Genomic DNA, 144,179 nt, shown 5'->3' with positions numbered 1-144,179 from the left:
TAGATACAGCTTCAGTTCTGCCCTGGACCATATCTCTGTTCATATTACATTGGACTCAGCCTCAGTAATTGCTGCGGTGGACCAGGCACAATAATTTGGAAAGTGGCTGAGGTGGAAATTGTGAAGATTAACAAAAAACTGAGGGAAATGTGAGAGTCTAAAATTCTTCAGCAAGCAATGCTGATCTATGTCCAGATAAACAACATAGTCTGGCTTGTCAGCACCCTCGATGCATCTACATACAAGCGCAGACCTCCCTGATCTTCTTGCAGCCACTTCAAATTGTTCAACTGAACTATTGCTTGTGCCTAGTGCAATAAACTAAGGGAATGCAGAGGCAGCACGGTGGCCTAGTGGTTAGCACAGCTGCTTCACGGCGCTGAGGTCCCAGGTTCGATCCCGGCTCTGGGTCACTGTCCATGTGGAGTTTGCACATTCTCCCCGTATCTGCGTGGGTTTCACCCCCACAACCCAAAAATGTGCAGAGTAGGTGGATTGGCCACGCTAAATTGCCCCTTAATTGGAAAAATATTTGGGTAATCTAAATTTATAAAAAAAAACTAAGGGAATTGAATAGTTGTAATTGTGTAACAGAAACAAAGGGCCATTAGATAAATAACTGAGACAGAACCTAATGTTGCAGCAACATTCATTCTCTTCACAACAGACACACAGTAGCTGCATTGTGTAACATCGACGGGATGCACTGCAGAAATTCGCCAAGAATTCTTCAACAGCACCTTCCATACCCGAGACCTCCGAGAATCACAAGGGTACAAGGGAACACGATACTCTGCATCCTCCTACACATACAGCTCTCTGGGGTAGGAATTGGTCTTGGGTACCGGCAACGACGTAATGCCAACTGAAATCAAATTATGTTGACTGCACTGAAAATGAATATCAAATGTTGCATTGCACACACTGTAGATACTATACATCCCGTTTCAGGCTGTTGCCATATACTGATTTCTTGTCCAAAATATCTATTTATTATATTATCTTTCCATCTCAAAGACATGTGGAATAATGCGCCCACAATTCAAAATAGAGTCATCATCTGGTGCATTAATAAAAGTGAGCAGGTCTCGGAAAAAATAGGCAGATTCAGGATCAAATATAGAATCCCTACAGAGCAGAACGTCACTCGGCCCATAGCATCTGCCCCGACCTCTGAAAGAACATCTTCCCCAATCCCCTGCCCTTGCAACATGACCTGCGCATCCCTGGACACTAAGGGGCAATTTAGACTGGCCAATACACCGACCTACGTATTTTTGGATTATGGGAGGAAACAGGAGCATCCGGAGGAAAGCCACTCAGACACAGGGAGAAAGTGCAAACTCCACACCGATCGTCAAGAATTGAACCCTGGAGCTATGAGGCAGCAGTGCTAACCACTGTGCCATCATGCCGCCGATAACATAATCAGAGACTGGGTCTAGTGCAATATAAACTGAGTTCTGGTCTAGCGGAGTGCCGATTGATCCAAATTGAGACATGATCAATGCAGCAATAAGAGGGATATCGTACAACACAAGAATAACAGGGGCAGGGACTCGTGTTACATAAACAGGGACATGGACAGGTGTAGAATTAACTAAAGCAGCATTGAGTTTATTAGAATCTAACTATCTTGTCGAGTAATAACTGAGACCGAACCACGTGATGCAAACAGAATGTTGTTCCAGTTACGATGCACAGATAAACGTTCTGATGCTGTAACCATTGTGACGTGTTTCGTGCCAGACTAACCGAGACATGATTCAGTGCAGTTATTATTAATGATTTGTAATATAACAGGGCGTGGGCCTGTATATTAACAACTGATATTCAGCCGAGTGCAGGGAAACTGAGACAGGACCTGCTGTAATGTGACAGAGACATGACGAGTGTAATGTAAACAGAGGCGGGGGTGAGGTGAATGTAGGCTGAGAGATATGTTTAAAATGATTTAATGGCATCTTGGTGTCACCAGTAACGTCAGCATTTGATGCCAATTCCTAATTGCCCTTGGGAATGTGGTGTTGAGCTCGCTTTTTGAACCATTGCATTCGATACTGAGTAAGTCCACCCATAGAGCTGATAGGAAGGGAGTTCCAGGATTTTGACCAGTGACAGTGAAGGAACAGGGATATAGTTCCCATCTACTGCACTGTAAATTCTATGATTATATATGAAGATGGCGTGAGGCTTGTCGGGGAACTTGCAGGTCCTGCTGTTATAATGCGTCTGTCGGGCCTGGTCCTTTTCAATGTCAGAGTTCGTGGGTTTGGAAGGTGGTATAGAAGGAGGCAGTTGCTGCAGTACATTCTTCTATGTCGCTCACGCTTCTAGAATTGTACACCCGTGATGCAGGGAGTGAATATTTCAGCTGGTGGATGGGGTGTTCCTCGAGTCGGCAGCTTTGTCCTGGATGACGTTGAGATTCTCGAGTGTTGCTTGAGGGGCGCACTTCAGACAAATGGAGAATATTCCGTTAAACTCCTGACTTCTGCCTTCTAGATGATGAGTAGGGGTTGGGAAGTCAGGAGGTGAGTAACTCACCGCAAATTTTCCAGCCACTGACCTGCTCTTGTAGCCACATTATTTAAATGGTTCTTCCAGTTCAGTTTTTCATCAATGCTAATGATGGTGGGGGGTTCAATCAAGGTAGTGTCATTTAAAATCAAGGGGAGTTGGTTAGCATCTCTATTTTTGGGGTGGTCATTGCCTGACACTTGTCAGCCCAAGCCTGAATGTTGTCCAAGTCTTACTGTATATGAAGACAGACTGCTTCAGTATTTGAGGAATCGAATATGGTGCAGAACATTGGGTAATCATCAATGAACATCCCCACTTCTGACCTTATGATGAAGGGTGAAGCTAGGGCCGGGGACACTATGCTCGGACACTATACGTGATAGGATGCTCCTTGACACTTTTCATGAAGTTGGTGATTACATAGAATTTACAGTGCAGAAGGAGGCCATTCGGCCCATCGAGTCTGCACCGGCTCTTGGAAAAAGCACCCTACCCAAGGTCAACACCTCCACCCTATCCCCATAACCCAGTAACCCCAGTAACCCCACCTAACACTAAGGGCAATTTAGCATGGCCAATGCACCTAACATGTACATCTTTGGACTGTGGGAGGAAACCGGAGCATCCGGAGGAAACCCACGCACACACGGGGAGTATGTGCAGACTCCGCACATACAGTGACCCAAGCCAAAATCGAACCTGGGACCCTGGAGCTGTGAAGCATTTATGCTATCCACAATGCTACCATGCTGCCCGTGATGATCGAATGCGGACTGATGGGCCAATAGTTGGCCGGGTTGGGTTTTTCCTGCCTTATGTGGACGGGTCATGTTTGGCAATGTTACACATTGTTGGGTACATATCAGTGCTATATCTGCACTGGAACAACTTGTCTGGGGCGCAGCCAGTTCCAGGCCACACATCTTCAGTATTGCTGCTAGAATGTTGCCAGGGATAATGCATTAGCAGCGCCGTCAGCCGTTTCTTGATATCGTGTGGAGTGAATCAAATTTGCTGAAGACTGACATCCATGATGATGCAGACCACCGGAGGAGGCCGAGATGGATCATCCTCTCGGCACCTCTGCCAGAAACTTTCAGTCTTTTTTTTTGCACTGACGTGCTGGGCTCCCGCATCATTGAAGAGGGGAATTTTATTGAAGCTCCTATTCTGGCCTTTTGTTTATTTATTCATTACTATTCAGGACTGGATGTGGCAAAACTGCAGAGACAGATCCTGTATATTGAAAATAGGATCGCATTGATTGTGTGATATAAACATTGCCAAGTACTGGTGCAGTATTAATTGAAACACAGTGTCCTGTATTATAAACAAAGACAGTCTTGTCTAACAAAAATACAGATGGAGTCCAATTTAAAATTAACAGAGACAGGGATCAGTGCAGTAATTATTGAGTTAATGTCTGCTACATGGCATCTCGATTTAAATTCCATCTGCTGGCCAAACTTTGCAATTGCAGTTGCTGTGAAAATGTTGCTGTCAGGTATAATCCATGATGTTGATGTATCCATTATCCATTTGCACAAATGTAATATCACATCTACTTCTACCGGAGGTGCCAGAATTTAAGGTGTGACTAATTGCAGGTGTCCGTGGCTGATTCTCCCAGGTTGAGATCAGCACCAGAACAAAGCTGCTCAATTCCTGGTCATGCATTTTTGTTCATCTTTGTTAAATAGAGGAATGTTTGCCTGGGCGTTGTATGGAGTCCATGGGAAATGTAACATTCATCTCACAAACATAGTTATGGGGAGAGTTTATTGATTCATTTTACCACCTGGAAGATGGTTGGGGCCATTGTGTCCGAAGCTTCCTCGGAAGTTAACACGGGATTTTAATTTTAAAGGGGAAATGTGTGTGTGCGTGTAAGACAGAGAGAATGCGTGCGTGGGAGACTGTGTGTGTGTGTGTGTGTGTGTGTGGCTGTGTTTGTGTGAAACACATGTTGCGTATAAATTTAACAAAGGCCACGGATAGATACACAGATTTCCAATAGATACACAGCAAACATTTCCACAAATGTTGCACATGAAGCTCCCAATTGTCGTTCTGGGTTGTCGTTTTCTCGGTTTTTGTCTATTTCAAAGCTGCTAAATGCACTGGTCCTGGTGGTTCACACCAGCCCACCGACAGTGTCGAATGTTTATTGAGATTGATGAAAGTAATGTGAAGAGGTAGACAAGTGGCAGAAAGAGCAGATCATGTCCAGAGTAAATCTTGTGACACAAACACAGCACCTTACTTCCAGCAACTTTTCGCCGGCAAGCAGAAGACGTGTTTAAAGTGTAAAGCTAGCAAAGGCCTTCCCAGTGCTGCTATGAGTGGGATATATCAATAGTTGTTGCACTTCCCTCTGTCCACTTTGTTTTCCGATATTGGTTATGATTTTACATCATGAATCTCCCGTGGGATGGTTTATACCTTCCAGCAGAGAAGGCGGAGGCCATAAATGTTCAGAAACATAGCAATTATATTCACCAATTTTCATTAATTTATGAATATAAATGATTAGATTCACCAATTGCCATTGTTCCACAAAGCCCTGTTTTAAATTAAGTTATACGGTGTGGGCATGGAGGGCTAGGCCGTGATTTATTGTCCATCGCTAATTGCCTTTCACAAAGAGGCGGTGAAATGCATGCTTGAAACTCTGCAGTCACTCTGGTGCAGGTACACCGACGATGCTGTTAGGGAGGCAGTTCTAGGCTTTTGAACCAGCGACAGCGATTATTCGGTGATATATTTCCAAGTTAGGATAGTGAATGATTTGGAGGGGAATTTCCAGGTGGTGATCTTACCATATATCAGCTGCCTTTTCCTTCTAGAAGGATATGGTCCTGGGTTCAGAAGGTGTTTCGAAAGGAGATTTGCTGCTTTCCTGCAGTGTATCTTGTGGATGGAACATTATTGCCATTATTCACCGGAGGTGGATGGAATGAGTGTTTGCACACGGAATGACAATAAAGCTTCTTTAGCCTGGATAGTGTCGAGCTTCTTGAATTTTGTTGGAGCTGCACCCAGCCAGGCAACTGGAGAGCATTCAATTACAGTCCTGGCTTATGCTTTGTAGATAGTGAACAGGCTTTGGGAGTCACAAGGTGAGTTGCTCACCGCAGACTTCCGAGACGTTATTCGGATCTTGTAGTCTCAGCATTTATATGGTCAGTCCAGTACAGCTTCTGGTCAATGGTAACCCCAGCGTATTGATGATAGGGGATTCAGCGATGACAATATCAGTGAATGTCAAGGAGCGATGGTTAGATTCTATTTTGCTGCAAATGGTCATTGTTTAGCAATTCTGTGGCGAATATCACCAATTGTCACAAGTCACAAAGTTAAATAATGATATTATTCAATTATCATCAACGCAACATAAAAAGTTCCATTCACCAATTATGATCCGCACTTTCTTTTACAAAATGTAAATACAATTCATTTAAGGGAGGTGGATTTGAGACCAGGAAGAGATCAGCCATGATGATTGAATGGCGGAGCAGGCTCGAAGGGCATGATTGACTATTTCTGCTCGTAATTCCTTTTTTGTATGTTTGACATAATCTATTGAGATTAAATTTAATTGAGATAGCATTGACCATTCGGTCACCAAGAAATCACATCTACACCGGAATTCAATGAGAAATAGAATTAAACCACACCGATGATTATGTGCAACTACCCAGCAGCCTCTGCGCTGTATTGGTCAGTAATCTCGTCATCGTCACACAGAATCTCCAGACTGGGGTGTGAGATGATTTTTAAAGTGCCGGTAGAAATAAAAATGCCTTTACTTAATGTGACGTTAATGAATCTTTACTTCCCAATTTGTTATTACACTGTTTTGGAAAGTAATTCAACATTTACAGCTGTCCACTGAGTTTCACAGTATTTCTGTTTTCACATTAATATGTTTTTTGTCTGGTGCCTTCATTAATTTGGGTAGGGACATCTGGAGTGACATATTGTACACGAAATTTACCACATGTTCCAAATATTACAACCGTCCTCCACAATGTAATCACGTTCTCGCTTTCTGTCTTTGAGATGAAGATTCACCACCAGCAGAGAAGAATCACCAGCACCGCAGGAATATCTCCAGTGTCCTCTTAGTGACGTCCAGCTCGTTATTTCCCGATAGTCTGGGGAGGGAATTCACCCAGAAAGGCTTCAGCCACCGAATGTATCAGGCGATACAAATTATAAAGGACCAACTTTAATTTGTGAAATCATCAAGCGCAAAACTGAGAATGTAGAACAGCATCTTTCAGGGACATCTATCCATCCATCCATCAACCCCATTCACTGATCCCTCAATCACAATATTCGGGCATACAACTAACACTCATCTCTACATCAAACCAGTGATCCCTTTATATTTTGGGTGGATGATGATGCAGTATTAATGTTATTGGGCCAGTAATAAAAATACCCGGGTACAAATTCCACCATAGTCGGAAGGGGAATTTGATTCCACTTAATAAATCTGGAATATATATTACATGAAATCCGCTCTGTTTCACCAATGAAGGAAATCTGTCATCCCTCCCCGGCTTCACCTACATCAGGCTCCAGTCGGACAGCAACATTTCTGACTCTTCCGTTCATTCTGAACTGGCAAAGCAAACCACTCAGTTCAAGAGTAATTAGGGGCAGGGTATTGTATTAAGTCCCACAATCCATGAAAGCATATAGGGGGAAAACATGAATATACATGTTGGTCTGTTACAAATGGACCCTCTGTCTGATAGTCTGATTGTATTTCTATCCGTCATCACAATGTTATGAGATGTGGGAGAGATCCTCCAGCGGGACATTGCTGCTAAGAGGGGCTACAAATCCTTTCCATAGAGATGGGCACAGTACAAATAGGTTCACAATTTAAAACATAAAATGATCTCCAGTACTGTTGCTGGGTAGATTTGTTTATAAATAGTTCTCATTGACAATGTTAAGAGTTTGAAGTTGGCTTGCAGCCAAGCGGTCAGTACTGAGCCAACAGATCTTTGAAAAACAAATCCAGATGCTTCCTGTAAACAACATTGAACATTCGAGCCTCCCTGACTGCAGGCGGCTGGATTGCTGCCAAATACTGTGTGGGGCAGATTAGCCTGAATATGAATGGATTAAATGGGATTGATCCATTCAAACATTAAATGTTTTAGTCGCACATGAACTAAACGTTTTAAATGGTGTTCCATCTAAATAAATATATTCAGTGAATGTTCTGTTCACTCTTAGATTAAACATGATCGGAAAATAGTACATTGACTAGTGCTATTTAATTTATATAAGTTCCGAGTAAAGGTCACTCTAGTTATGAAAGTCCGTTTGTGAATAACCTAATGAAGTGAGAGTGAATGGTGTTGATGGGCCCAATCCGCAAGCCCAATAAGATGAGGGGAATTGCAAAAAATATAAGTTTAAATTTTTAAAAAATCATAAAAGTGCTCAAAACCCGGCGGAATTCCTGGAATATTCTCCGAGTTGTTGACCTCATTTAAACGGAGGCGTCTCTTATACCTGATTAGCACCGTGTTGTGTATAGTTTAATTTGTGCTGTCCCATTATTTAACAGTCCCTCTCATTGCTGCCAATAAGTGGAGAAATTACCAGTTCATGACCTGCTTCAATGGAAGATAAAACATTTATTCCTGTGATATTGTGTAATATGCTGTAAAGTCCTGATATCCTGTGTTCCCAACACCAGTGAATGTTAGACAGCCGGTGGTCAGTAAAATTAGCGGCAATGATTTAGATGCTGAAGGATAACTTTGCTGATCGCCGTGTCCGTTCTGATTCATTAACTTATCTGTCAAAAGCTGGTGTGAATTTTATGTTTCTCTGTCAACTCACTGCTGAATTATAAGGCAAGCGGCTTATTTTACCTCGAATGTTCACCGGACTGTCTGAGGCTCAGGGACAGTTCGAGAAATGTAAAGAGAGACATTGTATAATGTGAGGAGTTTCTTCTTGTCGACAGACCCACATTGTACAGTGATGGCCATCCGCACTGCAAATGTAATCACGTCATTCATTCCCTCATTTAGTTACATTTCGTCTGATAAATTATACTTTATTGTTGTAATGGGATAGAGTCCCGGAGTGTTGCAAATCTGAGTGACAGACGATTTATTCTCTGATAATGTAATTTAATCTGTTTATGTTCATCCCTTTATATTGGAGTGTAGAAATAAAGAGACTTAATATATAATGGAATTCGATTTTACTTAGAGATGTTCAAATATAATTTTCCATTCGGATGAGGATAGACATTACAATGAATCTATTCAGCCAAACAAATATACCGATACCGATCTAATGTAATTTTAAAATAATATCCTATACTAAATCTCCGAGTCCATTCTGTTGAGGGGGGGGGGGGGGGGGGGGTGAAAGGTGGGACGTGGATCCAGGCGCCGCCTCCACCAGGGAATCAACAGGCGGCGCCTGGAAAGCCGCCCCCTTCTGCCGGGTATTTAAATGCCGCTCACTGGGACCCGAATCCAACAGTCCGGGAGCTGGTTTGTTCACTGAGTTCCTGACACAACCATTTCCCCCAAATGACCAGAAGGATGAGGTGGGCCATTTCTCTCAGTTTGTTGCTGACTTTCTTATCCCGTGAGTAGTTTTTATTGTCCAAGTCTCTCACTGTTACTGTCTCAGTGTTAGTCTCTCTGGAATGTTCCAGAGTCACCAATCATTTCACCAGCATTAATCCTCGGGCTTTTTGATATATTTTTACAGGTGTCCAGTCGGATGTTGTGTTGACTCAGCCGGAGGCAGAGACCGGGCGTCCCGGAGGCTCCCTGACACTGACCTGTAAAACCAGCGGCTTCGATCTCGGCAGCTACAGCATGAGCTGGGTCCGCCAGGTTCCCGGACAGGGGCTGGAGTGGCTGCTTTACTACTATAGTTCATCAGACAACAGCTACGCCCCAGCCATTAAAGATCGATTCACTGCGTCCAAAGACACTTCAAACAATATCTTCTCTTTGGCCATGAGGAGTCTGAAGACCGAAGACACCGCCATCTATTACTGTGCAAGATACCACAGCGAGAGGAACCAGGGCTGGACCCGCACAAGAACAGCTCGAGAGGAAATTCAACAACTTGCACCTTAATCTGAAGGTCAGTACTTGATCCAAATGTAATATAAATGTCAGTGATCAGAGTCAAAGCACACGCTGCTTCTTACATAACTAACACAGAGAAAATTAAACTGTAAAACTTAACAAACCAATCGATCTAATAGGATGAGCTTTTGTCTGTTTATATTTACTGTTCACAGTTTCAGCAATTAGAGACTTGCCTATATCCTGGTTTTATTATTTCTGATACTTGGAGAAAGTGTATGTACATTGGGTTTTATAAACTGCTGTCAAATTATAAATTGGATCAGAACTAAACGTGTATTTGAAGTGAATATTGAGCGGCAGGATTGAACAGAGAGTGAGTGCAGTTTTTGTGCGGGTGTCTGTCACTGTGACTACAGTGGGTCACAGTGCTGTGCACAGCGACATCCTCATACAAAAACCTCAGTGAAAGAGCTTGTTCAAATTGGTGATCAGGGCCACAGCAGGATTTTCAACTTAAATGAGGCTTAAATAAAACACAATATTAGTTTATAAAAAGGTATAAAAATCTTCCACTTTATCTCTGTTGACCGACACACTATATCTGCACAGAGGGTTTAAAAGTGTTCTGGTCCTCTTTATAAATGTAATGACCAGGACAAGCTGAAATAACTCACCCATTCGCTCTTGGAAGAGACAGAGTTAGTTTTTGAGGGAGCAGTGAATTTAAATCTCTGTATTTTAGTCAACAGTCTGCCGCAGTATTTGACACGCTGTGTCTCACTGTGACAACTGGGGCACAGCAGTTACTGTCAATACAAAAAGCCCCTCAGCACTAATTAACTGAGGCTGCCTCAGTGTTCGCTTTTACAATCCAACTTTATTTACAGTGATGTATTACTGTCCAGCACTGACAAAATGATAAGAATTAATATGGAAATTTGGTGGTCGTTATTTAGTCACAGTTGGTGTTTTCAATAGCATTTCCATGTCTGAAATATAAAACATTCAGTCATTTATGAAGCGATAACGGTATCCACAAATATTCATATAATTTCCTGAAAATTAATCGTGAATTTTCTTTGCCGTTGGTTTGTGAATATTTAAAATAATGGTGGATTTCTGTCTATTTTGTGCAGGTGCGGTTATTGTATGGAGCAGCCCAGGGAATGTAACACTGTGACGCCATGGACTACTGGGGACAAGGCACCATGGTGACGGTGACTGCAGGTAAGAACCATTCCGTCATTTACCAACTGTTTTACTTGAGTATTTGTTTTATATTTTTCTGCATTTTCAAAATCCATTCGTTCACTGAAATGTGTTTTGGTGGATCATGTATTGCGATGTTGTTGCAATGTTTCATTTGATTCTGCTGAAAGGGGGATATAGAATCCCGCGGTTTCTTGACAGAAAGATGCTGCTGAGGGATTCAGTCCCTGTTTGCTGTGATTTGATGTTTATTTGCTGAGGATACTGAGTGGCGGGGTTAGTTTAAATACAGAACGTGTGTTTTTACGATGTTTAATCTCGGTTCTATCTATTCTAATGTCTGCAGTTTGTACCGTCTTCTGCACAAGTGTTTGAGATCTAACCCAATATTAACAAAATGTGCTAAAGTTTCTCCATTATCTTATTGAATATGATCCGCTTACTGACAATGCTGATGTTATTATTCCATTTTTGTGCTTCGTTTAATTCTTCATTCATTTGATGACATGCGGATTTGGTGCATTCTAGTTTGAGATTTTCTTGCAATGTTTCATTTGATTCTGTTGAAAGGGGTTGTAGAACTCAGCTGCTTCTCTATGGTGTTTCACTCCTTCGGTGATGTGTTTTGGTGTTTTTCTGCTGAGGAATGTTTTTGGGTGACTTTGAATCGGAAGATTTGTGAAACGGTTTGGCGTGTCAGTATTGTTTCAACTCGGTGACGCTGAGCGGTTACACGGTTTGTGATTGAATGCAGAGTATACGTGTTGGAAACTGCTTGGTGCAGGCTTGTAGGCAGAGAACAGGGAGGCTGTTTCTGCATCTTGAAAAAAAAAGTGAAAATTGCAGATTAAACTAAGCCACGTTTTACGACAAAGCATTTCCGAGCACAGGTTGTTGCTGCAATCACAGCTTGCCGTTTGTGCAATGTTTCATCTCCGTGGCATCTGATGGTTGCAGCTTTTACCATCTCCTGCAAACATTAAAAGCATTTAAATGTGTTTGAAAAATGACTCAATATGAAAAAATTGGTAAAGTTCCAATAATTCTTTGTTGTTAATATTCCAGCTCCTCACAATGCTATTGCTGTTATTCCACATTTCTGTTTAGTTTAATAATTCAATGGCGACGAGCTGCTTTGCTGGATATTGATATTTTCTTGCAATATTAAGTTTGATCCAGTTCGATGTAGAATTGAGCTGCTTCTCCATAAACGAGTTTCAGTCCTTCATTGATATGATTTCGTGTTTTGTTCTTCTGAGGAAATTGTGTATCTGGGTGACTTCAAATTATTAAGATTGGTAAAACGGTTCAGCGTTTCTGCATTGTTTCTGCATTGTTTAAACTCGGTGACACTGAGCGGCTACACGTTTTCTGGTTGAATGCAAACAGTCTAGGCGTTTGAAAATGCTTGAAGGGCGATTGTCGGGAGAAAACAGCCAGGTTTAAGAAAATAATCTAATAAAGATATATTGATGCATTTTGTAATTTTAACTGATGCTTCCAGATTAAACGAAATTGTGACTGAAACGCCCATGCAGAACATAGTAACAATTATATTATTCAAACAATTGCAATGCGGTGATACAATTCCATATTAACCAAAGGTTATTTTATATTAATATAATTCATCATTAATCACCTTTAACAATCCTGCTGTGTTCCGCACGAGGTTAACATGACCGGACAGGTTTCTAGGCTGGAAATACTTTGTAATTCCAGTTATTCTATTATTTCTGTGGCGCTGCAACCATATTATCCCTTCACTGTAATGCGTAGTTGGATAGCGAGGTAATTATCGCTAATCTAACCTGAAACCGTTTTCTGAGATGTGGAAGTCGCTGCCAATCAAGGAATTGTTCCGATGATTTTATTTATATTATAGGAAAGTTCAGATTGCGTATGGCATTAGATTGAAAAGTAAAAGCTTGAATGTCAAACCGATTTATTTATTTACAAAAGGTTAACAGTACCTTTGCATTTTATAATGACATCCTGTCTCCCACGGCTGTGCTCGACACACGATAGAATTATAGGAAGAACAGATGATAGGAAAGAAGGAATGATTATATCTCAGCTTTAGGCTTAAATTTTATTAAATGCTAAATTCAACAACAAATTATCCACTCCACTTGCTCATAATGGGTCAGTTTTGCAAATGATTTGAATAAATATTACTGAGCTGTTCTCGTTATATTCATTACTTTCTGAGAATAGATGGAGTTTATGATTTATCAATGTGTTCAGAAAGGCGCATATTTTACACATTTGTAGGTCGAATAGAGCAATTGGAGTAAAAAATAAAATAAAATGTGAATAGAGTCAAGTAAATGTTAAGATGTTTCCATCAAGTAAGTTGGAGTTTATTGTTCAACATTATTTGATTGTCAGGTTGTTTTAATTAAATCCCAATTATTTCACAAAGCTCTGGGTAAAAACAAATGGGAGATTATTGAATACTATTTTTACTATATTTATTATTATAGTACGGATAATCGAATAAAGAATTAGCTGACAATTAACAGTAACTTACAGTACAATATCAGTGAGAATTAATTCAGCATAAATGACCTCCTACAATTGAGTTGTATCCTGGCGTGCAATATCTCAAATGTTTTAGAGAATTTTAATAATATCTGAAATTAATTTAGGAAACAATACATTTCTTTACACTGCTGTGTGCAGCTAAATTATTTTGCTGATTACATTCTTTTGCCCTGATTCTTTTTCTGATTACATTTAATTGTGATTTTAGATCATATCAGTGGGTAATGTGAATGTTTCCTGGTTTGTTTAATTATTGCCCTGTCACTGAGTCACTGTTCCGTCATTAATCTACCCTGAATCTGTATATTTAATCTGCTCATTTTCAGCAAAACTACTTTTTGCCCAATTATCGAGTTTTGAGATAGAGAGAAATAGTTAAAAACCGAATGCAGTTTTGAAATTAATGTCAGTTTAATTTCAAATAAGTCACTAAATTATTGTTGTCGGAAGTTGACCATTGATCAATTAGAATCAAACAGTTTCATGAAACTGACAGATTGAACAGATCTATCTGCTGGAACTCGATTGTTGTCATTTGTGTCTGTTCAGTTTCTGTGCGTGCGGTCACTGTGCTGGGACCAGGAATCTTCCTGACTGGTTGTAAATCTTCTGCTTCATTTTCCAGTATTTCAGGGAGTACAATTTGATCAAGTCCTTCAATAGAACTTTTATATGTGTGGAATGTGGAAATTATACTTGATGTTTGACTAGGCGACTCAGAAAGGGGATTCCAAACCCAGATTGTGACAGTCAGAAAGAATTCAGCAACGCCAGACAGGCTGGAGAAGGAGATTTGGTTGATTTTTAAGCAGTGATATATCGGTCTTGGGAATTTTCGATTCGGCAATGCAGAGAGCGATTTATTGGGTTACATTCCGTGCTATGGCAGTCCTTGATCTATTTAATGGGTCAGTGCAGCGGAGAAATCCCTTTGCATTTTATTTTTAATCCTATCCTAGGACTCTGGAGGCGCTGGCAAGGCCAGATTGTATTATATATGCCTAAGGGTTCTTGGGAAAGTTTTGATGTGAAGCATCCTTGAACAGCTGCAGTCCATGTGGTGGAGGTATATCTGCAATATTGCTAGGGAGGGAGGTCCAGAATTTTGACTTGGCGACAGTGAAGGATTGGCAGTATACTTCCGAATCAGGATGGTGAGTGTCTTGGAAGGGAACTTGCAGGTTTTGGTGCACCCATACATTGATACAAACACATACATACTCTCGCTCTCTTACACACATTCTCTCACATCCTCACACAAACTCATTCTCTCACACACATAATCACAATACTTCTTTCAAACATACACACTGTGCCTCACACGCAATCACACACTCACAATCTCATTCTCAGACACACTGTGATGATCTGTCACTCACACGCTCTCTCACTCACACACGCTCTATCTCACACGCACTCTCTTTCACCAAATCTCTGACACACCTTGCCTCTCTCTCTCTCACACTCTCAGACACACAGACCGTCTCTCTCCCTCACATACAAGCATAATCGCTCTTCAAATGTAGCATTTTTTCTTTCAGGCTCTCTCTCACACACATTCCCTCTTATACACACAGACACAATATCTCAGACGCACACAAACTCGTCAACATATTATTATCCTCTCGCTCTCACGCACTCTCACACGTGCACCCTGGCACATGCCCTCTCTCTCTCTCTCTCATGGACACGGTCTCATTCTCTCTATGACACACAATCTATCTCTCTCTTTCAGGCATGCAGTATCTCACACTCTCTCTCACACATTCGCTCTCTCTCTGACACACACACTCTCTCAGATGCACATTCTTTCTCTCACACACTCCCTCTCTATGGCAGACACACTATCTCAGACACACAGATCTCTCTCTCCCACACACAGTCTCACATCCATAATCGCTCTTCAAACATAATCATTCCTTCTTTCACACACATAATCTCAATACTACATACTACAGTACATACTACAGTATCTCTCTCCCTTTCTCTCACACACACTTCCACAGACACTCACACGCAACCTGTCACACACATACATTCTCTCACCTGCTCTCTCTCAGGCACACTGTGTCACGTGTCTCTCTCACCCACAATCTCTCTCTTTCGCACATGCACACTCTCATACACAAACACACACATACTCACACAAACACTTATTTCTCTCGTGAGCACCGGGTGCTCCGGCTTCCTCCCACAGTCCAAAGATGTGCAGGTTAGGTGGATTGGCCATGCTAAATTGCCCTTAGTGTCCAAAATTGCCCTTAGTGTTGGGTGGGGTTACTGGGTTCTGGGGATAGAGTAGAGTTGTTGACCTTGGGTAGGGTGCTCTTTCCAAGAGCCGGTGCAGACACGATGGGCTGAATGGCCTCCTTCTGCACTGTAAATACTATGTAAATACTCCATCACACGTTCTCAGAAACACACAAACGCGCCCCCACATTCTGTCTCTTTCTGACACACCCTCACTCACACACCCTCACTCACACACCCTCACTCACACCCCTCACTTACATCCCCACCCTCACTCACACACCCTCACTCACTCACACCCCTCACTCACACATCCTCACTCACACACCCTCACTCACTCCCACACCCTCACTCGCTCACACACCCTCACTCACACAGCCTCATTCACTCACACACCCTCACTCAATCACACCCTCACTCACTCACGCACCCTCACTCACTCACACACCCTCACTCACACACCTTCACTCACTCACACCCCTCACTCACACACCCTCACTCACACACCCTCCCTCACTCACATCCCTCACTGACCCACTCACCCTCACTCATCCACCCTCACTCACACATCCTCACTCACACACACTCACTCACACGTCCTCGATCACACACCCTTACTCACTCACACCCCTCACTCACACACCCTCCTCACTCACACACCCTCATTCACACACCCTCACTCACACACCCTCACTCACACATCCTCACTCACTCACACCCCTCACTCACACCCCCACCCTCACTCTCACACCCTCACTCACTTACACCCCTCACTCACACCCCCACCCTCACTCACACACCCTCACTCACACACCCTCACTCACTCACACCTCTCACTGACCCACCCACCCTCACTCATCCACCCTCACTCACACACGCTCACTCACTCACACCCCTCACTCACACACCCTCACTCATCCACACTCACTCACACCCCTCACTCACACACCCTCACTCACTCACACCCCTCACTCACACACCCTCACTCACTCACACCCCTCACTCACACACCCTCACTCACTCACACCCCTCACTGACCCACCCACCCTCAGTCATCCACCCTCACTCACACATCCTCACTCACACATACTGACTCACACATCCTCACTCACACACACTCACTCGGACGCACTCACAACACTTCCTGAATCCCTCTCACTCACCTACTCTCCCTCGCCCACTCTCACTCACTCACACAGTTTCACTCACACACACTCGCTCACATACCATCACTCACTCAAACAGCATCACTCACTATAACACCCTCACTCACCATCTCTCTCACTCACTTATTGACTCACACTTGCTAGCCCAACCTAAATTGCTCACTCTCATTCACCCCACTCATCCACACACCCTCACTCCACCTTAGCCACAGACACTGATTCACTCACCCACCCTCACACACTCACACTCATTCACGTACCCTCACTAACCCACCCACCCTCACTTACCTACGCTCAGTCACACACCCTCACACACTCACCCTCATTCACTTACCCTCACTCATCCACCCTCATGTACTCACGCTCAGTCACACACCCTCACACACTCACCCTCATTCACTTACGCTCACCCACCCATGCTCACTCACCCTCACTCACACTGTCCTCACTTCCTCACCCCCAATCATTCACCCACCCACCCTCACTCTCCTCATTCAGTAACTTACCCTCACTCAGTCACCCACACTCACTAACACACTCACACACCCACTTTCACTCACCCACTCTCATTCACTCAACCTCACTGACGCCCACAATCACTCACCTCACTCACTCACTCTCTCACTCACACTCACCTCCCTCAGTAAACTACCCTAACTCAGCCCCACTCACTCAACATAACACCCACCATCACTCCCCCATCCTCTCGCATTTGCCCACCCTGACTCACTACCCTCACTCACACAGCCTCACTCACACAGCCTCACTCACACAGCCTCACTCACACAGCCTCATTCACACACCCTCACTCACCCACCCTCACTCACACCCCCTCACTCACACACCCTCACTCACACACCCTTACTCACACACTCTCACTCACACACCCTCACTCACACACCCTCACTCACACAGCCTCACTCACATACCCTCACTCACACAGCTTCACTCACACACCCTCACTCACACACTCTCACTCACACACCCTCACTCACACAGCCTCACTCACACACCCTCACTCACACAGCCTCACTCACACACCCTCACTCACACACCCTCACCCACACACCCTCACTCACACAGCCTCACTCACACAGCCTGACTCACACACCCTCACTCACACAGCCTCATTCACACAGCCTCACTCACACAGCCTCACTCACACAGCCTCACTCACAGCCTCACTCACTATCCTCACTCACACAGCCTCACTCACAAAGCCTCACCCACACACCCTCACTCACACACCCTCACTCACACAGCCTCACTCACACAGCCTCACTCACACAGCCTCACTCACAGCCTCACTCACTATCCTCACTCACACAGCCTCACTCACACAGCCTCACTCACACACCCTCACTCACACAGTCTCACTCACACAGCCTCACTCACACACCCTCACTCACACAGCCTTACTCACACAGTCTCACTCACACACCCTCACTCACACACCCTCACTCACACACCCTCACTCACACACCCTCACTCACACACCCTCACTCACCCAGCCTCCCTCACACAGCCTCACCCACACACCCTCCCTCACACACCCTCACTCACACACCCTCACTCACACACCCTCACTCACACGCCCTCACTCACACACCCTCACTCACACAGCCTCACCCACACACCCTCACTCACACACCCTCACTCACACAGTCTCACTCACACAGTCCCACTCACACAGCCTCACTCACACAGCCTCACTCACACACCCTCACTCACACAGCATCACACAAACAGCCTCACTCGCACATCCTCACTCACACATCCTCACTCACACACCCTCACTCACACAGCCTCACTCACACAGCCTCACTCACACACACTCACTTTCAGACCCTCACTCACACAGCCTCACTCACACAGCCTCACTCACACAGCCTCACTCACACACCCTCACTCACACAGCCTCACTCACACACCCTCACTCACACACCTTCACTCACACACCCTCACTCACACACCCTCACTCACACAGCCTCACACACCCACCCTCAGTCAGACAGACTCACTCACACACCCTCACTCACACACCCTCACTCACACACCCTCACTCACACAGCCTCACCCACACAGCCTCACTCACACAGCCTCACTCACACACCCTCACTCACACACCCTCACTCACACAGCCTCACTCACACAGCCTCACTCACACAGCCTCAATCACACACCCTCACTCACACACCCTCACTCACACAGCCTCACTCACACAGCCTCACTCACACAGCCTCACTCACACACCCTCACACACACACGCTCACTCACACAGCCTCACTCACACAGCCTCACTCACCCAGCCTTCCTCACACAGCCTCACCCACACAGCCTCACTCACACACGCTCACTCACACACCCTCACTCACACAGCCTCACTCACACACCCTCACTCACACACCCTCACTCACACACCCTCACTCACACAGCATCTCACACACAGCCTCACTCACACAGCCTCACTCACACAGCCTCACTCACACAGCCACACTCACACACCCTCACTCACACACCCTCACTCACACAGCCTCACTCACACACCCTCACTCACACACCCTCACTCACACACACTCACTCACACAGCCTCACTCACACACCCTCACTCACACACCATCTCTTACACAGCCTCACTCACACAGCCTCACTCACATAGCCTCACTCACACAGCCTCACTCACACACCCTCACTCACACAGCCTCACTCGCACACCCTCACTCACACACACTCACTCACACAGCCTCACTCACACACCCTCACTCACACACCATCTCTTACACAGCCTCATTCACACAGCCTCACTCACACAGCCTCACTCACACAGCCTCACTCACACACCCTCACTCACACAGCCTCACTCACACAGCCTCACTCATACAGTCTCCCTCACAAGGCGTCTCTCACCCACCATTTCCCATGCCACCCTTATTTACACACACTCATGCACCCACACTTTTTCACCTGCTCTCAGTCACCGTCACTTACACACACTCACTTACCATCACACACACACCCTCATTAACTCACTCACCATCACTCACCCAACCTCATTAAATCACCCTCTCTCCCTCTCTCACCCTTACTCACTCATGCGCCCACTCTCATTCACTCCCTCATTCTCACCCATCCACACTTATTCTCTCATTCACCCTTACTCACTCAAACATTATCACATACGCTCCCTCACTCACCCACACTCATGCTCCACCGCTCATACGCCCTCACTCACCCATGTTCACCCACTAATTCTGTTACAAACCTCGTTCACAGCCACACTCATACAGCCTTAACCATCCTTACTTATTCACTCTCACTCATTCACCCTCACGCATTGACCTTCACTCATTCACCCTCCCCATTCACTCACCCGCAGTCACCAATCCTGCCTCACCCACCCTCACCCACTCACCTTCACCACACAACTTCACTCACAAACTCACCCTCCAGGCCTCACTCACCCATCCTCACTTATTTTCCACCTCTCACTCACTGTCCCTCACCCATCATGACTCACTCACCCTCAGTGACACACCCTCACCCAATTACCCTCACTCAGTCAACCCCCCCCCCATTCTCTCCCACTCATCCACACTCTCATATCCTCAATCACCCAACTCACTCACCCACACTCACTCCCCTACCCTCACTCAGTTACTCACTCACCCGCACTCACTCTCCTACCCTCACTCAGTTACTCACTCACACACACTCACTCTCCTACCCTCACTCAGTTATCCACTCACCCGCACTCACTCTCCCACCCTCACTCAGTTACTCACTCACCCGCACTCACTCTCCCACCCTCACTCAGTTACTCACTCACCCGCACTCACTCTCCTACCCTCACTCAGTTACTCACTCACCCGCACTCACTCTCCCACCCTCACTCAGTTACTCACTCACCCGCACTCACTCTCCTGCCCTCACTCAGTTACTCACTCACCCGCACTCACTCTCCTACCTTCACTCAGTTACTGAGTCACCCGCAGTCACTCTCCTCCCCTCACTCAGTTACGCACTCACCCACACTGACTCTCCTACCCTCACTCAGTTACCCACTCACCTGCAGTTACTCTCCTACCCTCACTCAGTTACTCACTCACCCGCACTCACTCTCCTACCCTCACTCAGTTACTCGCTCACTCTCTTCATTCTCTCTTATTCACGGTCCCTAAATCAGCGAGGGAATGACTGGAACGAGAGAGAAAGAGAGAATTAGGGCGAGACATGATCACGAGAGGTGCCCAGATATGTCTGTTGGCCCGGGATTGGGGAGAGCCGGGGGATAGTTCAGAGAGTCGGGAGAAAGCGCCTGAGCCGGGAGAAAGCGCTGGAACCGAGAGAAAGAACAAGAAGGCAGGGAAAGGGCAGGAAAGGGGGTGGTGGCAGTGGCGTGCAGAGGGGGGGGGGGGGCGACGGTGCGTTGGCCCCGGGCAACCATTGGATGGGGGCATCAATCAGAGGCTATTGCTCTCCCCAATGTCACGCAGATGCCTAAATTTTTCCACCTGAATTTAACAAATTGTTTTGCTAAGGTGGGGGCGTCACAATCAAATCCAGTGACTACCGACATGTACCTTGTGTCAGGGTGAGGTGACTGAGCTCCCAGACTCCCCCGCGGTGGGGAAACCGCTCTATCTGCCACGCGGGCGGGCGGCCCGGGACTGCGCATGTCCAAGGGAGGGGGAGCTCCTCACATGCAGGGAAAGGTCCCGCCCCCTGATCTGCGTGCTGAGATGTTAACCAATGAAAAAAGATTGAGGACTGGAGGGACTGTGGTTCTCCACCCAATCAGAGCGCGGGCTTTGTGTGAGTGATAATTGAGCTTTCACACCGAAGGAATCTTCCTCCTGTCTCCAACATCTGTGAGTAAAACACTTTCTTTTCTCCCCCTTTCCATTTCTTTATTCATTCTGACCATCAATTGGTCATTTGCAGCAACTGAAGGGAAAGGAAGTGAATCCAGGGAGGGTTCAGACTCTGGAAAGCTTGGCCCAGGTCTCTCTCTTAAAAATATTGACATCCTTTGCTCCCTCAGTTTGACACATGAAATGAAATGAAAATCGCTTATTGTCAGGGGCTGTTTAGCACAGGGCTACATTGCTGGCTTTGAAAGCAGACCAAGGCAAGCCAGCAGCACGATTCGATTCCTGTAACAGTTACCCCAAACAGGCGCTGGAATGTGGCGAATGCGGAATGTGACAATAAGCAATTTTCATTTCATTTTTTTTTAAATTTAGATTACCCAATTATTTTTTCCAATTAAGGGGCAATTTAGCGTGTCCAATCCACCTACTCTGCACATTTTTGGGTTGTGGGGGCGAAATCCACGCAGACACGGGGAGAATGTGCAAACTCCACACGGACAGTGACCCAGAGCCGGGATCGAACCTGGGACCTCAGCGCCGTGAGGCGGTTGTGCTAACCACTAGGCCACCGTGCTGCCCTGATTTTCATTTCATAAGTAGGCTTCAAATGAAGTTACTGTGAAAAGCCCCTAGTATTGACCAGGACACGGGGGTAACTCCCCTGCTCTTCTTCAAAATAGTGGCTGTGGGATCTTCAACATCCACCTAATAGGGACAGACAGAGCCTCAGTTTAACAACTTATTTAAAAGAAGGCTGTTCTGACAGTGCAGCACTCCCTCAGTTCTGAGTGTGATTAGGGATTCAGTCATTCACCCCAACTGCTGACACACCAGCGAGTTCACTCTGGGGAGAGGCTGTTCACCTGCTCTGTGTGTGGGAAGAGATTCTCTCAATTCTCTAATTCTCTCAATTAGGCAGCTCGGTAGCATGGTGGTTCGCATAAATGCTTCACAGCTCCAGGGTCCCAGGTTCGATTCCCAGCTGGGTCACTGTCTGTGTGGAGTCTGCACGTCCTCCCCGTATGTGCATGGGTTTCCTCCGGGTGCTCCGGTTTCCTCCCACAGTCCAAAGATGTGCGGGTTAGGTGGATTGGCCATGCTAAATTGTCCATAGTGTCCTAAAAAGTAAGGTTGGGGGTTACGGGTATAGGGTGGATACGTGGGTTTGAGTGGGGTGATCATTGCTCCGCACAATATTGAGGGCCGAAGGGCCTGTTCTGTGCTGCACTGTTCTATCTATAACCAACCTGCTGACACACCAGAGAGTTCACTCCGGGAAGAGGCCGTTCACCTGCAGTGTGTGTGGGAGGGGATTCACTCAGCCATCCATCCTGCTGAGACATCAGTGAGTTCATACAGGTGAGAAGCCATTGACCTGCCCTCTGTGTGGTGAGGGATTTAGTCATTCGTCCCAACTGCAGGGTAGCACGGTGGCCTAGTGGTTAGCACAACTGCCTCACGGCGCTGAGGTCCCAGGTTCGAATCCCGGCCCTGGGTCACTGTCTGTGTGGAGTTTGCACATTCTCCCCGTGTCTGTGTGGGTTTCGCCCCCACAACCCAAAAATGTGCAGAGTAGGTGGATTGGCCACACTAAATTGCCCCTTAATTGGAAAAAATAATTGGGTAATCTAAATTTTAAAAAAAAATTCATCCCAACTGCTGAGACACCAGCGAGTTCACACTGGGGAGAGACCATTCACTGCTCTCTGCACGCAGCGGTTTAGAACATCCTCTACACTGAAATGAAAATCACTTATTGTCACAAGTAGGCTTCACTGAAGTTACTGTGAAAAGCCCCTAGTCGCCACATTCCAGCGCCTGTTTAGGAGGCTGGTACGGGAAGTTATATTCAAAAAGTTTTCCTTTCTCATAATATTTCTCAGTATATTAGGCCTTATACTTGAGTCTTTGGGGCACACAATCAAGATTTGCCCCGGGCATCACCAGACCTCTGCACGCCACTGGGTGGTGGGGAGGAGGGGGGCAAGCACAGAGATGTGGGAGCCAGGGGAGAGATTCTGCGGAAAGCTCAGGGAGCCGTCGCAAAGGACAGAGAGCGGGAAGAAAGCGGAGAGAGCAGGGGAAAGGTGCCGAGAGCCGGTGGAAGGTGCAGAGAGCTGAGAGAATTGCAGTGATCGGGAAGAAACTCTGCAAAGAGTGGGCGATAAGCGGTAAGATTCCGCGCATAATAATAGCAAAAAACTGAAAGAACCGCGGAAAGCACCAGGAACCGGGGCAAACTCCAAAGAACGGGAAAAGTGAAGAGCGCACGGACAAAGCAGAACGAGATGGAGGAAAGTGCGGAGAGACAAAGGAAAAGGCAGAGATGTCAGGGAAAGCCGGAGAGCCGTCTAAAAGAGCAGACAGCTGAAAGAAAGTGAAGGGAGCAGGTGAAAGGTGCAGAGATCCAGCGGAATGGCAGAGAGATGGAGGAACGGACAGAGAGCGCGGGGCGGGGTGCGAGGGATTGCAGACAGCCCGGTCTCAGTGACAGGCGGAATGCTGTTGATTGTGACGTACACAGCTCAGTTAGCTGGACTGTGACGTACACAGCTCAATTAGCTGGATTGTGACGTACACTGCTCAATTAGCTGGATTGTGACGTACACAGCTCAGTTAGCTGGATTGTGATGTACACAGCTCAGTTAGCTGGATTATGACGTACACAGCTCAGTTAGCTGGACGGCTGGTTCGTGATGAAGAGCGATCCCAGCAGCGCGGGTTCAATTCCTGTACCGGCTGAGGTTATTCATAGAATTGAATTTTACATAGAATTTACAGTGCAGAAGGAGGCTATTCGGCCCATCGAGTCTGCACCGGCTCTTGGAAAGAGCATCCTACCCAAGGTCAACACCTCTACCCTATACCCATAACCCAGTAACCCTACCCAACAACTAAGGGCAATTTTGGACACTAAGGGCAATTTATCATGGCCAATCCACCTAACCTGCACATCTTTGGACTGTGGGAGGAAACCAGAGGACCCGGAGGAAACCCACACAGACACGGGGAAGATGTGCAGTGACCCAAGCCGGAATCGAACCTGGGACCCTGGAGCTGTGAAGCGATTGTGCTATCCATAATGCTACCGTGCTGCCCATAAAGACCCCTATTCTCAACCTTGCCCCTGGCCTGAGGTGTGGTGGCCCTCGGGTTAAATCACCACCACCAGTCAGCTCTCAAAAGGAGAGGGCAGTCTCCGGGACTATGGCGGGGTTTACATTTTGGAGAACATGATGGCTGAAATAATGGGAAAAATCATCCGCTCTTCGCTTTCAATCCAATGAAATTTACATCATTCTGATTACATCAAAATGCTGTTTTTTGCCAGGTGATATGGACTGAGAAAAATAGGTAAGTTTCCAATAAGGGGCCAAACAGGTGGTGATTCTCAAATGATAGAACTAATAGAAGCTGAGATGTGGACGGAGCATTTATTGGGAAAGTGTTGGAATAAACGCATCATTCTCGTGAATTTTAGAAATGTTTGGTTGCTTAATAAATACAATCCCAGAGTCTAACTTGTTGAATGGGTCATTCTCTCCCAGCGACACCGTCTCCGCCCACTCTCTACAGCCTGGTCTCCTCCTGTCAGCAACACAACACCGACGGCTCCGTGACCTTCGGCTGTTTGGCGATGGACTACACCCCAGAAATCACCAGCCTTACCTGGAAGAAAGATGGGCAGCCGATCACCACTGGAGTTAAGAAATACCCGTCAGTGAGAAACAAGAAGGGAACCTACACCCTGAGCAGCCAGTTAACCATCACCGAGTCAGAGGGGGAATGCAGCAAAATCAGCTGTGAGGTTCGACACAGCAGCTCAGACAAGAGCATTGGAATGACATGTAAGTGCTGTGGAATTTGTGAGAAACAGACGCTTTGATTACTTTATTTAAATCTTTGGTCATAACACATTGATGGTTCTCTTCACAGTTCTGACTCCTGCGAGAAATAGTGACAACAGAGAAACTGTTAAAATATAATTAAACATTTTATTCGTCACAACATCTTCTTCATGACATGTCTAATTTGTGTTTCTTGAAGGTCCTCCACCTGACATCCATCCAAATGTTCTCCTCACCGTGAGTTCCAATGAAGAAATCACAAGACAGAAATTTGCAACCATGGTCTGTTCAATCAACGATTTCAGTCCAAAGTCACTGACGGTGAAGTGGCTGAAGAATGGACAAGCCATGGGTTCAGGAATTGTCACCTCTCCCGCCTGTGAAGTGAACGGGAACTTCTCGGCGAGCAGTAGGCTGACAGTCTCCGCTGGGGAATGGTTCAGCAAAGCGGTCTATACCTGCCAGGTCACTCATCAAGGGCTCACCCAAAGTCACAACGTCACCGCGTCTGGTAAGAGACCAAAACAGAGGAAACAATAAATCATCCTGCACAGTAATTTACTGAAGTTAGTGCAAAGCACAGAATAACTTCTAATTTACAGCCATGTAGTTTGTGTTTCATTCTGATGTGAGAGATGCATTAGGATTGCTCACCATTCAGGATTTGATCAGTATAGATATAAATGTTTCCCTCTCACCTGAAGTAATTTAGGGAGTGAGGTGGATTTGATATCAGCTTTATCCCGAGACAGCTGATTAAATTGCAGAGGCAATGGCTGTCTGGAACCCTTTACTGAAACCAGCTCGGGACGAAGATTTTGGAAAGTTCATTCAAGATATTTATCAAGCAGCCTTCCATATTAGGGTTCTGAGATCAGGAATAGAATATTTGTATTGGGAATGCTGCAATACTGATTCATTAGAATGGTTTCGAGGCTGACTGTATTTCACAATGAGAATAGTTTTCACAACCCAAACTGGTTTTCCATTGTGTATAGAAGATTTAAAGGCGATTATTAGAGGTTGTTATTTCGAAGTTGATTTATTCCCATTGAGTGAGTGAAGGCTGAATCCTGCTGTCCTGATTCTGAAGATGAAACTTGGGTTGATTTCCATTTTTTTAATTCACAGATCCTTCCGTTTGCACTGATGCCTCAGTAACAATACTGCCACCACCAATAGAACAGGTCTTGCTGGAGGCGACTGTAACCTTAACCTGCGTCATTTCGAATGGTCCTTATGGAGTCAACGTGTCCTGGAGCGAAGCGAAGAAGCCGCTGAAATCAGAGATTGCCGACCAGCCTGGGGCAGATACTGAGAGCGTGCTCAGCAAATTAAACATCTCGACACAAGCCTGGCTGAGTGGGGCTGTGTTTGACTGTGTGGCGAGCCATCAGGACCTGCCAACTCCTTTAAGAATTTCAATCCACAAAAAAATAGGTGAGCGGTGAGACTGAAGCAATAAGTGAGCCATTGTGTCTACTTCCAGTGTCAGTGCAGCGGTCAGTATTTAGCATTCAGGGTATTTATGGTCCATTCTGATTGGTAATTCCACTAACTAAATACTATGGGCGTTTAGAGTTTAAGGGGGAATTTGATATGCAGATGAATGAACAATGAAACCCAACAGTGATATTGGATTTAGATGGAGCAAGACCATAGACCGCAAGACTTAGGAGCAGATGTAGGTCTTTGGGCCCATCAACAGCGGCCCAGCCTTCAGTGAGATCCTGACTGATCTGATGTGATAATCTTCAACTCCTCTTTCCTGCCTTATCCCCATATCCCTTGACATATTTACTGATTTAAAATGTTTCTCTCTCAACCTTGAACCTACTGAACAACCCAGAATCTACAGCCCCCTGCGTTAAATAATTCCACAGCTTCACTGCCCTCTGAGAGAGGAAATTCCTTCTCATCTCTGTCTTAAATAGGCGAACACTCACTTTGCAATTATGCACTCTGCTCCAAGACCCTCCCACAGGGGAAAACAACCTCTCAGCGTTTATCCTAATAAGCTCCCTGAGAATTTTTCATGTCTCAATTAGGTCGCCTTTATTCCTCTAAACTCCAATAAGTACAGCCCAGCCTACTTAACCTCGCCCCATAAGAAAATCCCTCCATACTCGGGATCAACCACGTGATCTTTCTCCGGACTGCCTTCGATACCAATCTGTCTTCCTTAGATATGGGCACCAAAACTATTCAAAGTATATCAGGTCTTGTCTAACTAATTCCTTGTATAGTTTTAGCTAGACTTCTCCATGTTTATATTCTATTCCCTTTGAAATAAATGTCAACATTCAATTTGTCTCCATATTACCTGCAGAACTTGCTTTTTGTGGTTTCTGCACGAGGAACCCCAATTCCCCCGTTACTTAAGCTTTCTACATCTAAAACATATTCCGTTATGTTCTTCCTCCTACCGAAGTTTCAAACCTCACATTTTCCTACATTATATTCCATCTGCCAAGTTTTTGCTCGGTAACTTACGCTGTCTCTGTTCCTCTGTGGATTTTCTGTAATCGTCACCACTTGCCTTTCTACTTATTTTTCTCATCTATAAACATGGGAAACGTACATACATTTATTAAACACAGTTTTGAAATTCATGTATATTACATCTATTGACCCCCCCTCCCCCCCCCCCCCCCTCCCTCCCTCCCCCCTCCCTCCTCCCTCTCCCCTCCTCCCATCCTTCTCGTTATCACCTCGAATAAGGGCGCTAAATTTGTCAAGCGATGATTTCCCCTTCACGAAGCCGGGCTGACTGCTGATCATATTGAGTATTTCTAAATGTTCAGCTTTTGGATCCGTTATAATGGACTCGAACCGTTTTCCACTGACATATGTTAAGGTCCCTGGCCTGTATTTACCTGTTTTTGACTCCCTCCCCTTTTGAATAAGGGTGTCACATTGGCAGTTTTCCAATCCTCTTGAGGTAAGGTGGGAGGAGCCTGGTTTGGAGTTTAGACACCAGCACAGAACAGTTGGGCCGAATGGCCTGTTTCCCTGCTGTACATTTTCTGAAACTTACGAATCCAATATCCGTAAATTCTCAGGGAAAAGGATTGTGTCAGGGCAGCACGGTGGCCTAGTGGTTAGCATAACCGCCTCACGGCGCTGAGGTCCCAGGTTCGATCCCGGCTCTAGGTCACTGTCCGTGTGGAGTTTGCACGTTCTCCCCGTGTCTGCGTGGGTTTCGCCCCCACAACCCAAAAATGTGCAGAGTAGGTGGATTGGCCGCGCTAAATTGCCCCTTAATTGGAAAAAATAATTGGCTAATCTAAATTTATTTTAAAAAAAGGATTGTGTCCACCTCTGCTCCGAGCTGGGAACCCGGACAGATGCCAAAGTGGAAAATGGAAACCTTTAAAATCCAACACAAAACACATTTCTCCCACATCTAACCCGCGGTTCAATTGTCTCCGGAATTCCCCATTGTATTGACATTTATTGTACATTTTCTGCAGATCCCAATCCGCGGGAACCGTCCGTCTCTGTCCTCCTGCCCTCGGCTGAAGACGTCTCCGCTCAGAGATTCGTCTCCCTCAGCTGCTTAGTGAGAGGTTTCTCCCCCCGAGAGATCTTCGTCAAGTGGACCGTCAATGACAAGCCGGTGAATCCCGGGAACTACAAGAACACCGAGGTGATGGCGGAGAACGGCAATAGCTCCTTCTTCATGTACAGCCTGTTATCCATTGCAGCGGAGGAGTGGGCCAGCGGCGCTTCTTACTCCTGTGTGGTGGGACATGAAGCCATCCCCTTGAAGATCATCAACAGAACGGTTGATAAATCCAGCGGTAAACCCAGTTTTGTGAACATTTCCCTCGCTCTGATGGACACCGTTAATTCATGTCAATGAGAATTTATTGGTTATATTTTGAACTAAAATAAAAATAATAAAGATTATTTTCCTCCAATTGTGATTTAAATACACAGCCGCTTAATTAATGGAGCTTCCGCTTTGCTGATATTAGATGTGTTCAATGAGACCCGGATTTCTACAGGTCTCGGCACCAAGTCTGATACAACCAGTGCTCCCAGCTCAGATACACCCTGGGTTAGAGACAGAGTAAAACTCATTCATTCCAGGATTCATCAAAATATCTTCATTGACTTTCCTCCCGCTGAGGAGAAATCGGATCATTCCCCATTTCAGACAAACAAACACATCACATTTAGATCTCGGTGTTCCTGCTTTTCTCATTGTCCACCCCTTTAAAATTAATGTCACCTTTAAATTGCTGTAACACACCCACTGGGAACTGAATTGAGGATCACACAGAAACATGGACCAACAATGCCCAGTCAATGAGAGGGCAAAGTGAAATTGTTAATCCACTATACCCGCACTTCCCCAACAGAGAGAGGGGGAGGGGCATTAGTTAGTCCACTGTAACCCACTTCCCCAACAAAGAGAGGAAGAGGGGCATTACTTAATGCACTGTACCCCCACTTCCCAGGCAAAGAGAGGGGTAGGGGCATTAGTTAACACAGTGTACCCCCACTACCCAGGCAAAGAGAGGGGTAGGGGCATTAGTTAACACACTGTACCTCAATTTCCCCAGGAAAGAGAGGGGGAGGGGCATTAGTTAACACACTGTACCCTCACTTCCCCAACAAAGAGACGGTGGGGGCTGAGTTAATCCACTGTGCACCCTCTTCCAACAATGAGTGGAGCGGCATTATTTAATCCACTATACCCACACTTCCCCAACAAAGAGAGGTAAGGGGCAATGTTGACCCATTTTACCTCCACTTTCCCGACCAAAAGAGGAGGAAGGTGATGAGTGAACTCTCTGTATCTCCACCTCCAGCAGGGAGAACCCAAAGGGAATTTGCTGAGCTGACCAGAGAGAGGGAGATTATTAACTCAATACTTCCCAGTCCCCAAGCAGGGAGTTTGGAAGTAAACGGTTCTCTAGACTAAGAACTCAGTTACTGACATTACAAGGCGGCATGTAGCTTACTGGCTGAAGGCTTTAAAAGACCATCATGATAAAGATGTTCTTAAAGTATCTATTTATGCAACAGCATTTTTAACACCCTTGTTCCTCTTATCCGTATGCTGAGACCGATTCCCCAGAATCCAAATCCAGACTGGTGATTGAATTCTCGCTGGGTTTTCACTGTTCTCTCCTGAGGCAATTCCTTGTATTTTTGCATTAGGACACCTGATGTCAACTTGCAACTCACAGAAAACACATTTATATGCAGAAAGTTCAACATATTCTACAACGGTACCAATAATACCCACAACTGGCAAAGCTACAGGCAGCTGATACAAATATGGGAAGTTGTGTGTGGAGGCTGAGGAGATAAGCGAGATACTAAATGAATACTTTTCGTCAGTATTCACTCAAGAAAAAGATAATATTGTGGAGGAGAATGCTGAGACCCAGGCTATTAGAATAGATGGCATTGAGGTGCGTAGGGAAGAAGTGTTGGCAATTCTGGACAAGGTGAAAATAGATAAGTCCCCGGGGCCGGATGGGATTTATCCTAGGATTCTCTGGGAAGCCAGGGAAGAGATTGCTGAGCCTTTGGCTTTGATTTTTAGGTCATCATTGGCTACAGGAATAGTGCCAGAGGACTGGAGGATAGCAAATGTGGTCCCTTTGTTCAAGAAGGGGAGTAGAGATAACCCCGGTAACTATAGGCCGGTGAGCCTAACGTCTGTGGTGGGTAAAGTCTTGGAGAGGATTATAAAAGATACGATTTATAATCATTTGGATAGGAATAATATGATTAGGGATAGTCAGCATGGTTTTGTGAAGGGTAGGTCATGCCTCACAAACCTTATCGAGTTCTTTGAGAAGGTGACTGAACAGGTAGACGAGGGTAGAGCAGTTGATGTGGTGTATATGGATTTCAGTAAAGCGTTTGATAAGGTTCCCCACGGTCGGCTATTGCAGAAAATACGGAGGCTGGGGATTGAGGGTGATTTAGAGATGTGGATCAGAAATTGGCTAGTTGAAAGAAGACAGAGAGTGGTAGTTGATGGGAAATGTTCAGAATGGAGTTCAGTTACGAGTGGCGTACCACAAGGATCTGTTCTGGGGCCGTTGCTGTTTGTCATTTTTATAAATGACCTAGAGGAGGGCGCAGAAGGATGGGTGAGTAAATTTGCAGACGACACTAAAGTCGGTGGAGTTGTAGACAGTGCGGAAGGATGTTGCAGGTTACAGAGGGACATAGATAAGCTGCAGAGCTGGGCTGAGAGGTGGCAAATGGAGTTTAATGTGGAGAAGTGTGAGGTGATTCACTTTGGAAAGAATAACAGGAATGCGGAATATTTGGCTAATGGTAAAATTCTTGGTAGTGTGGATGAGCAGAGGGATCTCGGTGTCCATGTACATAGATCCCTGAAAGTTGCCACCCAGGTTGATAGGGTTGTGAAGAAGGCCTATGGTGTGTTGGCCTTTATTGGTAGAGGGATTGAGTTCCGGAGCCATGAGGTCATGATGCAGCTGTACCAAACTCTGGTACGGCCGCATTTGGAGTATTGCGTACAGTTCTGGTCGCCTCATTATAGGAAGGACGTGGAAGCTTTGGAACGGGTGCAGAGGAGATTTACCAGGATGTTGCCTGGTATGGAGGGAAAATCTTATGAGGAAAGGCTGATGGACTTGAGGTTGTTTTCGTTAGAGAGAAGAAGGTTAAGAGGTGACTTAATAGAGGCATACAAAATGATCAGAGGGTTAGATAGGGTGGACAGCGAGAGCCTTCTCCCGCGGATGGAGGTGGCTAGCACGAGGGGACATAGCCTTAAATTGAGGGGCAATAGATATAGGACAGAGGTCAGAGGTGGGTTTTTTACGCAAAGAGTGGTGAGGCCGTGGAATGCCCTACCTGCAACAGTAGTGAACTCGCCAACATTGAGGGCATTTAAAAATTTATTGGATAAGCATATGGATGATAAGGGCATAGTGTAGGTTAGATGGCCTTTAGTTTTTTTTTTCCATGTCGGTGCAACATCGAGGGCCGAAGGGCCTGTACTGCGCTGTATCGTTCTATGTTCTATGTTCTATACACAGACAGATAAACAAACACAGACACTACACACACATGCACACAGACCCACAAACACACACACGCTCACACGTAGACACAAACACACACATGGACACACACATGGACACACACATAGAAACACATGCATAAACATACACCCAGGCACAACGAACCACACATATTTTGACACAAAAACACACGCAAAGGTGCGCAAAAATTCACAAACATGCACAAAAACACAAACAAGCCCACATTTATACAGAGACAGACACACGTGCACATCCACACATAGACACACAAATCCACACACACAAGTGGCTACACAAATGTACACAGACACATACAGCCACATGTCCACACAGATACACAAACATATAAAACCAGACAAGCAGACTGACAGAAGAATATTAAACACAAATGTAACCAATAACATGTACATTAGCAGAATTTCACGATGACAGAAATATTTCCATTTAGAGACAATAATCCACACTGACACACTTATGGACACACGTAGACACATATTAGCAGACTCGTACACACGCTAACACGAACACATATGAATACACATAGAATCATCAATACACATCAATAGATAGTTATAAACAACCATCAACGAATAAATAGCACTGCTGCCTCACAGCGCCATAAACCCGGGTTCAATTCCAGCCTTGGGTGATTGTCTGTGTGGAGTTCCCACGTTCTCCAGTGTCTGTTCCTGTTTCCTCCGCCTGCTCCGGTTACCTCCCACAGTCCAAAGATGTGCAGGTTAGGTGGGTTAGCCATGCTATACTGTATTACCCCTTAATGCCCACAACGTTAGGTGGGGTTACGAGGTTCTGGGGACAGGGCAGGGGCATGCGTCCAGGTAGGGTGCTCTTTCGGAGGGTCGGTGCAGACTCAATGGGCCGAATAGCCTCGTTCGGCACAGTCGGGATTATCCGATGATGATTCTGTGATGAAATACGCGCATCAACAGACAAACACACACACAAACGCACTTACCCAGACACAAACATTAAGACAATGACATGCATGTTGAATGTATAAAGACACATTAACACTTTTATCACTGGGCAGGGAAGTATAAACTTATATTAACACAGGCATTAATATATAAACATAGATTTCAACACACAAACACACACAATAAAACACTCATATATAAACATTGACTTAAGATAAATTTACACAAAGGCGCTGACACACAGATATACAGATCAATACTCATTGACACATGAACACACACAATGACACTTATAAAGACATCGCGACACACAAATGAAGAGTAAAGAAACACGAATTTCGCATCTACACAGACACAAAAGCTAAAGAACAAACACAAACGTCAGACAAGGGCGGCACGGTGATGCAATGGTTAGCACTGCTGCCTCAGGATCCCGCTCCTGGGTCTCTGTCCCTGTGGAGTTCCCCGTGACCCGTGGGTCTTACCCCGACAACCCAATGATGCGCAGGCTAGGTGGATTGGCCATGCTAACTTGCCCCTTAATTGGAAGAAAAAAGTTACAGAGATCGACTTCCGAGTGTCATGAACTCAACAGTAGATATGCAATGAAAATATATTAAAGAATGAATTAGCAGCGGGAGAAACTGATACGGGAATATTAAAAACAAAACGTGTATTAAATTAAATTTAAAATGCTTATTGTCACGAGTAGGCTTCAATGAAGTTACTGTGAAAAGCCCCTAGTCGCCACATTCCGGCACCTGTCCGGGGAGGCTGGTACAGGAGTCGAACCGTGCTGCTGGCCTGCTTGAAAAGCCAGTGATTTAGCTGAGTGAGCTATTATTAGCTCTGTCTGGGAAAGGGGAGCCTCTATTAACCAGCCTCTATTAACAAACAATCTGATTATATTTACTCGGCTCTATTCCCGTAGATACCACAGACCACACCTGGACTGAAGACGATGAGGATGATAATGGGAACATCTGGACAACCGCTTCCACATTCATCACCCTGTTCTTCCTGAGCATTTCCTACAGCGCTGCAGTCACTCTGGTGAAGGTGAGAAGATTCAATCCACTAACACATCAAACTGACAGAAGCCGTTTAAAAACACTAAATGTTTGATTGATTAAAAACTCTAACATCAATGTCCCAGATCATAAACATCTGCTTCATCATTTCTCTCTCTTTTACAGATCAAGTGATCGGTTGACGTTCGGACGCTGTAGATTTTCCTCAGCTGTTTATTATGATCTGTGTGTGACATAAATACAATATCTCCTCTTGGTGACTCTAACAGTAAAATTCTCTCAGTTTATTATTCTGCATCTGTAACTGAGACGATCATGGACAGTATTTCTGCTTTTCAGTTTGAAATGTACGAGATAATTTTGGCTGTTCTGTAATTGCAGCTAGTAATTTCTTTCAATGTCATGTCTAAATAAGTATCTTATCACGTACCTTATTTACAACAGTTGCCTTCCCTTTATGTTGAGCTCCTGTTCTCTCTTGTGCCTGTTACAGTTGTACATACATTTGGCAGCTCAGAGGGCATGTGTTCTGTTCTCAGTGTGACCCTCAATCGTTATGTTCCCTTTTGTAAACATCAAAATAAACTTTTGTGTAATATTTTCTCTGAAATTTTAATAAATATTGAATGAAAAATGAAGAAAATAAGACTAATCTGAACTCCTTTCTCTAAGGTCCATCAGCACCGCTCCATTTCCCCGGTTATACAGTTTTCTCCCCTTTCCCAGACAGATATTTCTCACCAGTCCTGTCTGGGATGTGTCTGAACTCAAGGCCCCTCAGTGAAAGAGCCACTGCGCCACCATGCGGCCCATTCGGGTTAAGACACCTTCACCTTTGCCTTTTTATGGTAAACCCCAGAGACAGGATGATTGCACAGCTGAAGAATTCCACAGATTCACTACCCTCTGATGGAAGAAATGTCTCCTCATCTCTGTCCTAAATTTGAACCCCTTCCTCTGAGATTATGCCTCTGGCCCTAGACTCTCCCACAAGAGGAAAGAAGATGATTTTTTTAGGCTGTGTAACTGGTTAAATCTCTTTCCACAGTCAGTGCACTCAGGTGTGTGTGGGTCTCGGGGCTTTTCCAGTCACACTGATGTTTGAAATCTCTTCCCACAGTCAGAACAGACAAACACATTGACAGTTTGTGATATTTAGATGCTAATGAATTGAGTGACAGTCAGATCTGGATGTTATATTTGGTTCGAGTTGCCCAGCTGCCAATCCTCCCATTCTAATGCCTGAAAAAGAAGTTTACAAAAATGATCACCAGAAGAACAGGGTAGAAATTCACAACAGATCATTTTAGTTTCTATCAAACCTTCTTTCCTCTCTTGCTTTCCCCAAGCATGTGGTCCAGTCAAAATAAAAGACCAAAATCAGCTAGAAACCACAACAAAAGTGTAACTGCCTGTACGGAGTCTGCCCGTTCCCACCGTGTCTGCGTGGGATTCCTCCGGGTGTTCCGGTTTCCTCCCACAGTCCAAAGATGTGCAGGTCAGGTGTGGCCATGCTAAATTGCCCTTATGTTAGATGGGGTTGCTAGGTTACAGCGATGGGGTGGAGGTGTGGTCTTAAGTAGGGTGCTCTTTCCAAGAGCCGGTGCAGACTTGATGGGCCGAATGGCCTCCTTCTGCACTATAAATTCTATAATTGTATCTCTATGTATTGAACAATCCAGGGAGGTGGGAGGGAGGCAGGGAAATGAGAGCTGGAAGGAAGGCGCGGGTTACATTAACGAACATGGTATCTCCAGGAGTAGGGAACGAGGAGAATAAAGATGTAAGACAGGAGCAACGGCAGAAGCGGAGGTGAGCGCAAGACGGCAGCGAGATCCGTCCGGGAGAAGCAAGCGACAACACCAACACCAAACCCATTCGAGTATTGCCCACTGTAATTGTTTCTCCGGCACCCGAATGTATATTTACCTCCCCAATCTCTCTCCCCCCCCCCCCCGCCCGCAAACAGTCGCTTACTTATGTGTTGTAAATAATTTTGCCAGGTATACAGAGTTGCTGCTGTTGAGCTGGTGCACAATACCCTACCAGTTATTCTATTTTATTTTTTATTGTATTTTTAAAAATTATTCACTATTTTCTTTCTTTGGTATGTTGGGGTGTGTCCTTCTCTTCTATACATGTGTGTGTGTATGTGTATATATTTATATATGTTTCTTATCCTGTGTACATAACGGTAAATATACTTTGTTGAAAAACCCAATAAAAAACATTTACCAAAAAAAACGTATTGAACAATCAGAGAGTCAGCCTGAAATCGGCCTCACAATGCCCGGGTGATTGATGGCAGCTCCGGACCAATAGGAAGTGGAGGGGCGGTACTGGAGGGCCGAACGGGAGCGGCTGGTCCTCCAACCAATCGGAGTGAATGAGGGGCGGGGCCCGCTGTGATTGAAGCATGCGCAGTGTGGGTAATGGCGATGTAGAGGGATGTCTTTCAGATCGGAAATCGGTATGAAGCGTTTAACAATACGGAGGGAGCGAGAGATCGCGGGGGCGGGCGGAAACGGTGTTTAAAGCTGTTGCAATCGCAAACCTCTGAAATGTTTACGGGACCCAGTTTGTACCGAGCTGAGCTGCAGCTGCTCATCTTCGGCTCGGGTTAACGGCCGCCATCTCGTTTCTCATCTTTGTCGGGGCGATGTTTCAATGAGTGGGAGGAGCTTGTTCCCCATTGTTCAGAATGGAGACAACTTGTCCATCAAACTGGATTAGTCTTTGAGTCCCAATGTCTTATTGATGATGCAAAGCGGTGGCAGAGATTGAATGAAAAGGAAGCCAATCCTGCTCTCCGGATTTCACTGTCTCATTGTCCATCCTGCCCGATGTGTCCAAAGCTCTGTGGCCCTGTTAAGCCACATGAAGACCCAGGGCAGAAACTCACTGACGAGGGTCAGTGTGCAGCGGGGCGGGGGGGCGAGGCGGCATGAGCGGTAATCCTGGACCAGGGAGCAGAAAGAGAGGTCGTTGTGAATTTCTATACTGAACTGACTAATTGATTTTGGAAACTCCTTTTATAGGGGATTCGTCGGGGAGGATTTACACACAGCAAACTCAAACCAGGAGAAATGTTTATCTTTCCTGAATTTTATTTCTGGACTGACAGTGATGCCTTTGTAAACTTCTTTCACAGGGACTTAGAAAGGGACAGGAAACTCACAACCAATCCTCACATCAAATTCTGACAGCACTTTTCTGGTGATCAGGACCTGGAGATTATCGACCTTTGTGTGTAAGCATTGAGTTCAAATCATTACCACACTGTGTAAATTTTCTTCCCGATATCTCCCCTGTAGATCTTGCTCACAATCTTAAATCTGTGTCCCATAATACTTTTACAATCTGTTAGTGAACAGCTTTTCTTTATCTTTTGCTGGGTTTGCCGTTGTCATTTCCGGTGCCTGGGTCGATGCCGGGAGGTCCGTCCGGTTTCATTCCCTTTTCCTGTTTTTGTAGCGGATGAATGGGCTTGGACCAGTTCATTTAAGATCCAGAAAACAGTTGAAATCTCCTCCAAGAATTAATTGATGTGTATCCATGTATGGGGGAACAATTCTTTTTACAAATGCCACATTGTCCTAGTTAGGGGCATAGCCATTCACCAGCATCACCAATGTACCCGCCAACCACCCACTGACCACCGTGGTTATATTGCTGCCTCACGGCGCCAGGATCCCAGGTTCGGGTCACTGTCTGTGTGGAGTTTACACATTCTCCCCGTGTTTGCCTTGGTTTCGGCTCCACAACCCAAAGATGTCCAGGGTAGGTGGATTGGACACGCTAAATTGCCCCTCAATCGGAAAAAATGAATTGGGCACTCTAAATTCATATTTAAAAAAAACATTAACACTGCAATGAAGTTCCTGTGAAAAGCCCCTGGTCGCCACATTCCGGTGCCTGTTTGGGTACACAGAGGGAGAATTCAGAATGTCCAAGTGACTTAACAGCAGCGTGACTAGTGAGATTAAACCAGAGCACCCGGAGGAAACCCACATAGACACAGGGAGAACATGCAGACTCCGCACAGACAGTGACCCAAGCCAGGAATCGCACCTGGGATCCTGGAGCTGTGAAGCAACAGTGTTACCCACTGTGCTACAGTTACTACCCCTTAAAACATGTTGCTTGGCCAACAGAAAACATTATCAAAGGGCTTGTCTGGGATTTGAACCCGGGGCCTCCCGCAAATTTCGAAACCAAAACACCCGAAGCGAGAATCATACTCCCAGACCAACGAGCCCCTCAATGAAGGCAGTCGCCTCCTCTGGAGTCTCAAAATCAAAGTCTTTGGACTCATCTGCAAATAGTAGCTTTGCTGGGTAAACCACCCCGAATGGAACTCCTTTCTTCGATAGAGCAGCCTGAACCTTATTAAAGGCCGCTTGCTTCCTCACCAGCTCGGCTCCCACATCCTGGTAAATCCTCACTAGGATAACTGAGTGAATCCCTTCCCACACTTAGAACAGGCGAATGGTCTGTCGCGGGTGTGACGGTGATGATGAATTTCCAACTCACATGAAGACCTGAATCCCTTCCCACAGTCCCCACATTTCCATGGTTACAGCATGCTGCTGGTGTCCTTGTCCCTCTCCAAGTTTGACGATCAGTTGAACTCGAGTGTGTGTGTATCGGGTCTTTTTTCAGTAACGCTGATCTTTTTAAAAAATAAATTTAGAGTATCCATTTTTTTTTCCAATTAAGGAGCAATTTAGCATGTCCAATCCACCTACCCTGCACATCTTTGGGTTGTGGGGCTGAAACCCACGCAAGCACGGGGAGATGTGCAAACTCCACACGGACAGTGACCCGGGGCCGAGATCGAACCAGGGACCTCGGCTCCGTGAGGCAGCAGTCCTAGTCACACTGATGTTGAAAATCTTTTCCTACAGACAGAGCAGACAAACATTTCTTCATCTACATTCACAGGCCAATGATATTCAGGTCCTGATGAATGGAGTGACTCTGTTAAATCTTGCTGTGAAGTTTGATTTGAGTTTCCATCTGTAAATTCTCCCCTTGTAATATCCTGTAAGAGGAGTTTATAAAAGTCATTAGGGGCAGGCACGGTGGCTCAGTGGTTAGCCGAGAACCCGGGTTTGATCCCGGCCCTGGGTCTCTGTCCATATGGACTTTGCACATTCTCCCCTTGTCAGCATGGGCTTCAATCCAAAAAGATGTGACGGATAAAATTACCCCTTAATTGGGACAAAATACAATTTTGTACTCTATATTTAATAAAAAAAACAATCGTCAGCACTCAGTCCAGGATAGAAATTCTGAACAGACAATTCTAGTTTCTCTGGAACATTGTTTGCTCTCTTGTTTCCCCCAAAGCTGTAAATCCCCGTCCCACACACTCTCCCTCCTCCCTGGGCTGAAATCCAAACCCATCTCACCATTTCTTTCCTCCACTCCCAGTTTTCTCCCTCCCTCTCCTCTGCCTGGGTTCAGTTCTCCAGCTCCTGTCTGCAAACTGACAATAAAACCAATGGGTCTTATTGGGGACTCCAGCGGGTGTTTGTGAATACTCCCTGTGTACCTCCCTGGGTTTCCTTCCTCCCCACAGACCAGGGCCGCGATTCTCTGGTCCGGCGTCAGAGTGCCGGCGCCAAAACAGGAGTACTTTACTCCAGCGCAGGTTCCGAGACCCGATTCCCGGGTGCTGGGGGGTCCAGCACAGCGCTGAAGTGGCCCATCCCCCACAGGCCGCCCCCGGACCGTTCAACCCCGAGGTCCAGCCGGGCCCAGAGCATATTAGAACAGCGCCGGCGGGACTAGGATTTTTTCAGTCGGCCGGTCGATCCATTCGGGCCGGAGAATCGCGGCGCCGCCGGAGGATCGCCGCTATGGCCGTTTGCGGCGATTCTCCGTGCGGCCCAGCACCATGCGCGCCTGCCCGATTTTTTTATGGGTGGGAGAATGCCGTTGAGGTGGCATGGCGCAATTCGCGCAGTCCCCTGCCGATTCTCCGGCCCGGCAGGGGGTCGGAGAATCGCGACCAGAGTCCTCTGATGATTTGAGCCCAACCTCGAATCACTCGCATTAATTTCCATTTAATTGGGAAACAAAATTAAATGAAATTTCGTGGCTCCACAAAGTGTTTCCAACTCCTGCCTCCCACCCCGTTAACAGGTGGATGCAATTATTTTTCTTACTGAAAGGGTGGTCTCTGGGGCCATGGTAGTGCTGTGGTTAGCACTGCTGCCTAATGGTGCTGAGGATCCAGACTCGATCCCGGCCCCGGGTCACTATCCATGTGGAGTTTACACATTCTCCCCGTCTCTGCGTGTGTCTCACCTTCACAACCCAAAGATGTGCAGGGTAGGTGATTTGAACAAGCTAATTTTGCACCTTAATTGGAATAAAAAGTTGGTTACTCCAAATATATTTTTAAAAACTCTTTCCTAATGTTTACAATGAAAGGTGTGGGTACCCCAGGAGAGGGCTACATTTCAGGGACAGTAAATGGACAGGTATCCGTCTCATGTTCTTATCTGGTACAGATTAGATATATTAATTACAGTTCCGTAATAAAATTCATAATTATTTCTCGCCATGTACTATAAGACTGTAGCTATGTTATAGATTTCCAGCTATCTCTTCCCTCAGAGGGTTGTGTTGGATTTCTCTTCCACAGGGACCAGTTGTATCTGGGGGTCATTGAATATATTGAACCACAAGTTAGACAGATATTTTATTGACAATGGAGTTAAGGGTTACGGGGAACATGTAGGAAAATAGCGTGAAAGCTGAGATGAGGAGGGATTTCTTCACTCGAGGATGTGGTGAAGCTTTGGTATTCCCCAGAGGAATATGGAGCCTCAGCCATTAGGTATGTTCAAGACAAATATTGACAGGTTTCTAGATGTTGAAGATATCGAGGGATATGGGGATCATGTGGGAAAATGGTGCTGAGGTAGATCAGCCAAGGATCTCATTGAATGGTTGAGCAGACTCGGTGGGCCGAATGGCCTACACTTGATCCTATTATAATCTCTGCGTCCTGGTCAGGAAGCAGTGAGCTGAACTTGGATCTGTCAATCAACATGAATCAGCCCTTCAGGAGAATTGGGAGGGTGAATATTAGATACAGCAGAGTGAGAATGGAGGGAGATTGTGTCGGATGGAGATTTACAGATTTTGGAAAAGGAGAGGAAATTATATTCCATAGGAAGTAGAATTGTCTTCTGAGTTTCTATCCTGTAATAACAGTGATGACTTTCGTAAATTGTTTTTAAAGGATATTAGAAGAGGAGGAATTATAGACAGAAATCTCAAACATCACGTCTCGATGTGACAAACTCACTCGATTCCTTCTGATCTGAAAACAACGGGCTCTGAACATCATCGACGAGAAGGAGAAATTTTTGTCCGATCTTTCGGCGTCAAAAGATTTGAAATATCAGTGTGACTGGAAAAGCACCGAGACCCACACCACACATCCGAGTGAGAGAGTTCCAGTGAACTCACTGTGAAAAGAGCTTCAACCAGACACACGGCCTGAAAAAAACATCACACCATTCACACTGAGGAGAGACAGTGCACATGTTCTGTGTGTAGACAAGGCTTCAACTGATTGTCCAATCTCGAGAGACACGAGGAGACCCAAAACATGGAGAAACCGTGGAAATGTGCTGACTGTGGGAAGGGATTTAGAGCCCCATCTGTGCTGGAGATTCATCGCCGCAGTCACACTGGGCAGAGGCCATTCACCTGCTCTCAGTGTGGGAAGGAATTCACTCAGTTATCCAGTCTGTATGCACACCAGCGAGTTCACACTGGGGAAAAGCCATTCACCTGCTCCCAGTGTGGGAAGGAATTCACTCAGTTATCCAGTCTGCAGAGACACCAGCGAGTTCACACTGGGGAGAAGCCATTCACCTGCTCCCAGTGTGGGACGGGATTCAGTTCTTCATCCAACCTACGGAAACATCAGCGAGTTCACACGGGGGAGAGGCCATTCACCTGCTCCCTCTGTGAGAAGGGATTCAGTGATTCATCCACCCTGCAGACACACCGGCGAATTCACACTGGGGAGAGGCCATTCATCTGCTCTCAATGTGGGAAGGGATTCATTAACTCGTCCAAACTTCGGAACCATCAGCGAGTTCACACTGGGGAGAGGCCGTTCACCTGCTCTCAGTGTGGGAAGGGATTCAATAACTCGTCCAACCTTCGGAACCATCAGCGAGTTCACACTGGGGAGAGGCCGTTCACCTGCTCTCAGTGTGGGAAGGGATTCAGTGATTTATCCACCATGAAGAGACATAAGCGAATTCACACTGGGGAGAGGCCATTCACCTGCTCTCAGTGTGGGAAAGGATTCAGTGATTTATCCACCCTGCGGAAACATCAGCGAATTCACACTGGGGAGAGGCCATTCATCTGCTCTCAGTGTGGGAATGGATTTACACATTTATCCAGTCTGCAGACACACCAGCGAATTCACACTGGGGAGAGGCCATTCACCTGCTCTCAGTGTGGGAAGAGATTCAATAACTCGTCCAACCTTCGGAACCATCAGCGAGTTCACACTGGGGAGAGGCCGTTCACCTGCTCTCAGTGTGGGAAGGGATTTGTTAGTTCATCCACCATGAAGAGACATAAGCGGATTCACACTGGGGAGAGGCCATTCACCTGCTCTCAGTGTGGGAAAGGATTCAGTGATTTATCCACCCTGCGGAACCATCAGCGAGTTCACACTGGGGAGAGGCCGTTCACCTGCTCTCAGTGTGGGAAGGGATTTGTTAGTTCATCCACCATGAAGAGACATAAGCGAATTCACACTGGGGAGAGGCCATTCACCTGCTCTCAGTGTGGGAAGGGATTCAGTAATTCGTCCAACCTTCAGAAACACCGGCGAGTTCACACTGGAGAGAGGCAATTCATCTGCTCTTAGTGTGGGAAGGGATTATATAGAAACATGAAAAGGGAGAGCAGGAAGAGGCCATTTGGCCCTTTGCGCCTGATCTGCCATTCATTATGATCATGGCTTATCATCCAACTCAATAGCTTAATCCCGCTTTCCCCTCCATATCCTTTGACCCCCTTCGCCTTCAGTGCGATATCTAACTGCTTCTTGCAAACAAATAATGTATTGGCCTTAAAGTTTTCCTGTGGTAACAAATTCCACGGGCTCACCACTCTCTGGTTGAAGAAATTTCTCCTCATCTCTGTCTAAATGGTCTCCCCCGTATCCTCAGATTGCGACCTCTGGTTCTGTACACTCCCACCATCGGGAAAATCTTTCCTGCATCTACCTTGTTAAGTCCTGTTCGAATATTATAGGTTTCTATGAGATCCCCCTCATTCTTCTGAACTCCAGCGAATACAAACCTAACTGATTCAATCTCTCATACGTCAGTCCCACCATCCCAGGAATCAGTCTGGTAAACGCTCGCTGCACTCCCTCTAGAGCAAGAACATCCTTCCTCAGATAAGGAGACCAAAATTGCTCACAATATTCCAGGTATGGCCTCGCCACGGCCCTGTGTAATAATAGCAAGATATTCCTGCTCCTGTACTCGAATCCGCTCGCAATGAAGGCTAGCATACCATTTGCCTTCTTTACCGCCTGCTGGAGCTGCATGCTTACCTTCAGTGACTGGCGTACAAGGATACCCAGGTCTCATTGCACATTCCCCGCCTCTCCTAATCTATGGCCGTTCAGATAATAGTCTGCCTTCTCATTTTTAGTACCAATGTGGATAACATCGCATTTCTCCAAATTATACTGCATCTGCCATTCATTTGCCCACTCACTCAACTTGTCCAAATCACTCTGAAGGATCTCTGCATCCTCCTCACAGCTCATCCTCCCAAGCAACTTGTGAGATCTGTAAATTTGGAGATATTGCATTTTGTTCCCTCATCTAAGTTGTTAATATATAAGTGGTGCAGCTGCCTCATGGTGCTGAGGATCATGGTTCAATCATGCCTGGGTCACTGTCTGTGTGCAGTCAAGTTCTCGATTTTGCGTGGGTCTCACCCCCATAACCCCAAAGATGTGCAGTGGAGGGGAACTGGCCATGCTAAATTACCACTTATTTACAAAAATAGAATTGGGTACTTTAAATTTGAAAAGAAAAATCATTTATACATCTTGTGAATATCTGGGGCCCAGGCACTGATCCCAGCGGTACCCCACGAGCCACTGCCTGCCAATTTGAAAAAGATCCATTAATTCCTCCTCTTTGTTTCCTGTCTGCCAGTCAGTTTTTTTATCCATCTCAAGAGACGACCCCTAATCCCATGTGCTTTCATTTTACCCACTAATATCTTATGCAGGAATAAGTCGAAAGCTATCTGAAAGTCCAAATATACCACATCCACTGGCTCTCCCTCGTCAACTCTACCAGTTACACACTTGAAGAATTCCAGTAGATTTGTCAAGCATGATTTCCCCTTCATAAATCCATGCTGGCTCTGTCCGATCCTGCCACTGGTTTTGAAGTGCTTTGCTTTAAAATCTTTGATAATGGATTCTAAAATTTGCCCCACTGCCGATGTCAGGCTTTCTGGTCTATAATTCCCTGTTTTGTCTCGAGGTCCCTATTTAAATAGTGGAGTTACATAAGCCACCCTCCAATGTGCAGGAATTATTCCAGAGTCTATAGAATCCTGGAAGATGACCACCAATGCATCCATTATTTCTAGAACCACTTCCTTAAGTACTTTGGGATACAGATTATCAGGCCCTGGGGATTTATCAGCCTCCAATCCCATCAATTTCCCCAACACAATTTCTCGAATATTGATCTCCTTTAGTTCCTTCCTCTCACTAAATCCTGCGTTCCCCAACATTTCTAGCATCTAATTTGTGAAGCCAGAAGCAAAGTATGTATTTATTTGCTCAGCCATTTCTTTGTCCCCTATTATACATTCCCCTGTTTCTGACTGGAAGGAAGCTACATTTGTCTTCACCGATCTTTTTCTCTTCACACACCGACAGAAACTTATACAATCAGCCTAATTTCCTGTTTTCTGCCATTCCCAACATCACCACTGCAGTTTGGGGGTCTTTATACGATGCCCACTAATGTTTTTTGCCCCTTGGTGTTTCTCAGCTCTACCCATACAGATTCCACATTGTTGGAGCTAATATCCTTCCTCACTATTGCATTAATTTCCTCTAACCAGCACTGCCACTCCACTGCCTTTTCCTTTTTGTCTGTCCTTCCTAAATACTGAATATATTCAGTTCCCATCCCTGGTCATCCTGCAGCAATGTCTTCAGAATCCCGATTATCTCACACCCGTTTACATCTATTTACACAATTCACTCGGTTATGCCGTCTGCAGTCACACTTGGGAGTTCACACTGGGGAGAGGCCGTTCACCTGCCCTCAATGTGCGAAGGGATTCATCGCACTTTCTGAGACACCAACAAGTTCACAACCGATTACAAGGATTGGATTCTGCTGTTATTGTTTCTGTTCTCAATTACATCCAGGACTGCATTTTGTTCATTCTGTTGGTCAATGGGGATGGTCAGAGGGTTTCTTTCTGCTGGACTGGCTGGTCTCACGGCTTCGTCTCCAGTGGGCTGATTCTCTCTGAACCTTCTTACGAATATCTGGTTTCACATTTCACAAGGATCAAAGAGTGAAAGGGAGTTTGGAGGTTAGAAGATGTTTCATTACCATTTCTGTTTGGAAAGCCCCCAAATCATGCCACATTGCCATGAAGATGGGCTATGGTGGTTACATGGTTCTTTTGTTTAATTTGTCTTGGTGCTTCTCACAGATGAAAACTCAGGGTGTGAGGGGCAAGTTGTCTGAGGTGCACTGGGAAACTACATTAGATAGTATGGTGGGAGACAGGCAATCACTAATATTTCAGGAATTATGACAGATTTACACTGGATCGGTTAGCTCAGTTGCCTGGATGGCACAGGTTAAATTCCCATACCAGCTGAGATTAGCCATGGCCTGTCAGTATTTATGCTCCACATGAGCCTCCACCCACCCCTCAATATCCTCCCCCCCCCCCCCCCCCCCCCCATCAGCACCTCCTTTATTCAGTTCTCCTTCATGTATGTATCTAGCTTTACGTTCAATGGATTCATGCTGTTCATCTCAACCACTCGCTGTGGTAACGGGTTCCACATTCTCACCACTCGCTGGGTAAAGAGGTGTCTATTGAAATTCCTATGGGATTATTGAATCCCTTCATAATCTCAAAGACTTCCATCAGTCTTCTCTTTTCCAGAAAAAAGCAGCCCCAGCCTTTCCCATGTGTTAAATGTTCTCAGTTCTGTATATTATGAATATTTGTTGCACCTTATCCAGTGCCTCTATTTCCTTTTTCTAAATGGAGAGCACCAATGTTGACAGAGCTCCCAGTGTCGTCGAATCATCGTTTTAAACAAGTTGAATATTTCCTCCGTGCTTTTCAATTCTATTCCTCGGCAATGGAACCCTATATAAGGGCTTCACACTTTAGGAAAGATATGAAGTTCTTAGAGAGGGTGTAGAGGACATTTACGAGAATGGCACCAGAGATGAGTGACTCCAGTTAGTTGGAGTGACTGGAGTAGCTGAATTTCTCTCCTGAGATCACAGCATCTGGAGGGTGGGGAATGGGGTCATTCAGCCTTTTGAGACCGTGTCGGCTCCCTGTGGAGGAAGCCAGTCTGTCCATTGCCCTGTTCTGTCCCCGAATCCCTGTGGGTTTATTTCTCTCAGTGCTCATCCAATTTCATGTTGAAATCCTTCCCTCATTTCTGCATCTCCCACCCTCATAGGCAGCAGGTTCCAGGTCATTACCACTCATTTTCATGTACACAAGGCTCCTAGAGCACAGAGGAGTCTATTTGGCGATCCATTTACTCTCATTGTTTGACTTTTTTTTCAGAATGCATCAAATTCCCTTTTGGAAGTTACAGTCCAATGAGATTTCAGCACCATTGATAAACAGTGCATTCCAAATCACAACCACATAATTGTGCATGTTTCACAGAGTATTCAAAGTGGTGTCAACGATGTTATTCCACAAAATTAAGACTCAATCTTTATCAATGATTTTGGTGAGGAAATCGATTGTAATATATCCGAGTTTGCGGACAATTAGAACAAATGGACATTTGTATAAAACCTCTCACTACCACTGGACCTCCTGAAGTGTTTTAAAGCCAATGGAGTACTTTTCAAACATATTCACTGTTGTAATGTTGGAAGCTGTCAGTACATATGTGTAATCACATTTAGTTTTAAAATTGTTATTTTCATAGTGCATTCACTGTCATTAGTAACAAGGTCAAGGAAGCCCTTTTATACCTCTCACATAAGAACATAAGAACTAGGAGCAGGAGTAGGCCATCTGGCCCCTCAAGCCTGCTCCGCCATTCAATTAGATCATGGCTGATCTTTTGTGGACTCAGCTCCACTTTCCGGCCCGAACACCATAACCCTTAATCCCTTTATTCTTCAAAAAACTATCTATCTTTACCTTAAAAACATGTAATGAAGGAGCCTCAACTGCTTCACTGGGCAAGGAATTCCATAGATTCACAACCCTTTGGGTGAAGAAGTTCCTCCTAAACTCAGTCCTAAATCTACTTCCCCTTATTTTGAGGCTATGCCCCCTAGTTCTGCTGTCACCCGCCAGTGGAAACAACCTGCCCGCAGCTATCCTATCTATTCCCTTCATAATTTTAAATGTTTCTATAAGATCCCCCCTCATCCTTCTAAATTCCAACGAGTACAGTCCCAGTCTACTCAACCTCTCCTCATAATCCAACCCCTTCAGCTCTGGGATTAACCTAGTGAATCTCCTCTGCACACCCTCCAGCGCCAGTACGTCCTTTCTCAAGTAAGGAGACCAAAACTGAACACAATACTCCAGGTGTGGCCGCACTAACACCTTATACAATTGCAACAAAACCTCCCTAGTCTTAAACTCCATCCCTCTAGCAATGAAGGACAAAATTCCATTTGCCTTCTTAATCACCTGTTGCACTTGTAAACCAACCTTCTGTGACTCATGCACTAGCACACCCAAGTCTCTCTGAACAGCGGCATGCTTTAATATTTTATCGTTTAAATAATAATCCCGTTTGCTGTTATTCCTACCAAAATGGATAACCTCACATTTGTCAACATTGTATTCCATCTGCCAGACCCGAGCCCATTCACTTAACCTATCCAAATCCCTCTGCAGACTTCCAGTATCCTCTGCACTTTTCGCTTTACCACTCATCTTAGTGTCATCTGCAAACTTGGACACATTGCCCTTGGTCCCCAACTCCAAATCATCAATGTAAATTGTGAACAATTGTGGGCCCAACACGGATCCCTGAGGGACACCACTAGCTACTGATTGCCAACCAGAGAAACACCCATTTATCCCAACTCTTTGCTTTCTATTAATTAACCAATCCTCTATCCATGCTACTACTTTACCCTTAATGCCATGCATCTTTATCTTATGCAGCAACCTTTTGTGTGGCACCTTGTCAAAGGCTTTCTGGAAATCCAGATATACCACATCCATCGGCTCCCCGTTATCTACTGCACTGGTAATGTCCTCAAAAAATTCCACTAAATTAGTTAGGCATGACCTGCCTTTTACGAACCCATGCTGCGTCTGCCCAATGGGACAATTTCTATCCAGATGCCTCGCAATTTATTCCTTGATGATAGATTCCAGCATCTTCCCTATTACCGAAGTTAAACTCACTGGCCTATAATTTCCTGCTTTCTGCCTACCTCCTTTTTTAAACAGTGGCGTCACGTTTGCTAATTTCCAATCCACCGGGACCACCCCAGAGTCTAGTGAATTTCGGTAAATTATCACTAGTTCATCTGCAATTTCCCTAGCCATCTCTTTTAGCACTCTGGGATGCATTCCATCAGGGCCAGGAGACTTGTCTACCTTTAGCCCCATTAGCTTGCCCATCACTCCCTCCTTAGTGATAACAATCCTCTCAAGGTCCTCACCTGTCATAGCCTCATTTCTATCAGTCGCTGGCATGTTATTTGTGTCTTCCGCTGTGAAGACCGACCCAAAAAACCTGTTCAGTTCCTCAGCCATTTCCTCATTTCCCATTATTAAAACTCCCTTCTCATCCTCTAAAGGACCAATATTTACCTTAGCCACTCTTTTTTGTCTTATATATTTGTAAAAACTTTTACTGTCTGTTTTTATATTCTGAGCAAGTTTACTCTCATACTCTATCTTACTCTTCTTTATAGCTTTTTTAGTAGCTTTCTGTTGCCCCCTAAAGATTTCCCAGTCCTCTAATCTCCCAGCAATCTTTGCCACTTTATATGCTTTTTCCTTAAATTTGATACTCTCCCTTATTTCCTTAGATATCCACGGTCGATTTTCCCTCTTTCTTCCGTCCTTCCTTTTTGTTGGTATAAACCTTTGCTGAGCACTGTGAAAAATCGCTTGGAAGGTTCTCCACTGTTCCTCAACTGTTCCACCATAAAGTGTTAGCTCCCAGTCTACCTTAGCTAGTTCTTCTCTCATCCCCTTGTAATCTCCTTTGTTTAAACACAAAACACTAGTATTTGATTTTACTTTCTCACCCTCCATCTGTATTTTAAATTCCACCATATTGTGATCGCTCCTTCCGAGAGGATCCCTAACTATGAGATCATGAATCAATCCTGCCTCATTACACAGGACAAGATCTAGGACCGCTTGTTCCCTCGTAGGTTCCATTACATACTGTTCTAGGAAACTATCGCGGATACATTCTATAAACTCCTCCTCACGGTTGCCTTGACCGACCTGGTTAAACCAATCGACATGTAGATTAAAATCCCCCATGATAACTGCTGTACCATTTCTACATGCATCAGTTATTTCTTTGTTTATTGCCTGCCCCACCATCTCGTTACTATTTGGTGGCCGATAGACTACTCCTATCAGTGACTTTTTCGCCTTACTATTCCTGATTTCCACCCAAATGGATTCAACCTTATCCTCCATAGCACCGATGTCATCCCTTACTATTGCCCGGATGTCATCCTTAAATAACAGAGCAACACCACCTCCCTTACCATCCACTCTGTCCTTCCGAATAGTTTGATACCCTCGGATATTTAACTCCCAGTCGTGACCATCCTTTAACCATGTTTCAGTAATGGCCACTAAATCATAGTAATTTACGATGATTTGTGCCACCAACTCATTTACTTTATTCCGAATACTACGAGCATTCAGGTAAAGTACACTTATGTTGGTTTTTTTACCTCTGTTTTGAATCTTAACATCTCCAGTTTTATTCCTTTTGTTATTACTGGGCCTATTCACTGTACTCCCCTCAGTCACTGTACCTTGTACTGTCGCCCTTATGGATTTCTGACTATGTCTTCTCTGCCTTGCACTTTTCCCCTTACTTCCTTTTGTTTCTGTCCCTGTTTTACTACCTTCCAACTTCCAGCATTGGTTCCCATCCCCCTGCCACATTAGTTTAAACCCTCCTGCAGCCATTTCACCTTCTGTACCTTTTCCAAATTAACTATGTATTGATTTCATAGCACAAAACAATAATTAAGTTCATGATTATTCAGTAGTGAACATTGATTATCATTAGTGAATTGGTGCATTGGGTAATTATATTGCAAAGACTCGATCTTTATTTAAAAAAATAACATTATCAACCAAAATGTTTCCAGAAACTGCAGAACTATCAGAATTTGTTTGAAAAAATAAATTACTTTATAATTTTGAGAAATTGCAAGACATCATATTCTGCCAAGACTATGTGGCTGGGCAGTGGAGTAATGGTATTGTTACTGTGCTAGTAATCCAGAAACCCAGGTTAATGCTCTGGGGATCTGGGATTGAATCTGCCTGTGACAGATGTTGAATAAAAACCTCAAATTAAAAGTCTAATGTTGACATTGTCGATTGTTGTAAAAGGCAGTTTGGTTCAGTCATGTCCTTTAGGAAATCTGCTCTCCTTACTTGGCCTGGCCGACATGTGACTCCAGATCCACAGCAATGTTGTGGTTGATTTGTAAGTGTCCTCTGAAATAGCCTCACAAGACACGCAGTTCAAGGGCAATTGGAATGAGCAGTAAATGCTGGTCCAGCCAGTGATGCCCACCTCCCATGAATTAATTTTTAAGGCGGCTCATTGTTCAATCTGAAGACAAGTAATAAACTGTCTCTTAGTTTGGATTTGATTTATTATCGAGGTACAGCGAAAAGTATTGTTCAGACAGTCCAGTCCAGTTCAAGTACAGTCCAGACAGATCGTTCCATACATGAAAAAACAGGACATACGATAAATACACAATGTAAATATATAGATAGCGACACCGTGTGAAGCATACTGAGTGTAGTACTACGCAGTAGAGAACCAGTGTATCTTGTATCAATCAAATGTATTAATTAAATATTACTGTATTAATTAGCTATGAGTCTGTAACAGATGATGAAATACGTAGTGATCCTTAATTAAGTTACAATTAATGAAACAATAATGAATCAGTAGTTATAGTAAAAGTCTGAGTTTTATTTGTTGTAAAAATGTAAAAGCTTAATCGCTGTGTATATAAAGAATGTGCAATGAGGATAAATGTAGCAGCAAGAGAGACCTTCCAACTCTGATTAGCCTCAATTTTTGAAACTGTTTGAATAAGGAATTGTACAGAATCAGATAAAGGGATAGTATGAAACAGTTCAATTGTATTCCTGTCAAAGGTAATGGGAGAAGGTGATGTCAGTAATTAAAGATCCAATTAAATTAAACTGGTGCCCAATTAACCAATGGTCATGTTACCACAGGCCCGACTCTGACATGAGGTAATGGTCACTTTGGGGGTAAAAGTCGAGTTTCCGAAGGTCTTCCTTGCTGGCCAAGTACTGAAGACTCTCGAGGCCGAGTTCCAAGGAAATTACTGTCAAAGAAGGAGCCAGGGAGGGTTACGCTGCTACGGACTGATCACCACCTTAAAGTTGTAAACACAATGTCTTCAAGGTCTTCAGTAAACCTTTTCTTTTAATAAACTCCTTTTTACATTGACTGTCCAGAATTCTGCCTTTGCTTTAATTGGTTAAAATTCTTGTCCGAACCAAAGCAAATTTATTAAATGGTAAGTTGGGAGTGGCTGAAATCAATGAGGATCAGATAGCATCAATCTTCAAATTAAAACTTTCACTTCTGTCGCGCCTTTCATAACCACAACATGTCCCAAAGAGCATCTGAAGTGTCGTCACTGTTAGAGGAAATGCAGCAGCCAATTTCCACAAAGCAAGATCCCACAAACAGCAATGTGATAATGAGCAGATGATTGGATTTTGGTGATGTTGATTGAGGGATAAATATTTGCCAGGACACGGGATAAATCCCCAACTCTTATTCACAATAGTGGCCACCTGAACTTTTACATGACTGTAGGGGGGCAGATAGGGCTTCAGTTGAACATCTTACTTGAAACAAATTCTGACAGTGCAGCACTCCGTCAGCGCTGGGATGAGGAATATTGGATGTGAGTTTTGTCCTCAGGTCCCTGGACTGGGGTGATTAAATTGATTTGATTGGGACTTTAATGGGGTGGTTTGGGAGGGGTTGGTTTGAGAGGGGCTGCAGTTTGTATCTGTTGTATGTTTGGGATTGAGGTGGCTATGGTTGTCGGGGAGGGGGTGCGGTGGTCAGGGCAACGGAATGGGGAATATATGATCCCCTGGGGGAGTTTAAGTGTTGTCAGTGTGCTGGGTTTTGGTTGCTCATCCATAGCCGGTATGGGCTGGGAGGCGTAGTTTGTTTTTGTTCTTTGAGCGTACACTGTGGGTGGGGGGTTACCTTTGCTAGCTGTAAAGTGTCAGCTAGTGAACAGAGTGAGGTGGGGAGAGGGGCTGCGGCTTGTTGGAGCTGCTGGAGCAAGGTTCAGTGAGCCAAGCTTATTTGTTTGGTGGGGGGATAGGGGTAAGAGAGAGGAGGGAGTTGTTTTTCTGGAAAGTTTTTTCAGGGTTATGGCGAGGGGGCTGGAGGGAGGGATCTGACTGGAACTAAGGGCTTGTCAGTGCCACGTCTTTGGGGAAGTGCTGGGGGCTGTCGAGTGGGTCCTGGCCAGGGCTGGCGAATATTGTCTTTTACCTTTAGGAATCGGTCAGTCAGTGAGTGGGGTGATCTCGAGTTTTTTTTTTCTCTTCAAGGGAAGGAATTTCATTTGTATGGCTTTGTTTTTGTGAAAATGAAAAATGTAATTAAAATATTTTCAGAAAAAAACATTCCTTTAAGACCTCAAAACTGTGGACTCAGTTCATGTGTGGGCTTCACTGCCTTTTACTGAGGGATTTAAACATGAGGAACATCCCCAGCTCCTCCAGTCTTATAAGAATTTCAGCACAGGAACAGGCCCTTCGGCCCTCCAAGCCTGCACTGACCATGCTGCCCGTCTGAACTAAAAACCCTTCTGGGGACCATATCCCCCTATTCCCATTCTATTCATGTATTTGTCAAGACATCACTATCGTAACTGCTTCCACTACCTCCCCCGGCAGCGAGTTCCAGGTTCCCACCACCCTCTGTTCAAAATGCTGGCCTCATACATCTCCTTTAAACTTTACTCCTTGCACCTTAAACCTATGCCCCCTCATAATTGACCCTTGCACCCAAGGAAAAAGCCTTCTGTCCACTCTTTCCATGCCCCGTATAATCTTGTAGACTTCTACCAGGTCGCCCCTCAACCTCCGTCATTCCAATGAGAACAAACCAAGTTTCTCCAACCTATCCTGCTAGCTAATGCCTTCCATACCAGGCAACATCCTGGAAAATTCTTTTTGTACCGTCTTCAAAGCCTCCACAAACTTCTTTGATTTGATTTGTCACATGCACCAAAGCACAGTGAAAAGTATTTTTCTGTGGCCAAGGGAATGTACACAGTACATATATAGTAGACAAAAAAAGAATAATCGACAGACTACATTGACAAATGGTACATTGACAAACAGTAATTGGTTACAGTGTGGAACAAGAGCCAAACAGCAAATACATGAGCAAGAGCAGTATAGAATATCGTGAATAGTGTTCTTACAGGGAACAGATCAGTCCAAGAGTCGTTGAGGGGACTAGTAGCTGTGAGGAAGAAGTTGTTCCTATATCTCGCCAACATTGAGGGCATTTAAAAGTTTATTGGATAAGCATATGGATGATAAGGTCATAGTGTAGGTTAGATGGCCTTTAATTTTTTTTTTCCATGTCGGTGCAACATCGAGGGCCGAAGGGCCTGTACTGCGCTGCATCTATGTGGACGTACGGGTCTTCAGACTTCTGTATCTTCTGCCTGATGGAAGGGTCTGGACGAAGGCAAAGCCTGGGTGGGAGGGGTCCTGATAATGCTGTCAGCTTCCTGAGGCAGCGGGAAGTGCAGACAGAATCAATGTGCAGGTGGCAAGCTTCTGTGATGCATTGGGCTGAGTTCACCACAGTGCAGTTTATTGCTATCTTGGCAGCCAGATAAGATGCTCTCTGTGGCACATCTGGAGAAGTTTGTAAGAATCCATGCAGACATGCCAAATTTCTTTAGCTTCCGTAGGAAGTAGAGACATTGTTGGGCTTTCTTGACTGTTGCTTGAACGTGAGTGGACCAGGACAGACTGTTGGTGATGGTGACCCCCTGGAACTTAAAGCTCTGGTAATGTGGCGACCAGAATTGAACAAGATATTCCAAGTGAAGCCTAAGGTTCTACAAAGGTGCAACATGACTTGCCAATTTTTAAACTCATGGCCATGGCCGTTGAAGGCAAGTGTGCCGTATGCCTTCTTGACTACCTTCTCCACCTGCATTGCCACTTTCAGTGACCTGTGTACCTGTACACCCAGATCCCTCTGGCTATTAATACTCTTAAGGGTTCTGCCATTTACTGTATATTTCCCATCTGTATCAGACCTTCCAAAATGCATTCCCTCACATTTGTCTGGAATAAACTCCATCTGCCATTTCTCCACCCAAGTCTATAGCTACACTATCGTCTGACAGTCCTCATCGCTTTCCGCAATTCCACCAACCTTGTGTCATCCGCAAACTTCCCAATCAAATCAGTTATTTTCTTCCAAATCATTTGTACATATTACTAACAGCAAAGGTCCCAGCACTGATTCCTGAGGAACACTAGTCACAGTCCTTCATTCAGAAACACACCCTTCCACTGCTGCCCTGTCTTCTATGACAAAGCCATTTCTGTATCCATCGTGTCAACTCACCTCTGATCCTGTACAACTTCACCTTCTGAACCAGTCTGCTATGAGAGACCTTGTCAAAGGTCTTCCTGAAGTTCATGCAGACAACATCCACTGCCCTACCCTCATCAATCATCTTTGTCACTTCCTCGAATAACTCGATCATGTTGGTGAGACACAACCTCCCCTTCACAAAACCATGTTGCCTCTCACCAATACGTCCACTTATTCCCAAGTGGGAGTAAATTGTGTCTCAATGAATCCTCTCCGAAATATTTCCCTACCACTGATGTACGGCTCAACGGCCTGTAATTACATGGATTATCCTGGCTACCCTTCTTAAACAAAGGAACAACATTGTCTATTCTCTAATCCTCTGGGACCTCCCCTGGAGCCAGTGAGGATACATTTATCACAAGGCCCCAGCAATTTCCTCCTTTGCCTCTCACAGTATTCTGGGGTATATCCCATCAGGCCCTGGGGACTTGTCTACCTTCATGTTATTAAGACCCCTAGTACATCCTCCTTTTTGATCTCAACATGACCCAAACTATTTACACACCCTTCCCCAGACTCATCATCCACCAAATCCTTCTCTTTGGTGAATGCAAGCAAAGTACTCATTTAATACCATGTCAATTTCCTCTGCCTCCACGTATAGATTCCCTCCCCTGATCTCGAGTGGGCCAACCCCCTCCCTGGCTACTCTTTTGCTCTTTATATATGTATAAAAAGCCTCGAGATTTTCCTTAATCCTGCTGGCCAATGACTTTTCATGATCCTTTTTAGCCCTTCAAACTCCTTTCTTAAGTTTATTTCTACTTCCCTTGTATTCCACACTTGCTTTGTGTGTTCCCAATGGTGGTGAGGGATATGCCGGTTTATGAGGTTACAGATTATGGTTGAATATTAAGCTGCTGATGTGTCACACAGGACAATGGAGAGTATCCTCAGCGTGAAGATGGGACTTTGTCTCATAAGATCACAAGAATATTGTTTCTCCTATTCTTCCTGTCAAACTGGACAAGTGAAATACATCCCATGGCCCGAGGCCAGGACAAAGTTACTCTTTAATGGTTTAATTACAGAACAGCAGAACTAGGGGGCAGAGCCTCAAAATAAGGGGAAGTAGATTTAGGACTCAGTTTAGGAGGAACTTCTTCACCCAAAGAGTTGTGAATCTATGGAATTCCATGTCCAGTGAAGCAGTTGAGGCTCCTTCATTAAATGTTTTTAAGATAAAGATAGTTTTTTGAAGAATGAAGGGATGAAGGGTTATGGTGTTTGGGCCGGAAAGTGGAGCTGAGTCCACAAAAGATCAGCCATGATCTCATTGAATGGCGGAGCAGGCTCAAGGGGCCAGATGGCCGACTCCTGCTCCTAGTTCTTATAACAACTGCTGCAAATCCCTAAAGGTTGGATGAGCAAAGGTCTGGAACCGTTAACTTCCAGCCATTGATAATTAACAGTTGTACTTCAGTTCGACGTCTTGTTGTGTGAAGAAAACAACTATGAGGTTTCAAACCTTCAATCGTGTGTCTTAAATTAGTTTAACCTTTAACTTGTAGTTTCTGGAAAGAAGCAGTCACTTTCTGTCACAGTATAGGACCACCTTTGGCTTGTGAACTTAAAGAGTTAAAGTTCTCCAGTCAGTTTTCATAGTTCTTTAGTTATTTTAACTCCTATTACTTACAAACATGTATTCGTTGAATGTCATGCTGTATTCCCGTAACAGCTTCCCCGAACAGGCGCCGGAATGTGGCAACTAGGGGCTTTTCACAGTAACTTCATTTGAAGCCTGCTCGTGACAATAAGCGTTTTTCATTTTCATTTTATAGTGTATTTTGCTCTCTCAACATTTACACACTGATCACCTTTAAGCATTGATTTTATGAACACTTGGCAAAACTTTTATATCTGAAATGACTTTGTAATTTCTGTATTAGTTTAAGGCTGTGGGTCAGTTTGTGCCCTTTTCATTAACTGAGTTCCAAGCTTTTGAAGCCACTACGAAAACATAACACAAGTAGTTTATTTTTCAAAACATATTGATACGTGCCAGAGAGAACTCTACAGGATTTCATTACGTCAATTAGACATTTGGGACAATGGGCCTGTGATGAGTGTATTTCAGATAGATTGTACAGTATTATAGGTATTTGGTGCAGTAAGGGTTAAAGGCCTGGGTTAGTGTGTGTATGACTGCTGTAGTCATGGTGCAGTAAGGGTTAAAGCCTGGGTTAGTGTTGTAATATGTAAGGAGTGTAAAGGGTTAACAAGATGATGTTCATGTATCTCAACACTAGATGGCACCAGAGTAGTCATATAAATGCCGGTATCTCCAGGAGTTCGGGGAGAAGATTAGTGAAAGGTTGAGATAATGTGTTAGTTGTATTAGAAATATATTACAGATTTCTGTAGCATAGATTTAATACTGTTGTTTGATTAGCTATTATTTAGTAAAGTGTGTGAACCATTTGAAGTAGTGTAAAATAAACTAGTTTTATTTCAAATACATAGCATTCTTTGTCAACGCTACAACTTTTAGCCATCTTGGAGGACTACACAAGGAACATCACAGTAGAGTGGGGGCTATGCCAGGCCATGAGGTTGCAGATTGTGGTTGAATACAATTCTGCTGCTGCTGATGGCCGAATTGCTAGATCTGTTCAAAGTCCATCCCATTGAGCACAGTGGTAGTGCCACACATGATGGAGAGTATCCTCAATGTGAAGACGGGACTTTGTCTCCACAAGGACTATGCGGTGGTCACTTCTACCAACACTGTCATGGACAGATGCATCTGCAGTAGGCAGATTGGTGAGGATTAGGTCAAGTATGTTTTTCCCACTTGGTGGTTCCCTCACCACCTGCTGCAGTCCCACTCTAGCAGATATGGCCCTTGGGGCCCAGCCAGCTCGGTCTCTGATGGTACTGTCGAGCCACTCTGGGTGATGGACACTGAAGTCCCCACCCAGAGTATATTCTGAGCCCTTGCCACCCTCAGTGCTTCCTCAAAGTGGTGTTCAACAAGGAGGAGTACTAATTCATCAGCTGATGGAGGCCGGTACGTGGTCATCAGCTGGAAGTTTCCTTGCCCATGTTCAACCTAAAGCCATGAGAGTTCTGCTAGGTCTCCCAATCACGCCGAAGCCATGGGCAGTATCACCGACTTCCGTCCAAGCAGGACTCGTCTCTGAGCTACAAACAATGAAACGGACAACACGTCAGCCTTCCTCCCTCAAGGAGTTCTGGGCAGTCTGACCCCCCAAAGATCGCCTCCAGTGGACACGGCTCCAGCTCGACCACAACGATCTCCGACATGGTCTCAAAGAATGAGACCCAGAACCCAACAAGCTTGGGGCAGGACCAGAACACGTGAGAGTGATTCACTGCCCCCCCCCTAAACAATGCTCACACCGTCCGGCACCCCAGGGAAGAACCCATTCATGTGCATCTTAGTTACTCTCTAACTATTTCAAACTGTATCAGGATCCGGGCGGCATGGTGGCACAGTGGTTAGCACTTTTTCCTCAGGTCACCGAGGACCCAGGTTCAATCCCGGTCCCGGGTCACTGTCCGTTGGGAGTTTGCACATTCTCCTCGTGTTTGCGTGGGTCTCACCTCCACAACCCAAATATGTGCAGGGTAGGTGGATTGGCCACGCAAAATTGCCCATTAATTGGGAAAAAAATTGGGCACTTTAAATTTTAAGTAGCACAGTGGTTAGTACTGTTGCCTCACAGCACCAGGGACCCGGGTTCAATTCCTGGCCTGGAACACTGTCTGTGTGGAGTCTGCACATGCTCCCTGTGTCTGCGTGGGTGTCCTCCGGCTGCTCTCGTTTCCTGAAAGACATGCTGTTAGTTGAATTGGACATTCTGAATTCTCCCTCAGTGCACCCGAACAGACGCCGGGGTGTAGCCATAACACCATAAGTCATAGGAGCAGAATTAGCCCACTTGGCCCATTGAGTCTGCTCTGTCATTCAATCATGGCTGATATTTTTCTCATCCCCATTCTTCTGCCTTTTCTCCATAACCCCTGATCCCCTTATTGATCAAAAACCTATCTATCTCTGTCTAAAACACACTCAGTGAATTGGCCTCCACAGCCTTCTGCAGCAAAGAGTTCCACAGATTCACCACCCTCTGGTTGAGGAAATTCCGCCTCATCTCTGTCTTAAAGGATCATCCCTTTTGTCTGAGATTGTGTCCTCTGCTTCTAGTTTTTCCTACAAGTGGAAACATCCTCTACACATCCACTCTATCCAGGCCTCGCAGTATCCTATAAGTTTCAAGAAGATCCCCCCCCCCCATCCTTCTGAACTACAACGAGTACAGACCCAGAGTCCTCAATCATCCCTCATAGGACAAGCTCTTCATTCCAGGGATCATTCTTGTAAACCTCCTCTGGACCCTTTCCAAGGCCAGCAGTCCTTCGATACGGGGCACAATACTCCAAATGGGGTCTGACCAGAGCCGTATACAGCCTTAGTACATCCCTGCTCTTGCATTCTAGCCGTCTCGACATGAATGCTACCATTGCATTTGCCTCCCTAACTGCCGACTGAATCTGCACGTTAACCTTAAGAGAATCGTGAACAAAGACTCCCAAGTCCCTTTGTGCTTCTGATTTCCTAAGCATTTCCCCATTTAGAAAATAGTCTATGCCTCTATACCTCCTTCCAAAGGGCATAACCTCACACTTTTCCACATTATATTCCATCTCGTATTCCATCTAACGGAATCATTAACTTTCCTTGTTCGCCACGGTTGTGTCACTTTTCCTGTTGGAATTTTGTTCCTTAATAGAATCTAGATTTGTTGTATAAATGTGAAATAAAAGTCACAAAATACCCAGAGGACCACAGGATGCTTTCCCCTTTGAGCAAGAAAGTGAGAGCGAGCGAGCTGACTGGCGGTGATTTAATCTGAGGGTCACCACACCTCAGGCGAGGGGTAATGTTGATAAGGCCGGGCCTTCATGGTTAACCTCACCCGGTGTGGGAGTCGAACCGCGCTGTTGGCCTCGCTCTGTATCACGAACTAGCCATCAACCAACTGCTTTTTAAATTTAGAATACCCAATTCTTTTTTTCCAATTAAGAGGCAATTTACCGTGACCAATTCACCAACCCTGGGTTTTGGGGGTGAGACCCAGTCAGACACGGGGAGAATGTGCAAACTCCAACGGACAGTGACCCGGAGCCAGGATCAAACCCGGATCCTTGGCCCCGTGATCCAGGTAAATGAAACAAAAAAGGTAACCACCAGGGCCCATCTCCATGGCAACGTGGCATGCTTTGGGAGGTTCCAAATAGAAATAGGAACTAAATACCTTCAAACTTCCAAACACCCTTTCACTCTGTGATCCTTGTGAAATTTGAAGCCAGGTATTAGCAACAAGGCTCAGAGAGAATCAGCCCACTGGAGGCAAAGTGGTGAGACCGGCCAGTCCAGCAGAAAGAAACCCTCCGACCATCCCCACTGACCACCTGTCAGAATGAACAAAATGCAGTCCTGGGTGCAGAGCAGAAACAATAACAGCAGAATCCAACCCCTGTAATCAATTGTGAAATTGTTCGTGTCACAGCAGGTGTGGTGAAACATGCAATCCCGTCTCACATTGAGAGGTGGACGGCGTCTCCCCAGTGCGAATTTGCTGGTGTCTCCGCAGGTTTGATATGTGACTAAATCCTTTCCCACACTGAGAGCAGATGAACGGCCTCTCCCCAGTGTGAACTCGCTGGTGTCTCCGCAGGTGATATGACTGAGTGAATCCCTTCCCACACTGAGGGCAGGTGAATGGCTTCTTCCCAGTGTGAACTCGCTGATGTTTCCGCAGGTGGGATAACTGACTGAATCCCTCCCCACACTGAGAGCAGATGAACAATTTCTCCCCGGTGTGAACTCGCTGGTGTTTCCGTAGTTTGGATCCTTCAGTAAATCCTTTCCCACACTGAGTGCAGGTGAATGGTCTCTCCCCAGTGTGAACTCGCTGGTGTGACTGCAGGTTGGATCCTTGAGCAAATCCTTTCCCACACTGAGAGCAGGTGAATGGTCTCTCCCCAGTGTGAACTCGCTGGTGTCTCCGCAGGTTGGACACTTGACTAAATCCTTTCCCACACTGAGAGCAGGTGAATGGCCTCAGCCCAGTGTGAATGCGTTGATGAATCTCCAGCTGCAATGGGGCTCTGAATCCCTTCCCACAGTGCCCACATTTCCACCGTTTCTCCATGTTTTGGGTTTCCTCGTGACTCTCCATGTTGGACACCAGTTCAGACCACTGGTAGGGTCTCTCCTCACTGTGAATGTTGTGATGTTTTTTCAGGCCGTGTAACTGATTAAACCTCTTTCCACAGTCAGTTCACTGGAACACTCTCACTGGGGTGTGTGTTGTGTGGGTCTCGATGCTTTTCCAGTCACACTGATGTTTGAAATCTTTAGAAGCCGACAGTTCGGGCAAACATTTCTCCTTCTGGATTCAAACGCCGATGATATTCAGGTTAAAGGGAATCGAGTGACTGTCAGATCGAGACATAATGTTTGAGATTTCGATCTGTAATTCCTCCTCGTCTAATATCCTGTAAAAATAATTTACAAAACTCATCACTGTCGGTGCAGGATAGAAACTCAGAACAGACAATTCTAGTTTCTATGTCACATTTTTTCCTCTCTCTCATTCCCCGAAAGCTGTAAATCTCCATCCCACACACTCTCCCTCCATTCTCACTCTGCTGTATCTAATATTCACCCTCCCTATTCTCCTGAAGGTGCTGATTCAGGCTGATTGACAGATACAAGCTCACAGCTTCCTGTCCAGAAGGTCACAACAAATATGAGCAGCAGTCGGCCATTCGGCCCATCAAACGTGAACCATTCAATGGGATCATTGGCCGATCTACCTCAGCTCCGTTTTCGCACACTATACCCATATCCCTTGACACCCTCAATATCTACAGGAGGGACATAGAGAACCTGGTGGAGTGGCGTAACAACAACAATCTATCCCTCAATGTCAGCAAAACTAAGGAGCTGGTCATTGACTTCAGGAAGCAATGTATCGTACACACCCCTGTCAGCATCAATGGTGCCGAGGTGGAGATGGTTAACAGTTTCAAATTCCTAGGTGTGCACATCACCAACAATCTGGTCCACCCACGTCGACACTACGACCAAGAAAGCACAACAGCGCCTATACTTTTTCAGGAAACTAAGGAAATTCAGCATGTCCGCATTGACGCTTACCAACTTTTACAGATGCTCCATAGAAAGCATCCTATCTGGCTGCATCAGAGTCTGGTATGGCAACTGCTTGGTCCAAGATCGTAAGAATCTATAGAGTCGCAAACTCAGCCCAGTCCATCACACAAGCCTGCCTCCCATCCACTGACCCTGTCTACACCTCCCTCTGCCATGGGAAAGCGGGCAGCAGAATCAAAGACCCTCCAATCCGGGTTACTCACTCTTCCAACTTCCCCCATCAGAAAAAGTCTGAGAACACGCACTAACAGGTTCAAAAACAGTTTCTTCCCCGTTGTTACCAGACCCCTGAATGATCCTCTTATGAACTGAACTGAACTCTTCACACATCTTCTCTGCTGAGTAGTATTGCACTCTGTATGCTCACCCCTTGCCTGTGTATTTATGTCGGTCCTATGGGTTTTCTTTCATGTCTGGAATGATCTGTATGGACTGTCCGCAGAACAATACTTTTCACTGTACACGTGACAATAAATAAAACCAATCAATCAATAATCTCTCTCGTAACCTAACCCCCGTAGTCCAGGTATCGTGGCGAATCGTTTTAGCAAATCTATATTGCACTCCCTCCAAGGCCAAAATATCCTCTGGAAGGTGAGGTGGCCAGAATGGCTCACAGTTCTCCAAGTGGGGTCTTACCAGGGTTTTGTACAACTGCAGCATAACCTCTGTGACTTTATACTCCAATCCTCTGGATATAAATGCTAGCATTCCTTTTTGATTATTTCCTGCACTTGTTTGTGGCATTTTAAGAATCTCTGCACCTTCGGCATCCACTGTACTTAACCTCTTTCCATTTAGAAAGTCCTCTGTTCTATTCTTTTTGGTTCAAAACAGATAACCTCACACTTGATTACATTGAATTCCATCTGCCACAAATTTGCCCATTCACCTAGTCTGTCAATATCTCCGTGTAATTTTATGCTATCATCTGAGCTGCCTACAATGCCACCGAACATTGTGTCAATAGCAACAGTGAAGAGGCCTTTCGCCCAGCAAGTCTGCACAAGTCAGAATACAGGAGGGAGATAGAGAACCTAGTGGAGTGGTGCAGTGACAACAATCTCTCCCTCAATGCCAGCAAAACTAAAGAGCTGGTCATTGACTTCAGGAAGCAAAGTACTGTACACACCCCTGTCAGCATCAACGGGGCCGAGGTGGAGATGGTTAGCATTTTCAAATTCCTCGGGGTGCACATCTCCAAAAATCTGTCCAGGTCCATCCACGTTGACGCTACCACTAAGAAAGCACAACAGCGCCTATATTTCCTCAGGAAACTAAGGAAATTTGGCATGTCCCATTAACTCATACCAACTTTTACAGATCCTATTTGGCTGCATCACAGCCTGGTCTGGCAACTTTTCAGCCCAAGACAATAAGAAACTTCGGAGAGTCGTGAACACTGCCCAGTCCATCACATGAACCTGCTTCCCGCTGCCTGGGGAAAGCGGGCAGCATAATCAAAGATCCCTCCCACCCGGCTTACTCACTCTTCCAACTTCTTCCATCGGGCAGGAGATACAAAAGTCTGAGAACACGCACGAACAGACTCAAAAACAGCTTCTTCCCCGCTGTTACCAGACTCCTAAATGACCCTCTTATGGACTGACCTCATTAACACTACACCCTGTATGCTTCACCCGATGCCGGTATTATGTAGTTACATTGTGGACCTTGTGTTGCCTATCATGTGTTTTATTTTATTTCCTTTTCTTTTCCTGTACTTAATGATCTGTTGAGCTGGTCGCAGAAAAATACTTTTCACTGTACCTCGGTACACGTGACAATAAACAAAATCCAAATCCAATCCAACACTGACACACGAAAAACTCCTGACCTACCTACCTAACCCCATTTGCCAGCAGTTGATCCATCGCCTTGAATGTTATGACGTGCCAGTCTTCATCCAGGTACTTTTTAAAGGATGTGAGGCAACCCACCTCTACCACCCTCCCAGGCAGTGCATTCCAGACCGTCACCAACCTCTGGGTAAACAGGGTTTTCCTCAAAATCCCCCTTAACATCTTGCCCCTCACCATGAACTTGTGTCCCCTTGTGACTGACCCTTCAACTAAGGGGAACAGCTACTCCCTATCCACCCTGTCCATGGCCCTCAATCTTGTGCACCTCAATCAGGTCGCCCCTCAGTCTTCTCTGCTCCAATGAAAATGACCCACGCCTGTCCAACCTCGCTTCATAAATGTTCCATCCCAGGCAACATACTGGTGCATCGCTTCTTCACACCCTCCAGTGCAATCACATCCTTCCTATAAAGTGTCGACCAGAACTGCACACAGTACTCCAGCTAATAATAATGATGATACAATGATGAACAAGCTTTTTCCAAGAGTGGGGGTGTCAGTTACAAGGGGTCACGATTTGAAGGTGAGAGGGGGAAAGTTTAAGGGAGATGTGCGTGGAAAGTTTTTTACGCAGAGGGTGGTGGGTGCCTGGAATGCTTTACCAGCAGAGGTGGTAGAGGCGGGCACGATAGCATCATTTAAGAGGCATCTAGACAGGTATATGAACGGGTGGGAACAGAGGGAAGTAGACCTTGGAAAATAGGAGACAGGTTTAGATAAAGTTTCTGGATCGGCGCAGGCTGGGAGGGCCGAAGGGCCTGTTCCTGTGCTGTAATTTTCTTTGTTCTATAATCTTTCTTAGTGTCACAAGTAGGCCTACATTAATACTGCAATGAAGTTACAGTGAAAATCTCCTTGTTGCCCCAGTCCTTCTGCAGGCACCTGTTCGGGTACACAGAGGGAGAATTCAGAATGTCCAATTCAACTAACAAGAAGTCGTTCCCCATTTAGAAAATAGTCTCTCGATTCTCCCCACCCCCACCAAAGTGCATAACCTCACACCTTTCCATATTCTATTACATCTGCCACTTCTTTTCCCACTCTCCTAACCTGTCTAAGTCCTTCTGCAGCTTCCTGAACACTACCTGTCCCTCTATACATCTTTCTATCATCTGCAAGCTTAGCAACAGTGCCTTCTGATCCTTCCTCCAGATCGTTAATGTATTGAATAGTTGTGGTCCCAACACTGGCCCCTGTGGAACACCAATAGTCACCGGCTGCCATCCTGAAATAGACCCCTTCACCCCACTCTCCGCCTTCTGCCTGTCAACTAATCCTCTAACCATTCCAGTACCTTGCCCCGAACACCATGGGCTCTTATCTATATTTGGCAGCCTGCTGTACGGCACCTTGTCAAAGGCCTTCTGGAAACCCAAATGGATCACATCCATTGGCTCTCCTTTGTCTAACTTCCTTTTTACCTCCTCAAAGAATTCTAACACATTTGTCAGGCATGACCTCCCCTTGATGAAGCCGTGCTGATGAAGCCCTGATGACGGATGCATGCCGGGGGATCTCTGAGACATTGTGACTATATTAAAGAAGAGAGACAAGTCTCATTGTGGTAATTACACAGGCGACTCCCTGCTGTCTGCCACAGAGAAGATCATTGCCAGGATCCTCCTCAATGATCTCTTAGTGGCTAAAGAGCTCCTTCCAGAGTCACAGTTAGGTTTTCTCCCTTCACGAGGCACCAACGACATGATCTACACTACTTGACAAACTCAAGGAAAATACAAGGAATAGCACCAATCGCAGTTCTTGGTCTTTTCTGACCTCACAAAAACCCTTCACACTGTCAAAATGATGTTTTATTCAGTATGTTCCTCAAATTTGGCTGTCCTCAGAACTTGGCCACCATCCTCCACCTACACCACGATGGCACACAAGCCATGATCCTCATCAATGGATACACCCCAGACACTATCTCAGTGAAGACTGGGATCAGACAAGGCTGTGTCACTGCATCAGCCCTCTTCCCCATCACGGTAGTACAGTGGTTAGCACTGTTGCTTCACAGCACCAGCAACCTGGGTTTGATTCCCACTTGGGTCACTGTCTGTGCGGAGTCTGCATGTTCTCCCCGTGTCTGCATGGGTTTCCCACAAGTTCCGAAAGACGTGAGGTGAATTGTTAAGTGAATTGGACATTCTGAATTTTCCCTCAATTTACCCGAACAGGCACAGGAGTGTGGTAAATCGGGGATTTTCACAGTAACTTCACTGCAGTGTAACAAAGATTATTATGATCTCACCTCCAGCAACTTACCCAGGGGTGTGGAGATAATCGACAGGATTGGGGATTTTCACAGTAACTTCATTGCAGTGTTAATATAAGCTTACTGTGAAAAGCCCCGAGTCGCCATAATTCCGGCGCCTGTTCGGGGAGGCTGGTACGGGAATTGAGCAGTGCTGCTGGCCTGCCTTGGTCTGCTTTAAAAGCCAGCGATTTAGCCCAGTGTGCTAAACCAGCCCCTGTGACAATAAGAAAGACTTTATTATTATTATGTATAAACTCCAACTTTGTTATAAAACATTAAATTCTGAATAAAAATCAAGTCAAATCAGTTTGTGTTTATCATAGTTAATCACTGCAGTGTTAATGTCAGCCTACTTGTGACACTAATAAAGATTATTATCTCACCTCCAACAAATTACCCACGGGTGTGGAGATAATCGATAGGACAGGAAACCGACACCACCTTCAAAACAAAACCAGTTCAACCTCAAACATTAAGCTCCAGTTTGCAGATGTCTGATCTGTTTGTTCTATCCATCCATCTCCCTTGATTCTATAACCATTAATACTCTTGTCTCACAAACTTCTATCAATCTCAGTTTTTATAGTTTCTATTGACAGAATTGCAGATTTCACTATATTTTCTTAAAAGTGATTTCTGACATTGCTCCTGAACAGCCCAGACTCAGTTAGACAAATAAATATCACTGATTTGGACATTTAAATGGTGACAATTATTTTACTCTGAACTGATAATGAAACACAATTTCAAAACCCTAATAATAATTTGAGCAAAACCCTGGAAATGTGAAGTGAAAACAGAAAGTTGTGCAAATCCTCAGCCGGTTTGACAGCTTCTGTGAAGAGAGAAAAAGAGAGTTAACATTTCCAATGCAATCTGATTCTTCTTCAGAACTGAGAGTTTGCAGCATTGTGGTTCCATTTGACAGACATAATGAATGTGAACTTTGTGGTTCTTACAGATATCTGACTGTAAATCTGATTTCAGACCTTCCTCTGAACACTTTGCAACCTCAGCTCCAGCTCATTGTCCTTCACTAAAGACCCGGACAGAAAATCCCGCCACAAGATGGCGGCGGCCGCCGAGTGATTTGGTGGCCCGTCACCGGGGAGAAAGCCCCGCCCACCCCCCTCAAACTATACAAATATGGCCGCCCCAACGCTCCGCGCCAGGAACAAAAGACCCGACCTCCATTATCAAGATGGCGGTGGTCGCCAGGTGACCCGGGGGCGGTTACCGGAGCGGAAACTCCGCCTCCTTTCTCTTCCCATACCAAGATGGCCGTTCCAGCACTCTACTCTACAAACAAAAGACCCGAGTTCCATTCCCAAGATGGTGGCGGTCACCGGCTGCCCCGGGGCATGTCACCCGGCCGGAAGATCCGCCCACTCTCTCATCCCTTACCAACATGGCCGCCGCAGCGCTCCGCTTCAAGGACAAAAGATGGGGGTCCGTTTGCCGTAGGAAATCGACACACGAACTACCGTCTTCCTATTGGTCGGCACCTGCCGTCAATCACTCCACAGCCATTGTGAGCTGGAGCATGCTCAGTGCAGGTATGAAGCTGGATTCAGGCGGGTGAGTGGAGGCCCCAAACTCCCCAATAAGACCCATTGGTTTTATTGTCAGTCTGCAGACAGGAGCTGGAGAACTGAACCCAGGCAGAGGAGAGGGAGGGAGAAAAGAAATGGTGAGATGGGTTTGCATTTCAGCCCAGGGAGGAGGGAGAGTGTGTGGGACGGGGATTTACAGCTTTGGGGGAACAAGAGAGGAAAAATTGTTCCAGAGAAACAGGAATTGTCTGTTCAGAATTTCTATCCTGGACTCACAGTGATGGCTTTTGTAGACTCCTTACAGGGGGTTAGAAGCGGAAGATTGGCCGACGGAAAACTCAAACCAAATATCAAGATCTGACAGTCACTCAGTTCTTTAGAACCTGAATATCACAGTCTTTGAATGTGGAAGGAGTAATGTTTGTCTGTTCAGTTTGTGGGAAAAGATTTTAAACATCCGTGTGATTGGAAAAGCACAGAGACGCACATACACAGTATGTGAATGTTCCATGAACTGACTGTGGAAAGAGCTTTAACCAGTTACATCAGGGGTGGGCAAACTACGGCCCGCGGGCCGCATGCGGCCCGCCAAAGGTATTTCTGCGGCCCTCCAAGTCATTAAAAAAAAAAAAATTTTTTAATTTAAAAAAAAAATTTTTTTTTAAGGTTAATGGGGGGGGCTGTTGGGTTACTTACTGGTATAGGGTGGATACGTTGACTTGAGTAGGGTGATCATTGCTCGGCACAACATCGAGGGCCGAAGGGCCTGTTCTGTGCTGTACTGTTCTATGTTCTATATGAGGCGCCCAGAATCATAACCGGGTGAAGTAATTATTTTACTTAATATACTATGCGGCCCTTTGTGAATTGTGAATTTCTGAATGTGGCCCTTGCACGGAAAAGTTTGCCCACCCCTGAGTTACATAGACAGAAAAACCATCACATCATTCACTGTGGGGAGAAACCGTCCATGTGTTGTGTGTCTGGACAAGAGTTCAACTTGTCATTCAACCTGGAGAGACGCAAGGACACCGGCACCATGGAGAAACCGTGGCAATGTGGGGACTGTTGGAAGCGATTCAGTTACCCTTCTGAACTGGAAATGCATCGACGCAGTCACACTGGGGAGAGGCCGTTCACCTGCTCCACCTGTGGGAAGGGATTCACTCAGTCATCCAGCCTGCTGACACACCAGTATGTTCACACAGAACAGACACCTTTCAAATGTTCTGAATGTGAGAAGAGATTTAAAAGCAAAAAGTATCTGTTGAGACACCAACGCATTCACAGTGAGGAGAAGCCATTCATCTGCTCCTTGTGTGGAAAGGGATTCACTGCTACATCAAACCTGCAGAAACACCAGCGAGTTCACACTGATAAAAGACCTTTTAAATGTCCAGACTGTGGGAAGTGCTTTAAAACTTCCGGGGAAGTGACCTGTCATCAACGTGTTCACACTGACGAGAGACCATTCAGGTGTTCTCACTGCGGGACTGGCTTCAGGCGATCATCTGAACTTACTGTACATCAGCGAATTCACACTGGAGAGAGACCGTTTACTTGCTCTGTGTGTGGGAAGGGATTCATTCAGTCATATCACCTACTGAAACACCAACAAATTCACTCTGATCTAAAACCTTTTAAATGTTTTGACTGTGAGCAGAGCTTTAGAAGCAGCAATGGTCTCATGATGCATCAGCGAATTCACACTGGGGAGAGACCGTTCACCTGCTCTGTGTGTGGGAAGGGCTTCACTCAGTCATACAACCTGCTGAAACACCAACAAATTCAATGTGATATAAAACCTTTTAAATATTTTGCCTGTGAGCAGAGCTTTAAAAGCAGCAGTGGGCTGATGATACACCAGCGAGTTCACGCTGGAGAGAGATCATTCACCTGCCCCAAGTGTGGGAATGGATTCACTGACTGAAACACCAGCGACTTGATGAGTGTCTGCAGGAATTGGATTCGGATATTTTTGCTGCTGTCAATCAGATCCAGGACTGAATGTGTGGGTTAATACTGAGGTGTGTAAGAAACGCGCCACAGTCGCTCTCTTCCATGGTTCAGAGCTCCGAGATACAGGCAGAAGGCTCCTTTACAACTGTATTTAGAGGCAACAAGATTAATGATGAATGCTGGAAACTTCAGATCTTAGTCCGGGAGTCAGAGTTTACCCAAAAAGGGGGGTCATTTTGAAGAGTTTATGAAAAACAACAGATATGCTACACCAGCTAAATCGGCAGAAAATACATGTGAACCATAACATAGAACATAGAACAGTACAGCACAGAACAGGCCCTTCGGCCCTCGATGTTGTGCCGAGCCATGATCACCCTACTCAAACCCATGTATCCACCCTATACCTGCAACCCAACAACTCCCCCCCCCCCTTAACCTTACTATTAGGACACTACGGGCAATTTAGCATGGCCAATCCACCTAACCCGCACATCTTTGGACTGTGGGAGGAAACCGGAGCACCCGGAGGAAACCCACGCACACACGGGGAGGACGTGCAGACTCCGCACAGACAGTGACCCAGCCGGGAATCGAACCTGGGACCCTGGAGCTGTGAAGCATTTATGCTAACCACCATGCTACCGTGCTGCCCTAAACAGTTGTACTAACAGTTGTAAGGCTCCTTCCTGTTTATTCCCTTATTTTCACTATCTTTTATTTTGTCGTTATTATTTTTGATCCATGTATGATTAATGGACATGTATCTTTAAATCAAGCAGGATTAATGGACATGTATCTTTACGTCAAGCAGGATTAATGGACATGTATCTTTACGTCAAGCAGGATTAATGGACATGTATCTTTAAATCAAGTAGGATTAATGGACATGTACCTTTAAATTAAGCAGCAGAATTCAGAAGTTACTGGAGAGAATACTAGTTCCTGCTGGTTTGGATGCTGATCTCCGCGGCTGCAAGTGACAGCCACCTCGGAATGGATTACTGATCCCGGATCAGGGGGATGGTGATATCCGGGGCTGGAAGTGACAGCCACCCCGGAATGGATTACTGATCTCGGATCAGGGCGATGGTGATATCCGGGGCTGGAAGTGACAGCCACCCCGGAATGGATTACTGATCCCGGATCAGGAGGATGGTGATATCCGGGGCTGGAAGTGACAGTCTCCTCGTGACCCAAGACGGGAATTGAATCTGGGACCCTGGAGCTGTGAAGCTACCGTGCTACCCACTGTGCTACCATGCTGCCAAATCTAGAATGTAGATTCAGAAGAGCTGGAGAATTTTTTAAACTCTGTGCCTGGACTTTTGTTCAATTGATATTTACAACACATTTTATGTTGTATTTGTGGCATGTCAATAATTTGAAATTGTGAGGGATGTTCTGCAGGTGGGGAGGATGAATCTGAGTCGATGGTTATCACATTTTACTGGAAATGTTTGACTTGTATTTGTGATGACAGCTCAAGGGTTTGTGTTGCTGATTGTGATCATTCTGGTGAGTTTAGTTTGTTATCTACAGTTTATAATCAAGAAATTAGGAAAACAAGCTCACAGCTTAGAAATAGCTGGGTTAGTCAGAAATCAGTTGTGTGAAGTCAATAGGGATATTCCCTTCTCCAGGTTGGGAGATCTGTAAGATGTCCTTGTCCAAGAACCTTATAACATTTTTAATGCATTGCCTCTGTTTGGAATAGCTCCCTCTCTCTCACTCTTGAAGAAAGCTTCCTGGGTTGACAAACACAGGACAGTGTCGGCCTGTTTTCTCTGCCAAGGACTTGTCTCGAGCACAGAACCTGAAACAAGATAAATGTGAGAGGGTGGGGAGGATCTGAGGACCCATATGTAAACCTGCAGCTGGGTAAAGGATAAACACAGATCCTAGCAAGCAATAAGCCACAAAATGACCATAAGATATAGGAGCAGAATTAGGCCATTCAGCCCATCAAGTCAGCTCCAGTGAGAGAGAGAGAGTGAGAAAGAGAGAGTGAGAATATTCACCACCCTCTGGCTGAAGAAATTCCTCCTCATCTCAGTTTGAAAGGTTTGCCCCTTTAGTTGGAGGCTGTGCCCTCGGGTTCTAGTTTATCCTACTGTTGGAAACATCCTCTCCACGTCCACTCTATCCAGGCCTCTCAGTATTCTGTAAGTTTCAATGAGAATGGCATGGTGGCAGAGGGGTTAGCACTGCTGCCTCAAAGCGCCACAGGTTCAATTCCAGTTTTGGGTGGTTGTCTGTGACGTTTGCACTTTGTCCCAAAAGACGTGCTGGTAGGTTATTTCGACATTCTGAATTCTCCCTCTGTGTACCCGAACAGGCGCCAGAATGCGGTGACTAGGGGCTTTTCACGGTAACTTCATTGCAATGTTAATGTAAGCCTACTTGTGAAAATAAAGATTATTATGTTTTTAAATTCATTCTTTCAGGGAACGTGACCATCGCTCGGCCCATTTCAGAGGCAGTTAGGAGTCAGCCTCATTACTGTGGATTACTGACCCAGTGACATTACCACAACACCACTATCTCCCCTCAGAGATTGACAGATTCCAGCACCTATACTCAGGCTGAGTCATTCCCATTTGCTGCTGTGATTTTTCTCCTTTATTCTCAGTGAAACATTACATTAATTACCATTCTGAGCCCCGGAGAAACTTTCCTTTCCAATTCAATATTCACATAATCTGGTGTTTTTTCATCAGAAACAGAAGTATTTGCGATCAGTTTGGAGATAACCCCCATATCTCCTGTTCTCAAACACTTTGTCTTGAAAGGTAACAAATGGGATGAAGTCAAATCTTTAGAAGACAAAAGTCTTAGTTCAAGTTAGGGGCAGCACGGTAGCATGGTGGTTAGCATAAATGCTTCACAGCTCCAGGGTCCCAGGTTCGATTCCTGGCTGGGTCACTGTCTGTGTGGAGTCTGCACGTCCTCCCCGTGTGTGCGTGGGTTTCCTCCGGGTGCTCCGGTTTCCTCCCACAGTCCAAAGATGTGCGGGTTAGGTGGATTGGCCATGCTAAATTGCCCGTAGTGTCCTAATAGTAAGGTTAAGGGGGTGAGTTGTTGGGTTACGGGTATAGGGTGGCTATGTGGGTTTGAGTAGGGTGATCATTGCTCGGCACAACATCGAGGGCCGAAGGGCCTGTTCTGTGCTGTACTGTTCTATGTTCTGAGTTATCCCCATGCCGTCAGTGGAAAGGGTTAACTTCTGTTTCCAAACGGGATAAGCAAACATTGTCAACTGTGTCAACTTTAAATGACTTTTCAGATCAAAGGTGAACCATTTTCAACTTTTAGCGCCAGTTCTTTTAGGTTTTAGTTTTTTTAGTTTTGCCCAATTGTTTTTCTTTTCATTCTGCTTCAGGCACCTTTCCAAATGACTGGAATTAACTGAAGGAAAATAAAAATTAGCCTTTGAGGTAAACTTCAACCTTCTTAGCCCAACAAGTGGAAAAGAGAGTGAAGCTTCCCACAGCTTGTGAGTTCCGAAATATAACTTCAAGGCTGAAGTTTATCTTCAGGGAATCAAACATTTTGGTGCCTTTTCCAATTGTACCAGTAAATTGTGATTCACACTGAAAGGTTTACTTTCACTCTGTAATTAAAACATTTCACTTTTCCCAGCACAGGAACGGGCAGCATTTTAGATTAAATTCCAATTGTTCACTTGTCTTGTAGCTGGTGTGTGGAGAAGATCATGTTCACTGTAGATCTGTCAGTGCAGAAACCGCACTGTGCTTCTGGATAAACTCAGTCTGCAGGACGGTGAAGATTTTGTAACCATGACCCGAGTGAAGGCCTTCACAGTGACTTTAAGGAGTGAGATGTTCCTGGAGTTGTTGTGGTCTTCTCTGTCACGTTTCCTTTTGCAGATTGCTATGGTTATTGCACAACACATGTTCTGTGAACCAGTCTTGCATCCCTAAACAGAAAGACATCATGAAGGTGTGACAGTAGATGGGACTTTCCGTGTTTGCACAGTTAAGCTGGAATTCCATCCTTGCCGGGTGTCTCTGCTTGTTCAGCGATCAATGGTTTTTTCAAACTCATGGCGAGGATTCCTTGTCTAACTGAAACATGACAGGAAGCTGCAGGAGACTCAAACAGAGACTGGGAGATGTCCGTCTCACAGGGATACAGCTTACAGACGTGGTCAACCCAGCGGGACATCTGGTTACTTCTGTTGGTGAGAAGCTCACCATTTGTCAATATCTTTGTTGATGGTCAGACCAAGCAGCCTCTTGATCCCATTATGCACAGCAGGCACATATTCACTGTCACAGGCAGTTTGGATTTCCTGATGTCGGCTGACCCAGTGTTTATTTATACACCATCTCCCTGTATTTTACACAACTCTCTTGGTGACTTTCGAGTAATGCAGTGTTCCAGCTGTTGGGTTTATCTTGTGCATGAGGTAGACTTTGGCTTCAGCTTTTACTGATGTTTCTGCAAAATAGTTACCGTTTAATTTCATCATGGAGGCGTCACTGAAGAATGCACAAATCAGTGAGAATAGTCAGCAGGATCAACCAACACTTTCTCATTGGAGATGTTAATCAGTGGAACCTTTCACACACTCAATTAGAACATAGAACAGTACAGCACAGAACAGGCCCTTCGGCCCTCAATGTTGTGCCGAGCAATGATCACCCTACTCAAACCCACGTATCCACCCTATACCCGTAACCCAACAACCCCCCCCTTAACCTTAACCTTACTTTTTCTAGGACACTACGGGCAATTTAGCATGGCCAATCCACCTAACCTGCACATCTTTGGACTGTGGGAGGAAACCGGAGCACCCGGAGGAAACCCACGCACACAGGGGGAGGACGTGCAGACTCCGCACAGACAGTGACCCAGCCGGGAATCGAACCTGGGACCCTGGAGCTGTGAAGCATTTATGCTAACCACCATGCTACCCTGCTGGAGATTTTGCACTTAAATTCAGTTTAGGATTGAAGTCAAAGTTAATAATTTTATAGTAAACAAATTCCTGTTGTCAGTTCTTGAATTAGGAAGAGAAATCACAGGTGGTGCTTTTAAAAAGGGACACAGCAGCTCCGAAAATCAGTGACATCTCCAGAATATTAAACTCCAGGGATTGTTAATATCAGCAGAATCAAACCAGATATTGTCAGACGATCAATCCTGGATGTGATTAGCAGCAGCAAAAGGAACAGAATCCAATCCCTGAAGTCACTTGTGAACTTGCTGATGTCGCCGCTCTTTAGCTGCCTCAGTGAATCCCTTCCCCCACACAGAGCAGGTGAACGGCCTCTCCCCGGTGTGAATTCGCTGGTGTATCACCAAGTTGGTGGACTTTGTGAATCCCTTCCCACACACAGAGCAGATAAAGGCCTCTCCCGGTGTGACCTCGCTGGTGCATCACCAAGTTGGAAGACTTTGTGAATCCCTTCCCACTCAACAGAGCAGATAAAGGCCTCTCCCCGGTGTGACCTCGCTGGTGTTCAATGAGATTGGATGAAGACGTGAAATTCTTTCCACACAAAGTGCAGCTGAATTGCCTCTCCTGATTATGAAATCCCTGGAGGCTGGATAACTGAGCAAATTCCTCCCCACACACGGAGCAGGTGTACGGCTTCTCCCCAGTGTGAACTCGCTGGTGCTACTGGAGGCTGGATAACTGAGCAAATTCCTCCCCGCACACTGAGCAGGTGTACGGCTTCTCCCCAGTGTGAACACGCTGGTGTGCGGTGAGGTCGGCTAAAGACCTGAACTTCTTTCCACAGTGAGTACAGTTGAATGGCTTCTCCTCAGTGTGAGTAAGCTGGTGTTTTAGCAAGTGGAATGAATTTGTGAATCTCTTCCCACACTCCAAGCAGATGAATTTCATAGAATTTACAGTGCACAAGGAGGCCATTCGGCCCATCGAGTCTGCACCGGCTCTTGGAAAGAGCACCCTACCCAAGGTCAACACCGCCACCCTATCCCCATAACCCAGTAACCCCACCACCCTATCCCCATAACCCAGTAACCCCATCCCCATAACCCAGTAACCCCACCCAACACTAAGGGCAATTTATCATGGCCAATCCACCTAACCTACACATCTTTGGAATGTGGGAGGAAACCGGAGCACCCGGAGAAAACCTACGCACACAAGGGAGGATGTACAGACTCCACACAGACAGTGACCCAAGCCGGAATGGAACCTGGGACCCTGGAGCTGTGAAGCAATTGTGCTATCCATAATGCTACTGTGCTGCCTGGTGTGAAATCGCTGGTGTATTGCAAGGCCTGCTAATTGAGTACACCCCTTCCCACACGCTGAGGAGGTGAATGACATAGAACATATAGAACATAGAACAGTACAGCACAGAACAGGCCCTTCGGCCCTCGATGTTGTGCCGAGCAATGATCACCCCACTTAAACCCACGTAACCCGTATACCCAACAATCCCCCCATTAACCTTACACTACGGGCAATTTAGCATGGCCAATCCACCTAACCCGCACATCTTTGGACTGTGGGAGGAAACCGGAGCACCCAGAGGAAACCCACGCACACACGGGGAGGACGTGCAGACTCCACACAGACAGTGACCCAGCCGGGAATCGAACCTGGGACCCTGGAGCTGTGAAGCATTGATGCTAACCACCATGCTACCGTGAGGCCCCAGTGTGAATGCATCTTCCCAGTGTGAATGCGTCAATGGTTTCTCAGCAGGGATAGGTAATAGAATCCTTTCCCACAATCCTCACATTTCCAAAGTTTCTCTATGGTGCTGGGCCCAATATGGCTGCGTCGATGGATTTCCAGATGGGATGGCTAATTGAATCCTTTCACACAATCCTCACATTTCCACGGTTTCTCCATACAGCCGGAGGCTAGTTAACGCAATGTCCATACACAGAACATATTTACTATTTCGCCACACTGTCACTGGTGCAATGTTATTTTCAGGTGGAAGTGGTAAAAACTCTTTCAACAGTTTACTGAAACATTCTCACTCTGATGTGTGTGTGTGCCTCTGTGTTTTTCCTGTCACACGAGTTTGAAAGCTTTTCCCACGGACAGCAAGGCAATAAATGTATTTTTCTAGATTCCGAGGTCCATGATATTCAGATCCTCATTAATTGAGTGCCTGTGTCAGGTCTTGCTGTAATGTATTAGTTTGAGTTTCCCATCTGCAAATCCTTCCCAATAACTATCCTGTAAAAGGAGTTTACAAGAGTACCCAGTGTCAGTCCAGGATAGAAATTTTGAAGACAATTCCATGTTCTGTGGAACATTTTTTCCCTCTTGTTCCCCCAGAACTGTGAATCCCCGTCCCACACACTCTCCCTCTTCATTGGGCTGAAATCCAAAAATGTTTTGGCGAATTGTTTCCGGATCCTTTTAACCATCTGGAGATAAATTCACTCATGATTTGTCACAGACATGAATCTGAATCACCCTGACTGAGCAGACACAGTTACAGACGTTAACCTTGTGTCCAGAACTGACTCTGGAGATTTTCTCAGTGACCTTCAGTCACCATCATTGAGACTAACTTTAGATTCCAGATTTTAATAGTTTAATGGATTGGAACATAGAACATAGAACATAGAACGATACAGCGCAGTACAGGCCCTTCGGCCCTCGATGTTGCACCGACATGGAAAAAATCTAAAGGCCATTTAACCTACACTATGCCCTTATCATCCATATGCTTATCCAATAAATTTTTAAATGCCCTCAATGTTGGCGAGTTCACTACTGTTGCAGGTAGGGCATTCCACGGCCTCACCACTCTTTGCGTAAAAAACCCACCTCTGACCTCTGTCCTATATCTATTACCCCTCAATTTAAGGCTATGTCCCCTCGTGCTAGCCACCTCCATCCGCGGGAGAAGGCTCTCGCTGTCCACCCTATCTAACCCTCTGATCATTTTGTATGCCTCTATTAAGTCACCTCTTAACCTTCTTCTCTCTAACGAAAACAACCTCAAGTCCATCAGCCTTTCCTCATAAGATTTTCCCTCCATACCAGGCAACATCCTGGTAAATCTCCTCTGCACCCGTTCCAAAGCTTCCACGTCCTTCCTATAATGAGGCGACCAGAACTGTACGCAATACTCCAAATGCGGCCGTACTAGAGTTTTGTACAACTGCAACATGACCTCATGGCTCCGGAACTCAATCCCTCTACCAATAAAGGCCAACACACCATAGGCCTTCTTCACAACCCTATCAACCTGGGTGGCAACTTTCAGGGATCTATGTACATGGACACCGAGATCCCTCTGCTCATCCACACTACCAAGAATTTTACCATTAGCCAAATATTCCGCATTTCTGTTATTCTTTCCAAAGTGAATCACCTCACACTTCTCCACATTAAACTCCATTTGCCACCTCTCAGCCCAGCTCTGCAGCTTATCTATGTCCCTCTGTAACCTGCAACATCCTTCCGCACTGTCTACAACTCCACCGACTTTAGTGTCGTCTGCAAATTTACTCACCCATCCTTCTGCGCCCTCCTCTAGGTCATTTATAAAAATGACAAACAGCAACGGCCCCAGAACAGATCCTTGTGGTATGCCACTCGTAACTGAACTCCATTCTGAACATTTCCCATCAACTACCACTCTCTGTCTTCTTTCAACTAGCCAATTTCTGATCCACATCTCTAAATCACCCTCAATCCCCAGCCTCCGTATTTTCTGCAATAGACGACCGTGGGGAACCTTATCAAACGCTTTACTGAAATCCATATACACCACATCAACTGCTCTACCCTCGTCTACCTGTTCAGTCACCTTCTCAAAGAACTCGATAAGGTTTGTGAGGCATGACCTACCCTTCACAAAACCATGCTGACTGTCCCTAATCATATTATTCCTATCTAGATGATTATAAATCGTGTCTTTTATAATCCTCTCCAAGACTTTACCCACCACAGACGTTAGGCTCACCGGCCTATAGTTACCGGGGTTATCTCTACTCCCCTTCTTGAACAAAGGGACCACATTTGCTATCCTCCAGTCCTCTGGCACTATTCCTGTAGCCAATGATGACCTAAAAATCAAAGCCAAAGGCTCAGCAATCTCTTCCCTGGCTTCCCAGAGAATCCTAGGATAAATCCCATCCGGCCCCGGGGACTTATCTATTTTCACCTTGTCCAGAATTGCCAACACTTCTTCCCTACGCACCTCAATGCCATCTATTCTAATAGCCTGGGTCTCAGCATTCTCCTCCACAATATTATCTTTTTCTTGAGTGAATACTGACGAAAAGTATTCATTTAGTATCTCGCTTATCTCCTCAGCCTCCAAACACAACTTCCCACCACTGTCCTTGACTGGCCCTACTCTTACCCTAGTCATTCTTTTATTCCTGACATACCTATAGAAAGCTTTTGGGTTTTCCTTGATCCTACCTGCCAAAGACTTCTCATGTCCCCTCCTTGCTCGTCTCAGCTCTCTCTTTAGATCCTTCCTCGCTTCCTTGTAAATATCAAGCGCCCCAACTGAAACTTCACGCCTCATCTTCACATAGGCCTCCTTCTTCCTCTTAACAAGAGATTCCACTTCTTTGGTAAACCACGGTTCCCTCGCTCGACCCCTTCCTCCCTGCCTGACTGGTACGTACTTATCAAGAACATGCAATAGCTGTTCCTTGAACAAGCTCCACATATCCAGTGTGCCCAACCCTTGCAGCCTACTTCTCCAACCAACACATCCTAAGTCATGTCTAATGGCATCATAATTGCCCTTCCCCCAGCTATAACTCTTGCCCTGCGGGGTATACTTATCCCTTTCCATCACTAACGTAAAGGTCACCGAATTGTGGTCACTGTTTCCAAAGTGCTCACCTACCTCCAGATCTAACACCTGGCCTGGTTCATTACCCAAAACCAAATCCAATGTGGCCTCGCCTCTTGTTGGCCTGTCAACATATTGTGTCAGGAAACCCTCTTGCACACATTGTACAAAGAATGACCCATCTAATGTACTCGAACTATATCTTTTCCAGTCAATATTTGGAAAGTTAAAGTCTCCCATAACAACTACCCTGTTACTTTCGCTCTTTTCCAGAATCATCTTCGCCATCCTTTCCTCTACATCCCTAGAACTATTAGGTGGCCTATAGAAAACTCCCAACAGGGTGACCTCTCCTTTCCTGTTTCTAACCTCAGCCCATACTACCTCAGAAGAAGAGTCCCCATCTAGCATCCTTTCCGCCACCGTAATACTGTCCTTGACTAGCAGCGCCACACCTCCCCCTCTTTTGCCCCCTTCTCTGAACTTACTAAAACACCTAAACCCCGGAACCTGCAACAACCATTCCTGTCCCTGCTCTATCCATGTCTCTGAAATGGCCACAACATCGAAATCCCAGGTACCAACCCATGCTGCCAGTTCCCCTACCTTATTTCGTATACTCCTGGCATTGAAGTAGACACACTTCAAACCACCTACCTGAACACTGGCACCCTCCTGCGAAGTCAAATCTGTGCTCCTGACCTCTATACTCTCAATCTCCCGTACCCTAAAACTACAATCCAGGTTCCCATGCCCCTGCTGAATTAGTTTAAACCCCCCCAAAGAGCACTAACAAATCTCCCCCCCAGAATATCATGTCCCCAGAACATTTTCCTGTCTCTCTGGGTGACTAATGCAGTGACATTGTCACTGGGTCAGTGTCTCCCCCCTGGTCTCTATGAGGTTGTTTGTGGAGCGAAACCGGAAGCGGCGGATAATCACTGACCTCTCACCTGGTACCTCACAATGTCCGGGGAATGATTGACGGCATCTCCGGCCAATAGGGAAAGAGGAGTCGGGACTGGAGGACCGAGCGAGAGTGACTGGTCCTCCAACGAATCCCAGTGAGCGAGGGCCGGGCTGGGCTCGGTCGTGTGAGGCATGCGCAGTGGTTAGAGGCATGCGCAGTGTGATTAATGGCGGCACAGAGACGTTTCTTTCTCAGTTCGATAATCCGCAGAGGTGGGTATGGCGGAACCGGGGGAAGCTATGGATCAGGCGGGGATTTGGAGAAGCTTTGTAAACATGTTCTATGAAACGCAAACCCATGAAAAATAACCTACCGATATCCGGGATGGGTTCCCGCCCTTTGCACAGAGCAGGGCCGCAGCTTTCCACAGTTCCAAACCCGGGTTAATGTCCGCCATCTTTGTCGGGGGCACTGGGGGGCAGGACGCATGCGCAATCGATATCTTTATTGAAGGTAATGGCGGCGACAGCGCATGCGCACCCTCCATCTTTGTTAGGGGCAATATTTTTGAAATTACCCAGTGATGGCGAATAAATTGTTCATTAAACATCTTCACTATTTCACCTCCAATTTATTATCGATGGCGCCGAACAATGATATCAGGTCAATGACGATCATTTGTGTTTATATTGTGTCTTTAACAGAATAAATCTGTCTATATAAAACTAAAAGAACATAGAAAAGTACGTGATGTGGAGATGCCGGCGTTGGACTGGGGTGAGCACAGTAAGAAGTCTGACACCAGGTTAAAGTCCAACAGGTTTGTTTCAAACACGAGCTTTCGGAGCTCTGCTCCTTCCTCAGGTGAAGAAAAGTACAGCACAGGAAAAGGCCCTTCGGCCCTCCAAGCCCGTGCCCATCATGCTGCCCGACTAAACTAAAATCTTCTACACTTCCTGGATCTGTATCCCTCTATTCCCATCCTATTCATGTATTTGTCAAAATGCCCCTTAAACGTCACTATCGTCCCTGCTTCCACCACCTCTTCTGGTAGCGAGTTCCAGGCACCCACTACTCTCTGTATAAAAAAATTTGCCTCGTACATCTGTAAACCTTGCCCCTTAGTAACAAGTCTTACAACGCCAGGTTAAAGTCCAACATGTTTCTTTCAAACACTAGCTTTCGGAGCACTACTCCTTCCTCAGGTGAATGAAGAGGCATACCTTGCCCCTTGCACCTTAAACCTATGCCCCCTAGTAATTGACCCCTCTACCCTGGGAAAAATGTCTCTGACTATCTACTCTGTCTATGCCCCTCATAATTTTGCAGACCTCTTATGAAAAATGAAAATGAAAATCGCTTATTGTCACGAGTAGACTTCAATGAAGTTACTGTGAAAAGCCCCGAGTCGCCACATTCCGGCACCTGTCCGGAGAGGCTGGTACGGGAATCGAACCGCGCTACTGGCCTGCTTGGTCTGCTTTAAAAGCCAGCGGTTTAGCCTTGTGAGCTAAACCAGCCCCTTATCAAGTCACCCCTCAACCTCCTTAGTTCCAGTGGGAACAAACCAAGTTTATTCAACCTCTCCTCATAGCTAATGCCTTCCATACCAGGCAACATCCTGGTAAATCTCTTCTGCACCCTCTCTAAAGCCTCCACATCCTTCTGGTAGTGTGGCGACCAGAATTGAACACTATACTCCAAGTGTGGCCTAACTAAGATTCTATAGAGCTGCAACATGACTTGCCAATACTTAACTTTGACAAAGAGTCATCGGACTCGAAACATTGGCTCTTTTCTCTCCCTACGGATGCTGCCAGACTTGCTGAGATTTTCCAGCATTTTCCCTTTTGTTTCTTATACTCAATACCTCGGCCAATGAAGTCAACCATGCCGTATGCCTCCTTGACTACCTTCTCCACCAGGGTTGCCCCTTTCAGTGACCTATGGACCTGTACACCTAGATCCCTCTGACTTTCAATACTCTTCAGGGTTCTTCTATTCACTGTATATTCCCTACTTGCATTAGACCAAATCTCCCCTCAACCTTCTTTGCTGGAACCATTCTGGTAAATCTCCTCTGCACCGTCTCCAAGAACCTTCACATTCTTCCTGAAGAGTGGTGGCCAGAGCTTCATAAAGATTCGTAGAGTAGAATTAGAACCATAGAATTCCTACAATGCAGAAGGAGCCCATTCGGCCCATCGAGTCTGCACTGATTCTCTGAAAGGGTATCCTGCCTAGGCCCACACTCTACCTTTTCCTTGTAACCCCATAGCCCCTCCTAACCTGCACATCCCTGGACATGAAGGGGCAATTTATCAAGGCCAATCCACTGAACTTGCCCTTCTTTGGACGCAGACATGTTGAGAAAGTGCAAACTCCACACAGTCACCAAGGCCAGAATTGAACCCGGGTACCTTGCGCTGTGAGGCAGCAGTGCTAATCACTGTGCCACCAGAAGCATAGTTTTGGTTTCAATATTACTGTTTATGAAGCTCAAAATCGAATTTGCTTTGCCAACTACTCTCTTAATATATCTTGTAGATATACAAAATCCCTCTTCGCCTCTTTCTCTCTCCTCCCAAAGAGGCCAGTTGGGTTTTTCTGACAATCCAGCAGTTTTCATGGTCACTTTTTCCCAGAGCTGGCCCCACAAATGACGAGATTCATTCAGCTCAATTTCACAACCTGCCTTTTGAGTTTTTGTGGGTTCTCTCTCACTCCCTATTTTCTGTTTTAAATCAGTTTCACAGGGCGTTCGAAGGGGAGGCTTCAAAGTCTGGAAACTCGAACCAAGCATCACATCAGGATCTGACCGAGTCCTCAATTTATCGTATCTTGAATATCATCGGATTTTGAACATGGAAGGAAAAAATATTGTTCACAGTGGGGAGAAACCGTACACGTGTTGTGTGTGTGGACGAGGATTCAGTAAATTACCAGGCCTCACAAGCCATAAATGTAGTCACACTGAGGAGAAACCGTGGAAATGTGTGGACTGTGGGAAAGGATTCACTTCCCCATCCCAGCTGGAAATTCATCGACGCAGTCACACTGGGGAGAGACCATTCACCTGCTCCAAGTGTGGGAAGGGATTTACTAATTCATCCCACCTGCTGAGACACCAGCGAGTTCACACTGGGGAGAGACCATTCACCTGCTCCAAGTGTGGGAAGGGATTTACTCAGTCATCCCACCTGTTGAGACACCAGCGAATTCACACAGGGAAGAGATGATTCACCTGTTCCAAGTGTGGGAAGGGATTCACTCAGTCATCCCACCTGTTGAGACACCAGCGAATTCACACTGGGGAGAGACCGTTCCAATGTCCAGACTGTGGGAAGTGCTTTAAAAGTTCTGGGGAACAGATGCTCCATCAACGTGTTCACACTGACGAGAGACCATTCAGGTGCTCTCACTGCGGGACTGGGTTCAGACACTCATCTCACCTCACTGTACATCAGCGAATTCACGCTGGGACGAGACCGTTCATTTGCTCCAAGTGTGGGAAGAGATTCACCACTTCATTCGTCCTGCAGAAGCACCAGCGAATTCACACTGGGGAGAGGCCATTCACCTGCTCCGAGTGTGGGAAGGGATTCACTCAGTCATCCTCCCTGCTGAGACACCAACGAGGCCACAAGTAACGACAGTGATTGGGTTTTGCTGTTACTCACACTCAGGACTGAACCATGTTCATTTGGGTCTCTTTCAGCTGATGACAAACTCCAGCCCATTTACAGGGGCTAATATTCTGGCTAAAAGTCAAATAAATTAGATTGTGCGACATACACAGTGTGTTGAAACTTTCTAATATCTCTGACACAAGTTAGTTCCTTTTGAAGTACTCTCGCTCTCCCCTGTCTCTTCCATCCTCACCTCCAACAAGAAGTGTGAGGAGCTTGTGGAGCTTCTTTGTGACTGAGATTGAGTCAATCCGATCAGCTGCCTCTGCTGCTTCCCTCCCTTCCACGAGCCCACTGGACCAAACTGTCTTTAAATTTTATCCTTTCCCGAGCCCTGAACCCACATCTTTCTCTAGTTTCTCTCCCATCTCCCCTCATGCCCTCTGAGCTCATCTTGTCCATGAGACCCAGCTCCTGCTCCATCGACCCTATTCCCACTGAGCTACTGATCAGCCAACTACTCTGTGTCCACGGATATTGTCAACATTTCTCACTCTTCAGGTACTGTCCCTCTGTCCTTCAAATCTGCCATCATCACCCCCTCAATAAAACAAACCCTTGACCCTGCCATCCTTACAAATTACTGCCCCATCTTCAACCTCCCTCTCCTCTCCAAACTCTTTGAATATATTGCCACCTCCCAAATCCTTGCCTATCTTTCCCAGAACTCCCATGTTTGAATCCCTTCAATCAGGACTCTGCCCTGTCGCAGTGAAATACAAGAGACAAACAGAATCTCACCCGGAGAGAAAGACAGACAATCCGGGAGCTTGGCTCCAACACAAATATGTTCATAAGACCAGAAGACAAGGGTAGCAGCACAGTCATTATCGAGAGACAACAATACCTGCTGGAAACAGACAGACAACTAAACAACACCAAGCTATCTAGACCCATATACCCCAGACAGGAAGGAGAATTGGAGACAGACAGACTGGAAGAACTCAGACTCCAGACACATTCGCCAAAAACAGATCAAATATCTGAGGGGACAACAATCCGAATCAAGATAGTTCTACCTGCTCCTTAATATACCAAACACCCTAACACATGAAGATTATTATTATTGTCACAAGTAGGCTTTCATTAACTCTACAATGAAGTTACTGTGAAAAGCCCATCGTCGCCACACTCTGGTGCATGTTCGGGTACACAGGGAAAATTCAGACTGTCCAATTCACCTAACAAGTACGTCTTTGAGGACTTGTGGGAGGAAACCGGAGCTCCCGGAGGAAACCCACGCAGACACTGGGAGAACGTGCAGAATCCGCACAGACGGTGACCCAAGCGGGATTTGAACTCGGGACCCTAGTGCTGTGAAGCAACAGCACTAACCACTGTGCTACCATCAAGTAAGTGCTACCAGACAGACCCATTGGATCAGACATTGAGAGAGAAAATCATACAGAATCAGAATTTACAGTGCAGAAGGAGGCCATTCGGGTCTGCACCAGCCCTTAGAAAGAGCACCCTACTTAAACCCATGCCTCCACCAATCCCCGTAACCCAGTAACTCCACCTAACTTTTTTTTGGACACTAAAGGCAATTTAGCACGGCCAATCCACCTAACTTGCACATCTTAGGACTGTGGGAGAAAACTGGAGCACCCGGAGGGAACCCACGCAGACACGGGGAGGACGTGCAAACTCCACACAGTCACCCAAGGCCGGAATAGCTGAAACATCAACACACTGCTCCTGGTAGTCGTGGGTACAATGGTTCAATAAATATAATCAGTGGATTAAAAAGGTGTGTGATATAGAATAAAAGCAGAAAATTCTAGATTAACTCAACAGCTCTGGCAGCATCATAGAATCCCTCCAGTGCCGAAGGAGGCTATCCAGCCATCGAGTTTGCACCAACCCTACAAAAGAGCATCCCCCCTTACCCCTTCCTCCGCCCTCTCCCTGTAACCCCACTTCACCTTTGGACACTAAGGGGCAATTTAGCACAGCCAATTCACCAAGATCCCACAAACAGAAATGTGATTGCGACCAGAGAATCCGTTCAGTGATGTTTGTTGAGGGATGAATATTGAGCAGTAAACCAGGGAGATCTCCCCTGCTCTTTGGAAACCTCGAAGGCGACGGGCCCGGACGGGATCCCTGGTCGTGCACTCAGAGCCTGTCAGCTGGCAGAGGTATTCACAGACATCTGTAACCTGTCCCTACTCCACTCTGAGGCCCCCACCTGCTTCAAGAAGACCACCATCATACCGGTACCAAAGAAGAACCAGGCAACGTGCCTCAATGACTACCGTCCGGTGGCCCTGACGTCAGTCGTAATGAAGTGCTTCGAGAGGCTGATCATGAAGCGCGTCACCTCCATACTCCCAGAACGCCTTGATCCACTGCAATTTGCATACCTTTGCAACCAGTCTACATCAGATGCCATTTCCCTGGGCCGACATTCATCCCGAGAGCATCTCAAAAACAAGGACTCCTACATCAGACTCCTATTTATTGACTACAGCTCCGCCTTCAACACCACAATCCCAGCCAAGCTCATATCAAAGCTCCAAAACCTAGGACTTGGCTCTCCACTCTGCAACTGGATCCTCGATTTTCTGACCAACACCACAATCAGTAAGAATGAACAACAACACCTCCTCCACAATAGTCCTCAATACCGGGGCCCCGCAAGGCTGCGTACTTAGCCCCCTACTCTACTCCCTGTACACACGACTGCGTGGCAAAATTTGGTTCTAACTCCATCTACAAGTTTTCTGACAATACGACCATAGTGGGCTGGATCTCGAATAACGACGAGTCCGAATACAGGAGGGAGATAGAGAACCTAGTGGAGTGGTGCAGCGGCAACAAGCTCTCCCTTAATGCCAGCAAAACTAAAGAGCTGGTCATTGACTTCAGGAAGCAAAGTACTGTACACACCCCTGTCAGCATCAACGGAGCCGAGGTGGAGATGGTTAGCAGTTTCAGATTCCTAGGGGTGCACATCTCCAAAAATCTGTCCTGGTTCACCCAAGTTGACGCTATCACCAAGAAAGCACAACAGCGCCTCTACTTCCTCAGGAAACTAAGGAAATTCGGCATGTCCACATTAACCCTTACCAACTTTTACAGATGCACTATAGAGAGCATCCTCTCGGGCTGCATCACAGCCTGGTATGGCAACTGCTCGGCCCAGAACCACAAGAAACTTCAGTGAGTCATGAACACCGCCCAGTCCATCACACGAACCTGCCTCCCATCCATTGACTCCATCTACACCTCCCGCTGCCTGAGGAAAGCGGGCAGCCTAATCAAAGATCCCTCCCACCCGGCTTACTCACTCTTCCAAATTCTTCCATCGGGCAGGAGATACAGAAGTCTGAGAACACGCACGAACACTCAAAAACAGCTTCTTCCCCGCTGTTACGAGACTCCTAAACGATCCTCTTATTGACTGACCTCATTAACTCTACACCCTGTATGCTTTACCCGATGCAGGTGCTTGTGTAGTTACATTGTGTACCTTGTGTTGCCCTATTATGTATTTTCTTTTATTCCCTTTTTTTTCCATGTACTGAATGATCTGTTGAGCTGCTCGCAGAAAAATACTTTTCACTGTACCTCGGTACACGTGACAATAAACAAATGCAATCCAATCCAATTTATGTGCTGCTGTATCCTCTGACAATCCTCTTCACTATCCGCAACTCCATCAATTTCTGTGTCGTCTGCAAACTTACTAATCAGACCAGCAACATTTTTGTCCAAATCATTTATATACACGACGAACAACAAAGGTCCTAGAACTGATCCCCCTGTGGAACGCCGCTAGTCACAGCCTTCCATTCAGAAAAGCACCCTTTCGCTGCGACCCTGTGTCTTCCGTGCCGGAGACTAATGGGTTGTTGTTGCAGATCGAGCTGAGTGCACGGGTGAAGATATTCGAGGGGTTTGAACATAGAACATAGAGAAATACAGCATAGAACAGGCCCTTCGGCCCACAATGTTATGTTGCTTTTTTTGTCCTAGGTTAATCATAGATTATCATAGAATTTTGGACACTAAGGGCAATTTATCACGGCCAATCCACCCAACCTGCACATCTTTGGACTGTGGGAGGAAACGGGAGTTCCCGGAGGAAACCCACGCACACATGTGGAGGATGTGCAGACTCCACACAGACAGTGACCCAAGCCGGAATTGAACCTGGGACCCTGGAGCTGTGAAGCAATTGTGATATCCACAATGCTACCGTGCTGCCCTTAAGAACAAATTAATCTACACTCCATAATTCTACCATAATCCATGTACCTATCCAATAGCCGCTTGAAGGTCCCGAATGTTTCCGACTCAACTACTTCCACAGGCAGTGCATTCCATGCCCCCACTGCTCTCTGGGTAAAGAACCTACCTCTGACATCCTCCCTATATCTTCCACCATTCACCATAAATTTATGTCCCCTTGTAATGGTTTGTTCCACCCGGGGAAAAAGTCTCTGACTGTCTATCTATTCCCCTGATCATCTTATAAACCTCTATCAAGTCGCCCCTCATCCTTCTCCGTTTGAATGAGAAAAGGCCTAGCACCCTCAACCTTTCCTCGTAAGACCTACTCTCCATTCCAGGCAACATCCTGGTAAGTCTCCTTTGCACCTTTTCCAAAGCTTCCACATCCTTCCTCAAAAGGATTAGGTTGATTGTTGTGCTGAGCTGAGGTGTGCTGCCGTACGAGGCACTCGGGAGCAGATTCAGTAAGTAGTTTCAAAAAGCACATGACGAGAAAACGGCAGGTCCCTGGGGGCGGCCAAAAGGAGGGGCCTGGCATGAATAGGGGTCGCACTTCCTCTGTGGATGAGCTGAACGGCCTCATTCCGAGCTTTCTGATGCTGTGCCTCCTTGGGCGGGTTCTGGAGATGGTTTGAGGGCAGACGGTGTTTGCAGACATGGAGGTAAAATGACGAGAAGACCAGAATTCACTTGGAAGAGAGAAACTTTTATTCATTGAACCCTTAAAAGAACAAAGCAGGGCGGCACGGTGGCACAGTGGTTAGCATTGCTGCCTACGGCGCTGAGGACCCGGGTTCGAATCCCGGCCCTGGGTCACTGTCTGTGAGGAGTTTGCACATTCTCCCCGTGTCTGCGTGGGTTTCACCCCCACAACCCAAAGATGTGCAGGGTAGGTGGATTGGCCATGTTAAATTGCCCCTTAATTGGAAAAAATGAATTGGATATTCTAAATTTAAAAAAAAAAAGAACAAAGCAACATGGTGAAAGGCCGTCAGCCTGAGGGATGATTCTCAGCTCTGACAGATTCTTACTGAGGATGGGGGAGACAGGCCAAGGGGAGCTGGCTGCTACCAAAAGGTTATGGCCCGTCAGCAAAAGGCGACTCACCACCCGGCACAAAACGTTTACCGACAGCCACGCTGGTTAGATTCCGTTGCGTCTGAAGTGAGACTGGATGTCCCTCTGGTTCACAACATCCACAGCTCGGCCCCGCGCTCTGCCCATTACATCTTCATCTTGAAGGAGCTGGAGGGCCCTGGATTGGGGCCCTGAGGCTGGTGATGATGTGGAGGCCGGTCTTCACCTGGAGAGAAGCCGAAAAAGCCCCATGGGCCATCGGGCGCCGGCGAGCCAAAGAAGGACGGCCGAAGGCGGAAGTCACCCTCGGAGGACTCCTCCCTCAGGGGATTCTCCATCGGAACGAACTGGGAGGTCCTGCCTGCTGGTGAGAAACAAACGTGTGACCAGCATTTTCATTAATGCCGCACGGAGGCTAATCCCTCTATCCGCACCCAATCTCACCCCTCTGTGCGTGGAGTCTAAACCAGTCCCCACACCCAGTCTAATCCCCCCTCCACACCCAGTCTAATCCCCTCTCCACACCCAGGCTAATCCCCTCTCCACACCCAGTCTAATCCCCTCTCCACACCCAGTCTAATCCCCTCTCCACACCCAGTCTAATCCCCTCTCCACACCCAGTCTAATCCCCTCTCCACACCCAGTCTAATCCCCTCTCCACACCCAGTCTAATCCCCTCTCCACACCCAGTCTAATCCCCTCTCCACACCATCTAATCCCCTCTCCACACCCAGTCTAATCCCCTCTCCACACCCAGGCTAATCCCCTCTCCACACCCAGTCTAATCCCCTCTCCACACCCAGTCTAATCCACTCTCCACACCCAGTCTAATCCCCTCTCCACACCCAGTCTAATCCACTCTCCACACCATCTAATCCCCTCTCCACACCGTCTAATCCCCTCTCCACACCCAGTCTAATCCCCTCCACACCCAGTCTAATCCCCTCTCCAACCCAGTCTAATCCCCTCTCCACACCCAGTCTAATCCCCTCTCCGCACCCAGTCTAATCCCCTCTCCACATCCAGCCTAATCCCCTCTCCACACCCAGTCTAATTCCCTCTCCCCTCCCAGTCTATTCCCCTCTCCACACCCAGTCTAATCGCCTCTCCATACCCAGTCTAATCCCCTCTCCACACCCAGTCTAATCCCCTCTCCACACTCAGTCTAATCCCCTCTCCATACCCAGTCTAATCCCCTCTCCACACCCAGGCTATTTCCCTCTCCACACCCAGTCTAATCCCCTCTCCACACTCAGTCTAATCCCCTCTCCACACCCAGTCTAATCCCCTCTCCACACCCAGTCTAATCCCCTCTCCACACCCAGTCTAATCCCCTCCACACCCAGTCTAATCCCCTCTCCACGCCCAGTCTAATCCCCTCTCCACACCCAGTCTAATCCCTTCCACACCCAGTCTATTCCCCTCTCCACACCCAGTCTAATCCCTTCCACACCCAGGCTAATCCCCTCTCCACACCCAGGCTAATCCCCTCTCCACACCCAGTCTAATCCCCTCTCCACACCTAGTCTAATCCCCTCTCCACACCCAGTCTATTCCCCTCTCCACACCCAGTCTAATCCGCTCTCCACACCCAGTCAATTCCCCGCCACACCCAGTCTAATCCCCTCTCCACACCCAGTCTAATCCCATCTACACACCCAGTCTAATCCTCTCTCCACGCCCAGGCTAATCCCCTCTCCACACCCAGGCTAAGACCCCCTCCACACCCAGGCTAATCCCCTCTCCACACCCAGTCTGATCCCCTCTCCACAGCCAGTCTAGTCCGTATCCCACTCCCCCCCGCACCGTTACGTGAATTGGCCATGTTAAATTGGCGCTTAGTGACCAAGATGTGCAGGATAGGTAGATTGGCCGTGCTAAATTGCCCCTTCCGTGTCCAAAGATGTCCAGGTTAGATGGATTGGCCGTGTTAAATTGCCCCTTAGTATCCAAAGATGTCCAGGTTAGGGGGATTGACCGCGCTGAATTGCGCTTTCTGGTTAGGGGGATTGGCCATGCTAAATTGTCCCTTAGTGTCCAAAGATGTGCAGTTTAGGGGGATTGGCGAGGCTAAATTGTCCCTTAGTGTCCAAAGATGTGCAGGTTAGGTGGATTGACCATGCTAAATTGTCCCTGAGGGTCCAAAGATATGCAGGTTAGGTGGATTGGCCGTGCTAAATTGTCCCTTCGTGTCCAAAGATGTGCAGGCTAAGGGGATTGGCGAGGCTAAATTGTCCCTTAGTGTCCAAAGATGTGCAGGTTAGGTGGATTGACCATGCTAAATTGTCCCTGAGGGTCCAAAGATATGCAGGTTAGGTGGATTGGCCGTGCTAAATTGTCCCTTCGTGTCCAAAGATGTGCAGGTTAGGGGGATTGGCCAGGCTAAATTGTCCCTTAGTGTCCAAAGATGTGCAGGTTAGGTGGATTGACCATGCTAAATTGTCCCTGAGTGTCCAAAGATGTGCAGGTTAGGTGGATTGGCCGTGCTAAATTGTCCCTTTGTGTCCAAAGATGTGCAGGTTAGGGGGATTGGCCAGGCTAAATTGTCCCTTAATGTCCAAAGATGTGCAGGTTAGGTGGATTGGCCTTGCTAAATTGTTGCTTAGTGACCAAAGATGTGCAGGTTAGGTGGATCGGCCACGCTAAATTGTCTCTTAGTGTCCAAAGATGTGCAGTTTAGGTGGATTGGCCATGCTAAATTGTCCCTTTGTGTCCAAAGATGTGCAGGATAGGTGCATTGGCCCTGCTAAATTGCCTCTTAGTCTCCAAAGATGTGTAGGTCAGGTAGATTGACCGTGCTAAATTGTCCCTCAGTGTCAAAGAGGTGCAGGTTAGGTAGACTGGCCGTGCGATATTGTCCCTTAGTCTCCAAAGATGTGTAGGTTAGGTAGATTGGCCATGATAAATTGTCCCTTTGTGTCCAAAGATGTGCAGGTTAGGTGGATTGGCCATGCTAAATTGTCCCTTTGTGTCCAAAGATGTGCAGGATAGGTGAATTGGCCCTGCTAAATTGCCTCTTAATCTCCAAAGATGTGTAGGTTAGGTAGATTGGCCGTGCTAAATTGTCCCTCGGTGTCAAAGAGGTGCAGGTTAGGTAGATTGGCCGTGCGATATTGTCCCTTAGTCTCCAAAGATGTGTAGGTTAGGTAGATTGGCCGTGCTAAATTGTCCCTCAGTGTCAAAGAGGTGCAGGTTAGGTAGATTGGCCGTGCTAAATCATCCTTTAGTGTCCAAAGATGTGCACGTTAGGTGGATTGGCCGTGCTAAATTGTCCCTTAGTGTCAAAGCTGTGCAGGTTAGGTGGATTGGCCATGTTAAATTGTCCCTTAGTGTCCAAAGATGTGCACGTTAGGTGGATTGGCCGTGCTAAATTGTCCCTTAGTGTCAAAGCTGTGCAGGTTAGGTGGATTGGCCATGTTAAATTGTCCCTTAGTGTCCAAAGATGTGCAGGTTAGGTGGATTGGCCATGCTAAATTGCCCCTTAGTCTCCAAAGGTGTGTAGGTTAGGTGGATTGGCCGTGCTAAATTGTCCCTTAGTCTCCAAAGGTGTGTAGGTTAGGTGGATTGGCCGTGCTAAATTGTCCCTTAGTCTCCAAAGGAGTGTAGGTTAGGTGGATTGGCCATGCGAAATTGTCCCTTAGTGTCCAAAGATGCGCAGGATAAGTGGATTGGCCGTTCTAAATTGTCCCTTAGTGGCTAAAGATGTACAGGGTTGGGTGGATTGGCCGTGTTAAATTGTCCATTAGTGTCCAAAGATGTACAGGTTAGGGGGATTGGCCGTGCTAAATTGTCACTTCTTAGTGTTCAAAGATGTGCAGTTTGGGTGGATTGGCGCTGCTAAATTGTCCCTTAGTGTCCAAAGATGTGCAGGTTAGGTGGATTGACCATGCTAAATTGTCCTTGAGTGTCCAAAGATGTGCAGGTTAGGTGGATTGGCCGTGCTAAATTGTCCCTTCGTGTCCAAAGATGTGCAGGCTAAGGGGATTGGCCAGGCTAAATTGTCCCTTAATGTCCAAAGATGTGCAGGTTAGGTGGATTGGCCGTGCTAAATTGTTGCTTAGTGACCAAAGATGTGCAGGTTAGGTGGATCGGCCACGCTAAATTGTCTCTTAGTGTCCAAAGATGTGCAGGTTAGGTAGACTGGCCGTGCGATATTGTCCCTTAGTCTCCAAAGATGTGTAGGTTAGGTAGATTGGCCATGATAAATTGTCCCTTTGTGTCCAAAGATGTGCAGGTTAGGTGGATTGGCCATGCTAAATTGTCCCTTTGTGCCCAAAGATGTGCAGGATAGGTGAATTGGCCCTGCTAAATTGCCTCTTAGTCTCCAAAGGTGTGTAGGTTAGGTGGATTGGCCGTGCTAAATTGCCCCTTAGTCTCCACAGCTGTGCAGGTTAGGTGGATTGGCCGTGTTAAATTGTCCCTTAGTGTCCAAAGATGTGCAGGTTAGGTGGATTGGCCGTGCTAAATTGCCCCTTAGTCTCCAAAGGTGGATTGGCCGTTCTAAGTTGTCCCTTAGTGGCTAAAGATGTACAGGGTTGGGTGGATTGGCCATGTTAAATTGTCCATTAGTGTCCAAAGATGTACAGGTTAGGGGGATTGGCCGTGCTAAATTGTCACTTCTTAGTGTTCAAAGATGTGCAGTTTGGGTGGATTGGCGCTGCTAAATTGTCCCTTAGTGTCCAACAATGTGCAGTTTAGGTGGACAGGCCATGCTAAATTGTCCCTTAGTGTCCAAAGATGTGCAGGTTAAGTGGATTGGCCGGGCTAAATTGTCCCTTCGTGTCCAAAGATGTGCAGGTTAGGTGGATTGGAAGGCTAAATTGTCCCTTAGTGACCAAAGATATGCAGGTTAGGGGGATTGACCGTGCGAAATTGCCCCTTAGTATTCAAAGATGTGTAGGTTAAGTGGATTGGCCATGTGAAATTGTCCCTTAGTCTCCAAAGATATGCAGGATAGGTAGATTGGCCGTGCAAAGTTGTCCCTTGGTGTTCAAAGATGAGTAGGTTGGGTGGATTGGCCGTGTTAAATTGTCCTTCAGTGTTCAAAGATGTACAGGTTAGGTGGATTGGCCGTGCTAAATTGTCCCTTAGTGTTCAAAGATGTGTAGGTTAAGTGGATTGGCCATGTGAAATTGTCCCTTAGTCTCCAAAAATGTGCAGGATAGGTGGATTGGATTGGCCGTGCTAAATTGTCCCTTAGTGTTCAAAGATGTGTAGGTTGAGTAGATTCGCCATTTTAAATTGTTCCTTAGTGTCCAAAGATGTACAGGTTAGGTGGATTGGCCATGCTAAATTGTCCCTTTGTGTCCAAAGATGTCCAGATTAGGGGGATTGGCCGTGCTAAATTGTCCCTTAGTGTCCAAAGATGTGCAGGTTAGGTGGCTTGGCCATGCTAAATTGTCCCTTTGTGTCCAAAGATGTGCAGGTTAGGTGGATTGGCCGTGCTAAATTGCCCCTTAGTCTCCAAAGGTGTGTAGGTTAGGTGGATTGGCCGTGCTAAATTGTCCCTTAGTCTCCAAAGGTGTGTAGGTTAGGTGGATTGGCCGTGCTAAATTGTCCCTTAGTCTCCAAAGGTGTGTAGGTTAGGTGGATTGGCCATGCGAAATTGTCCCTTAGTGTCCAAAGATGCGCAGGATAAGTGGATTGGCCGTTCTAAATTGTCCCTTAGTGGCTAAAGATGTACAGGGTTGGGTGGATTGGCCGTGTTAAATTGTCCATTAGTGTCCAAAGATGTACAGGTTAGGGGGATTGGCCGTGCTAAATTGTCACTTCTTAGTGTTCAAAGATGTGCAGTTTGGGTGGATTGGCGCTGCTAAATTGTCCCTTAGTGTCCAACAATGTGCAGTTTAGGTGGACAGGCCATGCTAAATTGTCCCTTAGTGTCTAACGATGTGCAGGTTAAGTGGATTGGCCGGGCTAAATTGTCCCTTCGTGTCCAAAGATGTGCAGGTTAGGTGGAATGGCCGTGCTATATTGCCCCTTTGTGTCCAAAGATGTGCAGGTTAAGTGGATTGGCCGGGCTAAATTGTCCCTTCGTGTCCAAAGATGTGCAGGTTAGGTGGATTGGAAGGCTAAATTGTCCCTTAGTGACCAAAGATATGCAGGTTAGGGGGATTGACCGTGTGAAATTGCCCCTTAGTATTCAAAGATGTGTAGGTTAAGTGGATTGGCCATGTGAAATTGTCCCTTAGTCTCCAAAGATATGCAGGATAGGTGGATTGGCCGTGCAAAGTTGTCCCTTAGTGTTCAAAGATGAGTAGGTTGGGTGGATTGGCCGTGTTAAATTGTCCCTCAGTGTTCAAAGACGTACAGGTTAGGTGGATTGGCCGTGCTAAATTGTCCCTTAGTGTTCAAAGATGTGTAGGTTAAGTGGATTGGCCATGTGAAATTGTCCCTTAGTCTCCAAAGATGTGCAGGATAGGTGGATTGGATTGGCCGTGCTAAATTGTCCCTTAGTGTTCAAAGATGTGTAGGTTGAGTAGATTCGCCATTTTAAATTGTCCCTTAGTGTCCAAAGATGTACAGGTTAGGTGGATTGGCCATGCTAAATTGTCCCTTTGTGTCCAAAGATGTCCAGATTAGGGGGATTGGCCGTGCTAAATTGTCCCTTAGTGTCCAAAGATGTGCAGGTTAGGTGGCTTGGCCATGCTAAATTGTCCCTTTGTGTCCAAAGATGTGCAGGTTAGGTGGAATGACGTGCTAAATTGTCCCTTAGTGTCCAAAGATGTGCAGGTTAGGTGGATTGGCCATGCTAAATTGTCCCTTTGTGTCCAAAAATGTGCAGGTTAGGTGGAATGGCGTGCTAAATTGTCCCTTAGTGTCCAAAGATGTGCAGGTTAGGTGGATTGGCCATGCTAAATTGTCTCTTAGTGTCCAAAGATGTGCAGGTTAGGTGGATTAGCCGTGCTAAATTGCCTCTTAGTGTTCAGAGGTATACAGGTTTGGTGGATTGGCCATGCTAAATTGTCTCTTAGTGTCCAATGATGTGCAGGTTAGGTGGGGTTACGGGGATAGGGTTGGGGTGTGGACTTGGGTAAGATGCTTTTTTCGAGGGTTGTTGCAGACTCAATGGGCCGAACAGCCTCCCACAGCACTGTTGCGGTTCTACGGTTCTCAGGTAATGGGGAGGAACACTGACATCTCCAGTGGGCGAAAGCAGAGATGATAGAAAAAAGTCTTCTCCAGGACATGGACGTGACGGCCGGTGGGATTTCGGGCTGGAACTCGAAAGCACTCGAGGTCACGTTGACTAAATGGCGCGGGCAACTGAACGCGGGTTGCCAAGGAGGGTTTTCCGTGGGACGTGACTGCGGCGCTCGTACCTAAAGGCATGCCGTACAGGGCTCCGGCGGGGCCCACTGCCGCCGGGGCATCGCCCCCGCCCACCATGGCCATGCTGCGCAGGCGCAGGCTGTCGTAGAAGCCTTGCAGCTTCTGGTACTGCCGGTTCCTGTCCATCAGCTTCTCCGACACCTCGCTGTACTTCTTCTTGTACTCCTCCAGCATCTTCTTGAGCGAGGACACCTCGCTGCGGCTGTTGCTCACCTCCATGTCCTTGCCTTGCAGCTGCTGAGTGTAGAGTTTGTCCATCTGCTTCAGCCGGCCCTCCGCTTTGCTGTAGGCGGACTCCTGGTACATCCGCTCCTGGTGGATCTGAAAGAACCGCAGGTTAAAATTCGCCCCAGCCAAACGGAGACTGGATTCCATGGAATCGGTGGGGGGAGAGTGGAAGCAGCTCTAACTGACCCGTCTGGACTGAAATCATCGAATTAGACCGGACTGCCACCACCAAACAGGCCATTCAGCCCAACTCCTGCTACCCCCTTCTCCATCTCACCCCAACACCACATTCTTCTCTTCCTCACTCTCTCGTGTTTATCCACCTTCCCCATACCAGTCCCCTCAAACCATTCCCCAAGAATCGGGACAACTAAATAACTTCTTGTTGAAGTCGTCCATGGGCCTAATGGCCTCCTTCTGCACTGTCTGTTCTGTGTGTGGTCTATATGTGGGAGGGTGGGGTGAGAGATCCCTGAACATAGAACATACAGTGCAGAAGGAGTCGGCACTGACCCACTTAAGCCCTCACATCCACCCTATCCCCGTAACCCAATAACCCCCTTCCTCCTAACCTTTTTTGGATACTGAGGGACAATTTAGCAAGTCCAATCCACCTAACCTGCACGTCTTTGCACTGTGTGAGGAAACCGGAGCACCTGGAGGAAACCCACGCAGACACGGGGGAGAACGTGCAGACTCCGCACAGACAGCGTCCCAGCGGGGAATCGAACCCGGGACCCTGGCGCGGTGAAGCCACAGTGTTGCGTTCAGGTCTGGTCACCCTATGACAGGAAGGATATTGTTAGACGAGAAAGAGTGTGGAAGAGATTTACGAGGATGCGACCAGGACTTGATGGTCTGAGTGATAAGGAGAGGGTGGATGGGCTGGGAATTTTTTCCTGGAGCGTAGGAGGCTTCGGGGCGATCTTATAGAGGTCTATAAAATAACGAGGAGCATCGATCGATAAGGTAGATAGTTGACACCTTTGCAATGAGGAAATAATACAAATGGTTGTAGATAGGTTAGGTGATTGGGCCAATGTGGTAGACGGAGTTTCACGTGGATGAGTATGAGGTTATCCATTTTGGACAGAAAGATGGAAAGGCAATTTATTATCAATGCAGAGACACTTCAAAGTGTTTCGTTGGAGAGGGATCTGGGTGTACTCGTGCATCAATCGCAGGAAATTAGCACATCGGTACAGCAGGGAATATGGAAGGCAAGTGGGATTCTAGCCTTTGTAATGTCATGTGAGAGTACCTTTAAGAAATGGGTGTTGATTAATGGGTGTGTATACAAATATCTGTAGTGAGAGTATCTTTAAGAAATGGGTGTTTATAAATGGGTGTATATATAAATATCTGTAGTGACTACCTTTAAAAAATGGGTGTTTTAAGGGCAGCACGGTGGCCTAGTGGTTAGCACAACCGCTTCACGGCACTGAGGTCCCAGGTTCGATCCTGGCTCTGGGTCACTGTCCGTGTGGAGTTTGCACGTTCTCCCCGTGTCTGCGTGGGTTTCGCCCCCACAACCCAAAAATGTGCAGAGTAGGTGGATTGGCCACGCTAAATTGCCCCTTAATAGAAAAAATAATTGGGTAATCTAAAAAATTTTTTAAAAATGGGTGTTTATAAATGGGTGTGTTTATAAATATCTGTAGTGAGAGTACCTTTAAGAAATGGGTTTTTACTACTGCAGTGATGTCAGAGAGTGGGTGGAGCTGGGCTGTCTGTCAGCTTTTTACTTTCATTTTAGGTTGTTTGCTGCAGGGTGTGTTGTAGTTTCCCTTTCAGAGCTAGATAGCTGCAGTCGCAGACAGAAGGGGTATGAATCTCTCTCTGAAATCTAAAGGCTGTAAATCAATCCTGGTGATTTAAAACTAATAACAGTAGTGACTTTAACCTGGTGTGCTTCTGGTAAAAGGTGTTTTAAGTCTTATGGATGTTAAATGGAAAGCTTAAAGGATTATTTAGTGTTGTATTCTTTGGGGGTTGTATTTGAATTAATGGTTGCTAAGATGTTCACTGTATGTTTTAAAAAGGTGAGTTCATAGAATAAACATTGTTTTGCTTTAAAAAATACTTTTCCATTTCTGCTGTACCTCACCTGTGGAGTGGGCTGTGTGCTCCTCATACCACAATCTAGTAAAAGTTGTGGGTCAGGTGAACTCCATGATACACTTTGGGGTTCTCTAAACCCTGGCCCATAACAATAGCTTGAGGGATAGAGTATAAAAGTCGGGGGTTGTTGCTACAACTGTACAGGGCATTGGGGAGACCGCATCTGGAGTACAGTTTTGATCCCCTTATTTGAGGAGGGATGTAGTTGTGTGAGAGGCAGTACAGAGGAGGTTCACTAGATTGATTGCAGAGATGAGGGGTTTATCTTATGAGCAGTTTAGGCTGAGACTGTCTCAAGTTCAGAAGAAGCAGAGGAGATCTAATTGACATGTGTAAGATGATAAAAGGTTTTGACAAAGTAGACGTGGACTAGATTCCTCCTCTGGGTTGTCGTTTATTCTCCTACACCGGAGAGAGTATGAACCTCGGCCTGTCGTGAATCTGCCCTATATCCGTTCCTCACCCCACCTCCCCCACCAACAATACCACAACTCAGGGAGGGGGTGCCCATGACCGAGCCCAGTGCTTTAGGTGGCACAGGGGCAAAACCGTGTGCCGCTGTCTACCGTTGATCCATCCCCTTTGTCATCCAGTTCCCCCCTGCGGTAACACAAACAGAATCGAATCGCGCTCTCCCCGTTATTGGGTGATCGGGGGCGGGAGCGGAGGGGCTTGGGGAGGAAGGGGTTCAGTAGCCTGGGAGGGGGGCACGAGGGGAGTTGTTGGGTGGGGCGGGAGGTATTGACTCCCAAGGACGGGGAGACGTCAGCACCCTGCGACGGGCAGACGGGGGAGGGGTCCCTGGGGTGTTGGGTGTGGTGCACCCTGGGGTGCTGGGTGGGAGGGGCACCCCGGGGTGCTGATGGGGTGGGGCACCCCGGGGTGCTGACCTGTTAGCCCCAGAAGGCCAGTGCCCGGTTGGCGATCTCCAGCACGGTGTGTGGCCGGAGGCCGGACAGCACCCCGGGGTGCTGGATGGGGGGCACCCCGGGGTGCTGGGTCGGTGGGTGGGGCACCCCGGGGTGCTGACCTGGTAGCCCCAGAAGGCCAGTGCCCGGCCAGCGATCTCCAGCATGGTGTGTGGCCGGAGGAAAGACAGCACCCCAGGGTGCTGGGTGGGTGGGGCGGCACCCCGGGTGCTGGGTGTGGCCACTCCGGGGTGCTGACCTGGTAGCCCCAGAAGGCCAGTGCCCGGCCGGCGATCTCCAGCACGGTGTGTGGCCAGAGGCCGGACAGCACCCCGGGGTGCTGGATGGGTGCTGGGCACCCCAGGGTACTGGGTGGGGTACCCCGGGGTGCTGGGTGGGTGCTGGGTGCTGACCTGGTAGCCCCAGAAGGCCAGTGCCCGGCCGGCGATCTCCAGCACGGTGTGTGGCCGGAGGCCGGACAGCACCATGCCTTTGTAGTCCTCGGGCGGGTTGAGGTCGGTTCGGACAATGTCCCGTTTGCCGGACAGGGCGGTGCCACAGGCCGGGCACAGGGCCGGGGAGCGGCTGAACTGCCCGCTGCCGTGCTGGTCACAGAACACGTGCGAACAGGCGGTGACCCAGGCGAAGCCGGACAGGCGGCAGCGGCAGCCGGGCAGGTTACAGAGGAGGGAGTCCTCACACAGCGCCATGGCGGGAACCAGGCCCCGCCCACTGAGCCCGGCCCCGCCCCCCGGCAGCCGGGCAGGTCACAGAGGAGAGAGTCCTCACAGCACCATGGCGGGAACCAGGCCCCGCCCCCGTCTCCTGGGTCTGGTCCCGCCGCACTGAGCCCAGCCCCGCCCCCCGGCAGCCGGGCAGGTCACAGAGGAGGGAATCCTCACACAGCGCCACGGCGGGAACCAGGCCCCGCCACAGCGCCACCGCAGCCCCACCCCGCCCGCTGTGACTGGCCCCACCCACTGAGCCCGGCCCCGCCCTCAGTCCCGCCCCCCGGCAGCGGGGCAGGCTGAAGAGAAGGGAGTCCTCTCACAGCGCCATGGCGTGTGCAGGCCCCGCCCCCTGGGGCTGGCGCCGCCCACTGAGCCCGGCCCCGCCCCCTGTAACCTCAGGCCCGCCCCCAGAGCCCGCCCCGCCCCTAATACCCCCAGCCCCGCCCCTTGTACCGTCAGCCCCGCCTCCTGTAGCCCAGCCACCCTGGCCCCACTCCCCGGCCCCACCCCTTCAACCCCCAGGCCCCTGTACCCCAGCCCCGCCCCCAATAACCCAAGCCAGAAATCGAGTCTTGTGGCTGAGGTAACAGTGTTAACCCATTGTATGTGGGAAATTCCCCAGGCCTGTCCTGTACTCAAGAAACAGGACAATTATCTCTCTTTCCCCCCCCCCCCCCGCCCCTCCATTAGCCTAACCTTCATTATCTGTGATGAAAGAGGTCATCAACAGCGCTCTCAAGCAGCCATAGGGACTGGTTTAGCACAGTGGGCTAAACAGCTGGCTTGTAATGCAGAACAATGCCAGCGGCGTGGGTTCAATTCCCGTACCGGCCTCCCCGAACAGGCACCGGAATGTGGCGACTAGGGGCTTTTCACAGTAACTTCATTGAAGCTTACTCGTGACAATAAGCGATTATTACAAAGAACAAAGAAAAGTACAGCACAGGAACAGGCCCTTCGGCCCGACCATGCTGCGCATCTAAACTACAATCTTCTACACTTCCTGGGTCTGTATCCCTCTATTCCCATCCTATTCATTTATTTGTCAAGATGCCCCTTAAACGTCACTATCATCCCTGCTTCCACCACCTCCTCCGGCAGCGAGTTCCAGGCACCCACTACCCTCTGTGTAAAAAACATGCCTCGTACATCTCCTCTAAACCTTGCCCCTCACATCTTAAACCTCTGCCCCCTTGTAATTGACCCCTCTACTCTTGGGGAAAAGCCTCTGACTATCCACTCTGTCTATCCCCCCACCCGAACATTCCCAATGTTTTGTCCCCCCAAACTCTCAAGTGCCCTCAACGATGTCTGTTCCTATATCCACTGCCCCCCTCCCTACCAGCACAGTGGGCGGACCTACACCACGTGGGACAGCAGCGTTTCAAGATGGCGGTCCACCGCCACCTTCTCGACGGCAACTTGGCAACCGGTTGGGCACCGAGGCACGTTTCCATGGCTATTAATCCCTGGAGCCGGTCGCGAGTCTGTCGCCGGGGTCCTTTATTTTGTTTGGGGCACCACTGCGATCAACCAGGTGTCATGATATGCAGACATGCAGATAATGATTTACAGACAGGCAGCTGATGAACACAGAGAACAGGACATGCCCAATGAGCAGGTTCTGTTGTGCGTCGAAACAGACGGGCACTGCGCAAAGTTGCCTGCCCGCAACCGCTTTCTTCTCCGTTTCCATCCGTTGTTTTGCCACCTCCTGATACCTCGACTCACGAGGCCATCAGACAGGCTTCCATCCCACCAGTCAAGGCGCCGTCGTCCCCACCATCACCTTTCTCTGGCGGTCAACCAGGATCAGACGCCAGCCACAGAGACTGGACTTATGAACATTTGCTTTGTTTGCTATGTTCTGTTTTCTCACATTAGACAACTGTCTTCACATGTAAATACGTTCACATATGCCACCGCTTGTAAATATGTTAATATATGCCATCACATGTAAGTATGGTCACATGTGCCAACAAAACATAAAAAAAGGGGAGGTGTCATGATATGCAGATAATGATATACAGACAGGCAGCTAATGAACACAGAGACCAGGACATGCCCAATGAGCAGGCAGGACACTTAGGGGTGGGATCTGACGATAAAAGGCACGAGACACTCACACTCCGCCTCTTTCCACCGATGAACATAGACAGAGTGAGTCAGGGTGTAGGTACAGTATCACACCTCCAGCACGTCGCTAAGAGGTAGTCTGGTTCAGTCAGACAGAGTAACCACACTCAGGTTAGCAGAGAGTCGAACTCATAGAAAACTATGCTAACTGTGCGACAGGTTCAATAAATCAGATTGAACTAACTTCAAGGTCTGGAGTATCTTTTGGTGAAAGCTGCATCCAGTTGCAGCCCGTGTTTTCCCAGAGTACATAACACGACACCGGGAACCTCTCCTGCTCTTACCATCTGTTATTGGCGTGTTCGTAAACGTTGCCCAGGTTGACACTCACCCTCTTTTGGTCGCCTTGCGAACACGCCTTGCTTGGTTACCAAGTCCTGGGGCGGGTTTCGAACACGGAACTTGTGCCTGTAGAGGCAGGGATGCTACTCCCCTCACTACAAGGCCCTCCCTTCAGAACTGGACCCTTTCTTCTGACCAGAATCCATCACTTCACATTTCATCCTGCACTCTACCCTGAAACAGCCAGAGACACCTATTTCCCACTCCCTATTTATCGACTGAAGCTCAGCCTTCAGCACCATCATTCCGACAAAACCCATCTCCAAACTCCGTGGCCTTGGCTCCTCTCTCTGCGACTGGATCCTGAACTTTCTAACCCACAGGCCACAATCAGTGAGGATAGGCAACTTAGAGCACCCACTATACTCCTTACACACCTATGACTGTGTGGCCAAATTCCCCTCCAACTCGAGAAATGAGTGGGGGGCGGGGGGGTTGTCTGATCATGGTCAACCTATGGGTTTAAAGGGACTGTGTGTCCACTGAGAACATTAAAGCAAAAGATATGTAGTAACCTGTGTTGTCCTTGAAATTTGTGCACGTTTGTGAAGATAAGTAGGAGTGAAGGAATTTTGTATCATAGCCAGACTTTTCATGTTTAATAAATGTTTATTTTTGTTGTTGAAAGCTAATTGGCAATCCTGTGACTCTGTTGCTTCACATTTTCTAAACAAAGTTAGAGTCTTTTGAGCCAGGGTTCCCATTCTGGGATCTTCCCATCCAGTTATTACATCACTGGGATTGTAACACTCACCATCTTGCTGTGGAAATATATCGCCGTTCCTTCACTGTCCCTGGGTCAGAATCCTGGTACTTCCTCCCTAACCGCACTGTGGGTGACACCATAGGGACTGCAGCAGTTCAAGAAGTCAGCTCACCACCACCTTCTCAAGGGCAATTAGGGATGGGCAATAAATGCTGATTTAGATAGAGACACACACCTTTGTTTCATTCATTAACGGGATGTGGGCTTTGACCTCGGTAAAGGAATAAAAACTGTTAGGTAAGACCTGTTTTAAGCCCATTTAATTGGTTTTCAATGACATCATTGTCTTCTCCATTGTTCTTATGTCCTGGGCCTCTTACAAGGTGATGTCTGAACGAATTGAGTGAGCCTAACTCTACTTTGTGACCTCTGACACTGTTATCAATCCACAGATGGATGGATGGATGGATGGATTTGTTTATTGTCACGTGTACCGAGATACAGTGAAAAGTATTTTTCTGAAAGCAGCTCAACAGATCATTCAGTACATGGGAAGAAAAGGGAATTAAATAAAATTCAAGAAAATATATAATAGGGCAACACAAGATATACAATGTACTATATAAGCATTGACTGCTCCAACCACCTTTATCACGTCAAACAAACACATCTTTCTCACAGGTTGAGGCGAGTTCTCCTGCACAATTCAACTCATTTGTAGCCATTGCTAATTCTGGAAAGGCTGTGACTTGACTAAATTGACCACCATACTTTGCATTTTGAGCCCATAATGCAGTTTGGTATAGTTCTTCAGATATCCACGGTCTGTGTTCTTCTATCACCTCGATGTTCAATGTTACCACCATGAGACAAACTCCAAACACAGGGTTACACCACAGCCCGTCAAAACTGATTAATATTAAAGAAATAAAGAGAGGTAAAAATTGATTGCACATTAACAAGGTGGATATTAATAATAATCTTTATTAGTGTCACAAGTCGGCTTACATTAACACAGCAATGAAGTTACTGTGAAAATCCCCTCGTCACCACATACTGGCGCCTGTTCGGGTACACTGAGGAAGAATTCAGAATGTCTAATTCACCTAACAAGCACATCTTTCGGGACTTTTGGGAGGAAACCGGAACACGCGGAGAAAACCCACGCAGACACGGATAACATGTAGAGTCGTTGAGTTAAAAGCAGGTAAGGCGGGCAGCACGGTGGCACAGTGGTTAGCATTTCTGCCTTACGACGCTGAGGTCCCAGGTTCGATCCGGGCTCTGGGTCACTGTCCGTTTGGAATTTGCACGTTCTCCCCGTGTCTGCGTGGGTCTCAACCCCCACAACCCAAAGATGTGCAGGGTAGGGGGATTGAACATGCTAAATTGCCACTTAATTGGAAAAAATGAGTTTGGTACTCTAAATTTATTTTTTTTAAAAGCAGGTAAGTTATGCTGAACCTTTATCAATCACTGTTTAAATCACAATGGTACGCTGCGCCACGTATCGATGGCCTCAGAATTTTGCCTGAGATCCGCCTCCGGATGCTCCGCCCCCGACCAGCCAAGTTCCCGACGGTGTGGGTCGCGTGTGGTCCCATCCTGTCGGGAACTCGGCATGGCAGCTGCGGACTCAGTCCAGCGCCGCCACAGTCGGGGGAGGGCTGATCCATGGGCAGGGAGTTCTTTATTTGGGGCTGGGGGCACTGTGGGGGTGGTGCGTGACGTGCGAGCCAGCCAAAGGGGAGGCATTATTTCGCAGGCCGGGTCCGCGAGTGGCCTCTGCCAAGTAGCACAGCGCGGCTGCTCAGGGGCCGCCAAGCGCATGTGCGGCCACAGACCCGGCAATTCTCCAGGGCATATTGGCAGCTAGAGCCGGGTGCTCTACGCAGCCGACATGCTAGCCCCCAGCAAAACGGGGAATCGGTAACCGTTTTATACCATTTTGTCTGGTGTAAAATGCCACCGTTCCCACGCCGGCGTGGGCTATAACCCCAGAATGGGAGAATCCAGCCCCATATTGTTCAATCAGATCCCCTCTCATTCTTCCAAACTCAAGTGGATACAGTCACAGCTTCGCCAAGTTTTCCTCCTATGATAACTCCTCACCCGGTCAAGTAAACCGTCTCTGACCAGTTTCAAATTAAATTATGTCCTTTCTGAAAGAAGGAGACCAAAACCGTACACAGTACTTTGGATGTGGTCTCACCAATACCCTGTACAACTGCAGTACTTTCCCCTTGCAATAAACAGCAACATTCCCTTTACCTTCCCAATCATGTACTGTATCTGCAGAGTAACTGGTCCTGATTCATGTATCAGTACATCCAGATCCCTCTGTACCTCGGAGCTGCAATCTCTGTGTATTTAAATAAGCAATGCAAGATGGCGCCGGAGTGTGGCGACTCTCTGTGAGCTCTCTCACACAGATCCACTTCTTACATCTCCGATAATCATACTAATCTCTTAAAACTTAATTCTAACACTAACACTATCACTAACCTTTCTCTTTTACATTCTCTTCACACATCTTCTCTACTGAGTAATACTACACTCCGTATGCTTCACCCTATGTCTGTGTCTATGTATTTACATTGTGTATTTTATGTTTGCCGTATGCATTTTATTTTCATGTATGGAATGATCTGCCTGAGCTGTGCGTAGAGCAATATTTTTCACTGTACCTCGTTACGCGTGACAGTAAATAAATTAAATCCAATATGTTGCTTTTTTATTCTTCCTGCAAAAGTGAACAAGTTCACATTTCCTCACACTGTGTTCAATCTGCCAAATTGTAGCTCACTTATTTACCCTATCTGCACCCTTTACAGACTCCTTATGGTCACTCACAACTTATCTTACTCCATACCTTTGTCGCAACAGCAAATTTTGCAACCGTACTTTTGATCTTGTCAACCAAGTCCTGAAAATAGTTGAGCCTCCAGTCCTGATCCCTGTGGCACTCCACAGGTTACATCAAAAATGACTCGTTTTTACCTCCACAATGTTTCCTATTCGCTAACCAATCCTCTGTCCATGCTGTTACCAGCTACACAATGGGCTTTTGTTTTGTGGAGTGAACATTAAGTGGCACCTTGTCAAGTGCCTGCTGGAAATCTAAATACATCACATCCACAGGTCCCCCTTTATCCACATTGCTTGTTACTTCCTCAAAGAACTCCAATAAATTAGTCAAACATGATTTCCCTTTCATAAATTATATTGATTCTGCCTAATTGCACTGAGATTATCTAAGTGCCCACTCCAACCTCCTTAATAACAGAATAAACATGGTTCAGTACTGCATGGTATTAACAGCAGCAGCAAAAGCAGAATCTAACCCCTGCAGTGACTTGTGAACTCGCTGGTGTCTCAGCAGATTGGATGACCGAGCAAATCTCTTCCCACACATGGAGCAGCTGAATGATCTCTCCCCAGTGTGAACCTGCCAGTGTCTCAGCAGGTGGGAAGACTGAGCAAATCTCTTCCCACACATGGAGCAGGTGAATGACCTCTCCCCAGTGTGAACTTGGTGGTGTCTCAGAAGGTCCTTTGTGCACTTAAAGCTCTTCTCACAGTCAGAACATTTAAAAGGTCTGTGATCAGTGTGAACAAGTTGATGTACAGCAAGCTGGGATGGCTGAGTGAATCCCTTTCCACACATGGAGCAAGTGAAAGGTCTTTCTCCAGTGTGAATTCGCTCGTGTATCAGAAGGTGGGGCGAATCAGCAAATCCCTTACCACACACAGAGCAAATGAACGGCCTCTCTCCAGTGTGAATGCGCTGGTGTCTCAGACGGTGGGATGAATGGGTAAATCCCTTCCCACACACAGAGCAGGTGAATGGCCGCTCTCCAGTGTGAACTCGCTGGTGTGTCACCAGATCCTGTTTGCTTTTAAAGCTCTTCTCACAATCAGAACATTGAACTGGTCTCTGATCAGAGTGAACTCGCTGGTGTGTCTGTAGCTGGGATAAACGTCCAAATCTCCTCTGACAGAGAGAGCAGGTGAACGGCTTCTCCCTAGTGTGTGTGCGTTGATGGGCTTGTAAATCGTTTTTACTTTTAAAACACTTCTCACAGTGCGAACATTGAAAAGGTCTCTTATCAAAGTGAACAAGTTGGTGTGTTAGAAGGTGGGATGACTGAGTGAATCCCTTCCCACACACTGAGCAGGTGAAAGGCCTCACCTCCATGTGAGTACGCTGGTGTCTCAACAAGTCCTTTGTGCTTTTAAAGTTTTTGTCACAATCAGAACATTGAAACGGTCTCTGATCAGAGTGAACTTGCTGGTGAATCAGAAGGCTTGATAAAGCATTACATCCCTTCCCACATTCGAGGCAAGTGAATGGCCTCTCGCCAGTATGAACACGCTGATGTGTATACAGGCTGGATGAGTAAGCAAATCCTTTCCCACACACAGTGCAGGTGTAAGGCCTCTCTCCAGTGTGAATGCGTCGATGAATATCCAATGCAGATGGGTAATTGAATCCCTTCCCACAGTCCCCACATTTCAATAGTTTCTCCATGATATGAGTGTCCTCGTGTGTCTCCAGGTTGGGTAATGTTGAAGCCTCGTTGACACAGGATATGTCCAGGGTGACTACTCACTGTGAATGCCATGGTTTTGCTTTCAGGCTGGTGAAAGCTCTTTCCAGGGTCAGCACATTGGAAACTCTCTCTCGGGTATTTGCGAATCTCGGTGCTTTCTCAGTAACACTGATGGCTCAGATCTTTTTCCACAGACAGAACGGAACAAAGATTTCTCCTTCTGTATACAAAGGCTGATGATATTCAGATTCTGATTAATCAAATCACTGCAGCATCTTGATGTGAAGTTTGGTTTGAGTTTCATGTCTGTTAATATCCTGTAAAAATAATTTTACAAAATCCATCACCGTCGGCATACAGGGGGTTTGGGGCCTCCAGCGGGTGTTTGTGAATCCTCCCCACCCACCTGCCAGGGTTTCCTTCCTTGGCAGAGATCAGAGTCGTCATTGATTTGAGTGCAAAGTGTGAGCTCTTATTTATTATCCCCCCTCCCCCATCCTGTGATGTGAACCACCCTCCAGTGTGAAGCAGGATGGTGCCCGTTAACCTGGGCCTGTTCCCGGGAGGGAGGGAGAAGCTCCGCAGCTGCAAACCAGGGAGCTGACAATGATGGTGAAGGGTTTGCGGATCCACAAAGTGTTTCCAAATCCTCCCACCCACCGCCTGACGCTGACTCCGCTTCTCCGGGACAAACAAGGGCCCAGGCATCAATCACACTGCGCATGCTCCAAACTCTTTGACACGACGCCTGCGCATTGGTGTCCAGCTCTGCGCATGCTCCGGAACCAAGGCCCGGCTGATTGACGGCATTTCCGGACTAATTGGAAGAGGGGGCGGGACTGGAGTACCGAGCGCGAGCTACTCATTCTCCCACCAATCAGAATGAATGAGGGGCGGGGCTGAGCCGCGATCTCCCTCATTGGCTGAAACTCGGCGTCATTTTGGAAGCTGATTTGTCTCAAACCCCAGGAGAAAACTGGACCTTTCTGTTTGTGGCTTTAAACAGATGAAACCCTGTGGGTATGGAGCAAACATTTCAACATTTGTTACTGAAATGTGGAAATCTGAAACTATGTTCACACAATTCAAGAGCTGACTTCACAAAAGAACAGGGCAGAGAGCAGTGGCGTGCAGAGGTCTGGTGATGCCCGGGGCAAATCTTGATTGAAAGCCCCACGTAAATATTTCATTAAATATCACCAAAACACCTATAGAAAACGTAGTTGCACCCGTTCTAGAGCTATTCACTGACCTCTTTATCTTTAGAACATAGAACAATACAGCGCAGTACAGGCCCTTCGGCCCTCGATGTTGCACCGACATGGAAAAAAACTAAAGGCCATCTAACCTACACTATAGAACATAGAACATAGAACAGTACAGCATAGAACAGGCCCTTCGGCCCTCGATGTTGTGCCGAGCAATGATTACCCTACTTAAACCCACGTAACCCGTATACCCGTAACCCAACAATCCCCCCATTAACCTTACACTACGGGCAATTTAGCATGGCCAATCCACCTAACCCGCACATCTTTGGACTGTGTGCCCTTATCATCCATATGCTTATCCAATAAACTTTTAAATGCCCTCAATGTTGGCGAGTTCACTACTGTTGCAGGTAGGGCATTCCACGGCCTCACCACTCTTTGCGTAAAAAACCCACCTCTGACCTCTGTCCTATATCTATTACCCCTCAATTTAAGGCTATGTCCCCTCGTGCTAGCCACCTCCATCCGCGGGAGAAGGCTCTCGCTGTCCACCCTATCTAACCCTCTGATCATTTTGTATGCCTCTATTAAGTCACCTCTTAACCTTCTTCTCTCTAACGAAAACAACCTCAAGTCCATCAGCCTTTCCTCATAAGATTTTCCCTCCATACCAGGCAACATCCTGGTAAATCTCCTCTGCACCCGTTCCAAAGCTTCCACGTCCTTCCTATAATGAGGCGACCAGAACTGTACGCAATACTCCAAATGCGGCCGTACTAGAGTTTTGTACAACTGCGACATGACCTCATGGCTCCGGAACTCAATCCCTCTACCAATAAAGGCCAACACACCATAGGCCTTCTTCACAACCCTATCAACCTGGGTGGCAACTTTCAGGGATCTATGTACATGGACACCGAGATCCCTCTGCTCATCCACACTACCAAGAATTTTACCATTAGCCAAATATTCCGCATTCCTGTTATTCTTTCCAAAGTGAATCACCTCACACTTCTCCACATTAAACTCCATTTGCCACCTCTCAGCCCAGCTCTGCAGCTTATCTATGTCCCTCTGTAACCTGCAACATCCTTCCGCACTGTCTACAACTCCACCGACTTTAGTGTCGTCTGCAAATTTACTCACCCATCCTTCTTCGCCCTCCTCTAGGTCATTTATAAAAATGACAAACAGCAATGGCCCCAGAACAGATCCTTGTGGTACGCCACTCGTAACTGAACTCTATTCTGAACATTTCCCATCAACTACCACTCTCTGTCTTCTTTCAACTAGCCAATTTCTGATCCACATCTCTAAATCACCCTCAATCCCCAGCCTCCGTATTTTCTGCAATAGCCGACCGTGGGGAACCTTATCAAATGCTTTACTGAAATCCATATACACCACATCAACTGCTCTACCCTCGTCTACCTGTTCAGTCACCTTCTCAAATAACTCGATAAGGTTTGTGAGGCATGACCTACCCTTCACAAAACCATGCTGACTATCCCTAATCATATTATTCCTATCTAGATGATTATAAATTGTATCTGTTATAATCCTCTCCAAGACTTTACCCACCACAGACGTTAGGCTCACCGGCCTATAGTTACCGGGGTTATCTCTACTCCCCTTCTTGAACAAAGGGACCACATTTGCTATCCTCCAGTCCTCTGGCACTATTCCTGTAGCCAATGATGACCTAAAAATCAAAGCCAAAGGCTCAGCAATCTCTTCCCTGGCTTCCCAGAGAATCCTAAGACACATCCCATCAGGCCCCGGGGACTTATCTATTTTCACCTTGTCCAGAATTGCCAACACTTCTTCCCTACGCACCTCAATGCCATCTATTCTAATAGCCTGGGTCTCAGCATTCTCCTCCACAATATTATCTTTTTCCTGAGTGAATACTGACGAAAAGTATTCATTTAGTATCTCGCTTATCTCCTCAGCCTCCACACACAACTTCCCACCACTGTCCTTGACTGGCCCTACTCTTACCCTAGTCATTCTTTTATTCCTGACATACCTATAGAAAGCTTTTGGGTTTTCCTTGATCCTATCTGCTAAAGACTTCTCATGTCCCCTCCTTGCTTGTCTTAGCTCTCTCTTTAGATCCTTCCTCACTTCCTTGTAACTATCAAGCGCCCCAACGGAAACTTCACGCCTTATCTTCACAAAGGCCTCCTTCTTCCTCTTAACAAGAGATTCCACTTATTTGGTAAACCACGGTTCCCTCGCTCGACCCCTTCCTCCCTGCCTGACTGGTACGTACTTATCAAGAACATGTAATAGCTGTTCCTTGAACAAGCTCCACATATCCAGTGTGCCCAACCCTTGCAGCCTACTTCTCCAACCTACACATCCTAAGTCATGTCTAATGGCATCATAATTGCCCTTCCCCCAGCGATACCTCTTGCCCTGCGGGGTATACTTATCCCTTTCCATCACTAACGTAAAGGTCACCGAATTGTGGTCACTGTTTCCAAAGTGCTCACCTACCTCCAGATCTAACACCTGGCCTGGTTCATTACCCAAAACCAAATCCAATGTGGCCTCGCCTCTTGTTGGCCTATCAGCATATTGTGTCAGGAAACCCTCCTGCACACATTGTACAAAGAACGACCCATCTAATGTACTCGAACTATATCTTTTCCAGTCAATATTTGGAAAGTTAAAGTCTCCCGTAACAACTACCCTGTTACTTTCGCTCTTTTCCAGAATCATCTTCGCCATCCTTTCCTCTACATCCCTAGAACTATTAGGTGGCCTATAGAAAACTCCCAACAGGGTGACCTCTCCTTTCCTGTTTCTAACCTCAGCCCATATTACCTCGGAAGAAGAGTCCCCATCTAGCATCCTTTCCGCCACTGTAATACTGTCCTTGACAAGCAGCGCCACACCTCCCCCTCTTTTGCCCCCTTCTCTGACCTTACTAAAACACCTAAACCCCGGAACCTGCAACAACCATTCCTGTCCCTGCTCTATCCATGTCTCTGAAATGGCCACAACATCGAAGTCCCAGGTACCAACCCATGCTGCCAGTTCGCCTACCTTATTTCGTATACTCCTGGCATTGAAGTAGACACACTTCAAACCACCTACCTGAACACTGGCACCCTCCTGCGAAGTCAAATCTGTGCTCCTGACCTCTATACTCTCAATCTCCCGTACCCCAAAACTACAATCCAGGTTCCCATGCCCCTGCTGAATTAGTTTAAACCCCCCCAAAGAGCACTAACAAATCTCCCCCCAGGATATTGGTGCCCCTCAGGTTCAGATGTAGACCATCCTGTCTATAGAGGTCCCACCTTCCCCAGAAAGAGCCCCAGTTATCCAGAAATCTGAATCCCTCCCGCCTGCACCATCCCTGTAGCCACGTGTTTAATTGCTCTCTCTCCCTATTCCTCATCTCACTATCACGTGGCACGGGCAACAACCCAGAGATAACAACTCTGTTTGTTCTCGCTCTGAGCTTCCATCCTAGCTCCCTAAAGGCCTGCCTGACATCCTTGTCCCCTTTCCTACTTATGTCGTTAGTGCCAATGTGGACTACGACTTGGGGCTGCTCCCCCTCCCCCTTAAGGACCCGGAAAACAGGATCCGAGACATCACGTACCCTTGCACCTGGGAGGCAACATACCAAACGTGAGTCTCTCTCGCTCCCACAAAATCTCCTATCTGTGCCCCTGACTATTGAGTCCCCAATTACTAATGTCCTACTCCTTTCCCCCCTTCCCTTCTGAGCAACAGGGACAGACTCCGTGCCAGAGGCCCGTACCCCATGGCTTACCCCTGGTAAGTCGTCCCCCCCACAAGTATCCAAAACGGTATACTTGTTACTCAGGGGAACGACCGGAGGGGGTCCCTGCACTGACTGCTTCTTCCCAGTCCCTCTTACAGTTACCCATCTATCTCCAGTCTTTGGTGTAACTACTTCCCTGAAGCTCCTATCTATGACCCCCTCTGCCTCCCGAATGATCCGAAGTTCATCCAGCTCAAGCTCCAGGTCCCTAACACGGTTTTTGAGGATCTGGAGTTGGGTGCACTTCCCACAGATGAAATCAGCAGGGACACTGACGGTGTCCCTCACCTCAAACATTCTGCAGGAGGAGCATTGTACTGCCTTCCCTGACATCACCTCTAGATTTTAAAAAAAACAAGAAGAAGAAAAAGAAACGAAGAGCTTACCTGATATTCCCTCAAACCCTGCTCCCGGTGAAAGGTAAGCAAATTTAAAGGCACTCACTCACCTTCACGACAGGCCCCAAGCTGCCTCTAGGTCATCTCTAAGGTATAGGACGGCTGCCTGAGGTTAAATTGCGCTGTAAGAGTTAGTCAATTTCCCCTTAGCGCTGGGATTCAAGGATATTGTTCTCTTCTTCAGTCATTTTGCTTTGCAGCAATGGGTGAGATGTTATGTCTCGAAAGTTGTGCCTCCCTCCTCTGCAACCCCCATGGAGAAGGATAAGAGCAGGAACATCATGGAAATACTGTTATGACCCTTGTGGAAACAAACTACAAACCACCCAACTAAGACCAATATACAAGACTTCACTTTTATATTAGCAATCACACCAAAATCAACGTAAATTAAACATGAATTAACAGGAAAATTGCAATAATATGACCGATAAATTACACATACCAGATACAAAGACATATCTCACACATTTTGGTCAGCTCATTCAGCACGTATCGCTTTCATTTCAGCCACAATATCCTTCAAAACGTTGAACTTCAAATCAAATTCCATCTTCATTTCTCTAAAGCTTTAGCACCAAGTCTCATCAAACTACTTCACCCAATTTCCACAAATATAATTTTCACAGTCAACGCATTTCCAGATCCCTTCTTCTTCACAAAACCCTGGTCATGTGGGGCCTGTTTTTGCACTATGCCAGTGCATAAAGGGTCCCCAAATCCAGATATAAAAGCTCTGTTCAAGATCCGAGCTCCAGCAGCTTGCAGTCAAGTCTCTGAGAATCTCCCATTTATAGGACCCTGGGCTTTAAGTATAAAGGGTAAGAGGGCAAAAGTTAAGAGGCCATGATGAATCTTTATAAAATACTGGTTCTGTCCCAAATGGGTGCCCATGGCCCAAATGTCAAATTCTGGGCACGACAGTTTAGTAAGTTGACAGCTACAGAGAGGGTGCAGAGAAGAGTTTTAAAATAGATCAAAATATAAAGATAAAGAATAAATAAAACTCACCCATGGTGGCATTGCCGTCGATTCTGGAGAATTCGCGCCCTTTCTGCTCCTTCTCCAGCCGCCGAGTCCAAAGCTCCACCCGACCGCGGTGCGCAGGCACGCTCCGGCCGACCGCGGTGCGCAGGCGCGCTCCGGCCAACCGCTGTGCGCAGGCGCGCTCCACCCGACCGCGGTGCGCAGGCGTGCTCCGGCCGACCGCGGTGCGCAGGCGCGCTCCACCCGACCGCGGTGCGCAGGCGCGCTCCGGTCGACCGCGTTGCGCAGGCGCGCTCCGGCCGACCGCGTTGCGCAGGCGCGCTCCGGCCGACCGCGTTGCGCAGGCGCGCTCCGTTCTCTCACGCTGCTGCCCCCATCCAACGGCTGCCCGGGGCCAGCGCACCGTCGGCCCCCCCCCCCCCCCCCCCCCCCCCCCCCTCTGCACGCCACTGGCAGAGAGGGACTGTCCACAGTGTCTTGTTTTTGGGTCACTGGGCATCAGTTTGCTCTCATTTACCGTTACCTGTTTAAAGGTGCAGTAGGAGCTTTAAAACAATGAATCACAGTGGGCGAGACTCTCCATTCCTGAGACTAAGTGATGCAGGGGCAGGATTTGTGGACTTCCACGGCAGCAAAACTGGCGCCGTACGTGGACCGATTCAGTGACTTTGGAGGGCTTAGCACCGGAGCCACATGGAACATCCAAGCGATGCCATTGAGAAATGGTGTGGGACTCACCGGGTCTGTGATTGGCACTCGGGAGGCTGACAAGCTGTAGTCGCATATACATATTACACTCCTCTCACATACTCATCCCAGCCAACAAGATGGCACTGGTTACGCTGGAGCGCACCACCTTGCTCGGCTGAGGCCAGAGGGCACATAGCGTGGTGCCGGGGGGGACACCCATGTGACCTAGAACATAGAACAGTACAGCACAGAACAGGCCCTTCGGCCCTCGATGTTGTGCTGAACAATGATCACCCCACTTAAACCCACGTAACCCGTATACCCGTAAGCCAACAATCCCCCCATTAACCTTACACTACGGGCAATTTAGCATGGCCAATCCACCTAACCCGCACATCTTTGGACTGTGGGAGGAAACCGGAGCACCCGGAGGAAACCCACGCGCACACGGGGAGGATGTGCAGACTCCACACAGACAGTGACCCAGCCGGGAACCGAACCTGGGAACCTGGAGCTGTGAAGCATTGATGCTAACCACCATGCTACCGTGAGACCCGTGAGACCTGTGGCTCTAAGTTCACAATGGGCAGTAACCGGTATACAGAGCTGCATGGTTACCTTGCAGGTTGCGGTAATGATGCTCCGTGCCAGTCCACCCCACAGCTGAAATCCTGGCTATCCCCAGCTACTCCCCCAACCCTGGTAGAAGCATCCCCCCCCCCCCCCCCCCCCCCCCCCCCCGCCCAGCGGCACAAATGTCATCGAACTATGACAATGTTGCACACGTTCCCTATCCCCTCATCAGTGATGGTGCCTGTTTCACAATTTTTAAATGCACAAGTGAACCTCGCCGTCAGGAATTTGGCACATTGGAGGCAGAGAATCATGGAGGCCGTGGAGAATACTCGGTCAGGTCCACTAATCATAGAATTCTAGAATTTACAGTGCATAAGGAGGCCATGGGGGCTATCGAGTCTGCAGCAGCCCTTGGCAAGAGCACCCTACCCAAGTCCACACCTCCACCTTATCCACGTAACCCCACCCAATGATTTTGATAACTGAGGGCAATTTGGCATGGCAAATCCACCTAACGTGGTGGGTAGCATGTTGGTGCAGTAGTAGCACTGCAGTCTCATGGCGCTGAGGTCCCAGGTTCGATCCCGACTCTGGGTCATTGTCCGTGTGGAGTTTGCACATTCTCCCCATGTTCGCGTGGGTTTCGCCCCCACAACCTAAAGATGTGCAAGGTAGGTGGATTGAACATGCTAAATTGCCCCTTAATTGGAAAAAATGAATTGTGTACTCTAAATTTATATTTAAAAAAAGAAAAGAAAATCCACCTAACCTGCACATCTTTGGACTGTGGAAGGAAACTGGAGCACCCGGAGGAAAACCATGCAGACATGGGGAGAACTTGCAGACTTTGCACAGGCTAGCTGGGAATTGAACCTGGGAACCTGGAGCTGGAATTCCCTAGCTGGGAATTGAACCTGGGAACCCGGAGCTGCAAAACCTGCAAAACCTGGAGGTGGCACAGTGCTAACCACTGTGCCACCCTAATGATTTGCAAATGGTGTCTAACTGTGTGTGCATTCTGAAATGTATTGACACCACTGTAGATGTGATGGATAATTGTGATTTGGCATGAAATCGGTGCCCGCCGTGATTTTGGAGTCAGAACCAATTCTCCACTCAATCACGTTTTGCGATTCCGGTGTCAGCCGATGGAGAATCTCACCCAGGAACTGTCACGCTGCTCAAAGTGAAACAAAACTAACTGCTTACATTTACCAATGAGATAAATGGTACCCAGGCCATGCAGACAGACTAGGAAGTGCAGTCCCCAGATAGGTTCAAAATTGATAAGGAGGAAGGGTTGAAATGAAAATGTAAATTTCAGGGGCGCTAGAAATGATCTCTCAGTCTTTCCTGGCAGTGCCAGACTGGAGAATTACAAACCTTTATTCAAAAAGGGTTGTAAGGATAGCCCCAGCAATTACAGACCAACTAGTCTAACACCAGTTGTTCGGCATGCTTCAAGTATCAATTATTCCAGATAAAGTAATCTTTATTGTCACAAGTAGGCTGACATTAACACTGCAATGAAGTTACTGTGAAAAGCTCCTGTGAAGTTACTGTGAAAAGATAGAATTAATAACCACATGGAAAAATGAGGACTTATTTGGTAGAACCAGCATGGATATCTAAAGGGGAAATCATGTTTAATTAATTTGCTGGAGTTTTTTATAGGTAAAGAGAGCAGTTAAAGCATATAATATGAGCTAGCTTAATAAGGGCATAAACTACAGGAACAAGCTGGTTATGGTAAACTTGTACAAGACACTATTTAGACTTCAGTTGGAATATTGTGTACAGATCTGAGCACATGCCTTCTTCCAACTAACCACAGGAGACACAGAGTCAGGTAATAACAGTGTATTCATGATTCAGGCATGGAGGGAACTACCCCAGAGAAACCTCTGGAGTAGCACCTTCCCCTGATACAGCTCTTTGTCTTTCCCCCTTAATGTATAATATCACCTGGCTGGAGCTCAGAAAGGACAATTAGAGGAGTCGGTGGGGAAGGGAGGGTGATGACCATATGACAAGAACAGAATTTCAGCCTGGACACAGTACACGAGCATGATGACCATCCACTTCTTGTCCCTGTTAAAAAAATAAAGCACAGTATTTATTTTCAATCTAGTTAGCGGACGTTTTTCACTTTTTACCTGACACATTTATCTCCATGGCAACACAGCCACTGTGCTTCCTTCCCTCATTTGTGAATAGCCAATAAAAGATTTGTTCTCCCAATTTATCCAGATCATGATGTCGAACATCCTAATTAGTCTTCCTGTCACACAGCTAGATCAGTTGGGGCACAGGTTCAGATGCTGATGAACATCCTGGTGTTTCCTCAGCCACCAGTAGTAATTATGAACATATGGGGACAGGAAAGAGAAACACTCCCCAAATCTGATCCCGAAACAAAATTCATTATTTTGCAAGACATCAAGGTGTGATGCAAGTCAAATTAGAACTGTTTTGTAATAGAAACCCCCATCATGTAGGATAGGTGAGACCTTACTTGCTGAGGGAAAGCCTTTGCGATGGTGTACCACTGCTTTCCCATACTCACTCCAGGGTCCGGGTCCTGACAAGTTTAAAAATTCAGATTTAACTGGAGTCTGTCATACCAGTGCCAATGATTGTGTTTTATATTTTGGGTAGATCCCATGAATCTCCTCTAGAGCAGCTTTCCGGGTGAGTCAGTCGTCCTGTTTTTTACCATCACCTTCTTCACTAACTTCACTAATAGGTTTAAGGTGCGGGGGGCAAGGTTTAGAGGAGATGCACGAGGCAAGTTTTTTTTACACAGATAGTAGTGGATGCCTGGAACACGCTGCCAGAGGAGATGGCGGAAGCAGGGACGATAGTGACATTCAAGCGGCATCTGGACAAATACATGAATAGGATGGGAATAGAGCGATATGGACCCAGGAAGTGTAGAAGATTTTAGTTTAGATGGTCGGCATGGGCTTGGTGGGCCGAAGGGCCTGTTCCTGTGCTGTACTTTTCTTTGTTCTTTGTAACTCCTGCTGCTAATGTACCTTCGCCTTAAAAATAGCAATTCTCTCTTATTACCAACATCCCAAATCCTTCAGAGTTTGGAGTGGAGGGTGAGTGGTTTCCTTTCTGCTATGGATAAGCTGTGTGTTTTCTTTTTTGCCAGAGATATTAATTTTCAGTAAGGGTCTAACAGTGAATGAAGTTTTCAGCATCGTTGGTAATTTTATCAGGAACAATTTCAAGGGCTGTGATTATGATGATGTCCTGCGATTTATGGGCTAAATACTGTGGTGGGTATTTAATGAAGATACTACAGCTGTTATTGGGAATCAACGAAACAGCAACCGGACTGATACGGACCTTGTTCATAAAACCCAGATTCATTCACAAACCCCAGTATAGTTGAACAGTGATGTGGCTTTAATAGGTCTATTGGACTTGTCCTGTTTCCTCTGACAGGTATGTGGGGCCCTTTCAGACTGCAACATTCCAGCCAAGTGAGAATTGTGAAATTGCAGAATATTAATGCCTTTATTTTGTAACCCCATAATTCATCTACTCTATCACATCAAGATACTCCCTTGACTTGACCCTTTATGAATAATGTCACTGTGGTATGTGCGGACTGTCAATTGTTGAATTAACTCAATTAGATGCTCTGTGTGCATAACTAACAGTGAGGACCTGATATCTGCTCAACAAGTTGGACAATCAATTTTTCCACAGGGGTGAATGTGATTGTGAACTATCCAACTGCAAAACCTTTTCAATTAAGCACTGGATCACATCAGCAGATCTACATTGTTCTGACTCTGCCAGCAAGGCTGTGGGATTAATTGGATAGATCTTCCAAAGAGCCAGTACAGATAAGCCAAATGACTTTTATTTGTGCAGCAATATTATGTAAAACAGTGAATATTCAGAATTAACGATGGAAAGGGAAAGACAAAGGAACCAGTGACTGTGATTGAACCCAGCCAGAGTCAGAAACATCAGAGGAGGGATCGATAGAACAGTACAGCACAGAACAGGCCCTTCGGCCCTCAATGTTGTGCCGAGTAATGATCACCCCACTCAAACCCACGTATCCACCCTATACCCGTAACCCAACAACCCCCCCCCCCCCGCCCTTAACCTTACTTTTTAGGACACTATGGGCAATTTAGCATGGCCAATCCACCTAACCCGCACATCTTTGGACTATGGGAGGAAACCGGAGCACCCGGAGGAAACCCACGCACACACGGGGAGGACGTGCAGACTCCACACAGATGAGAGAGGAAATAATATAAAAGCTTTTAAAAAACTCTGTATGGTCGCACAGGAGAATTTTGAGATATGGAGCATAGCAGATCACCAATTCACAATTTGAGATTTTTAAAATCAATTTATCTCCAATGGTAATAAAGTTATTTTGTATGAACTGATTGAGCTTGCAATGGTGTGGTTATTACCCAACATTCTAAGCGGCTGTGAATGTGCCCTATTCACGCCACAGGAGCCAGTGCGCAGGTGCAGTGCTGTATCTGGGGCATGCGCAGTGTCACTTTGCCTGGAGCCTTCCGAATGCGGGAGCGGTTTTTTGGGCGGGTGAGTCGGTGGAGCGGAGAGAGGAATGGAGGCGGGAATCGGGGTGGAGAGGGAGCGGAGGCTTTATAAACACCTGGTGAAGGCCACAGGGTCTGAATAAGAGCCTGCAGTTCCCGGGTTTGCAACTGCGAGGCTTTTATCCGGGATCAGGCCCAGTTCCACCATCTTGATTCAGCGGGGAACCGAGCGCATGCGCGGCCATCACCTTTGTGACGTGTATGTGGGGGCGGGGTCTCTGTGCAGAGGCGGCTTTGGACCGGGTGGAGTGGCGCCGCCTGTCTGACATTCTGGGAAGGTTTGGCCCCAAGTTTGTGGCATTGGTGCGGCTGTTGTTATGTGGCCCCGGTGGCGAGTGTTCAGACAAACGAGATGAGTTCACAGAGTTTTGGTTTGTACAGGGGAACAAGGCAGGGGTATCCGCTGCTATGTGTATGTGCTGCTGATATAGAGTCCTTCGCGATGGCCCTTAAGGGGTCAGTACAGTGGCAGGGGGGGGGGGGGGGGGGGGGAGCAGGGAACACTGGGTGTCGCGATACGCAGACAACCTTCTGCTGTTCGTGTCGGACTCATTGGAGAGGATGGGGAGAATTATGGATATATTAAAGAGGTCAGGGCCTTCTCGGGATATAAGTTGAATGTCGGGAAGAGTGAGGTGTTTCCAATGAATGCGGCGGTTCGGGGCCAATCTGGGGCGTTGCTATTTAGGGAAGCCAGGGACAGGTTTGGGTATTTGGGAGTTCAGGTGACCGGGGAAGTGGTCAATGATGCACAAATGGAACCTGAGAACGTTGGCGGAGGAGGTCAGGGGACTTTAAGAGATGGGATACACCACACCTGACATTGGCGGGAAGGGTCTAGGCTGTTAAAATGAATATTCTGGCAAGGTTCCTGTTTGTATTCCAGACCCTCCCGACCTTCATCCCAAAGACCTTTTTTTTAAAATTAGAGGCAGCAATCTTGGAGTTTATATGGGCAGGGAAGGTACCGAGGGTGAAGAGGGCCCTGTTACAGAGACAGAAAGGGTGGTTGGCACTACCAAGCCTGCTGTATTGCGACTGGGCGGTGAATGGGGAGAAGGTGAGCTGGTGGTGGGAAGGAGAGGGGTTAGAGTGGATTAGGATGGAGGAGGAGTCCTGTAGAGGGTCCAGCCTGAAGGCCATGGTGACTGCGTCGCTTCTGCTGGCGCCGGGGAGGTACGCGGTGAGCCCGGTGGTGCAGTCCATGATTAGGGTGTGAAACCAGTTGAGACACTTTAGGATGGAGAGGATGTCGGTGCTGGCACCGCTGTGCGGGAACTTTGGGTTTAAGCCAGGTGAGGCCGACGGCCTGTATAGGAAGTGGAGGGAGGTGGGGCTGGTGAGGGCCAGCGATCTATATCTGGAGCAGAGGTTTGCAGGTCTGGCAGAGCTGTTGGAGAGGGTGGAGCTGCCGAAGGGAAGCGAGTTCAGGTATATGCAAGTGAGGGACTTTGCATGGAAGCAATGGAGAGGGTTTCCCAGGCTGCTGGAGTATTCCCTGTTGGAGCGGCTGCTGCTCCCGGACATAGAAGAAGAGGGCAGGATTGGGAATATACATGGGTGGCTGGGGGAGTGCAGGTGGTGAGGATTAACAATAAATGGGAGGAGGAACTGGGGGGGCAAGATCGGATGTGGAGTGAGGGATGCACAGAGTAAATTTAACCTTGTGTGCGAGGATGAGTTTGATTCAGTTTAAGGTGGTGCACTGAAATGAAAAAATGAAAATCGTTTATTGTCACGAGTAGGCTTCAATGAAATTACTGTGAAACGCCCCTAGTCACCACATTCCAGCACCTGTTCGGGGAGGCTGGTACGGGAATTGAACCGTACTGCTGGCCTGCTTTCAAAGCCAGCGCTTTAGCTCAGTGAGCTAAACCAGCCCCTGGATACATGTGACGAGGATGAGTGTGTTCTTCCAGGGGGTGGCAGACAAATGTGAGAGTTTGGGCGAGGACCGGCAAATCTCACACATATGTTCTGGGGCTGTGAGAAGTTAGTGAGGAGGTATTCGGGACACAATCAAAGATTGTGGGGGTAGAGGTCAGGTCGAACCCAATGGTGACTATTGTTTGGGTATCAGAAATGCCAGAGCTGGTGGAGGGGAGGACGGCTGATGTTGTGGGTCACCTCTCTGATTGCCCGGCGAAGGAATTCTGTTGGATTGGCGATCGGCAACGCCATCAGGGGTGGCGGCCTGGCTGGGGTCCTGTACGATTTCCTCCGACTGGAAACAATCAAGTTGGAGTTGACAGATCAGCGGAGGGCTTTGATACATGGTGGGGACTGTTCATAGACAATGTTTGAGGAATTATTTGTTGTGGTGGGGGAAGGGGGTGAACCGGGAAAAACTTGCACAAACTGAACTGTGGGGTGTTGACAATGTTTTTTGATTCATGCCTTTGTACTTTTGAATAAAATACATTAAATATATATATCCAAGGCTCAGTTAGATTTTTGATCTTCAGGGGAGTTGAGGGTTATGGGTGACAGGAAGAAAATTAAGTTAAGGTCACAATCAGATCAGCCATGATATTAACTGGAAGAGCAGGCTTGATGGGCCGAATGGCCTACTCCTCTTATTTCTTAGGATCTTATGATCTCTCGGTCGAGAACTGAAAATGCTGTGTGTTGATCTGTCGATCAGGAGAATAGGGAGGGTGTATATTAGATAATGGAGAGCGAGAGTGTGTTTGTTTGTTTGTACAGATGCATGAGGTGAAATTTACAGCTTTTGGAGAACGAGAGAGGAAAGCATGTTCCACTAGAATTGTCTGTTCTGAATTTCTGAGCTGTATTGACAGTGATGACATTTGTAAACCCCTTTAACAGGATATTCAAAGGGGAGGATTTGCAGCAAGAAATCTCAAACCAAACTTCAGATCGAGATCTGACAGAGTCACTCGATTCATTAGGACGGGAAAACCATCGGCCATTTTACCATCAGTGTGACTGGAAAAGCATCAAGTCACGGACACCCGCACCATGGGGAATCCGTGGAAATATGGGGATTGTGGGAAAGGATTCACTTTCCCATCTCGGCTGGAAACTCATCGATGTGCTCACACCAGGGAGAGACTGTTCATTTGCTCTCAGTGTGGGAAGGGATTTACTGCTTCATCCAACCGGCTGACACAGCGGCGAGTTCGCACCGGGGAGACGCCATTCACCTGCTCAGTGTGTAGACAAGGATTCATAGATTCATCCAACCGGCTGACACACCAGCGGGTTCACACTGAGGAGAAGCTGTTCACCTGCTCAGTGTGTGAGAAGGGATTTACTAATTCATCCAACTTGCTGACACACCAGCGAGTTCACACCGCAGAGAAGCCATTCACCTGCAATGTGTGTGAGAAGGGATTTATTAATTCATCCAACTTGGTAACACACCAGCGAATTCACACTGGGGAGAGACCGTTCACCTGCTCCGTGTGTGAGAAGGGATTTGTTAATTCCTCCAATCTGCTGACACACCAGCGAGTTCACACTGCAATGAGGCCATTCACCTGCAAAGTATGTGGGAAAGGATTCATTAATTCATCCAACTTGGTAACACATCAGCGACTTCACACTGGGGAGCGGCCATTCACCTGCTGTGTGTGTAGGAAGGGATTTGTTAATTCATCCAACCTACTGAGACACCAGCGAGTTCACACTAAGGAGAAGCCATTTACCTGCTCCACGTGTGGGAAAGGATTCAGCAGTACATCCTACCTGCAGAAACACCAGCGAGATCACAAGTAATTAGAGCAGCACAGTAGCATAATGGTTAGCACAATTGCTTCACCGCTCCAGGGTCCCAGGTTTGATTCCCAGCTTGGGTCACTGTCTGTGCGGAGTCTGCACGTTCTCCCCGTGTGTGCGTGGGTTTCCTCTGGGTGCTCCGGTTTCCTCCCACAGTCCAAAGATGTGTAGGTTAGGTGGATTGGCTATGCTAAATTGCCCTTAGTGTCCAAAATTGGCCTTCGTGTTGGGTGGGGTTACTGGGTTATGGGGATAGGGTGGAGGTGTGGGCCTGGGTGGCCTTTCCAGGAGCCGGTGCGCACTAGATGGGCCGAATGGCCTTCTTCTGCATTGTAAATTCTATGAATTACAGGGGTTGGATTCTGCTGATTTTTGCTGTTCTTGATCACATCCAGGACTGAACCATGTTCATTCTGACAGTTGGTGAAGTTGGGGGTCAGAAGGTTTCTCTGTGGGCTGGCCAGTCTTCCAATGTTCACTCCAGTGGGCTGATACTCTTTTTCAGCGACAGCACATTTCCACTGAAATGATCCACAGAAGCAGATGTGATACATTAATTTTATTCTGGATAGTACGCAGGAATATAGGAATTAAGAGCAGAAGTAGGCAATTTGGCCCGTCAACTTGCTCCGTTATTCAATCAGAACACGGCTGATCTGTTCCTGGTCTCAAATCCACCTCCCCACATGTTCCCCATATCCCTTAATCCATTCTTAAAATCAGGAATATATTTTCTTGAAACCACTTAATGACTCAGATTCCACTGCACTCTGGGGCGGGAGTTCCACAAATTCACCACCCTCTGCAAGAAGTAGTTCCTCCTCATCTCAGTTCTATATCTACCGCCTCTCGACCTATATCCGTGATCTCTTATTCTAGATTACCCCACAAGGGGAACATTTGGTCTATGTTTACTTTATCAATCCCATTTAGTATTTTATATACCTCGATCAGTTCCCCTCACATCCTTCTAAACTCCAGCGAGTATAAGTCCAAACTGTTTGATTTCTCCTCGTACGTCAACCCTTTGATTTCTGGAATCAATCTGGTGAGCCTCCTCTGAACTGTCTCCAAGGCCACCACATCCTTCCTTAAATCAGGAGAACAAAACTGGATACAATACTTCCCTACTTGAAAATGAAATGAAAATCGCTTATTGTCGCGAGTAGGCTTCAATGAAGTTACTGTGAAAAGCCCCTAGTCGCCACATTCCGGCCCCTGTTCAGGGAGGCTGGTACGGGAATCGAACCGTACTGCTGGCCTGCTTGGTCTGCTTGAAAAGCCAGCGATTTAGCCTAGTGAGCTAAACCAGCCCATACTTTTATACTCCAGTCCTTTTGCAATAAACACCAAAATTCCATTTGCCTTTTTACTTGCATGCTGTACCTGCATACCGACTTTCTGCGATTCATGAACAAAGGCACCCAGATCCCTCTGTCCAACGCATCTTGAATCTGATTTCCATTTAGATAATTTACCTTTCTATTTTTTCAGCCTAAGTGGATAACCTCACACTTATCTATATTAAACTCCATCTGCCAAATTCTGGCCCAATCTCCTAGACTATTTATATCCGTCTGTAAATCTTTTATCTCCTCTTCACTGTCTGCTTTCCCACTTATTCTAGTGTCATCTGCAAATTTTGCTGTGTTACACTCTCTCCCCGCTTGCAGATCATTTATATAGATTGTAAACAGTTGAGGTCTGAGGACTGAAGCCTGTGGCACCTCGCTAGTTACAGTTCACCAGCTAGAGAAGGACCCATTTACCCCAGCTTTCTGTCAGACAGCCAATCCTCAGTCCAATCAAATACTCTACCCCGAGATAAATAGTCCTTTTCCCACCACAACGGTATCTTGTCTTGTGTTTTATCCATCCTCGATCCGAGTGTTGGTCGCACTCGGGACAATTTTTCTCCACTGATTTCGCCGCTGCTGTTACTGCCTGTCCCATTGAGAGGTCAGTCCACATTCTGATATTATCCACCATGGCCATCTTGGGCCTTCCTTGTACACAGTTTCTAGATGTTTAGCCTGGCATTACCTCTTTTTCCAAACACTCCCTATTCACAACACATGTCCAAAACACGTGAGCTTCCTGATATCACTGCCTCAAACAAATTCCTCTGAACACCAGCTATCTCGAGCATACGTTCATTTGTCCACTTTGCCGTCCGTGTCACACGGAATATCCGTCTGAGTCCTTTCATTTCAAACACTTTTATTGGAGCCTCGTCCGGCTTCTTGATGCTGCAGCTTTCACAGCCGGACATTGTCACCGGCCACACAAGGGCTTTCAGAAGATGAATGTTCAATGTAACCGCAGTCACATTGAAAACAGAGAGTTGGAATAAATGGGTCCTTTTCAGAGTGGAAAGATGTAACTGGTGGAGTATCGCAGGGATCAGTTCTTGGTGCAATTGTTCAATATTTCCATTAATGACCTGGACGAAGGAGGTTTCCAAATCTGGACTGCAGTTTAATGTAAAGTGTTAAATTCTTTAATTTAAGATATTCAATTTAATTGGGCTCAAAACCAGACCCTGTCAGGTTATCACAATGGAAACTGCCTTATCTGATCACAGCGACTGGGTTTCTTCATTAGAAACTAGTCTATCATCAGTAGTGGAAATGAATAAGAGTCTAAGGGTCAAGTTGAGTGACTTTGAAAATCGTTCGCGGAGGCAAAACACCCCCGCATGCGGTTATTGTTCAGTTCTATAATTTTAAGGAGGAGGAACAGGTCCTTCACTGGCCCAGGGAGCACTGGGAAGGCCTCTCCGTTCGGTTACAGCAGGACCTGAGTGCAGACCTGGCGAAGAAAAGGGCAGCCTTTAACAGGGTGAAATCTGTTTTATATCAACGTTTCTCCAGTTTGGCTTGATCTATCCAGCCTGCTTCTTGTGTGTCCGTCGGGGAAAAGGATCAATTCGTCACCTCTTCTGAAGAGGCAAACTAATTTGTTCAGAAACTCAATTTGAGCTCTGTTTTATTAGTTATTCTGCGTTGTGACGTTCGGGAGTTCTGAATGTGTTTGTATTTTTTAAGAGTTACTGTGTTTGTCTGTATATAGTCGAGTTACTGTGTTTGTATATATTTGAGTTACTCTGTGTTTTGAGGTTCAGGAGTTTTTACATTGTATAAAATTTAGGATATGAAGTTATTGTTGGGTTTTACACGTGTTGTACTTTTTCTTCTTCGCACTCTGGTTGCATTATGAATTATATCTGTGTAAGAGTTTTTCTTTGAGTCTATGGTTCATTGGAGAGCCTCCCAGCTCAGGATGAGGTTAGCTGACGGGAGGGACAAAAGTGGGTGGGCTGCAGCTCCTCGTCCCAAACACCGTGTGAATAGGAGCTCAGAATATTGTTGTGGTCGGATTATGATGTGTAGAGATTTAGAGATAAGGGATTGTTGGGTAATATTACTGATGGGTGTTGTTGGGTTAGGGAGGGATGGGGAGGGTGTTAGTTGTTTGACGGTGTCACTACTCTGTGTCTGTCTGGTCACTGGGCCGGGCTTGGTTGTCGTCCTGGATGGATCTCCTCACCTTTGGCTTGTCAAGATCCCTCGCTTGATATTCTTCAGAAGTTATGGCTGACCCCGATGTAGGAATTAATGGGAGATCTCCACTTGGCCTTGTAACCTGGAATGTTTGGGGTAAATGGTCCAGTGAAGCAGGCTGGGGTTTCTGCTCATCTCAACGGTCTAAACTCGGGTGTCGTATTCTACAGGAAATCCATCTGTGTGTGAATGTCCAGATAAGGCTTTGCAGATATTGGGTGGGACACGTCTTTCATTCCGGCTTTAACGGTCGGGCTAGAAACACGACAATACTAATCCATAAATAGGACAATTTACCCCCTCTTGGATTACGGACGATCCCAATGGTCGCTATATTATTGTCTGTGGTTCACTGGAAAACACTCCGGTTATTTTCGTAAACATTTCTGCTCCTAACTGGGATGATCCAAATTTTGGAAACTCTTCGGTGAACCTCCTCCCTGACTTATATTCGCATCGATGATTCTAGGAGGTGACCTGAACTGTGCCTTGGACCCGTGATTGGACTGTTCCATGTCTAAATCTCTGAGCCCATCTGGGATGTCCAGGGCACTGTCCTCATTTATGGGATGGATTGGTGAGGGGCGGGGGGGGTCCATGGCCTTCCCTGCATCCAAACAGGAAAGAATTTTTCTTTTTTTTCTCATGTTGACCGTGCCTATTCCCGAATTGACGTTTTGATTGTTAAGTCCCTCCTCCTTCAGTGGTGACAGCTGAATACTCGGCGATTGTCATCTCTGATCATGACCCTCATTCTGTTGATTTTCGTTTTGGTTTTGGTCCTTCCAAACACCCACCTTGGAGACTAGACGCCACTTTGATGTCTGATGATAAATTTTGTGGGCATTTGTCTGCTGCCATAGCAGACTTTATTCAGGTCAACAAAACAGAGTCAATATCTCCTTTGGCACTCTGGGAAACCCTAAAGGCCGTCATAAGGGGGGAAGATGATCTCATATCAGGCTCACATCATGAAAACGGAGAGAGTGGAACGACAAAGGCTGGTGGACTCCATCTTGAAAGTTGACCGTCCATACTCACTTGCCCCAACCGCAGATCGACTGATTCACAGAACAAATTTACAGCTCCAATTTGAATTGATATCTACGGATAAGGCCTACATCAGTTACGGTGTTCCAGGTCACCGTCTATGAACATGGGGAGGAGGCGGGGAGTCTTCCTGCATATCAACTCGAGGCAGACTGCCTCTCGAGAAACCCCTTTGGTTTGGAACAAGGAAGGTAACTTGGTTTCAGCTCCTCTCCAGGTTAATGCTGCTTTCAGCTCGTATTACCATGAGCTGTTTGAGTCAGAGCTTCTCCAAACACTTCGGGTGTGAAGAGTTTTCTAGATGGTCTGCACATCCCGACCATAGAGGAAAGCAGGAGTTGGGACTTGGACTCCCCGTTAGTCCCAGGAGAAACACTGAAATGTATTGGTGGCTGCAATCCGCCAGAAGGCACCCAGTAGAACGTGGGTCAAACCGACCCATTTCACTTCTTAACACAGATGATAAACTGCTGGCTCAGGTCCTGGCTTCCCGAATGGAGCCCTGTCTCCCAGTTATAGTGTCTGAGGATCGGACAGGCTTTATTAAAGGCCAACAGTTGTCAGACAATGTCCGAAACCTCTTAAACATTGCCCTTTTCCCCGCCACTGCCCTGGGACCTGAAGTCATTGTATCTTTGGATGCAGAGAAAGTATTGGATAGGGTGGAATGGAACTACCTCCGGAAGATTTAGTTTTGGCCATAACTGTACCTCTTGCCCCTAAAGCCAACATCTGTACGAATACGGTATCTTTATAATACTTTCCATGAGGCAGGACAATAGACAGCGCTGTTGCCTTTCCCCGCTGCTCTTTGCATTTGCTATTGAACCTCTGTCAATAGTTTTGAGGTCATCCGATGAGTGGAAGGGTATCTGCCGGGGTCGAGTGGAGCACCGGGTATCACTCTCTACGCCGATGGTCTACTTCTGTATATTTCAGACCCTCTGTAGATAACACAATGAGGATACTCACAACATTCGGCACCTTGTTATCTACTGGGTTTCCTTTTTGATAGGAAATCTCAGATTTTACGGGTGGCCCCAGAACCTGGCCCACTGGCAGCAATATTTGGAGTCTCGGACTTTCCGGCTCCATTCGGGGGTTGGGCCGACGTTCTCATTTTTGCTTCTTTGATAGGAGGTGAATATTACTCAGTTAGAAATCTCCCACTCCATCTGAAGCAGGGGTGGGCAAACTTTTCCGTGCAAGGGCCACATTCAGAAATTCACAATTTTAAAGGGCCGCATAGTATATTAAGTAAAATAATTAATATTTAAAATAGCCAAAATAAAAGGTTTTTAAAGAAAAAAGCAATTAATTTTTATTAATTAATATTTTAAAGTAGAAACTTCACATGAAACACATGTTGTGCCAAGCAATGATCACCCTACTCAAGTCAACGTATCCACCCTATACCAGTAACCCAACAGCCCTCCCCCGTTAACCTTAAAATTAAAAAAAAAAAAATTATTTTTATGACTTGATCTTGGTGGGCCGCATAAAGACCTTTGGCGGGCCGCATGCGGCCCGCGGGCCGTAGTTTGCCCACCCCTGGTCTAAAGCATCCGCATGGTTGGAGTATATGATATCATTTCCATACCTGGAGAAGACCAAATATACCATTCGGGGCTCAGTGGGGAGGTTCTACCAGAGGTGGCTGCCATTCATCTCAATCTTTAAAGAACTGGACACGATTGAGGGTTAAGGGGGTTAGGATAAAATGGGGATAGTTTGATTGTTGTTATAAAGACCTATGGATGTGACTTTTCTGAATCTTTACCTATATATTCTGTATACTTGCCTGTTTATATTGTTGTTATTGTTCATCTTTGGAAATTCAATAAATATATTTTTCAAAAACAAAGTACTTTGTATCTGTGTTCACCAGGGAGAACGACATGACGGATGTTGAGGTCAGGGATAGGTGTGTGAACTCTCTTGAGAACGTCAATTTATCAAAGGAGGAAGTGTTGAGTATCAGCACGGTGAGGGGCAGCACGGTAGCATTGTGGATAACACAATGGCTTCAGAGCTCCAGGGTCCCAGGTTCAATTCCGGCTTGGGTCATTGTCTGTGCGGAGTCTGCACATCCTCCCCGTGTGTGCGTGGGTTTCCTCCGGGTGCTCCAGTTTCCTCCCACAGTCCAAAGATGTGCAGGTTAGGTGGATTGGCCTTGATAAATTGCCCTTAGTGTTGGGTGGGGTTATTGGGAAAGGGTGGAGGTGTTGACCTTGGGTAGGATGCTCTTTCCAAGAGCCGGTGCAGACTCGATGGGCTGAATGGCCTCCTTCTGCACTGTAAATTCTATGAATCCTAAATTACATTAAGGTAGACATTCGGGGCCGGATGGGATCTATCCCAGGTTACTGCGGGAGGCAAGGGGAGAAATAGCTGGGACCTTAACAGATATTTTCACATCCTCCTTGACCACAGGCGAGGTCCCAGAGCACAGGGGAATAGCCACTGTTGTTTCCTTGTTCAAGAAAGGAAGCAGGGATAATCCAGCAAATTATAGGCTGGAAAGCCTGAAATCAGTGGTGGGGAAGCTTTTGGAAAAGATACTTGGAGACAAAATATGTGCACATTTGGAGGAAAATGGACTAATTAGTAACGGGCAGCATGGTTTTGTACGGGGAACATCTCATCTCCCCAATTTGATTAGGTTTATTGAAGAGGTGACAAAGAATATTAATGAAGTGGCTGTGGATGTAGTTTATATGGACTTTAGTAAGGCATTTGACAAGGCTACATCGCAGACTGGTACAAAAACTAAAATCACATGACATTCGGGGTGGGCTGGCTTAATGGATACAGAACTGGCTCGGTTATAGAAGACAGAGTCGCAGTGGAAGGGTGTTTTTCAGAATGAAGATCTGTAGCTAGTGGTGTTCTGCAGGGATCAGTGTTGGGACCTCTGTTCTTCGTAGTATATCTAAATAATCTGGAGGAAAATGTGGGTGGTCTGATTAATAAGTTTGTGGATGGCACAAAGATTGGCGGAGGTGCTGATAGTGCCAAGGATTGTCAGAGGATACAACAGGATATAGATAGATTGGAGACTTGGGCACAGAAATGGCAGATGGAGATTAATCTGGACAAAAGCGAGATGATGAGTTTTGGAGGATCAAATCTAGGTATGAATTATACTGTTCTCTGGCAGAACCCTTAGGAACACTAACATACAGAGGGATCTGGGCGTGCAGGTCCACAGTTCCCTAAAAGTGTCAACACAAGCGGCCAAAGCGATTAAGAAGGCATATGGCATGCTTGCCTCATCAGCCAGGGCATTGAGTACAGGAGTTAGGAAATCATGGTGCAGCTATATAAAACCTTGGTTAGGCTGCATTTGCAGTATTGCCTGCAGTTCTGGTCACCACATTATCAGAAGGACGTGGAAGCTTTGGAGAGAGTACAAAGATGTTTCACCAGGATGTTGCCTGGTCTCGAGGGTGTTGGCCACGAGGAGAGGTTGAATAAACTAAGATGGTTTTCACTGGAAAGACGGAGGCTGAGGGGTGACCTGATCAAGGTCTACAAAATTATGAGAGGCATAGACGGGGTGGATAGTCAACGGCTTTTTCCGAGGATGGAAGTGTCAATTACAAGGGGGGCACAGGTTCAAGATGAGAGAGGGAAAGTTTAAGGGAGATGTGCGGGATAGGTTTTCACACAAGAGTGGTGGGTGCCTGGAACACGCTGCCAGAGTATGTGGTGGAAACAGGCACATTAGCAACATTTAAGAGGCATCTGGATGGGTACATGAATGGGGATTAAATCGAGGGATAGGGACTGAATAAGGGCAGAAGGGTTTTGATGCTTTTCCAGTTACGCTGATGTTTTAAATGGTGTCTCACAGGCAGAACACAAACATTTCTCCTTCCGAATCCAAAGACTGATGATATTCGAGCCGTGGGGAACTGAATGACTCTTTCAGATCAGATTATGCTGTGATGTTCCATTTGAGCTTCCTCCCTGTAAATCCACCCATTCTTTCTTTATAGAAATTTAGAGTACCCAATTCTTTTTTTCCAATTAAGGGGCAATTTGGCGTGGCCAATTTGCCTACTTTGCACATCTTTGGGTTGTGCGGGTGAGACCCACATAGACACGAGGAGAAAGTGTCTCCACACGGACAGTGACCCGGGCTAGGATCATAGGGGCTGGTTTAGCACAGGGCTAAATCGCTGCCTTTTAAAGCAGACCAAGGCAGGCCAGCAGCACGGTTCAATTCCCGTACCAGCCTCCCCAAACAGGCACCGGAATGAAGATGAAATGAAATGAAATGTGGCGACTAGGGGCTTTTCACAGTAACTTCATTGAAGCCTACTCGTGACAATAAGCGATTTTTCATTTCATTTCCTGTACTTTCCTGTTTGGATATATCTGGTTGCGTAAACAATGTCCCAGACTGATCTGTGTTCTGACAGCTCCTGCAGACAGTGTCCATCCACTCAACTCTGGCAGCACCTCATCCACCACTTGCACGGACTCCCAGGGCAGGCTTTTCATCAGGAGAGTTGGTCAGCCCAACAAACCGATTACATTATCTTCATGATTCCTTTCCTTATTCACAATTTCCTCCCTCCCTGCACTCTGACTGGCTTCAGTTCTCAGGCCCCTCTTGCAGCGTGACAATAACATCAATGAATCAATTATTTTCTCTCCTGGTCACTGGGACCCTGAAGCCCATCCAGTCACTGTTCCTTTACCAAGATGGCCGCACGTGAAGCAAACACGCTCTGGGAGGTTCTGACCAACCAAGTGACATGTCGGATCTTAATGTGATATTTGGTTTGTGTTTCCAGTCTGAAAATCCTCTCTTAATGTCCTGTAAAGCAGTTTACAAAGGTCACACTATCAGTACAGGATAGATACAGGATAGCAAATGAGGAATATATCAGCTATGATAGAATGGCGGAGCAGACGCGATGAGCCAAATTGCTTAATTCTGCTCCTGTATCTTATGAAGTTATGACTGTACACAGAACAATACTCTTCACTGTACCGCAGTACACGTGACAATGAAACAAATACAATACAAACAAGTCTTCTTTAACCCATCCCCTGGGCTCACTTTCCTTTTAAGAAGTACCAAAGGTTGAAATTTCCCATTTTCTTTTCCTATAGTTGTGATCCTCCTGATCTCTGTAATCTCCTCCACACCCCTTCAAGATCTCTGCACTTAGGACAGCACGGTGGCGCAGTGGGTTAGCCCTGCTGCCTCACAACGCCGAGGTCCCAGGTTCGATCCCGGCTCTGGGTCACTGTCCGTGTGGAGTTTGCACATTCTCCCCGTGTTTCCGTGGGTTTCACCCCCACAATCCAAAGATATGCAGGGTAGGTAGATTGGCCACACTAATGTGCCCCTTAACCATTACTGACCTTTTATCATTTGACTGGGCCACAAGCTCTGGAATTTCCTCCTTAAAAATCTCCAACTCTCTCACTCACTTTCCTCCATTAAGATTATCCTTAAAATCTAATATCTCCTCTTGTGGCTCACTGTCAATTCGTATTTTGTAACGTTTCTCTGAAATGTCTGAAAAAGCTTTATTCTGTCAAGATAAATCTGAATTATTGTCACAGCCCTGGAGATGTATCATTGTTCTGACTCATAAATAGGAATTTGTAACTCAGAGTGAAACAGTCTGTAATGATGAAACATTTGAAAAATGTTGCCCTCAACAATGATGGCGACTGAGCCTGAACTCCGCTGCTGCTGCCCCCAATTCAAATGGTGAGTGCGCGTGCGCACTGCTGCTGGTGCCCAAATAAAGTTGATGGGTGCGCATGCGCGAGCGCGCGGTGGAGATGGCGGCCCCATTGTCCCGTCTGTGAGAAAGCTGCAGGCCCTGCTCAGGGCCCCCGGTACCGGTAGGTTATTTTTACGGGTTTTTGGTTTACATAACATATTTAGGAAGTGTGTCCAACGACGCGCCTGATTCATCTCTCCCTCGGTCCCGCCATTCCCACCTTGACGGATTATGGATCCGAGAAAGAATTTTCTCTGCGCCGCCATTAATCGCACTGCGCATGCTTCACTCGGCCCAGTCCCTCCCCCTCATTCACTCCGATTGGTTGGAGAACTGTCCGGTCATCCGAATCCGCCCCCTGAACCCTATTGGTTAGGAGTTGCCGTCGATCATTGCCCTGGCATTGTGAGGTCTCAGGTGAGAGGTCAGTGTTGGGGGGCGGGGTTTACAAACCCCAGTGCGGCCCCAGAGCCGAATGTGAAATAATGAACATTTTCCACTCTACTGTCCGTCACTTCCGGCTTCTCTCCACAAACAACCTCATAGAGACCAGGGGGGAGAGACACCGACCCAGTGACAATGTCACTGCATTAGTCACCCAGAGAGACAGGAAAAGATGACTCCATTCTCACTCCACAGTGTAAATACTTCCCACTTTCTCTGTCTTTTAGCTATGACAAAGGGTCGAAACGTTCGCTCTTTTCTTTCCCTACAGATGCTGCCAGAGCTGCTGAGATTTTCCAGCATTTTCTCTTTGGTTGCAGGTCATATTTGTTGTGACTTCCTGGACAGGAAGCTGTGAGCATGGATCTGTCAATCAGCCAGAATTAGCATTTTCAGGAGAATAGGGAGGGTGAATTGCGTCGTAGTGTGGTGACTCGGGGATTTTCGCAGTAACTTCATTGCAGCGTTAATGTCACTTGTGACACTAATAAAGATTATTATTAGATACAGCAGAATAAGAATAGAGGGCGGGAAGCAGCACGGTGGCACAGTGGTTGGCATTGCAGCCTCAACAGCGCCAAGGTCCCAGATTCGATCTTGGCTATGGGTCACTGTCCATGTGGAGTTTGCACATTCTCCCCGCGTTTGTGTAGTTTTTGCCCCCACAATCCAAAGATGTGCAGGGTAGGTGGATTGGCCATGCTAAATTTCCCCTTAATTGGAAAAAAATGAATTGGGTACTTTAAATTTATTTTAAAAAAGAGAATGGAGGAAGTGTGTGGGATGGCGATTTGCAGCTTTGGGGAATAAGAGAGGAAAAAATATGACATAGAAACTAGAATTGTCTGTTCTGAGTTTCTATCCTGTACTGACAGTGATGAATTTTGTAAAATGTTTTTACAGGATATTAGACGAGGAGGAATTACTGACAGAAATCTCAAACGTCACATCTCGATCTGATAGTCACTCCCTTCCTTGGAACCTGAATATCCTCAAACTATGATTGTGGAATGACATATGTTTGCCCAAACTGTCAACCAAAGATTTCAAACATCTGTGTGACTGGAAAAGCACGGAGACTCACACAACACACACCTAAGTCAGAGTGTTCCAGTGAACTGACTGTGGAAACATCAGTGTGACTGGAAAAGCACTGAGACCCACACAACACACACCCCAGTGAGAGTGTTCCAGTAAACTGACTGGAAACATCAGTGTGACTGGAAAAGCACCGAGACCCACACAACACACACCCGAGTGAGAGTGTTCCAGTGCTGGGGCTCTTTAGCACAGGGCTAAATCGCTGGCTTTGAAAGCAGACCAAGGCAGGTTCGATTCCTGTAACAGCCTTCCCGAACAATCACTGGAATGTGGCGACTAGAGGCTTTTCACAGTAACTTCATTTGAAGCCTACTTGTGACAATAAGCGATTTTCATTTCAACTGACTGTGTAAAGAGCTTTAACCAGTTACACAGCCTGAAAAACATAACATTCAGAGCGGGGAGGGACCATACCCTGTTGGATGTTGTGTCTGTAGATGAGGCTTCAACTGATTGTCCAGCCTGGAGAGACACGAGGGGACCCAAAAATGGAGAAAACCGTGCAAATGTGGGGACTGTGGGAAGGGATACCAATTCCCATCTGAGCTGGAGACTCATCGACGCAGTCACACTGGGGAGAGGCCATTCACCTGCACTCAGTGTGGGAAGGGATTCACTCAGTTATCCAACCTGCAGACACACCAGCGAGTTCACACTGGGGAGAGGCCGTTCACCTGCTCTCAGTGTGGGAAAGGATTCACCCAGTTATTCCATCTGCAGATACACCAGCGAGTTCACACTGGGGAGAAGCCGTTCACTTGCTCTCAGTGTGGGAAAAGATTCACTGTATTATCCAGTCTGCAGTCACACCAGCGTGTTCACACTGGGGAGAGGCCGTTCACCTGCTCTCAGTGTGGGAAAGGATTCTGTGATTCGTCCCAGCTATTGAGACACCAACAAGTTCACACTGGGGAGAGGCCGTTCACCTGCTCTCAGTGTGGGAAAGGATTTTGTAATTTGTCCCACCTATTGAGACACCAGCGAATTCACACTGGGGAGAGGCCATTTACCTGCTCCCAATGTGGGAAACGATTCCGTGATTCATCTCATCTGTTGAGCCACCAGCAAGGTCACACTGGGGAGAGGCCATTCACCTGCTCTCAGTGTGGGAAAGGATTTACTCAATTATCTCACCTGCGGACACACCGGCGAGTTCACACTGGGGAGAAGCCATTCACCTGCTCTCAGTGTGGGAAAGGATTTACTCAGTTATCCACCCTGCAGATACACCAGCGAGTTCACACTGGGGAGAAGCCGTTCACCTGCTCTCAGTGTGGGAAGGGATTTACTCGGTTATCTATCCTGCGGACACACCAGCAAATTCACACTGGGAACAGACCGTCCACCTCTCAATGTGAGACGGGATTGTCTGTTTCCTCGGACCTGTTGTGACACCAACAATTTCACAATTGATTACAGGGGTTGGATTCTGCTGTTATTGTTTCTGCTCTACACCCAGGACTGCATTTTGTTCATTCTGACAGGTGGTCAGTGGGGATGGTCGAAGGGTTTCTTTCTGCTAAACTGGACGGTCTCACTACTTTGCCTCCAGTGGGCTGATGCTCTTTGAGCCTTGTTGCTAATACCTGGCTTCAAATTGCACAAGGATCACAGAGTGAAAGGTGGTTTGGAAGTTTGAAGATATTTAGTTTCCATTTCTGTTTGAAACCCCCCCAAAGTGTACCACGTTGCCATGGAGATGGGCCCTGGTGTTTACATGGTTCTTTTGTTTAAATTATCTGGGTGTTCCTCACAGAAGGAAACTATCAGGTTATGAGGGGAAGGTTGTCTGAGGTGGACTGGGAAACGGATTGGTACAGGGAACACCGAATATTTAAGGAATTATTACTTATTTATCAGGGGGTCGGTTAGCTCAGTTGGCTGGACGACTGGTTGGTGATGCAGAGCAAGGTCAACAGTGAGGATTCAACTCCCGTACTGGCTGAGTTTATTCATGAAGGCCCGGCCTTCTCAACCAGGCCCCTCGCCTGAGGTGTGCTGACCCTCGGGTTAAATCGCCTCCAGTCAGCTCTCTCTGTGTCAAAGGGGAGAGCAGCCTATGGTCCTCTGGAATTTTTGCAACTTTTATTCACATATATACAACAAATATAGATTCCTTTAAGGAATAAAAATCCACCAGGAAAAGTAATGGAACCGTGGCGAACAAGAAAAGTTAAAAGATTCCATGAGATCCGTTAGAATTCAGCAAAGGAGGATCAAGAAACTGATGAGAGCAAACTGGTGAGAAACATAAAAACCGACTGGAAAAGCTTTGACAAAAATGTGAAAAGGAAAAGATTAGCAAAGACCAATGTGGGTCCATTCCAGGCAGAGTCAGGAGAGTTTATAATGGGGAGTAAGGAAATGGCAGAGAAACTGAACAATGTGTGTCTGTCTTCACAGAGGAAGATACAGAAATTGTCCCCAAAACACCAGAGAACGAAGGGACTGGCAGAGATTAGTATTGGTGAAAAAGTAGTACTGGAGAAATTAATGGGGTTGGAAGTGAATAAATCCCCAAAAGCTGATGATCTGCATCCCAGAGTGTTGAACAAGGTGGCTGTAGAGATCTCTATTCCTCATTCTAAATTCTCCTGACTCTATCTGGAATGGACAAATCCTTTGTCTGAGCCAAACGTTTCCTTTTTACGTAGTCATAGAAATGTTTACAATCCATTTTTATGTATTTTGCTAGTTCACATTCTATTCTATTCTCCCTTTGTTTCTCGGTGTCTTGGTTGAAGAACGGAAGTAAATCCTCGGGAATGAATCATCACTTTGGACAGGTTCTGAAACAATTAAGTTTTGCCTTCCAGGAAAGAGTAGCTATAATCGTGGAGTGTGATTTTAGATTGTTCAAAAGGGCAAAGTTCTATTTTATAGTTTACTGTGTAGGTTTCTGAGTTAAAATAGCTTCTAGTTTGTTTGTTGTATAAAAAGTCATAAAACTTGAAGTCTCGTTGTGTGATCTTTTAATTTGTTGACTGGGAATTTGATTTTTTCTAAGAAGTTGCTGACCTTTACGGAGATCCTAATCCACAGGTTTTGTCTTCCTATTTGAGCCTCGGGCACCTTTCTGTCTCTATTGTCCGTGTCACTGACAGCCAGGTGATGGAGCTGAGGGCTGAATTTAGCTGAGAATAACGGCCTGTCCCCAGTTGGGAAACTGCAATGGGCGTCGCTAATAGAGACAGAAAGGTGCTGGAGGGCTGACAGGGAACTGGACATCCGACCAATCAGGGTTCAGGGGCGGGGGGGGGGGGGGGGGGGGGGGGGGGGGGTGACCAGGGCTGATGGTGATGTGACCCCCAGGATTCAGTGCCCCGTGTCCAAAGTTGGGAAGCACAGGAACAGGGTACAGAGGAGCTGAAGGGAAACCATTTGGGACCCAGAACATAGGGCAGCAGGGTAGCATGGTGGTTAGCATAAATGCTTCACAACTCCAGGGTTCCAGGTTCGATTCCCGGCTGGGTCACTGTCTGTGCGGAGTCTGCACGTCCTCCCCTGTGTGCGTGGGTTTCCTCCGGGTGCTCCGGTTTCCTCCCACAGTCCAAAGATCTGCGGGTTAGGTGGATTGGCCATGCTAAATTGCCCGTAGTGTCCTAATAAAAGTAAGGTTAAGGGGGGGTTGTTGGGTTACGGGTATAGGGTGGATACGTGGGTTTGAGTAGAGTGATCATGGCTCGGCACAACATTGAGGGCCGAAGGGCCTGTTCTGTGCTGTCTGTTCTACTAACATTGTGAACATCCTGTTACTCTGGTTGTCTTTGATCCTCAAGTATTTTTCCATTAGTTTTTTTTAACCACGTTTCTGTTTCATCAATAAACTTTTAACAGGAAAATTTGAATTTGTTGGACTTTTCCTGATTAATTTGTTCACTTTCGGGAAAGTAGGTGAAAGGGGTTGACAGGCTCTTTAACAGAAAGTGGTAATCTTAGGTAATTGGCAAAGGATTCAGAGGTGGAGAGGAGATTTGATTTTTCTTTTGACCCAGTGTTTGAAAATGGGGTTCAGGGAATCAATCGTGATTGACTAATTTATCAAGGTTCTCTGAGGAGGTAACAAGTGATGTCAATAAAGGGGAACCTGTAGATGTGATTTATCTGGATTTCCAGAAGGAATTTCCCAAGGTGCCACATCAAAGGTTAATACACAAAATAAGAACTCATGGTGTGGGATCAACATATCAGCATGGATAGAGGATTGGTTAGCTAACAGGAAGCAGCCAGTTGGTATAAATGGGTCATTTTTTGGTGGGTAAGATGTGACAAGTGGAATCTCACCAGGATCATTGCTGGGCTCTCAACCATTTACAATCTGTCTGAATGTGTTGGATGATGGGATTGAATGTCTGGCTGTTAAGTTTTCTGATGCCTCAAAGACAGGCAGGAAAGTAATTTGTGAAGTGGAATTAAGGACTCTGCAAAGGATTACAAATAGGTTGTGAGTGGGCAAAAAACCTGACAGATGGAGCATAACTTTGGAAAATGTGAATTGTCCGCTTTGTCAGGAAGTATTAAATAAAACAATATCATTTAAATGGAGAGAGATTGCCACTATTAGAATTCCCCCGATACCAAAATGAGTCAATAAGACATTCTAAATGGTGAACAGGGATTCTCACTCCCTGACTCCTGTGCAGATTTAAGTGGGTGCTATTCGGGTCAAACTAGTGTTTCAAGTTATCCCCTGGTATAACCCATATCTTCATAGAAGATTTGATCTACTTACCACTGAGTAGCTTCGATCCTGGGTCCTGCGTTGCTCAGTAAGTAAAGTAGACTTGGTAATAACCACTGTTTCAGATTACAACTTTTGAGTTATTTTATTATTTTTTCTTTTAAAAGATAAAATCACTGTTTTTACATAAAGGTAAAAACGATCTTTTCTTTGGATCCTCCTGGTCAGTTGTTAGACCTTCAGGTCTGCCTTGACAATCTTTCTTCTGTAACTTTTGGTTTTCTCCTGATGGATTCACTGTTCTGCTTGGTTTCTGTGTTCTATCCGTCCCATGTACCGAGGGCAGCTATGAGAGCTGACTCTACTGGCTGCTGAATTATTAGTGTTTGTATAGCCCTTTGCTCAGCCTTAGTTTCTACATGTCCTTTATTGAAATGTACTGTCCCTTGCCGACTGTAGCTAATGCGAGCTCCCAGTCTTTGAAACATCTTATTCTGCTTGACAGGTAATACATTTGTTTTTGGTTTTTAAAAATATTTTAATAAGTTTTTGAAAATTTTTATAATAGTAACATAAACAATGACATTAACATGGTAAAATAAACAATCCCCCCCCCCCCTCCCAGCCCAATCTTCACGCACCTCAACCATACAACAACAATCCTTCCGTTCCCCCCCACCCCCTTGGAATACTGCATCTGCTGACATTTTAATTTTCCCCGAGAAAGTCGACGAACGGCTGCCACTTCTGGCAGAACCCTAACATTGACCCTCTTAAGCTAAACTTTATTTTCTCGAGACTGAGAAACCCAGCCATGTCACCAACCCAGGTCTCTGCACGCGGGGACTTCGAGTCCCTCCACATCGCTACCTCCGGACTCGGCCACCACTCGTGTTTTTAGTACCGTGGACATTGCCTCAGCAAAATCCTGCCAAAACCCTCTAAGCTTCAGACATGCCCAAAACATGTGGACATGATTTGCTGGGCTTCCCGCGCACCTCGCACACCTATCCTCTACCTCGAAAAACATACTCATCCTAGCCGAAGTCATGTGCACCCGGTGGACTACCTTAAATTGTATCAGGCTGAGCCTGGCGCACGATGAGGAGATATTAACCCTGCTTAGGGCATCCGCCTCTAGCTCCGCCTCTATCTCTCCTAGCTCATCCTCCTACTTGCCTTTAAGCTCCTCCACCGGAGTTTCCTCCACCTCCGAAAGCTTCTGGTAAATATCCGATACATTCCCCTCTCCCACCCAGGTACTGGAAACTACTCTATCCTGTATCCCCCGTGGTGGCAACAGCGGAACGGCCAGCACCTGTTTTCTTTGGAAGTCTCGCACCTGCAAATACCTAAAACCGTTCTCTGCTGGCAATTTAAATTTATCCTCCAAAGATTTCAAGCTGGGAAAGCTCCCGTCTATAAATAGATCTCCCATCTTTCCAATTGCTGCCCTCTGCCAACTCAGGAACCCGCCATCAAGCCGAACCAGTACAAACCTCTGCCAACTCCGGAACCCGCCATCGAGCTGAACCGGTACAAACTGCTGCCAACTCCGGAACCCGCCATTGAGCCGAACTGGTACAAACTTGTGGTTATTATAAATCGGGGTCCAAATCGATGCTCCCTCCACTCTCTTATCTGCTCCATTGTCACCAGATCCTCAGTGCCGCCGCTACCACTGGACTTGCGGAGTATCGGGCCGGCGTGAATGACAGAGATGCCGTTACCAATGCTCCCAAACTGGTGCCTTTACATGACACCACCTCCATCCGCTCCCATGCCGACCCCTCCGCCACTACCCACTTCCTAATCATGGCTATATTAGCTGCCCAGTAGGAATTGCAGAAGTTCGGCAGCGCCAACCCACCTCCCTCTGACTGCGTTCCAGCAACACTTTATTCACTTGCGGGGTTTTACCCACCCACACAAAGCCCAAAATAATCTTATTCACCCACTTGAAAAAGGCCCTCGGGATGAAGATGGGGAGGCACTGAAAGACAAACAGAAATCTGGGGAGAACCGTCATTTTTATGGTCTGTACCCACCCCGTCAGTGATAGCTGGAGCATGTCCCATCTCTTAAAGTCCCCTTCCATTTGTTCTACCAACCGGGATAGGTTTAACCTATGTAGTACCTCCCATTTCTGGGCCACCTGGATTCCCAGATATCGAAAGCTCTTCCCTTCCATTCTAAGCGGCAGCTCTCTCAGTCCCCTATCCTCTTGCCTGGATCGC

At 46.7% G+C, this 144,179-nt stretch overlaps 4 protein-coding genes, 2 long non-coding RNA genes and 2 gene segments (V, D, J or C); 4 read left to right on the top strand and 4 right to left on the bottom strand.

Moving 5' to 3' along the window:
• The first annotated feature begins 9,101 nt into the window (after positions 1 to 9,101).
• Positions 9,102 to 9,662, top strand: LOC119960998. The segment is given in 2 exon segments: positions 9,102 to 9,159; positions 9,286 to 9,662. Coding segments are annotated over 2 exon segments (435 nt in total).
• A 1,094-nt stretch (positions 9,663 to 10,756) lies between these two features.
• On the top strand, positions 10,757 to 29,370 carry LOC119960974. The segment is given in 5 exon segments: positions 10,757 to 10,844; positions 25,206 to 25,505; positions 25,705 to 26,016; positions 26,637 to 26,945; positions 28,979 to 29,370. Coding segments are annotated over 5 exon segments (1,356 nt in total).
• A 12,756-nt stretch (positions 29,371 to 42,126) lies between these two features.
• On the top strand, positions 42,127 to 43,775 carry LOC119960982 (gastrula zinc finger protein XlCGF26.1-like; the record flags this gene model as incomplete). Its single annotated transcript, XM_038788536.1, has 1 exon — positions 42,127 to 43,775. A coding segment is annotated over one exon (1,311 nt), but the record flags the coding sequence as incomplete, so codon positions are not given.
• Positions 43,776 to 61,804: 18,029 nt separating this feature from the next.
• On the bottom strand, positions 61,805 to 68,166 carry LOC119960985. Of its 2 annotated transcripts, none has more exons than XR_005459557.1 (3): positions 68,026 to 68,166; positions 67,450 to 67,901; positions 61,805 to 62,265 (listed from the first exon to the last, which is right to left on the bottom strand). It is a non-coding gene; the product is annotated as an uncharacterized LOC119960985 (long non-coding RNA). The 2 variants fall into 2 exon arrangements; XR_005459558.1 differs by having other exon boundaries at positions 67,450 to 67,507; positions 68,026 to 68,143.
• A 5,789-nt stretch (positions 68,167 to 73,955) lies between these two features.
• Positions 73,956 to 81,752, bottom strand: LOC119960991. Its single transcript, XR_005459564.1, has 2 exons — positions 81,650 to 81,752; positions 73,956 to 75,042 (listed from the first exon to the last, which is right to left on the bottom strand). It is a non-coding gene; the product is annotated as an uncharacterized LOC119960991 (long non-coding RNA).
• An 8,419-nt stretch (positions 81,753 to 90,171) lies between these two features.
• LOC119961000 (E3 ubiquitin-protein ligase CCNB1IP1-like) lies at positions 90,172 to 101,619 on the bottom strand. 3 transcript variants are annotated; one of them, XM_038788543.1, is made up of 3 exons: positions 101,284 to 101,619; positions 97,604 to 97,934; positions 90,172 to 90,645 (listed from the first exon to the last, which is right to left on the bottom strand). In XM_038788543.1, the coding sequence occupies exons 1-3, from the start codon at positions 101,578 to 101,580 to the stop codon at positions 90,428 to 90,430; spliced, it is 846 nt and encodes a 281-aa protein (XP_038644471.1). In that variant the 5' UTR covers positions 101,581 to 101,619; the 3' UTR covers positions 90,172 to 90,427. The 3 variants fall into 3 exon arrangements, with proteins under 3 accessions (XP_038644471.1, XP_038644472.1, XP_038644473.1); XM_038788544.1 differs by having other exon boundaries at positions 90,172 to 90,642; XM_038788545.1 differs by lacking the exon at positions 101,284 to 101,619 and adding an exon at positions 99,949 to 99,986.
• Positions 101,620 to 105,246: 3,627 nt separating this feature from the next.
• On the bottom strand, positions 105,247 to 109,716 carry LOC119960999 (zinc finger protein 436-like). The gene is made up of 2 exons (XM_038788542.1): positions 108,530 to 109,716; positions 105,247 to 105,694 (listed from the first exon to the last, which is right to left on the bottom strand). The coding sequence occupies exons 1-2, from the start codon at positions 109,314 to 109,316 to the stop codon at positions 105,642 to 105,644; spliced, it is 840 nt and encodes a 279-aa protein (XP_038644470.1). The 5' UTR covers positions 109,317 to 109,716; the 3' UTR covers positions 105,247 to 105,641.
• Positions 109,717 to 137,777: 28,061 nt separating this feature from the next.
• On the top strand, positions 137,778 to 138,449 carry LOC119960995 (gastrula zinc finger protein XlCGF8.2DB-like; the record flags this gene model as incomplete). Its single annotated transcript, XM_038788540.1, has 1 exon — positions 137,778 to 138,449. A coding segment is annotated over one exon (672 nt), but the record flags the coding sequence as incomplete, so codon positions are not given.
• Positions 138,450 to 144,179: the final 5,730 nt, after the last annotated feature.

This window comes from Scyliorhinus canicula, unplaced genomic scaffold, assembly GCF_902713615.1.
Source record: "Scyliorhinus canicula unplaced genomic scaffold, sScyCan1.1, whole genome shotgun sequence".
In the NCBI taxonomy this organism is placed as follows: domain Eukaryota; kingdom Metazoa; phylum Chordata; class Chondrichthyes; order Carcharhiniformes; family Scyliorhinidae; genus Scyliorhinus; species Scyliorhinus canicula.
Note: the sequence above shows the minus strand (reverse complement) of the source record. Positions and strands in the feature narration are given on the sequence as shown.

Bases quoted from the DNA above. Each gene is read 5' to 3' on its own strand.
- LOC119961000 (XM_038788543.1), bottom strand. From the start codon at position 101,580: ATGGCGCTGTGTGAGGACTCCCTCCTCTGTAACCTGCCCGGCTGCCGC. The intron at 97,935-101,283 runs GTCAGCACCCAG...CGGTTCTTTCAG, and splicing joins TGGCCTTCTGGGGCTACCAG to ATCCACCAGGAGCGGATGTA. The intron at 90,646-97,603 runs GTACGAGCGCCG...GTTTCTCACCAG, and splicing joins CCTGTACGGCATGCCTTTAG to CAGGCAGGACCTCCCAGTTC.
- LOC119960999 (XM_038788542.1), bottom strand. From the start codon at position 109,316: ATGGAGAAACTATTGAAATGTGGGGACTGTGGGAAGGGATTCAATTAC. The intron at 105,695-108,529 runs GTAAGGGATTTG...AATATTAATCAG, and splicing joins GTTCATTTGCTCTGTGTGTG to TTTTGACGGGCTGTGGTGTA.